The sequence below is a fragment of the Anser brachyrhynchus genome (assembly GCF_964034855.1).
Source record: "Anser brachyrhynchus genome assembly, chromosome: 3".
In the NCBI taxonomy this organism is placed as follows: Eukaryota; Metazoa; Chordata; class Aves; order Anseriformes; family Anatidae; genus Anser; species Anser brachyrhynchus.
Window position 1 is genome coordinate 119891260 of NC_137696.1, and position 109758 is coordinate 120001017.

General features: G+C 39.8%; 2 protein-coding genes and 2 long non-coding RNA genes across 5 annotated transcripts; all 4 read right to left on the minus strand.

Moving 5' to 3' along the window:
• Positions 1 to 18735: 18735 nt before the first annotated feature.
• On the minus strand, positions 18736 to 32314 carry ADGRF4 (adhesion G protein-coupled receptor F4). Of its 2 annotated transcripts, XM_080584922.1 has the most exons (11): positions 30364 to 32314; positions 30039 to 30267; positions 28051 to 28136; positions 27506 to 27607; positions 26158 to 26194; positions 25858 to 26018; positions 24916 to 25206; positions 22783 to 24147; positions 22050 to 22091; positions 21891 to 21950; positions 18736 to 19695 (listed from the first exon to the last, which is right to left on the minus strand). In XM_080584922.1, the coding sequence occupies exons 2-11, from the start codon at positions 30124 to 30126 to the stop codon at positions 19690 to 19692; spliced, it is 2238 nt and encodes a 745-aa protein (XP_080441048.1). In that variant the 5' UTR covers positions 30127 to 30267; positions 30364 to 32314; the 3' UTR covers positions 18736 to 19689. The 2 variants fall into 2 exon arrangements, with proteins under 2 accessions (XP_080441048.1, XP_080441049.1); XM_080584923.1 differs by lacking the exon at positions 28051 to 28136 and having other exon boundaries at positions 30039 to 32314.
• Positions 32315 to 32457: 143 nt separating this feature from the next.
• Positions 32458 to 108490, minus strand: CD2AP (CD2 associated protein). Its single transcript, XM_080584924.1, has 18 exons — positions 108164 to 108490; positions 86396 to 86556; positions 68474 to 68627; positions 65781 to 65881; positions 61073 to 61193; positions 59237 to 59421; positions 55952 to 56060; positions 52550 to 52641; positions 51705 to 51809; positions 50140 to 50176; positions 49694 to 49753; positions 47817 to 47976; positions 45513 to 45655; positions 38728 to 38843; positions 37878 to 37967; positions 37039 to 37229; positions 35860 to 35923; positions 32458 to 34796 (listed from the first exon to the last, which is right to left on the minus strand). Exons 1-18 carry the CDS (start codon positions 108165 to 108167, stop codon positions 34755 to 34757), a joined length of 1935 nt encoding a protein of 644 aa, XP_080441050.1. The 5' UTR covers positions 108168 to 108490; the 3' UTR covers positions 32458 to 34754.
• On the minus strand, positions 73235 to 86389 carry LOC308191954. Its single transcript, XR_013948415.1, has 2 exons — positions 74294 to 86389; positions 73235 to 73876 (listed from the first exon to the last, which is right to left on the minus strand). It is a non-coding gene; the product is annotated as an uncharacterized lncRNA (long non-coding RNA).
• LOC308191951 lies at positions 98136 to 107733 on the minus strand. Its single transcript, XR_013948407.1, has 2 exons — positions 100854 to 107733; positions 98136 to 99733 (listed from the first exon to the last, which is right to left on the minus strand). It is a non-coding gene; the product is annotated as an uncharacterized lncRNA (long non-coding RNA).
• Positions 108491 to 109758: the final 1268 nt, after the last annotated feature.

Here is a 109758-nt window from a genome sequence, read left to right on the forward strand (position 1 = left end):
ACAACTCCCAGGAAAGAAAGGAGGCAAAACCATCACTCGTGTCATTGATAGAGGCTAACGTGTTATCAGCTTTTGTTTAGTGTCCTCACTCTGAGACATTAAACATCTCAGGCAGTAGAAACTCCAATATTTCTGCATACAGGATCTCTCTTTCAACATCTGCTAAGGTTAAGAAGCATGGACAGAAGAAGCAAGATTGGTTTAGAAGGAAGACGTACGTTTATGGATAAACAATAATAAGAAATCAAGCTTCACAAATTCCCCTGCTCATGGAAAAAATGGTCAAAAGAAAACATACCGAATGACAAACTGTACTTATCACCTATTTGGGTTGTTTGGCTGGTAGACCCTGTTTGTGTTGGGTAGGGTTGTAAATGTGGGCAGACCCCCACATATAAAATGAGAGAATCATCCACTGAAGAGTCTAGGAAAAAAAAATAAAAATAAAAATAAAAAGCAACAAGATGAGCGGAGTTGCAGAAAAATACAAGACAGTAAAATAAGAAAAAAAAAAAAGTTGTTTAATCTGAAATGGAAACTATACAAGACAGACCACTGCCCAGTGCCAAAATGCATTGAAAAGTGAATAATATTGCTCCCTGCCTGTGCTAGAGAGGACAAGAAGGCAATGAGGATAACATTGCCACAAAAGAGGTTCATACTAGACATCTAAAAACATCTAGTAAACATCTAGTAGAAATAGTTTCAGAAGAGTTAGGGCCAGAGATGGACTCGATGATTTCTCAGATTACCTACTCTTGTTTTTTTGTGTGTGTTTTTGTTTGTTTGTTTTAATAACACAACATAACTATAACCATTTATGAAAAAAAAAGAAAAAAAAAAAAGAAAACAGGGCATATGAAATATTGATGTGACCACCACAGAAAAAGGGGTTGCCTGTCTAAACAAGGAGAGCAAAATTCTGAAATGGATTTTGAAATGTTTTAAATAGCAGAATAGAAAGAACAGGGAACAGTATTTGATTGATCTGTGTCTACTTGCATTTCTCTACTTCGTACCATCAGTTTAAGAATGCTTTCAAACACGTGTTGGCAGAGATTAGCCTCACGCGGGCTGTATGTTAGTGAACTAAATGCAGTTCTGGATGGATTTGAAACAAGAAACTTCCTGTTCGAATCTTGACTGCTCAGACTTGGTTTGGACTCCCTCCTCTGCAAATAAATAAATAAAATGTTCCCTTTAAATGTTTCCTTTAATAGAAGGATTTGATCTGAATTTGAAAGCAGACACCCTCCAGCAATTTCAGCAATGATTTTATTTATTTTATTTTATTGCTAAAAGGTGTAGCATCTTTGTACTGTATTTAGTTTCCCTAGATACAAAAGTGGATTCCAAACACTTAATTCTGCCTACATGGAATTATTAAAGACACTGGTGATAGTCTGATGAGGTGGAAAATCACAACACACCTCAGTTCATAACTGTCCCACATAGACTCTCACCTTCTTCATTGCAAATAAAAATAAAATAAAATAAAATAAATCATAGAATCATAACATATCCTGAGTTGGAAGGGACCCACAAAGATCAAGGAGTCCAACTCCTGGCTCCGCACAGCACCACCCAAAACCAGACCCTATATCTGAGAACGTTTTGCTACCATCTTCCTGAAGATACATCATCTCAGTAAGCTTCTTTGATCTGTTTTCAAACAACTCTGCTGGTCCAGCCTCAATCATATTAAACACAATAGGATTATTCCACTGGTCTTGTTTGCTCATGCGAGTGCACATGCACACACACACACACACACACTTCTCTGCTCTGAGGTTCTCCATGAGTGCATGATTTCGCATCACTCATAACAGGGCACAGAGCTGCTAACTACTGTGCTGTAAAGGTTACACAGCACTGTCAATCCACTGCAAAGTGATCAACAGCAACTATTTGACCTCCTTTCCCATAAGCACAGACAAGCTGGTAGTCAAGTATGTCTTGAACAAAGTTCTGAACTTAAAGGAATATAAACTTTACTTATTACATGAACAACAACAACAAAAAAGAACAAAACCAAAAACAAATGAAAACAAAACAAAATAAAACAAACAAACAAAAAAAGAAACAAAGCTCCTTATTCTCAGTTCCCAGGCTCTTTACCAAGTTGCATCACAAAAATCCTCTCCGTGTCTTTTCTCCAAAATACTCACTGTTTCCTCATCACAGAGAACCTCCAAATTTCCAGTCTAAAATGGCTCCAGTCTGTGACAGCAAACCTATGCATCTTTCACTGGAGATAATGTACTTGGGTTTGTACCTGCCATTATTTCAGCTACAAACTTCCCTGTTATTCCTGTATGTTTTTGTTTGTTTGGTTAAGCTAATCTAACTTACACCATGATTTTAGCGAGTAGTTTTGGTAAGATTTCACCCAACATATCACAGTAGGTGTAATTAGGAGAAATAAGTCTCTGCTTGTGCATTGACCACCTCTCCAACACTATCCTTTAGATATAATAAGACTTCAAATTTGTGGTTCTCAGTTTTGCTCCTGCTTGCTTAGTTTTTGAACACATTGGTAACCTGTTGGTATTTGTGTGCCCACACATACAGCTGCATCCTTTTGAGTTGGTAGAGAGGGATTGACAAAAACTTGATGTTACTGATGGAGCCCGATATCACACTGTGTTGTGTCTTCACACATGGGTCCCTGTTTTCCTCAAGTCCACAATACCAGGACTTATCCCCCATCATACAGCATTATAACCAGTTGTACGACACAGGTAGAGAACGCAACAATAAGTATACCTCAAAGTTAGCCTTGCTGACAGAAAAGAAAAAAAAAAAAAAAGTTATCTGGAGCTGTAGCCTAACATACAGAAACCTGTGCAAAAGCAAAGATTTTTCTTGCAACCACAGAGAAAGGGGACAATCTATTATGCACCTCATTACCAGGTCGTTCATACTGTGTGGACGGATTCGTACTGTGTGGACGGATTATTAAAGCTGTTATAAGAACTGCTATTGGCTAAACTATAATCACTACTAAAACGCTCTGTGATAAACTCTTGATGATTTAAATTTCTTGATGGTAGAAAGCTGGGGAAAAGGAGGAAGGACCTGTCTGTGGAAGAGTTTGTCTGACCTGCACCAATTCACCTAGAATTAAAGTGTCTGGTCACTGGCACTTCCCAGAAGCATTTTGCCCCATTGTGTGCTTCCCTGTCACAGATGAAAGAGTGCATCTTCTTTATATATATATTATATACATTCAAACATTTATATAAGATGTATATATTGAGATCATGTACAGATATTAATATTAATGTATTTAATATGTGATTTATAGAGCTATATAAATATCCAGATGAAGAGGGAACACAGCATTAGAGAGAAAGTTTGGAGCTAGATGATCTCAGCACCCAGCACTTCAGGCAACTAGTATGCGAACTGATTGCAGTCCTTTTCTTTTTCTGTTGTACAGCTTAGATATTTGTTCCTTTTGCTTTTTCCATGGGCTTTTTCCTGATTCTTACTCAGTGATGAATAGAAATCCTTCTCTAATGACCAGTCTGAGTATACACCTATTTGTTATTACGCTGAATCTGTCCTGTAGATCAGATAACTCTTTCCCCATTCCAGCATTTATTTCCCCAGTGTATTACAGGATCTGATACCATTTCAGCCTTCATTTTGCCTTCCAAATAAATGAAGTACCTTCTCTTTCTTTTTGAAGAAAGTCACAGTTCATCACTCTCAGGATCAGCTTTAGTTTATCCATCTTCATTTGGTGTGAGACACTACATCCGAGATGAGTTGCTACATATATCATGTACCTGGGGGATTCATGTTCCCTGTGATTTTTGAAAGACTTCTCTGGCACAATTTAGGAGCACATTCAGCTTTTTGACAGCAGGGGAATGAGGGTCTATGTCCAGCTTGTAATGGGTCAGTCCTTCATTCAAGATAAGCTGGGCTTAAACAACGTAATAGCAGTTCCTTGGTGTTATTTCCTAAGGGCATACCTTGCACTTCATACTTATCTACCTCCACCCTCTCCCATCTTTTCAGACTTCATGGTGACTGTTTCCATCAGCCACATTCCTACTAGGAAATTCTTCACCTAAACTTAAGCTGACTGCGTGGACCCCAGAACATTTTCAACCAAGGCAAACTAGAACCCCACCAACAATTTCCAACCATTGTCCAGAAACCACTCCCGGAAAGTACTTTGGATGTGGCCATGCTGTTCTGGAGACCAGATGATCCTCATAGCACCCAGGTACTGGATGACATCCGGACCTACAAGCTATCTGCGATCCTGCAGATTTTCCTAGTACCGATGCACTCAACTTGTGATGTTTCAACCTCTTTCAGGTGAAGTGCTATCACTGAGAATAGATACAGCCCTGGCTTATTGCTGGTGGCTTAAATCAGATGAAAGCAATATATTTGTCTTTGGACTATGGCCAATTTTTGTCTCTGTAACAATCAGGTATGGACATGAAGAACTATGACAGTCTGTCAGTCCTGAGATAATATTGACAACTAATTTTTAATTTCCCTGTCAATGTGTTTTATGAGAAATGGCTTATGTTAGATGACTGAATACAAATTATTGCAGCATGGCACTGAGGTTGCCCAGAGAAGCTGTGGATGTCCCCTCCCTGGAAGGGGCTGGATGGGGCTTTGGGCAACCTGGTCTGGTGGGAGATGTCCCTGTCCATGGCAGGGGGCTTGGAATTGGTTGATTTTAAGGTCCTTTCCAACCCAAACCTCTCTATTAATCTAGGAAATACACCCACAATAGACCGTATTTAATAAAAGACATAGACCAAAGAAGAGAACCGAGTGACTGCAGCACATATAGAAACATACATATATACATAACCAGAAATCATGCCCAAAGAACAGACCCAATGTTCTTTTTTTTTTTTTCTAAGCCTTTCTTTTATGAGGTTCCCACTGCAGTATAAGTTATACTACCAGAGGGATGGAGAAAACTTCTGTGCAAATAGGAGGGCCCTCTCCACTCAGTGGATTAATTTTACAGTCTTCACACTGTGGTAGCCTAATGTCCCACATCACAACTGAGTAGAGCTTCAGTAAAAACGTGTAACCTGAAGTGTTATCCTCCAAAGATATTTTCTTCCTAAAGGAATAAAAGATTTGGAAACACGCACACCCATGATGTTTTATAAACCTTCATCTTAACAATTCCCAGTGTTCAGAAGAGGTCTGTTTATGTATTTGAAATCCCTTGCTGTTCACAATCTCTCTCTCTAAATGGTGATGCATTCATGTTATGATCTCTACTGGGGTATGGGCAGCTCCCAGACAGAGGGCTGGACCTTATAACGCAAAGAAAAACTCAAAGTAAAATCTATCCAAGAAGCAGAAAATGATTTAACAGATAAACTCTTCTTAATTGCAAATGCACCATTTTAAGATAGCATCCTCTGGAAGGCACAGAAGGAAAAATGAAAATTACTGGAAGTTTATCTGGAGCTTTCCCAACTTTGAGAACAAATCCCTTAAGGCTAACATCTTCATACTGAAGCAAAGAGAGTAGGGAACGACTCAGGTGTTTCATGGCAGGGAATAAGATGCTAACCAGCCATTGCTGAACTTGTTTAGATTATTTCAAGGTCATGAACATAAATGATATATACACTGCATATCTGCACACATGTATGCTGGTAGGAGCTGATGTGATCCGTATTTCCAAAGTCACTGCGCTCTTCTCTAGGAAAAAGTGTTTTGCCATTAAAGTTTGGAGTGAAAAAGGAAAGAAAACATGAGCAAATTCCCTCTCTTATATCAAACCCAGTAAAAACTTGGAATGAATATCAAACTGATCAGAATGGCATGTTGGAATTTCTCTTAGAAACAAAAAAGTTTTCTAATTCTACCAAGCAAGATGTTTTTTTCCCCTTAAATGTTCTTAGCAAAAGTGAAGTATACAGACAGAATCATAAAACTACTGGAAAGAGACAAAGCCATGCTTGAATCAAGCATTCAGGAGATATTTTCCTCCACTCTTGAGAAGTGAAGCTGAAGAATGCGAACTCAGCTTAGTGGTTCAGAGCTGAGACGAGAAGCAATGCCACCAAGGAGAAAACTGAGAAGTGTGCAAATCCCCCACAAAATGCAATAGCAAGACCATGTGTTCATCCTATATTGCCTCAAGGGAGGGAAAATATGCTCAATTGCCCTTCGAGAGAGGCAGGCTCCTCCATATCTTGAATTCAGTAGCATCACTAATGCCTTTCAGCTGCTGAGAATCTTGAGAAAAGTTTGTAGTAGATTTCTGAATACATGCACGTGCATGAAAACACAGAAACCACAACGCAGACTTAGAGCAATACCACACAGAACATGGACAGTATATGTGATTCATTATCAAGGTAATACTAACAAGACAAGAATATTTAGCTGCTCTATTTTGGAAAATGGTTGAAATGTCCACTACATTATGAAATACATTGCAATTTTCTATGCACAGCCCTTCTGTCCTCAGCTTGAGCTGGCAGCTTGGGGACAAACAACAAAATTTCCCTGGGGGCTGCGGTGCCCGGATTGGAGTAAAAGCAATCGAACACAATTCATGGGGAGGCACCACTACCACCCCTGCCTCTGTGTGCTAGCATGTGCCACAGTATACAAAAACACATGAAGGGTAAGGAAGTGGACCAACTTCCCTCAAACTTAGTGCTCCAGAAGTTAGGCATCCCGTCCAAGATAGTGCATAATCTCCATAGATAAGGTTGACACAAAGGTACCTCCAGACTGAGGTTTAATACCAACTCAACAGGGAACTACACCAAGATATCCAAAGAGAGAGAGATTTTCCCAAGATTACAGTTCATAAATAAGGTACCATGACACAGGGGGCTTTTGGATGAGCTTGTAAGGAATGCAAACCATTTAAAATATGGAAATATTTTGCTTGTCGTTCAAATGCAATTCCTGCCTCACAAACTCATTAGCTAGGAGGTAGGAATTCATGCAACAATAATTACGTACAGGTACTTCACTGACCTTTTCTTAAATGTGCTTTGATGTGCTTTCTTAATTGTGATTTAATTAAAGACTCATAGACGTTGAAGAAAAATGTTATCTTCTTACAGCCCAAATTAATTTTGAAATTATTTAAGTAATAATTTACTATACTCAAGATAACATCCATTTAATTACAGGCTGCCTGCTTCCCATTTCAATCTCCTCGAGTTTTTTGGAGCCCTGAAATACAGATGAAATATTTCTACATTTCCAAGTCATTGTAGAGAATACTACAGAAGGTGGTATTTGTCTACACTCTTGTGATTGCACTTGGGTTTTCATGATTTTGCTAAACATAATTAAGGTTTGTTTAATTAACAATTTGCCAGCAAAATTAGTGCATGCCAAATTTATGCTAAAGTTCAAGATGATCAGTACATATGGATGATTTTTTGGAGAAAAGTTCACAGTCAGAAATGTTGCCTCGAGAATGTTAATTTAATCAAGTCACACTGACATTTTCCCCTAAAGAGAAATCAGATAATAATAGGAAAAGTCACATCACCTCATATTTCAAAAGAAAACAAATAAAACCCTTCTAATAAAACACTTCTAATACTTCTTAATATAAAAGACTTGGCTGCGCAATACCACCAACATAAAATGTTTAGATGATGCAGCCATTTTACACAACAGTAAAAGTGAAATCATGCATTAACTTGCTAAGACAAAAAGATGTTTCCATTATTCTCCCTGAAGAATTTCTTTAAACATTTTTCCTTAATATGCGATGACATCCTACACCACAACGGACACCCCAATGAAAAAGGATTTCATAAAATCCCAAATAGCACAGAAAACCTAGGGAAAAAAAAAATAAGATGGGTGATTATCAGAGAGTATATTTATTCCCAGAAGCAAATCACCAAAATCATGTCTTGATGTAGAAAGAGAGGAGAATGTGACAAGTCTGGAGAGGAGGAACACTAAGGATTAATTAGGAAACATGCAAATTTGTTCAGCTTAGACATACTTTGACTAATGCCTTCATTCAGATACAAAATTTTATGTGGGAAGGGTCTGGAACTAATATAGCTGTCTAGGAAAAAAATGGAACAAAAGAGGAACAGCTGATCAACTGGCTCTGTAAACATCTGTTCTCTGTCCATAACAGAGAACAAAAGTGGAGGTGACTTTTTTTTTTCCACAAAAGATTGTTTCCATGAAACTGAGCAGGGTCTCAATTTTATCCAGTCAACCTTTTTGTTCTGTCAGATTTTAAAATTTTAATTGTCAATGAACATATAGAAAGAAGACTCATTGGTCTGGTGTTGGACAACATCCACACCAGAAATGAATGAATCCATATGTGCCAACAGTGTACCTTCTTGTGCAAATGACCCAGGGCTTTCTTCCACTTCCCTCTCCCTGTCTATCATGCAGCGCACTCTGTGGTATCATCAGAGGTACACAGTGAGTATGAACGCCCATGGGAACAAACCGCAGCTACAGCCTGGAGCAAGACCAGGCTCGTTCCGGCAGTAGGACAAGACAGACATGCATTTTTTTTTCTAGGGCAACTGCATTTGGCTTGCATACTGCTGCACAATCACTCATACAGCTGAGGAAGGGAAAGAAGAGCCCTTGACAAAAGAGAGGAAAGCACTCAGCTGCAAATTTCTTCATTTCCTCCAAATTTCCCCATGGGAAAAGGTGATAGCCTTTATGAGAGAGTCCCAGGGAAGAGGATGGCGAGATGCAGAGTGGAGACCAAGTGATTTTTTTTTTTTCTTGAGCTGGATGTGGCTTGGGTTTTCGTCTTGCAACCCCTGCTCTAAACAGTTCGGTCAATATTTACATAAATATGTAAACAAAAAGCCAATTTCAGGCATCAGAATTTTGTGGAAGTTGCCAGTAAAACACATCTAAATTTACACAATATACATTTCATACCAACAGTATCAAAATGCTGTATATGAAATTAAAAGTGATCGCCTGTACTTTTGGATAAGTTTGTTGTTTGTTTTTTGTTTTTTGTTTTTAATAAATTAATTGGAAGTTATGCTGAAGGGGTGACTATTAAAGACTTTGCAGTGATGAAAATCCTGACATCTTGGTTGAGGATTTGTTCAATAAAGAGGACAAGTTTGGGGAGGGAAGCAGCGTTATCCCTTCAAATATGTATTTTTGTAGCTTGGAAAAAGTACCTTTTGGATTTCCTCGATGCAGACGATAACTGAGGTGGGGGAGCTGCTTTGCAGGAGGGAGATCTCAGAGTTTGCACTACACATTCCCCATGGGTCTGTGCTAACACTGATGAAAAAAAGGGGAAAATCTATGACATTAAGATGACAGATTCCATTATATTTGCACCTTCAGTGGCTGTCTGGTCAGGAAAAAGAAAGTGTGAATGTGCTGAGCAAGATGACTTTGACTTTTAAAAATCGCTTTTATCAAGGTCATGCAAGCAGCCCAAACTTTTAATTACCACGGGGAAGGTTTCCATGCCTGTAGCTCAACACTGGTTTTACCTGGGAACAACACCAGAGCATTAGTGAGGTGCTCTCAACGTGATGGAGAGACAGGCTGGCCATTTCCAGAGGTGCTCAGCTCACAACCCAGCTGGGAAATCATAGAATCAGAGAATGGTTTGGTCAGAAGGGACCTTAAAGCCCATCCAGTTCCAACCCCCTGCCATAGCCAGGGACGCCTTCCACCAGACCAGGTTGCTCAAAGCCCCATCCAGCCTGGCCTTGGGCACTTCCAGTGTTTTTTATCAACATGATTTTTTGTAAGGAAAATGCTTTAGGTATTTGTTTTCTGTATTGTTTCAATATTTTCACCCTTGCACTTGGTTTCCATTTTAAAAATCCTTCAGTCAACCTTTGGGAACAAATTTTTGTCTTCATCTCGGCCTCTCTGAGAAGATACTGTCTGTTACTCTGATGACAAAAAATTATAACACGGTAATTCATTTGCACATCTCCTCATCTTTCTCTCACATGAATGCAGGAAGCAAATAGCCTCATTAGTCTGCAGCCCCAGACATGCGTGCTCTAACAGATATCACATATTTGCCACTGGCCACATATCGGTGAATTTTAATCCTACCAGAGATATTTCACTTCATTGGGTTGGTTGTTTATCTTTAATAGCTCTGTATACCTAGCGCCCTATAAAGCTGTTAAACAGTAGAACTTATTCTATGCATAGCCTCTATTGATATTGCATGGACAGATTTACCCTTTTTTTCCACATATAAAGGCTATATAATGTATTTTGATACATGCACATACATATACTGTTCCTTAAGTCTGGTGATAAAGCCAATGACATACCTTTCATCCATAAATCAATCTAACACTTCCTATCGTTAGAGCATCTTTATGAAAAAAAATTAAAGTTAACACATTGGGAAATGTGTTATTTGAGAAAATAAAATCATATGCTGTATCTGAAAGATGCTGCAAAGGTATGCAGCCAGGGACAGCATATTCAAGGTTACTCTTCAGGTGGGAAAAACCTAAACCAGTACTCAGTGAGTATTTCTGAGTGCCTAATCAAGTAGCCCTACAACATTGGCTCAGAAGCAAATGTCAATGTGCAGTCAGAACAACTCTGCCCAGGATACTTTGTGGGCCAAAACTTCCTCAAAACTAGCTAAATTGATGACTCTCAATTATCTTTCAATGGCAAAGCAACAGCACAGGAAAAAGGCTAAATCATTACACGGACATCAACTCTGCAAGAAAGGCTCTAGGTTCACTGGGTAGCCCAGGAAAAGACTACAAAACAAGTTGAAATTCAGAAGGAACTTGCCTCAAATATTATTTTCCAAATCAATAATTTGTTACACTGAAATTGTCTTTGTTTTTAACTTACAGAGAAACTGGGTCGAACACACGCCAAGACAATCTCGATAATAAAAGCAAGATGACTGAAGTTTCAGACTTCAGCAGGGCAAAGAAAATATTCTACAAGTGCCCAAGTTTTTCCTTCAAATTTAGAGTTTTTATTTACTTATTAATATGATTGCAACTGTGTACAAATAAAAGAACTGAAGAAAGCCTGTTACTATTTTTTTCTATTTTTGATGTTTACTTGGTTAATATTCATTGCACCAATAAAATAACCTTGTTTTAAAAAATGCAAACAAGTACCACTGAACCCACTTTGTCCGACATTTGTAGACACACTGACGAAAATGAACTTCTTTTCTAGATGTTCACCCAAACATACCTCTCAGCAGTGCTACTTTTAGAAAGTCTTAGCAGTTCAGCCTTCTGGAGTCAGATCTCCAGACAATAATTTAAGAAAAAAAAAAAAAAAAAGACTTGCAGATACTATCTATATTTCAAATGTCTCCCTTTATGGTTCTCTACTGCTGTTAACATTTCTATTAGATTGTTGTTTTTTTTTCTAAATACATAGGAATTTTGGTGAATAGAAAATCTTGGAAAATCATTTCTGCTGTGAAATATGTTAAGGATGTTGATTTACAATGTATCTTCTTTCTAATGATGACAGGAATTTATTTTGGAAATCATGAGTTTACCCCTAAGAATTATCTCATTATCTCTGAGAATTAACTCATTTCATACTATCTGCTTTTATTTACATTGTCATAAGATCTGTCTCAGACCACATGACTTGTTTTAATACACTGGAAACAATGATTTAGTTATGTCAAATCTTATCGAGTTATCTTGAATTCAAGCCCAGATTTCACCAGTTGAAAATAATACAATTTTAACAAAGTTTCTTTCATAAAAATGCATGACTTCAGAGGCAAAAAATTGCCCTTTTTCCCCTTGCATCAGCAAAATTAACACCTTCCTAAGAATTAAGAATTTTGGTAAATGATTGTTAATTACCTGATTTCCTGCAGTGAGAGATGACTACCTTATGGTACTAAACCGCATCACTTCTACTTAGAACCGCACAAGGCAAAGACTTTTTATTAGCAGGTACATATCTGCAAATATGTTTGTCTTACCTGTCACCAACATATTTCAGGGTGTAATTTCATAAACACATGCATAACAAAATATTCAAGAGGAAGCCTTCAGTGTCACTGGCACTACTGTTATTCTGTTATTCACCTGTTTTCTGGCATCTTGCAGGATCTTGAGCCATAGTCCAGGACTCCAGCATGCCGAGCTCTGTGCAGTAATAGCATGAAAGAAAAACGAATAGCTCATATTCTCAATATTCAAATTTGGTATTTCGGTCAGGGTTGTGTTGCACTGTTTCACCAAGGGAGAATTTAATCAAGCTCAGAAAATACTGTTCCCAGTGTTGAGACCTTCAGGAAAGAAAAGGCAAGGTTAGGTATGGCATGCCTCAAGTAATCATCCACATCGGTGATTGGACCGACCAACTTTTATGAAAATCAAGTTATCACCAACTTTCACTAATGTAAAATATAAATAGCATGTGTGGATTTTATTTTCAACAGAAGAAAAACAAAATCAATCATATGTAAATGCCTCTAAAAAATATGTAGGTAGATACACACTTGAAAGCATCAATGTCTTGCTACAAAAACAATTAGATTAATTAAAACATTAAGAGTCTGAATGGAGTTAGTATGAGCGGTGGATTGTCCCAGCCCTGGTTGCATGGAGCCTGATGTGGCATTTTCACAATCAGTAAAATGTTTTGTCTTCTTTCCGAAACACTGCCTCCTGACCAGGTGGATACACAGCGTGACAGGACTTGCAGACCAGCATTGGACCTTCCCCATAGCAGTCTGTGGTTGTTGTTGTTTTATCTGCAATATTTTTAGAAAAGGAGGATTCAGGCTTACGTCCCACTCACTTCTTGGGGTGGCCCAAGAGAATTTACACATTGGGAGAAATTAGGACTGACTGACAGCAGTTCAGGTAACCTACGGGGAGAGCTGACTACTCCATCATTGGATCAATTACATTTGGGGCATATTTCAGCTGAAAGTCATGCTGATTGTACTTACAAAACTTTACTGTATATTTTTCACCTCCCTACGAACTAGTCATAGAAGAGCTGGAAGGAACAACAGTGCTTCTCACACAACACATCTCCTTTCTCCCCTCTGGCTCAATTTCCATTTCCATTTCCATAAAGCACATTATTTTTAAGAATCTTGTGGTAGCTCACGTGATCAGGAACACATGCCAGCTATTTATTCAGCTTTGTAATTTATATATCCAGGCCTGCGTCCAGCAAGAAGGGCAACTAACATTCCTTTAGATGGAAGCGATCATGCATGCATCAGGCGCATCCTATCTTGCATATGCAAATGACACTTAATTGCAAAAATGCCCTCAAGGAAATAAATTCCATAATTCCTTGCAAACCCTCAGTGGTAAAGTGTCCTACAAACAGACTGCCTTCTGCTGCTGATAAACCGCAGAGCTCCAGATAACTGGGAGAGCAGCCTTTGGACATCTCATCAACTTCTGCTCTGAGTTTTTGGCAGCTGTTATCTCCCATTGCCACATACTAAACCCTAGATGTCGCAAATGCCTTGGGACAAAGACCATGTGAAGATCTCCATGGCAGTACTTGCTAATGGGCTTTCCACCCCCGCCCCACACCTTCACACCAGTGCAACCTCCGTAGGTCTCACCATAAAATGGGTCTGGCGCAGTAAGAACTGCAGTGCTGTAGGAGGAACCACACGACACGACGTGGGTCAGAACAGCCCAACGGGGAGCTGCACGATGGCACGTACTCATGCGAAGCCGCCTGACAGCTAAAGCCTGGTGTCCAGCTACTATTTGGCTATTAGCAGGACCCAGATGGGGCTTGAAGGGCTGGTTGCTGAACCACAAAGTCTCCAACGAGGTAGTAAATAAATAAATAATAGTTTTGCAGCCATTTTCTTTATCACCATCACAACTAAGTTGTCTTGTGTCTGTTTCAGATGACAGTCACTAATTTTTACGGGTTTCATTCCTGTATTTGCAGCTTAATGCCCATTAACCAAAAGTCTTTTTCTTTTTTTTTGGTGGGTTTTCACACATGTTCATTAAAGGAAGCAGACCCAAATAACTATTAGTTCAACACAGCTTGTAACCTGACGGATGCATCCGTGTACTAAATTAGTTCTTCCACCTACTAGCAAGAAAAAAAAAAAAAAAAGAAATCAATACAAATTTAATACTATGACTCCTCTTCTGAAAGGAAAAAGGCAGGTCAATCTATCTTGGTTGCACAAAAAAAGGTGGAAAGCTTATTTGATCACATCTGAGGGAAAGCTCTAGTCAGCCTCAACAGTTTCTTCTAGATTAAAAATATTAATAAAAACTGATTTTATATATATATATATATATATATAAGTGAAACTTTTCCCAAGAACAGGTACTTCCAAGACATTTATTGCTTGGCAGCTCATTATAAGTCAGTGAGAATTTTACTACTAATGAGCACGCTGCCAAGTCAGCCTTCAAATCTTGTCTTCAGCAGATCTTTGGGCAGATCCTGACACATTATGCTCAAGTAGCTTGACAGCTTTTTGATAAAAAGGTCAAAATCCTCTGTTCTACTCTCCTATTCCTGTTATGCACAGCAGCACTTAGCTTGCAGTACAGGAGATAAAGGGAGATTTTCTGCCATATCTCTCCGACTGCCAGAGATTAACATAACATTTTGTAATAACGCAGAAGCTAAGCTGGAAATCCAGGCTGCCCCAGAACTCCCAAGCCAACCATCCCAGCAATGTGAGAGATTTTCAGCCACCCCACGACAGAAACGAAGGTTGCATGAGTAAGCGTCATTAACTAGAAGAAATGAATCCTCAGTGGTGGAAATAGCAATTACTCAGAGACACTCATCAGTGTTATGGACCTAACATGATTTAGACAGGCGAGGGGTACCCCACCTCTGCTCTCTCGTACCATTGGGGGTCAGGATTAACTACTGACATCAGGGGAGTATTTCTGGAAGGAAAACACTCCAAGATGTGATGCGGACCAAAGCTACTACTAACAAATAGCAGGGTTTATTAAGAAGGTTGGCACTGATATGAGTACACTGGTGCAATTACCCCACCTTATTTTTCGTAGGACTGCCATAAAGGTGCCAGCTAAAGCAGAGAGCTCTGCCTGGGGATACCTACAATACCAGGTATTCACATCTGGCTACTGATACCAATGCAAAGGAAAGAAAGGCCTAGGATGATTACCAAGCATTAAGGCCAGAAGGAACTGCTTTACAGGCTGGAGAACTGCTTTTCACACCACTGTTCTTATCCCAATAATTAGAGTTTACCAAAAGCCTGATGTAGCAACACCAGAGAAAGGAAAATCCTCCACTTCTCAAAATACTTTGTTCCACTACTAACTTACCCTTCTTACAGAAGACTAGTCGAAGCCAGATAAATTCAAGCTAAATATAGCTTGATCTTCCAAGAGCCCACTAATTGGAACAGTCTGCCTGTTCCCTGACCAGGGACACTGCAGCATGAATAAGAAGTAAATTATAAACCTCGACTTGCATTCCCAAGGGTTGGAATGGTCTTTCTGATCAACCCATTGTTCAACACAATCTTCAAATTGCCCAAATAGATGACTTATTATTGGTCTCAACCTGAAACAAAAGTATCCAAAGGATACACATATATCTTTCATGGGGGCTGAAGGACTGTAATTAAACACTGATGCTTAAGCAAACAGGAGAGCACTTGGGCTTCTCAAGTTTAGCACTGCTGAAAATAAAAGTGAAAAATCCATTTACCAGCTGTAGCTAAGTAAATAAATTAGCAGATGACGACTTTTTCCAGTTGTGAAAGAGAATGACCACAGCACATGGCTGCAGCAGTTAGCGACAGATGAGCTAGTTTTGTAGAATCAGAACAGAGCCGACCAAGCCCCAAGTGAGAAGGCGTTACTAAAGTTGGGCTGGGCTTCACATACAATGGGAGCTGGAAGGACCCAAAGGGGCACAGTGACCAACCCAATTTGACCTGCAATGAAGATTACACATAAACAAGCTTGCAAACCTTACACCATTAGAAAGTTTTTTCTTTGTTAAATAGAGATGGAAGCCATTAAAAACAAACAAAATCTTTAACTACAGAAAAACCACGGAAAGAGTTGATTATGTCAACAGATAAGAGAAAAGCTAAAATTATATACAACCCCAATGGCGAATCAATATTATTTATATCCTCCTTAAGAGAATGAATAAATAAAAAGCTGTCTGATAGTGCAGAATATATAGGAAATGGTAAACTAAATCAACTGATGCGACACTGCTTGCATCACTGCCTACAGGACACAAATGGGACATCTGACCTGGAAGCCAGGGAAAGGAAATACTGTCCTTTTTAGGATTTTGACCAGATCACAGACAGGCTGAAAACACATTCACAGGTGAGTATAGGAAAAGGAAAAAAAAAAAAAAGGAAAAAGGGAAAAGGAAAAAGGAAAAAAAAAAGAAAGAAAAGGAAAAAAGGAAAAAAAAGAAAGAAAAAAAAGGAAAAGGAAAAAAGGAAAGAAAAAAAGAAAAAGGAAAAAAAGGAAAAAGGAAAAAGAATAAAGAGGTCTTAAGAAAAGTTCATTTTTATCAGATTCCCATCCAAAGTTGTAATACAAAGTGCGAAGGAAGGAGTTTTTCTGATTTCAGCATGACCCTCCCACCTGCGGGCAGTCTCTCTGATCCAAAAGACAAGAAGTCCGGACCTTGCGTTTGTGGATCTTTCCCCAGAAAAAAAGCAAATCTCGGCACACAAGCCTCCCTCCGGTATTTTTCTGTCATCTGTCCAGGGTGAGGCTGCAATTGCCATCATTGCAGCTACCTGCTGCCACACTGCACAAGGCAGAAGGTCACAAGGGGACCATGTCTCAGCCTTCAAAAAAATGGAAGATGGGCAGGAGCAAAAGACAGACAGACGGACAGTAGGAAAATGAAAGGGAAGAAAACCCAGAGAGATAGAAAGCGGCAAATTTTGCAGTGGAAAGAAGGTTGTGAGAGGAAACTCCAATCACTGGGAAGGTAAGAAAGAAAGAGTTGAAGAAATGTTGTGCATCCAAAACTGTGCTTCTTTCCATAGCCTGAAACATGAACTAACTTCAGGAAGGATATTATCCTACTACCCCTACTTGTCTAGCAAAACATACTGTTGACATAGAAATCCAAGCAAACCACAAGGCAGCATCTGAATGCTTCTTTGCCAAGTGACATTTCCACAATTAAATCACTTCCTGATGCCCTGCAGAGCATGACTGCCTAGATGCTTTTGTAGGCAGCTGAGGGACTTCTCCGCAATGTGGATAAATTAAGATTCTGCCCAATAACTTGTTTTGGCTTCGAGCTTGATGCAAGAGAATTCAATTTGACCTACCCAGCCAATGAGCTCTGATATTTGTCTACACTTGGCCGTGCAATCAACATTGCAGGTCCAGGGGAAACTATGGTTTGTCCTATTAATTGCAACACCTGGTGAAGAAGAACACTTCAGGTTTTCAAGTCTGACCACATTGGCAGGCCTGCTGGAACAGCTCCAAAACAAACTGCTGTACATTAATGGGTCTATCTCATAATAATTGGCACCGACATTAATCTGTTACAACAGAATTTCAACTCCAGTGATTTTTCTTCCCCCTCTAGCTAGGATTAGAACTTAGCCATCAGCTCACAACACTTACAAAAAATTACCATTTCACAACGCTTAGAGGACAGCTACAGCTTTCACCTCTCAAAAAACATTCATGAAATGTCCTTGGTCAGTTTAATTTGGGGGTATAAAAAATTAATCTTCAGTCCTTACCCTCCTCCTGTACCATTAACTGGTTCTCTATAAAACCTCAGCTATTCTTAATTAGCTAAAGGATAATAAAACCCAGGGCAAGATACTCTGGTTTGTGCCATCTTCTGCAAATCCACAGCTATAAAGAACTGTGGTCTGACACACACCTGGATGTACATATGAGGGAAGGGCAAGGTGTTCGGTTGAGGCAAGTCCTGTTGTATTTGCAGGTACTATAAAAATCCCAATGTTTCATTAATAAAATTTCACTGTTAACAGGAAAACAAACAAGTGAAAACAAAACAACCAAAAAAAATCTGAGTTAAATGCAGCCCTGGAAAGAAAGCCGACAGGAAAGAGAGGTGTTTTTAAATATATTGCACAACTCTATGACACATGCAACTTGCAGGGGGGGAAGAGGGGAGGTAGGCAAGGAGTAAGCTCTATAATTGCTTCAAGAAGAGAAATGTCAAGCACAGAAGATGCTGCTTGACACTAAGAAGTGGACTTTGGGGGCAATAGTCTTTTTAAATTTACGTTACACAGGATCCCAATTTTATCTCGATTTAATCAAAGCTCTCCAGCATGCAGATACAATGTAAAAAAAAAAAAAAAGGAGCAGGGGTAGCCTCTTATAATGAGGCTATGTACAGACAACACAGGAGTGGAAAATGCAAAGCAGCAACTGATTCCTGGGGACAAGAGCAACCATCTCACGGCCCAGACCAGGGCTCTGCCCTACAGATCACCATCTTCACTGTCCCAGCTTCTCTCTGTGATGTTAGCTGTGGGTTTTTCATAGTATTTTATCACATGTCCCACAACCCACAGTTCATCTGCCAGGATATTTTTCTCCCTCTTCAGTAAAAGGGTGCTGATGACATAAGCCAGCAGTACGCTAATTAAATCAGCTATATTTCAAACGTATATGAAGAACTGTAGAAGTCAGAATAGGAAGAGACATTTTTGGTTTGAGTAATATTAGCTAATTATAAAGGGTGTTTGTCTACATCTTTTGATAGAGGAAGATAAGGACCACTTACTAGAAACAATGACAACATTTCAACTTTATTTCCATTTAAAAGCATCAACTTGTCCTGACAAGAGACAACAACATTTCTATCAGTCTTCATTATTAAAGGTTTCTTTCCAAGGACTTTTATTTCTTTCTAATAAAACCAGATATACAATCATCTATGGATGAACTGTTTCCTTGGTTAGTACACCACATGTGATATGGGAGATCTCCATCTACCTGATTCAACTCCGAATCATATTCAAAGCTTGCTTTCCCATATCTGAAGAGGGAAGCTAGATATTTGCAGAGGGCTTTTCCTTCTTCATCTGTCCATTTGTTGCAGGACTATAAAAAGAATGAAAATTCTGTCCTGAAAGACTAAAAAAAAATGTTTTCTACATTTCCTCTGACATAGAGGTACTGAGATGGAGAACAGAGCTGTAACACAGAAACAGAGTTATGCTATCCCTCAGCCTGAGAGTACAGACATCGGATGAATACAGTGCCCACCTAACAGAACTACTTGTGGTCAAGGACAAACAAAAATAGCTATATAACACTCAAAGTTATTTCATTTTTAATGTGATGTACAAACGTTCGAACAGCCCCACATGCTGTACAGCTCCTTATTGCACTGATGTGGAGAAAAAACAAAACAGGAAGAACTTGAAGCACTGAAATGGCAAATGAGGACAAACTCTCCTCACAGCAGTTTTCACAAAGGTGAGAAACAACTTTTACATGTCACCGTGCTTTCTCTGAGGGTTGCAGCAACGCTGATGGTTTCTTGCTCCTGACAGCAGGTTCAGGACCTTTTCTCTTCTGGTTTTCACGATGCTTCCTGTGGTCATGCTCCAAGACAGTGCTGTCCACACTCTGAACTGGTCACCACTAAGGCTCATCTCAAACCAGAATTTCTCTGCAAGAGTTGCTCCTTGTCCTCTCACTGGTCAGATCCACTGAAGACAACCGTCCACTGCTAGGACTAGGAGAAAAGAAATCAGCAGCTCAGATTAGATGTATCTTCCTTATAGGTAGAAGCTCCACTTCAAACAGGAGGTGCCTTAAAATCCTCTGAGAAACACCACAGTTAGCTTAAAATCTGAACCAAAAGAAATGAAATGCTAGAAGACCTGAAGTAAGTCTGGGGTGCATCAAGCACAGCACTGCTACTCGGCTGAGGGAAGTGACTAACTCACTCTACGCTGGTGTGGCCTCACCTCAAGTACTTTGTACAGTTCTGGGCACAGCAATAAACGGAGGACATAAAACTATTAGGGAGTGTCCAAGGGAGGGCTATGAAGGTGATGAAGGGTCTGGAGGGGAAGGTGTGTGAGGAGCAGCTGAGGTCCCTGGGTTTGTTCAGCCCAGAGCAGAGCAGGCCGAGGGGAGGCCTCATGGCGGCCTGCAGCTCCCTCACGAGGGGAGCGGAGGGGCAGGCGCTGAGCTCTGCTCTCTGGGGACAGCGACAGGACCCGAGGGAACGGCATGGAGCTGGGACAGGGGAGGGTCAGGCTGGGTGTGAGGGAAAGGTTCTGCACCCAGAGGTGGTCGGGCACTGGGACAGGCTCCCCAGGGCAGTGGGCACAGTACTGAGCTGCCGGAGTTCAAGAAGCACTGGGACAACGCTCCCAGACATAGGGTCTGGTTTGGGGTGGTGCTGTGTGGAGCCAACAGTTGGACTCCATGGTCCTTGTGGGTCCCTTCCAACTTGCCATATTCTTTGTTTCTACAGGAGTCTGCATAACCCTAGACGTTTTAAATATTCACCACTAAGACTCCAGATATGTAGTCCCATTCTGAAGCTCTCTGAAGTGTCTTAGAAGAAAAAAAATATATAGAAAAATGTACCGTGACAAACTTTTCCAGCTTTGGTGAGTCAAGCTCCATATTCACAAACAACTTTACAAGTGAGTAACTAACATTTTCCACCCCTCTCTGTTATGCAATGGTAAATATTTACATGCGGTCTCTTCCACCAATGTGAGTGACAGCATCAAACCAAGTGCTTAGCCAAATGCAGTTACGGCTTCCACAACCAGTTTTGCTCACTGAGATAACTCAACACCTTTAGCAAGTGTTGCTTAGTCATGGGATTAGTGTTATTTCCACCTCTTTTTTCCAGAATATTGTTGGTGGTGACTTGAGTGGAATTTTAACTTTCAAACCTGACCTAAAGCCTCATAGGAGGATTTACATCATCAGTTATTCAGATCCTGGGACTGAAAAGCAGGAATTGTAATCTGAGTTTATTAAATAAGGAGCAAATCAGGCACTTCCCTTCTTTTTCTTGTTAGACAGGGAAATAGTTAACTTTAGCAGAACTATTTTATTTTTTCTTTTTAAAAGGAGACCTTCTGCACTGCATTTAAACCTAGCACGTAACAGCAAAGCTGGATGCAAGCGAAGACTACATTGCAGAGGAAGGATGCAGTGAAGTCCCAAGTTGCACAATCAGCTTCTCTAACACCAAATGACCCAAAGCACACCAGCAACGCTAGTAGCATGAAGGAAGTATTATCTTTAGTGCCTCTAAAGCCTTCATAACGGAAGGTCTCTATTTAACAACAGACAAAAGTTTTCCAGCAGAGGTAGGAAATACTAACTCAATGATGTCAACACATCTATTCTGTCAACATTTTCTTAGGAAGCTGCTGAAACACAGTTGTTTCCTTTGGGTTTAAACATTTCCTTTAAATAAATTGCCTTGATACTAACAACATTAATTAGCACCAGATATGCTGGCTGAGCTCTGAGTGGTTTCCTGAACTGACATTCAGCTGGAAGCAGAACAACCTTCTTGACACGCTAGAGATGCTGTCATAGAGATATTTTTGTGAAGAAAGCAAACAGGTCGTTACATAAGGATTTTGGATTCCTAATTCTATATCTTACTTTGTAACCTCAAGATAGATCCATTCTACTGAAGGGAAAAGTCATACATATTCTCTTTCTAAAGCACTTTGGTATCTACGTGTGAAGAGAGAAAACCAAAATACTACTTTTAATTTTGTAAAAACAACAGGAGGTTATGTAGAGGTCACAGATTGCCACATCTACTGTTTAATACCTTTACCTGCAAAATACCTTCCATGTACAAATGAGCAGGTGATATAAATTCTACTTATAGAATTGGCATAAATCCTAAATTAAGCCACTAAGGGGTGAAAAAAAAATTACCTTTGCTAGACTACACTTCCGCTTTGATGAAAGGCAGTTTTTCTTTAAGGCTTCTCTGGTCTGTAAATTAAAAACAACACCCTAAAATTAGAGGCTACAGTTTCTAAGTGTAGAAAATATTCATATAATCCAGGATTAGAGTCGAAATGACCCAGGTACCTTTCTGTCCAGAAGTGTCCCAAACAACAGGATGAAGAATCCCTAAAAAAATTGGAGATAAAAAACAGTTACAAAACACCATAACCACATGAAGTTTCTTAAATACTTCTTATAGCATAGATAAAATAATGCTTTTATCAGTGCAGAACATCTCATCACCTATGACAATGACAGCAATGCCCCACATGAGTTTATCCACCCAGGTCACATGGACTATCCAGGAATGCCAAGAATGGATATATAATTCATGCTAATTCTCATTACAAACTGGACTGATGGGTTACATACCACAACTTTTTCAACATACTTAATAGAAGCATTAGCCAAGAAGAACCAAGGCAGTATGGATACACAATGGTATGTCAGGTAACATTAGACTTTGACACTGGTGAGTTAAACGAAACTATCCTTAATGGCAAGTAAGATTTTCTGGGTATTTGTTGAGTGATAAGGATTAGATATCTTTGCAGTTACTCGACATTAACCCATGTATTTTAATGTAAATTCTTCCTCTTAATTTTTCATTAGACTTTGTATCAACTGGTTTGTTCTATTGCCCATCTGCATCCATGTCAACGCAGAATACCTAGTGCAGCTACTGCGTTAAATAGATAAGATGCAAGGAAAGCCTGCTTTTCAAGCACAGCACATGCTGCCAGCCCCTCTTCGATCTGCTACCTTTTCCCAAGTTCAAAGTTTGAGAGGGCACTATGCCCAGACTTGCTGGGTTTACCTGGAAGGCGTTCAGTAGTGCGAACGTAATATGGAATGCCAGAGAGTGACTATCAATGATTATTGCTAATCCAAACCCCCAGGTGAGGCCCAGAAGAGGTGTCAAAAGGGCAACGTTTTTGCTAATTCGGATCATGTTGCTCAAATCTTGTGACTTGCAGCCATCTCCAATAGAGGGTCTTCCCATCTTCACCACAACCACCACCACCACCGCCAAATTGACAACAATGATGCCCAGAGCAGGTACGACAAAGGCCAAAAGGGCTTTCGTCTCATACCAGTTGAGCCAGCAGGCTCCACTCCTTAAATATCCATTTTTAGGTTCAGTAATAGCAACAGTGAGGATAGATATGAGTAATGGACATCCATATCCAATAGAGAATGCTGTAGCTATGAACGCGGATCTTGTTATCTTAAAAAAAACTAATAACAATCCATAGAGAATCAAGAGACCCAGGGTAAACATCCAAAAAAACAAGGCAAGATAGAAAAAGTGAAGGAAAAAAGTGGCTGCTACACACAGCCGGTAGTTTAGGGCTGTGTTGTGCACAATAGCTGCTACGATGAATAAAATATCAGCAATAAGAAGTGACGTAGCTATGTTCACCAAACAAAAATGGCGCATGTAGGTTATCTCAGTTTTTGTAACGTGATGCCAGACAACAGTCTCGATGGTAAGGCACAGAACCAAGCTGAAAATAGAAAGGCCTAACCCCACACACGTAATGTAATCCAACACCACGTTTCGCAGCATGGTGGGGGACATCAAAATGGAGAAGGATTTGAACGTCCGGCGGTGGTGCTTGCACATACAAACAACACTGCTGATGTTGTCTGACTTCATTTTGCATGCCTTGCTATCCCATCTCCTCTCAGCAGAGTGCCATCCAACGCACTGAGCCTTGACATTCTCCAGTTTATTCACCTTTTCAAAGGTGAGCAAAATATGCTGAAGCTCTTCTGGAAGAGACACAGATAAAACCATTCCGTTCACAAAAACAGGGTCCAAGCGGCTGGTTTCTATAATGGCTCCAAGTGTGGGAAATGCAATGCTGATTGCTTTGGAAGTCCTAGGCAACTTCAAAAGTTCTTCTTCTGGAATGGCCACACGCCCACTTATATTGCTTGTCTTATTTAACTCCATAGAAAAATCAAAGCTCTTCCCTGAAGTATTTTTATATATGCTGTAGCCTTTAGTAGAGATGAAGTGTTCCTGTATACTTTCCGACCCATTCCTTAGAAGAAGTTTCCCAGCAAATAAGTTCACTGAGTCCAGTAATATTGAACTGGCATTTCTGTCCCTGACAAAAGCCCAATTGGAAATGATGGAGCTGTTCAGAATATGGTTTGCTATCCTGCTGTAACTCTGAAACAAAGAAGAAAAATAAGTTATTTTTCATGTTAAAAGAAAAATTCTATTATTCCATTGGCACAGTCTGCAAGAAAAAAAAAAAGCTAATTTAAATTCAAGATTCATTTCTATAAAGTAAATATGTCTTTGTAAATAAACAGGTTCACATGACCCATCTCAGTCAAGCCCAAACATCTCACTGGCATGAGTCACCAACAGAATTGTACTATCCTCTTCACATCAAAGCTCAAAAGGTACTGGGAAGAACGATAAAAAATAAAAAAATAAAAATAAATATGACACCACTTCTGTTTCAGATTTTGACCTGCAATGTGGCTCTGTTTACATCTCCCTCTGCACAGTTCTTCCCCCACCTCTCTGATTTCTGAGTTCGTCAGGGAAAGATTTCAGTTTTTATCGTGCAACATGTGAAAACACAATCGTGATCAGCATCTCCAGCACTGCTTTTTCTGCCATGTAATACTTTAAAAATGAAGTCTTCCTTGTACTGCTCTCCCAAGTCTATAAAACTGTTGCTGCAAACGTTTGCTTTTAAAGAAAACAAATTCCGCCAATGGGAACTGGAGGATTTCTGCCATACATGAACAGGTCAAACATTTTCTCTGACAGCAAAACATGGCCCCCCTTTGGAAACTCGTTCCAGGTGATCTCCATGTGTGACTTGCAGCTACCACTTCTTTGGAGAGTGCCTGCAAAGTAAGAAACTGCACGGCTGCTCTGGCAAGCTCAGATCCAACTCTTCAAACCCATAAAAGTAAATACCTGCATTTTTCCTCTATTGACATTTTCTGACAACATCAGGGAAATATTCTTTAGCAGTTCCACTATATCAGCAATGTTTCCTGGAATTGCTGGTGAAGACAGGATATCTGGGATGATGCATGAAAAATCAGCTTGGCAGTTGCTATTCCCATGGTCATCAGCACCAAAATGTTTTGCTTCATCTCCTGGCTTCCCGTGCACTGGCTTTCCTCCTCCTACAAAGGGCAGGTGTCCTCCAGCAACACTAACATGTCCTCCAGAACTTGGAAGAGGTTCATGTTCAGCAATCCTCTAGAGGGAGAAAAATAAATTTTGGAGAATTAATGAACAGAATCAAAATGATGCTACTGCTACAACCTGCAAACTGTACAGTGCTGGTGTGTTTAACTAACATGCAGAAAGACCTGAAAACCAGGACCAAAGCTCCACTGAGAAAAGTTTCTTTCTTGCACAATGCATTTGGAGGAAGGGGCAAGAACTGAATATATTGCCTTACTCTTCAAGTGACTTGGAAAAAAAGTTTTTTATTTTGTAGTTGGGGAAGAATTTACTACAAATCATCTAATTATTATAGGCCTTTGTAGTAATTAGAATTTGGGAGCGCTTTTGTACAGCTGTTCTCTCAGGTTCATCCTAGAGTATCATTGTCTTGGTTTAGATCTGTGTGAAAAACATTAATCAGGTGAAGAAGATAAGTTCATTTCTGAACTGTTTCAACATTGGAAGTGAATTTGGGAAATTCCTATTACTTAATTTAAGATGAAGTCAAAGCTTCACAGTAATTTGGTTTCTAGGATCCCATCTTCTTCTCACAGTAATTTGGTTTCTAGGATCCCATCTTCTTCCCTTTGCTCAAAATTTAAAGTTTGCATGGGAGGGAAATGTGTCTTCACAACAAATTATGACCACAGGGGAAAGTAGATGCGTAACTGTTAATATTACCTGAAAAAGTGACTGAACATCCAGATTTGCACAGGCATCTATGAACATTTGCCACTTTCTATCTTTGCAGACAAAACTCATCTCTCCATGGAAGGAGGGAGAACAAGGCTGAATACAGATAGCTCCGCTAACTTCACAGGGAATCAGATTTATACACCCATCTGGAAAAGAAATCAAGCAGATATTGTTCTAATGCGCATGACAGCATACTACGATCCATGAGGCGAGTATCGGGGGCGTAAATACTGATAATGGATAACATTTCAAAAAAATTACAAGACACGTAGCTATTCACTATACCTTGCAGATTGCCAGTTTTTGACTCCTTGCTGAGAACCTGAAAAATAAGGTAAAGTGGAATGTATATTGAATGTGAAAATAAATAAAAGGCAACTACCTGGAACAAACTAGAAAGGTGACTTCAATGGTAGAGTAGTCCTTCTGAGGTCCAGAAGACTTTTTAAGATACAGAATAGATTGTTTATGGCCCATCAATCATACAGAACAATTCAGAACTCTCTATTAATGTTTTGTCTCTACATTAAGCCTTCACAGTTGTACTTTTCTACTAAAGTGACAATAGCGAGCTAGTGGTGAAGATCATACATGCCTCCAGTAGTTATCTCTGAGTGAAAAAGCCTGTATTGATTTTAAGGTCTCCAGCATTCTCACACTGATGTACAAGGATCTGTGTGATTTGTGCCGTAAGACGCAGCTACAGCTGTACAGAATACCACCACCAAAGCCTCTTTGTTCCAGTCCTGATTGGAAAGCACCACCAAGGCAGACATGCCATGCTCAGCTTAAGGACACTCGCTGGGACTGCGTGTTGTACAGGCAGACTCAATCCAGAGCAGTTGCTCAGATCTGGCTTTCACTTCTCGGTCAAACGGCTTATCTGCCATCAGCCAAACGCCGTCTGGAAAGAAACATTGGCTGTGTGATGCATTAGAAATCACACTGCTACTGCTATCTAATTTCTAACAGTCCCAGAGTTGTGCTGGGGGCTGCTTGGCACATTGAGTGTATTGAATATTGTAAAGTTTCCCTCCCAGACCTACTGATTTGACTAATTCTCTCACTGCAGGCATCTCTGCTTTGCCACCCTGAAAGCCAGCAAGGAACTTTTACCAGGAGAGCTCTCCAAGACCTTACAGCCTCTAGTCCTCAGGGAGAGGCATCTCTTGTCATCTCATGCTTTGAGGTCCCAAAGCAACAACCGTGTTCCTTGCCTACAGCTGTCTGTACAGAAAGAACAACCCGTAAAAAAAGTGGAGAGGAAGGTATTTTATGTTTCCATCAACTATCATAAATCCTTGGAAGAGATTTGTATCTCACTGGCTCAGATCTACTTTGAATGAGCACAGTACAACCAGACCAGAAAAATTCTGGATGCATTATCCAGACTGCCTAGTAGATCCATGGGAATTCTGGTGATAAATAAGATAAATATAAGCTGTAGCATTCCTGATATGAAAGAAGAGATTTTTTCCTTTTACTGGTACGTAAAACTCAATTCTGAATAACTCAAGTGAACAGGTGATTCCCCCCCCATTAAAATCAAATGTTGCAGGTTTCTGTGCCAGAAAGCTCTGGAGTCCACGGCCTCTCACGGACGCAAGGTCACCAACTTCGCGCACCAACTCACCCTGGGAGCAACACGTGGTGCAGCCGGGAAGAAGTGCACAGCCCAAAGGAGCAGGCAGTGGGCCACCCTCACATCCATTGCCTCGCATTTGCTGCTTTTCTCCTGGAAGAAAGATATGCTGAAGATGGCAACATCTGTTTTCCCTTCTTGAACATAGTCCAGTTGCTAGTACGTGAGCAGCTAAACCCATTTCAAGCACTGTCCTCGCTGGGCATGCAAAGTGATTTTCAGACATTTATCAACTTTTTACTGAAAATGATTTGTGCACTTTTATTTAAAACAAACAAAAAAAACTGTTCAATATTAGAAGTTACTGCATTAATATTTACTGTAAACTGCAAGGTGAAGAGCTTAAAGCATTTCAGCCTGTGGGTGCCTTTTGAAGCAGTTTCACACAACCTCGTCTCTACGGAGTCTAACTTTTGCTACTCTCCTCGGGCAGGCCCTGATGAGAATTGCCATGTGAGATGGAAAACTCAGGCCCTTGGGCCTCAGATATCCAATTATGAGCACTGAGAGCAGATGCTGCCTTCAGCAGGCGCTACCTTTGATTCAGCACATGGCAAACTGTCCAGAGGTGGCAGCCAGCCTTGGCAGAGCGCACAGCCGTTATCATCAACATCATAGGACGTAGAAAATATATATTAAACAGTTTTAAAGTTAGGTTTAAAGCTAGTGACCATTAGCTCTTCTAAGGACCAAAATTGATAAAGATAAGCGAACCACAAGACTCAGATCAACACTGCTGAGGAACAGGAGATGACCAGGAAACACCTAAAGATATTAGGTAAAGGATTGTACTAACTTCTTTTCAGATTTCTGCAGTCATTAAATAATATTTATTGTATGCTCTTAGCCCTAATTCCATTTCGCATTTGGGAATCCTTGAGTTCGTCATGTTTCATTATTAGTTCATATCCACTTTGTATTTATACACTTATGGAACTCCACCTAGGGCTGTTACCTCTAGGTGAGGTAACAGCCTGGGACAGCTCCAGGTATCTGAGGCTCATGGAGATAATGAGCCATGTTACCGGTGAAGCACAGATCTCGTTCAGTCGCATTGCTTCACTCATCATGGAAACTACCCAGCCTCAGCACTGCAAGAACATGCCAAGGTTACTACTATACATCAACAGAAACATAAAGCAAGGCAAGTAATACAGCAAGAAGTCAGTCACTTTCAGGAAAGAATATGGATATGCTTAGAGAAGTACATAGGCTTGCAGGTATCTCCTGCCCAACTCAGGAGATGGTCACCAGATGCTGTATCTCCTCCTCCAACTAATTTCATTTGGTCATAGCATCCCAGGAGGGCAAAGGTCCCAGCAGAAGGAAAAGAAGAACGAGGAATGAATGTCTGGACAATGGTTAAAAGAAGAGGAAAAAAAACTCTTAAAATAGTAGAAAAGGTAAACTGATAATCTATTTAAGAAGTAATTCAAATTTAAGGTAACCAGTTTATGAAGTCCTTATCTCTGATTTCTGCTAGTTTATAATGGAAGCATTCTGTAGAACCTACAAAACTTTCCCTCCTTACTCCATGCCCAAGGACTCATCGCGAGGCAATCTGACCTTGCACGATCACAGCTATAAGAGGACCCCACTTGAAAAACAACAACATTGGGAACTACACCCTCAGACTGGTGGACCCAAGGTTTCTGGCCAAAGGGTTCTCCATCATCTTAGGTTACAGCTTTCCCCACTCTGTTACCCCAGAAGTAGAACTAGAGAGACATACCTATTCCTTTATAGGAATTCCTCAATAGGAATATCCTTTATAGACATACCTATTCCTTTATAGGAATAGGTATCCAGCACAGAAATTCCAAGCACATATTGTGCAAAAAGACATTTTACATTAGGCTTGTCTATTCAGCTATACAATTTTATTTCCCAAACATTCACTGCAGACTTGTGCTACGTGTATGCAATATCTGAAAAAAAAAATATTAAATCCTTAGTTATGGAACTGAATTCTTTATTTAGGGCTTGAATGCCTACATGTTTATGTTAAAATCCAAGCGGTTCACAAGCCACCATATGATCACTCATACTGCTAACTGTTGCATGGTATGTTAAAAAGGCTACAGCAAGAGTCCTCAACGTGGTCATTTAAGGAAAAAAAATAAGGCTCTTACTTATACAGAGGCTTGGTTGGTATTAATTACTTTTATAAAGGGACACAGTTGGAAAAGGTGAATTTAAATAAAGCAATTTAAGTAAAGCAAGTTCCAAGAGGAGAGTGATCTTTACAATAACTTCATAAGAAAATCTGAATTTTTCTGAGAAGTGACAACATGGTGACTAGAGACCAATCACAAAACTCCAAGCAAAAATCAGAGGTTAATTAAGATGTGTAATTACTTCCACAGACACAAGGAGCAAATATAAAACTGAGCAAACAAGTGCAAAGTTAAAATAGCCTAAAGCAGTTAGATTTAGTTTAGTCATCTGATTTCACAGATGACTTCAGTTCCCTCACTGATAGTTTTCGAACAGTTCTGGCAAAATGTTTCGTGATGGTACTCACCGTTTTCAGGAGTCTGGGTTAAACTGTAAGCAAAATTAACAGAGCCAGAGATCCTCCAGATATGACGGGTTAGCATCCAACCACTCATCTGCCGCCATCTTGCCCCAGTCTCGCTATTATGGCCTTACCCTGAGTTGCTTCTTTGCTCTGATTCATTCATCCCATGAGGAAATAACCTTTGGCATCGGCCTGCTTTTTTTCTTGTCTGACTGGATCAACGGCGAGGAACCTGCAGATGACGATACAGGTATTGCACTGAAAAATGCCAAAACAAGTTGCAAACGCCCACAAAACTGCTGGATTGCCACCTGTCAGGAGTCCTCACCAGTGAGTCATGCCTGTGTGGTTTGCACCTTCCATCCCAGAGGAGGAGGCACCGTCTGCTCTGCTGTATTTAACAGGTCTTCAGATCTTCAGTCTTCAAAGATGAAAAGAATTCACAATCAAAACTTAGCCAAGTTAACGCATTATGCTTCGTAAATCAAAAATGACACTACTGATAATACTCTGTGCAGCTAAAAAGCTGTGACCAAGTGATCTTTTCCTTATGGACTGCACAGAGAGGGGGCTACAGCTGCCTGCTGAAGTTTGTGCCATGTTCAGCATTAGCTCTCTTAATATTGGCTCACCATCATTCCTGCTTTTCTGAGGATTGCCAACAGCCAGTAATGTACAGCATGCAGTTTCTCATAACAAAGACCACTTCCCACTGCTCTACCCATGGGACTGTTTCAGATGAACTTCGGCCAAAAAAAAAAAAAAAAAAGTTCTTGAATCCTGCAATATGTTTGTCATGAGTTTTTAGGGTTTCCAAGTCATTTTGTTTGCTACCACAACTTAAGCCAATCACCAGCCACAAGACAGGTCTCATTTTAGCCCAGAGGTACGCATGATTTATTGTGCTATTTTGATACAGACAGCATTGCATCTCATGTTGGTATCAAGTGGGAATTAAGCCAAGCACAATTAAACAGCCAACATAACCGACCTGGGGACGTTAAATGATTTGCACTTGATACAGTACCGGGTAAAGAAGAATTAAAAGGTGGCTCCTTAGCTCGCCTTTAAGTCAAAAGTAAAGGGGTGAATACCAGATCACATCAAAGTATGGGCAAGTTTTTAAGACACTTTTTCTTGGTACCTGGAGTTATCCTTCTACACACACCCAGAACCTTTGCTGTGGTGACAACTGAACACCCCTCAATTCTCAACCCCCCTCAACCTAAGCATCTGTCCTCTGAAAGACACGAAGGCTGACATTTCAGCACAGACATACGTGCACACTTCTCCCAGAAACAAAGAGGTATAAGTCTGTGCTCCCTGGGGCTTAGAAAGACACTCAGATCATGACTTTCCACAACCAGGGCAAGTGCTCTGAACGTTGAATGAGCAGCATCAGTCTCACCCTTCACAAGTTGGTCGAGGCTGTTTGGATTTTCAAGATGGGAGGTATGTGCCTGGACATCCCAAAGGGAGTGGTTTGTCTTCTCAGCTCTTGCAAAACCCAATTTCCCAAGATAGATGAGCAGCTGTTTTGCAACTGCTCTGAGAAAGCGATCAGGAACATCTTAGAGAACTTTAGTAACAGACAAAAGTAAGGCAGCTGCAAAAACCTGTTTTCATCATTTCCTTTGGAAAAAGATGAGAGACTTCTGCTAAATTATGACTTTAAATAAACGCCTTCTATTCATTAAAGTTCACCGTGTTTTTTTTTTTGCTAAACAATTCAAAAATCAAACCTTGCAATACGTTAAAGCTTTTCACCAGACTTCATTCCTTTAAAGCAACATTCATGAAAAATGTTATCTTCTTCATGATTATTTGAATAAAAAAAGCAGACATGGACCTGTAAGTTTTTCCAAAACTGTATGCAGACAAAAGCTTTTTACAGAATATGAAAATGGAATAAAATATTGCATTTTTAAAATGCTCTTCTGTTGTTCTGTTCTTCATTTGCCTTTTTCCTTCATCCATAACCCTTTTAAATGTTGTAATCTCAGTCTTTAGTTCTCCACTTTGTATTTAAGAAGAGACCCAAACATACATTTATCCATGTTACTGGGTGGCATCAGGATCTTAAAAATAAACTGAAGATGCACAGAAAGGTCAGTTTGGACCAACAAAAAATGAAAAAAGAAAGGAATAAGAGTTAATAAAAAGTTGAGGCTTCCAGTCACAATTAAAAACAAAACAAAACACCAACAGTAAGCTTTCCAACTGTTGGGATAACTATCCTGTAAGTCAGGAACCAGAGTATCCTAGTGAGTAAATTCAAATATGAAAGATGAAAGTCTCCAGGGGTGAGCTATATGAATGATAATGAATACACGTTTTCCACCCAATCTCCTTCTGCAAAGTTGTTTTGTTTGTTTTTTTTAACGTATAATATGAAACATTTCTGAACATAACCGAGCAGACATTTCAACAGTTTTAAATTATTTTATTTACTGAGTTTGGATAGCATGCATCATTTTACAGCACCAGTAAACAAGTCAGAGAAGCATACTGCTTTTAGGAACTTGTACTGTGGAATGTCTTCAAAACCATTACTCTCTTCTCATCCACTCTAGTACGTAACACTAGCTGAAGACAAGACAGACATTTATTAGGGTAACTTCCTTATGGCTAAAAATACTAATAGCAGCGACTTTTAAAAGAGGGTTTTATTAAATCAAGTCATTGCACTTGGGTCATTTATTGCTATAGCGAACAAAGGCCATTAAATAATTAACACCTTTCATTTGTGGTTTTAACTGATTGTCTTGTTCTGTTTGTCTGCTACAAGCTTATATGCAGACTATTTCTGTAGAGCAATCCATTACAAGGTTTGTTTCATGCTCTAATCATGGTGAAGAGCTTGTATAATGAAATCTGCTATTCCATTAGGCTCAATTCTTGCTCTTCATCATCTGACTTAGAAGTATGAATTCTAAGTAAGAGCTTAGTGTCTGACAAAAAGCACTACTGCTGCACATTAGTCCTCAACATAAAGATCAGGTTCAAGTCTTCATTTGTGATGCATCTAGGCAATTAGAAGTTAAAAGCATTAATATCAAATCAGCTTATTAGTGATATGACTAGCAAATATTACCTAATACCTGCATAGTATATTAATGAAATCTTACAGAAACTTTGATCAGCAACCAAGAAACAGAATCCAATTGAATTTTTGACATTTGCTTTTTATGATGCATCAACTGTGGAGAAAGCATATTCTTAAGAATATATCTCACTTCCGTATCTCTTGCTCGAGTGACATAGTCAATAATTACTATATTTATGACTCTTCCCATGAATAGAAATTTAATTCTTTCTCTTATTGGTGAAGTTGTCAACTAATATGGTATGTTTTTGTCATTTAAATTCTAGTAGACCAAAAGGAGATACGGTTGTTCCTAACAGAAGTAACACATTTGACTGGCTTTTTAAAACCGTTTTTCATTCTTTTATCAAGTGAATAGAGCAATAAGTATAATTGTCTCCCACAACTTTGAATATTATTTGTATATTATTCTGGTGCACAGTGTTGAGCTCAGGGGTTAAAGATAATGGCAGTCCACAAGATTTCAACCGTTTTCTATAAAAAAAAGTGAAAGATGCTGTCTTAGATGCCAGCACAGTGCTGTCAAAGCAATCATTCCAATCACTCGTTAAATACAAAGATGTAATTAAATTTAGAAGTACACAATATACTGAGAAAGTTTATAGCATAAATATATAAATATTGAGACATTTTGAGAGTAGCAAAGTTCCAAAGTGATTTATTTGGAGCCATATTATAAACAAAAACTGACTATTGTAAAAACAGATCAAAATTCATACTTAACCAATACAAAGAGTGATGACTTTAGTTTAGGTACACACAAGCACAGACACTGTGAGTTAAGGTTTACTTTTTCACGTTGTGTGCTGCAGTATTTTAGGCACAACAGGTTCAGTTAAGACTGGATTCTAGCCTTGTTTCTGTGTTTCTTGCATTTTGTAGTATTAAGAGTTACTTTTGTTGTAACTTTGTGATGCAGTCCTAAATCCCTTTTTAATCCAATAGTGCAAGTGACAAAATGTTCTGCTAAACTACTCTGATTAGGTCATCCTTTCTTACTACAATGCATAGGTGTGTCATCCGATTCACTGCATTAACAAATTCCTATCTCATTGCTCAACTTATAAACAGCATATTATTAGTATTCTCACTGCAGACAGGCACAACAGCATAACCCTGGGTAAGACTGCCAAAATTAAAAAATATACAAATATTCCCTTTTTGCATGTAGGGGAAAAATAGTGACTACAATTATGACACAGCTATTCCGTCCCTCCCAATAGATTATTTTACAGATTACTTGTAAAGATAGATCACCCTATTTATAGTATAGATCTCTTTAAAAATTAAGCTACAGGTATTTAATAAAAATCTATTAAGAATTCCCTCTCCTTTTTATACAGATTCAGTAGTATTTTCAAGCAAACCAAAAAATAAAGGTCTGCAATTCCAGCACAGTAAGAAATAAGGCCTCTTTTATATTGGCAAAAAAATTACACCATTATTCTCTTTTGTTTTCTTATCTCTGAATAAAAGACTATATTCCTCTGTTACTATATTTTTCTTTAAGACTGTAGAACACCAGCATTCATTATTACAAAATAAAAGAGTCAGTTCTGCTTGTGTTCAGCTTGAATTCCTGGCAAGTTAAAGATAGCAAGTCCATGGGTGTCTCATGTAGACATCACTGCTTTCTTCAATTTTTCTATTTCAACCTGGAAAACAGATATTTTGAAAAGTCAGTAGAGTAGCAATAATCTAAAGTTTCCAGAGCTTTCACCAAAATTATAACCTTGAAATCTCAGATGTTTAAGCAAACAAAATGGAAGCATTTGACAGCTCGATATTTACAGCTGATTTTATGTTAGTATGTTGCTTAATAAACAAGAATTTATTGGATAATCTCACTCTGAATAGTCATTTAACAAAACTGAGTTGAGGAATCATTTAACAAGTCTCTGCATAACAATGCATCATCTCAGACTAACTTCCTGAGGCAGCCCTCATGCAAAATATTATGACATGATTAATCTTTATTTCTTCAAATGGATTTTGAAGATACTAGGAAGTACTTTTCATTCCCAGCACATATTCCAGGCAACTTCATAGATTGCTTTAGAGATGCCTTAAAAAGAGAACTTGCCAGAAGTTGTTCTCAAGTTTTTAAAGTAGCTTTGAAGTCAGTAAAAAGTACTCTTTCACAAATATAATGCACTTTTGTATCCAACTCGAATATTTTTCTATAATGAGTTCAACTTATTAACCACTTAACAGCATTATACAATAATGCAGGTAGCCTTCATGAAGAAACTAAGGGGGTGGCTTTCATCGTGAAGAAAACTTCAGATGCGTTCTATTCTTTTTGACTTTATTTAGACAGATCATAGAGAATTAAAGAAAGATGACTTTCTTCCTATTTTTCTTTTGATTACAAAAACTAAATTTGTCCTTTAAAATCCACAAAAGCAAAATATTCATCATCTCTCGTAGTAAATCCAGTTGTGACATATTTCTAGTACAACGCAGAATCTAGCAACACTAAACTGACATCCCAACACACATATAACTAAAAATAATTATTTTGCAGGTAAACAGAACTGAACTAAGATGAACTGTGAATATTCTTAATACTTGCCTTATGAGGCATTCATTCAACTACACAAAGCAGTACAAAAAAGATTAAGTATGTCCATTAAGACTTTCCTTTAACATCAAGTTCTTGAACACTATATATATATGCTTCTAATTTTTTTTCTCCTTGTAAGTTGCTAATATTACCTCCAGAATACTTCGCTTCAGCTTTTCTTCTTCCAAATCCTTTCTTATTTTTTCCAGTTCTCTCCTGACAGTTGTTAAGATAGCAGAAATCCAAGTTAGAGAAGAAAAATATATTACTGAGAACAGGAAACATAGGCCTTCTTTAAATTTTACAAGAGGGATGAACGTAAATCTAATACTACATCTTATAAAGAAAACATAAAATTACAGGCCCACTAGCGGACTGGTATTTAAATTTGTTGGACCAGAAGCTTCCAACAACTCTCAACACCTCTTAGCAATCACCATGCAACTATCCCTAACTTTTAATCACAATTTTTAGTAGTGTAGTTAAGAAATGTTTTTACAGTTATCCTCTACTTGGAGAGAGAAATTCAAAGTAACCCAGCAACTTCTATGTATAGAACAAATTCTTTAGAATAGGAATTTCCTATTCTGTTTTACTTCATAACTGGGGTCAGATAAGAAAATATTAAGAATGATCATCATGTCACTGAAAAATTAATTCATTAATCTCCTGAACTCATAATTTACTAGTTTACTGTGGAAGCCAACTGATCCAGATGCTTTACAGCCTCTCACCTGGTTTAGCTAGCACCAGACATCATTCAAATAGTACAAGAATGAATGCCTGTGCTCTACAACTAAAGACAGAAAAATACAATTTCTGCAGATTGGTCTTTACTGTGTTTAGGCAAATACCAATTTTCTTTTACATCCGCCAAACACAATCCTGCCCACATGCACACATGATGGGGCCATCATGACTGAATTTAAAAGGCTCAGTAATCTTTTCCCTCCTACCAGTTATGTCAGTGCTGCAATTATTACAGTGCAGTTATTACACAATGTGCAGTTATTACACAATGCCAGCACATGTACTTACACTACATACCACAAGAATTATCTAATTTTCCTTACAATGATAGTACCAACTGCTTAAGAAATATTTTCAAAAAGCAGTAATGAACGAAGGAGCACAAGGTAGAATAGAAAAAGGGTTACAAATTCCAAAAATACTTTGACATCAAATCGGTATATATTTAGGTCATTTAGTTGGATCAACTTCTAGAGGAAGAAGTTCTGAACGTTAGTATTAATACACGATAGCTTTATCTTTGTTTGTCATTAAAGATGGTAGTGTATATCCATTTGCAGATTGAGAAGAAAAATATTTACCCATGTTCTTTTTTCAGTGCGTCTACTAAACTCATCAAATCATGAATCTGAGTCCTGAGCTCTTCCACAGAAGTTTGTATTTGTGTATTCTCTGTTTCTCCTTTAAGTTGGACTTCTCCCGGAAAAAAGTTGAGTATAACAGAACTTGGTCTCTGAGATGAAGATGGAATCGGTGGACTCAACACAGATGGCTGAAAAAGTAAGTCAGTAGAAGGCTAAGAAATGCAATCTTTATGAACCGACCACTTACAGTATACAAGTTGTACTGGTGTAGTATCTTCTTGTATATGCTTTTTAGCTATTAACATTTAAATATACATATACAACTTTCATTTATTTTCTACCCCAAATATTAAAAGGAATGTCCAGTTCAAATGGACTACCGTAGTATGTAAGATACGGTTATTTTCAAAGCTGTTCATTTAGCGCTGCACTGAGGTTCCTGTAGCCATTAAAAGAAACACACTGCAGTTCTCTACACTTTAAAAAAAACTTTGATTTAATCAAAAACCTTAGTTCACTATAAACAATCATTCACGTGCCCTTCTGATCTGTTATTTTACGTCAGAAGATTATTAATCAGACGTTAAACTTCTGTGAGAAACGATACCATAGTTTCGTGCTACCTGATTATCAGAACTGAAAAACAAAACTTTATACTGAGGTATAAATGAACTTTATATTACAAATTCTAATATGAACTCTATACCAAATGACATGGCTCACTTGCATTTAAATACAATCAGTTGTATTTAGATGGTTGCATCAATCTAAACTGGAAATACAAGCAAGATGAACAGAAAACTAGCTGCCTGGTACCCAGCTCCTTGGTAACATACCTTTTTCGTTTCAACTGGCTTTGGTTTGGCACTTTCTTCTTCTTCCTTCTGCACCTTCAGTTTTTTTTCTGCACCGTCATTTTCACTTAACTGGTAAATAAACAATTCAAAAATACCAAAAACAAAATGGGTTTTCAGAACAAGGAAGAAAAAAAGTTACATATTTCTAAAAACGTGATAGATAAAAGCTTGAACTGAAACTACGGGTTTCTTTCCTTGCTACTCAGAACTTTCCTTCCCTATGATATTCATTTATCTGAATTTAAATCAGATAGGAAGTTTGGGCAGGATTTGCCATCATCTCTACAGTACTTAAATACTTGATGCTTTTGGGAACCTGTAGGTACCTCCATAATACAAGGCAGTAACAGTATATAGTAGCTGACATGACTGAACTATAAAACACATGATTATATATTTATACACATATAAATATATTTATATGTAAAATAAAGAAGGATTCTGCACTACCTTGTTCTGTCTCATGCCTTGGCACATATGATCACTTCCCAAAACGTAACATTAAATTACAACTTTGTTGAAGTGAAAGACTACATACCATTAGTATATGATTGGTGCTACTGGAAGATTTGGGGATTTATCACAGTAATACCACACAGAGCAGGAAGACTCCCTTGGCTGCAACACAGTTGTGTTGTTTTTCTTATGTACACTTTCTTCTACTTGCAAACAGATATCCCTATAGATAACCTATACAAACTGAACCTCTGGGCATTTTGCATTTCACTCTCTGATAAATGGTTCATAAGACTGCTTCTGAGTGCAACTCTGTTTCCTGGGAATTTAGTTCTTAGTTCACATCTGCAAAAAAACACACCGATATACTCACAGAAATACCACCACTGAAACGTGCAGGCAGCCTTCTACCAGGCATCTTGGGTCGACTTGCAGTAGGGTGTGATAGATTATCTGAGGTAGCTATTACGTCATCAAAGCTTAATAGATCTAGGGAAAGATGAAAACAGACCACCATCAAAACCAGAAGGTTTTGCTATGATCCTTTTTATCATTTTTTTTCATAAAAAGGAATAAAAATAGTAATTTTCAGAATTCTTAGTGTTTCAAAGATTTTTCAGCATATACGACAACAAGCCATGTAAAACTACATGACTTTGACCCATCTGGGAAGTCACATCTTCCCCCTTGAAAAAACTACGACTTGATTCAACTAGCACTTGAATTCAAGTTCTCAACAGAAGTGGTGTCAACATGGCAGCATAAAAGAGACCTAGTGTGTTTGGAGAAAAAATGCATCTTTAACTGTTTTCTGAGACGACTTAAAATCATTTTTGAGATTTGCTGTCTTAAATAGTTGAAAACGGCTTTTTTTTTTTTTTACTGCTCAACTCATGAAAAACATCAAAATCCAAGTTTACCAACTGAGAGAAAAATAAATATGGTAAAGTGTGTCCAGAGGTTTATGTATGTTAACAATACATTAACCGCAAATATTTTTGTACAGTGCAGTTTTTCATATGCAATACTTTTTGTCTGCAGAAAATACATGACTGCATCAAGTCTATAATAAAACATTTTAGAATTTAGAACCCTATTTGCATACTTTAAGGCACACTGATCTCTTTGCTGATTATTCTCTTTATGCTCTTAGATCTAGGTAAACCCTCCTAGATGAAGTGTTGCTTTATTCCACAAAATATTTCCTCCTTATGACCCCTGATCAGTAGAAATTCTTTACACCCCATGCGAAGATACAACCTTATGAAAAATCTATTAATGTGTAGAGCAGAACATCAGTAATTCATCTAGTTAACGACTGGGTTTCTTATCACAAAAAAAAAAAAAATACTTACCTGCCAACAGTTATACAATGTAATTTATTTATTTCTCTTATTTAAGCAGTGACATAAGATTATGGATATTACATACGGTTTTACAACACAAAATCATTAATTTGTTCTTTAGACTCTAAATGTTTAACTAAAATGCCAGAAAGCATTACTATGGACACCAGAAGTAACATTCAAACTTGGGGGGTTTGGTTTGTTGGTTTTGTTTGTTTGTTTTGCAACCTCTCAGTTTTACATTGCATCATGATTTATCAAGCAGAAACCATAACACTTCTTTCCCTACTTTCTCACTCATTTTGACACTACAGCAAGAGGTCAGTATAGGAAAAAGCCATAGGAATACTGGGCCAGACCATTCATACCACTTCAAAGTTAATATGAATTAAAATCATCTGATTAATTCAAGTTTTATTCATTCATTGTCAAAGTTAATTTATACCTGTAGGAATAAATTCAGTAGAAGCTTTCTACTGAAAGTTTTAACTAATTTTAATGTCTACTACTGTACAATACTGTCTTTTAAGTCCTTAAAATATTCACATCTTTCAAAGCTATCTGGACTTACGTACTTCATTATCTGTTGCCGTGTTGAAATACAAGCATTTGCAACACTATCAGTTACCAATCAGTTTTGCTGCTTTTCAATTTTATTAAAGAAAATGTAAAGATGGTCTTTCGTAAATATGTAACCATATTTGCAATTTAACAAAAAGCAGGGAAGAACAAAGTAGGAAGAAACAGAAGAGTGATGAATGGCAAGGGGCTGACGGAAGAGAGGATGACGGGGAAATGACTATTAAGGGTATTTATCTTACAGTCTTTGCCAATAAAGCATTTAGCTTGTTAGAAATCATGCAGCAGTGATCTAGGAGTGTATATTAATGTTTTTTACTCAATCTTCAGTAAGCTCAGAGCACTAACCAAAGTCCTGATTCACATTTTGACGTATGTTGGTTAGGTATTTAATATAAAGCTAACAAGAAGGCAGGAAAAATTCAGACATATTTCCTCCCCCATCACAACAATTTTTGCATTTCTGTGATCCTCCTTCTGCAGGAACAACAAAAATTTAAATAAGAATCATAAATTGAATTACTATTACAATTGCAATGCTAGCCCTGTCTCCATGAGCAAAGTAAACATCAGTAACTGACACCTTAAGGGTAACACGTACCTCCAGAACTTCACAGAGCTTGAGCACATAGATAAAATTCAAGGCTGTAGCAGTTTATGATTTAAAATATAGTGGGATGGCACAAAAGCCTGGTTTCCCTGACCCCTTAAGTAGCTCTTACCAATAGAAACTGGTACACCTCACTCAACAGCTCAGCCCTAAAATATTACCAGTACATTACAGCCATAAGGGGTGGAAGCGGGTGACTGTTTATTATCTTTTTAAAACAACTTTCCTAGGTATCTTAGGAGAAATCTTGGCCCCACTGAAACCAATATGGATACTGATGAAACACACCACAATTTCACAATTTACACCCACTTCAGTGAATTAACTTTATTAAGGACAGTTGCAAATAATCATTACAGGGAACCCCCTCACTGTGATAGAAGAGCAATACCATACATCTGGAGATAATTTGAGTCCAGAAGTTATTTTAAGGCTGAGATAGAACAAGTTTTTCATGAGGAAGATAAGCTAACCTGGAACAGTTACTTAGGACAGACTACTAGAAACATCTCTTCTGCAAGCTTAACCTGGATAAACACATTATAGAATTGTTAGGAGCTTTAAGAGATATAGTTAGGTGAGAGGCTTTGTTAAAATTTGTGAATGTTTTAGTGTGTTCGTATCAGTTTCTCTTAAAAAGCCTTCACAAAAAGAAGCAAAGCTGAAGGGGTTCATATACCTCATCTCGCTGGGATTTAAAAACCCACGGTACAAGCGAAATGTACCCAGTATTTCAGAAGACAAGACCTCATGTTAATCTGCAGAGTGAAAAAGCTGGCAGACCTTTTTCCTATTACTCATTCTGCAGAGATTGAACCGCAAAACTTCGGGGAAAGATGTAAGCTTTAGAATATTGAAGTTTGAAGTCAAGCAGCGATAAAATATTTGCTATAATTAAGCATTTATTTGCCAAATATGTAACTTTCATAAATGCTATTTTACAAGACTCACAATAATAAATAGCCAACACTAGAGAATTCAGTGCCAAAAAAGTTCACGGTAACATAATGTGTGTGCGCACAGAAAGATAAAGACATTCAACCTAAATCTAAGTGCTATAAATATTGAATACATCATACTATAAATACTATGCTTGGCTTATCAGTAGCTAAACTGAGAAAAGGGTGTGGTTTTGGTTGTGTTGGTTTTTTTTTTGTCTTTTTTGTTCCTTCCCTACCTGTACACGCTCCTAATTGTAAAATATATTTAAAGTAACTTCTTGTTTAATGGCTAAGGAAAACAAGCATTCAAATAAACAAAAAAGCATTTTAAATTGAAACCCAAATAACTGCAACTGAAAATTATGCTTATGAAGTTAAGAAGAGGCTATGTGTATGGCATAAAGCATTTGGATTTCCTTATAGATTGTTATCTTACCAAAATGGAGAAGGGTAGGGTAATTTCCTGACACGTAAGAAGGGAAACATGGCAAACAGGATAGGAAACAAAATCTGGAAAGAAAAGTCAAGGAGAGGAATGTCTAGAAAAAGATTCTGAACAAAAAAATTATTTTTACAAAGCAGGAAAAAGAAACATTTGTAGAAGAAACAGAATCGCTTTAAATGTTCAGCATGCAAGTATTACAGCTTTAGGTCTTTTACAGAATGTCAATTCTAATAAAACAAAGAAACATTTATGCAATTTTTGAAATTATGCTTCAAGAGAAGGAATTTCAACATGATCAACGTTTCAGATATTTTAGAGTATTTGTCCCTTCCTATCTGATGGTTGGAACCTCGGTTATTTGTTGTCTTTTTATTGCCTTTTTTTTCCCCCCACGTTCCCTCCTCTCCTAAATCTAGAGAATATCTACAGCTACTCCTTAACCTAAATTTGAAGTGACCGAACAAACTTCATTGTCAAACTAACCTGCAAAAAAAAACATACTTAAAAAACTGGTCTACTAAAAATTCATCCATTTCAGATGAAAAAGAAAGCCTGTTAGTAACTTCTACATCTTCAATATCCAAAATTGCCAATGCCAGCCATATGTTTTCCCCCATATTTTAATATCTGTTTAATCTTACAAGAACTAGAAGTCTTAAATTTAATATCCCAAATACCTTCAGAGCTTTGCATGCCATTAGCTGCTGCATTGAGTATTATGTCTTTAGCAGCAGAGCGGATGCAGAGACAAAGCATGAGGTTCCTTATGTTTTACTGACGGGAGCTTAGTCCCTTTTCACAAGAGCAGTAAAACCTAAACCAACTTAAGTAGATCATTTTAAACAAGGGAGGTTTTACTTTTGAAACTTTCCTCAAATAGCAACTCCTTGACTTTGCCTGTGCTGCATCCCCAGGTGGGCTGCCCGAACCTCCTGTGCTCGCTCTGCACCAACCAAGGAGTGCAACAGACCTCACCCATCTGCTTCAAGCAAACTGAACATATCTGTAGGTCTTTCCTAGAACATACAAATTGCAGGGAATTATCACTACTTCAGATAAACTTCACCAGTAATCACACAAGCAAGCCCTGTTACTTGCTGCTCTGCAAGTAATCCCTTGCCAGAATATCAGAGTCTGCACAGAGGCTGCCACAGGACTGGTGCTGCAAACTCTCCCCAGCATCTCTGGGTTTTGAAAGATTCTGTCTTCCATCCTTGCTAAATGCTGCAAGCTAGTCTGATAGTAAAGCCTTTAACATTCACTGTAATTTATCCCAGATCTGGAATTAACCCATTTTGGATTTAAACTTCTCAGATTATTAGAAACAGTGCTGATGACTGCAAATGACAGGCTACGTTCTGTCAGCCACTGTATGCTGTGGTTCTTTTTTTTCCTCTTCTATCTAGGCATTTAAATATTAAATTTCTCTTTGAGCTTGTAAAATCTTATGTCAGCAAATAAGATCAAATAGTTTTGTGTTTTGTTTTGCCCCCCACCCCTTTTTTAAAAAAAAAAAATCTGTAAAAAAAATTTTGCTTTTCTATATATGAATACCTAGCATGACAGCTACTACATTGCCAATCCGGTTATTAAAGGTGTTAAGATAATTGCACCTGGTGAAAAAAGACATTCCATCTTTTTTCACAGAGCTTTCTCCTGGGGATAAATGGTACTGTGCAACATGGTAATACAGCTAGCATAATCCTAGGGCTAAACCTCTGAGCAACAGGACAAAGCTTATGTTTTTAAGGCTAGGTGAGGCATCAATCTTTCATCTCAAAGCTTACTGTGGCCTGAAAGTGTTTCCTCTATACCCTCACTCAAACTCCATGTTTGAATGACAGAGGCAGTAATTAAACTGCCAATTAAAAACCTCTAAAACAAGGTATAGCATAATATTTGTATGTTTGACTAGGGAATAAACAAAGGACCTTATAAATACTTTAGGGAACATTCAGTGGTAATACTGATATATATATATGTATATATATACCGTACATACACACTGAAATCCAACTTTCTGTGGCTCAGGAAAATATAGCTTCATTTTTAATTAATGAAATATGTTTTAATTAATACATTATTAATCATTATTCACGTGGGGTCAACCCATAGCAATTAAAAGCATACTTGAATTAGCCTTTCCTCATACAGAGCACTTCAGCTTGGAAACATATTTTAAATGCCACGAGTCTTAATGAACAAGTCAGAAAAACTCCTTCCTATTCATAAATTGCTTCATTTGTTTGATGAATGATTTATTTCATGGGTGAACTTAATTACCATTTAGGTCAAGCTATTCTACATCCTGGATATCGTAATTGTCCTTAGAAGATCAACTTACACTAAAATTTCAAAATGTATTATTAATAAAACCTCTTTTTTTTTTTTGATAAGAAAGGTTGTATTGAGATATACGAGCCATACACTGCAGGTACAATACAATAAAGCTTCTTCTGCAGTGCCTAATCACACAATCAAAACAATTCAGAGCTTAAAAAAAATATGCCCACAGCAGACACTCTCTGCACAAGATGGACACAGATGAGAGAAATCAGTTGTACTGTCAGAAAAGGACATGATACAACTATATTACGATCAGGCTATGTGAATTATTAATGTTGGTACTCTAACTGCTATCAATGTTTTTACTAGATAAATTTAGATTTAAAAAGATACCAGATTTGGTTCAAGATGCATTACACAAAACCGTAAATATGAAATTCAAACATAGAATATACCACTCGGGCCCAAACGTAAGGTATGATAAAGGTGTAATCTATTGTAGCTATGAATTTAATTACAGAATGCTGAAGTTAATGGCATTACTGAAAATAGGCAAGTTAGCTAAAAATGCAAAAGTTACCTAAAATGCAAGAGCAGAAGAACAGAACCAGTCGGTAAGGGAAACAATTTCATAAAAACGCAAGATAAAAGTGATAGCAAAAAAACCATGCTTTCAAATTGGAAGAACAAGCCATTACCTATGTTCCTTCCTATCAGCTATTATAACACTGAGCTTAACCACTTCCAAATACCCTACTGGCACCTGTACACCATTTGCTAACTCTTACCCTGAGCTACCTACAGCTACTCTTAAAAAAATTATATATTTTCTACTCAACAGGCATAATTACACTGTGGTATTTTGTGTAAATTAAAGACCTTATTCTAACCCTGTAAAATACCACAATCTGAACAGAAAGACCCAGAAAAAATTTTTTGTTCTTTTCTTACCTGATTCTCGAGAGCTCTTTACCACAAGTGAATCTACCTCTACTGATTTTGGTCTAAGTGGTAACTGTTCAGAGTCTAACTTTGGTTTTGCTACTGGCTCAATTTCAGATTTTGGTCGAAGAGAAACGACTTCTCCGTTAGATCTGTAACATGAAAAGTGGCAAAAATATACCTAGTAATACATAGTAACATTAAACAGTTTGCATATTAACATTAAATAGTTTACCAAAAAACAAAACACATCAAGAATAAGAATTAAAAGGAAAAAGACACCCCCCCCCCCGAAACAGCTTTTACTGTTTTTTAAATCCTTGCTTAAAAGTTTTTCAGAGAGAAATTCTAGTATTATAAAAGTCAGCTCATTTGTTGCAGCTTTTGTAGAGCTGTCAGACATGTACAATCCCCTTGGAAAAGTATCCAAAATTTTTAGTGCATTTACTACAGAGCATATTTTGGCACTTAACCTAAAATATCACACTTCACTGCAAGAGAAAACAAGATAGCTGAATAGCACCTTCCGTAATCTCTCCTGAAATATTCAGAAACAAATACTCAGATTCCTTCACATCAAAATTGTTCTGTAAAGAAAAAAGCTATCAAGAACAAATGATTTTTTTCTGGGTACAGGATAAAGTGTCTTGTACGTCTGGTATGTCTGGCTGTGCTTCTACCATGCATCCTTCATGCCTAGTCACATCATTCAAGGACCAAAAAAAACGAAGAGATGACCTTTTCCCTTACAATTTGTGCCATCGTTTGTCACTGTAAAAAGACACAGTATGTAGACAGACCAGTTGTCAGCTTCAGTGTGTCCCTTTCATAAACTCATCGCCCATATTCTTTTTTTGAAATTCATTACAGCAGAAAAAGCGCTAACAGCCTAATCTCCCTAGAGCAATGTTAAACTTTCAGACGTTTAAACCTATTTTAAAAACTCTCTATATTTTTAAAGTTTGCAATTATTAAAGGACCACAGTTTACTACAGCCTCTGTTTTAGCTGCACACATGTACCCTTTCATATCTAACTATGCGGGAGGGGAACACTGTTTTGGTTAAAGATCAGAAAATCTCTACATGGGAAACATTCCAAAATGTCAAGTGATAAAACATGATTACAAACTGGAAACCTAACCAGAAAGAAAACTGCAACAGTCTAACCCTTCAGTCAAGCACCCAAAGTTTCCAGGGCTGTGCAGGGTGTGATGAGAGACAGCTGCCTAGATTGTCCTCTGGTAGCTGGCTGTTGGGAGTCAACCCTCCAAAGTCTGCACCTTTCCTCACTGCCCTCCTGTTTTCTCCCTTTACTCCTTTTGGCTTGCAATATACAGGACTTGCTGGAGGAAAAAGATAAAACTCAAAGAATGTTTGTTGCCACCCTGTATATTTGCAGGTATTTAGGGTGCAAGCTCTTTGAGGTAGCAGCTGTCTGCTCTTTTATTGGTAGAAGGCCAAGTTCATCATGATCTCACTTTCTCATGGTTCTTTCAAGTCAGCTAAAACATCCCACAGGGACAGTTACTTGTCAACATGGATCTGCAGTTGTTGGTAAGAATCTGGCAAACTGTTGGATGGAGGCAGAAAGGAGGGAAACCGCAGCATGGGTTGGGTACAAGGAGGGATTGTATTGATGCAAAGTTGGTGAAACACTAAAAAAATTTCACACTTGTGAGAAAGAAAGAACTTTAGAGAACTGAACCTAACAGTGAGCAACTGCTTGCTATCCTTTTTCCTACTTGTCCAGTAAACTCAACTGAGAATACTCGAGACAGATCCAAGAACCACCTCCAGTTTCTGCACGAAGTGTTTTCTTCCCCATGAAAGGGGACATGAGCCACGCTGAGTACCTTTAGCATGGATACTAACTATGCTCAACTCTTCCTCTTCTTCTGGTTTACTCTGAAACACTGAACTTTGACTCTACTCAAATCTTTTCCAACACAATAACATTTTTCTCAAGTACAACATCCAGAGATTCTTTTATACCATATTGCTACTTTAACTAGAACTTCTTCATTTTGGGGGCAGGTTTAAAGCAAAGCAGACTAGACTCATAACTTAATCTGCTTTATGGTTACCCTGTAATACTTTCTCCGAAATGGATTCAGCATCTTAAAGAATTAGGAAGTTTTAAGTTCATATTGATAATACCTGAAGAAAAGAAAAACTGGTAGGTGCAGTGCAAAGCTTATCCTTATATCCTCTTTGCCTTTCAAACATACGTCTTTTCCCACCTCAGTCGTGAAGGAAGATAGAAAAACAAGCCATATAAAATATTTGTTAAATACGATTAAAGGTATACTGACTTGGATGCAGATGATGGCAAAGCAGGTTTTTCTGGACGTTTTGGGTGCTGAAACCCTGCTCTCAAAAAGCTGTTAGTCTTGCTTGGAGGAATGGGCTTCTTGGGTGGTACTTGAGGAGCTTGTGGCTTCAAAGGCTTCTGATCCAAAGCTCCTTTTTCATCTGATAAAGTAAGTCACCAAAACATTAAAAAACACATTGTCTAGGTTTCTTTCAATGCTAATCAATTAGAAAGCAACTGCTGTCAGAAACACTTTCTCTGAAGTTCAGATAACAGTGAAAAATAGGTATGTTAAGCGATACATTATCAAAACATACAAGCTATATAACTGAACTTAAAAAACATTACATTAAAGCAAACGGAAGTTCTTTCTATTGACATTAAATACTAGTAAGAAATTCTGGATTGACGTTATTGCACTGCAAGTAACACCTAACAAACAAGAATCTCTCTGTACTGCTACTGCTTTGCCCTTACTGTGAATTCACCATAACTCCTTTCAAAAAGTCAGGGGGCTTTTGTTTTAAATACCGCCTGTATATGGCTAACTCCCTTTGGAGAAGTTCAGCAACCCTTGTGTGTCACCTCCCCCACTGTAAAATGGGGAAATCCTGATTTTCTTTCCCAGGAATACTCTGAAAAACAGATCATAGAGGTTTCAACAAAAAAGCATCATCCAGGACGGAATCGTATTCTTGCTTTGGGACCTTTGAATGTTAGGACGTGCACACAAAACCAAAACAAAGTAGTTGGCATTCCTTTGCAGTCTTTCTTAATACAGTGTTAAAAAATGAATAAATACAGCTCTGAAGTAGCAGGACAGTACATGATTTTGCCGCTTGGTGGTGCTGACTGTCCTGTGTAAAACACCCTGTTCACGGGGCTCGCTTCTCCTGTCTACTGATCCTATATATAAGATTTAAATTCTTAAATGCTCAGTGGTAGTGTTACTGAAGATCAGTTGCCTACATTTTAGTGCAAAAAGAATTCAAGAATCATGCATTTTTACTTGTAAGAAGTTGCAAGTTCATAAGTAGGACAAAAAATGCTGCCATCAAATTGTATTCCTGAATTATCATCAGTCAGGTTTCTCTTCAATTGCTCCCACTCAAAATCTGAATATAAAAACTGTCCACAGTTAAGTGGATGAAGGTAATACTAAAGGCCAAGATTCCTGATGAGGACAGAAATCAGCCATTTCTGCTATACAAAATGGCATGGCACTTTTTTGGCTTTTATAACACAATGAAATAAGGGTAGACTCAAAACGAGCGCAGAGTAAATGTAATAAAAATACCAGCCTTAGCCACTGATATTGGACAAAATTACTACATGATATCAACAAGTGCCCTTCACTGTAAATACAGAAATAGTTATAGGAGCATTGCTTTTACCTTTTGATCAGTCAATTTTTGATTGCAATTAAAGGCAAGATTAATATGTATAAAAAATTACATGCTTGGATAGGTTGAGATTAGAGCTGCTCAATTATTGAATTAAAAAAATAATTATATTAAAATTTCTTACTTAATCAGTTTGATTGCTAGTAACAACAAGGTTATCGTTCACCAGTAAAACACTGCACTGACAGATGGCCATTTTTTCTAGTAAAACACTACTGCTATCTAAATAAGTAACTGTTAAGGCCAGAAGAGACCACATATAATTAATTATTCAGCCTGACCTTCAACAGAATACAAGAGAAAGTTTTCCTGCATTATTTCTTCTACCACAGAAAAGGACTGTTCTTTATCACACTTAATTTTTCAGAAGCTTTCATGTTCCTAAGCATGGTACCTATTACGTAGAGCAGCTAAACTTCTTAACTTACTTTTAGGAATATATTCTGAAATTCACTATAAAGTAAACGGGTCTCACCTTTTTCTTCAGACCTCAAAGGGAATTTCTTCTCTCCAGTTGGCAATTCAGGTTTAGGAGCTGCGTGTAAAACCAAATCATAGGTATTTCTGAAAGAGCTTTAATTATCATAGTCACTATCTAAAAATATGATATACAACAATTTGTGTTTGTATTTTTTTTCCTTTGCGAGGAGTGTAATGCCATTTATAAACATTTATTTGAGCCCAGCAAACTGTAAGCCCGTATTAAGATGTGTCCAAAGTAGTCTCCATCATAATCTGGGAAAATATATAGCAGCAGCAAAATACATAAGGCATAAAAAAGTAACCTCTAACTAAGGGCGGCTGCATTGCTAGGAAATACAAAGCTACTTCTGAATTTTACTTTTATTTTTTTGAAGACGTGCACTGTTTCTGAAGTTCAATACTTCTTCAGACACCTATCAGCAGGCATATCTTACATACCTGGACTTTTTACTGGAGGTGGAGGTTTCTTTGGCTTCTGTAAAATAAGAACATAAACAAAACAGATTATCAAAACACAAACATATTTGCCTTCTGTTTTGCATAGGGTAGTGTCCAGCTTATTTATAGCTCATTTCAAAGCATTTCATAAAGGAGGCAATCAATTCACACAGACAGGAAACAAAGAGAAACAGAACTGGAAGAATTCATCTGATATTTCCCAGCCAACCCACTACAAAAACATGAACAAAATGCAAGGTTTCTTCAAATCTCAGATCAGCATTTCAGCAGCAAGCATAAGCAGTAGAGGTGCAAACAAAATTTAAGAATTACATCTTTTCTAGTTCAAGGAATTGCTCCAGTCACACCCATTTTAATTTCAGTTTCAGTAAGTAAACCTCAATCTTTGTTAGTACAACAGAAGTATCAAAAAGTAATCATGTAAACATTTCAATTAAAAAAAGATCACTTTCACTGAACAAGGATTCTAAACTAAATATCATGAAGCTATTTAACTTTGCAACAAACACTTCATTTATACGAAAAACATTGGTCTGAGTTTCTTCATCTTATATTGAAGCGGAGAAAGATGAGTGAACTACTCTAGCCATTAAAAACTTACACAATATTTGTCACAGGTTGTACATTGAAAATAAGACAACTGTATGAGGCAGCCACTTTCTTATTACTTTCCTAGAACTGTTAAAAATGAGTTTGAATTTCCCCCATCATGGAGTTCTGGCTTACCTCAAAGCACACATCTCAAACCACCTCACCCTCAGAGTCCAAGTAATGAAAATGCTCTAGGACACCCATCTTTGTGGTTGTACCAAGGACAATGCTCACTAACAAAATAGTCACAAAAACCTACTAACCCACAGATGTTTATAAAAACGTTGCTGAAGTTGTATGGGCTCAGTCCAACGCACTCCCACTAGAGTACATGTGTTAACTTGACCATCTTTGCTACACAAACTTGTCAGAACCAAAACATCATACTAATCTTGTCAAAACATGGATTAAGAATTACAAGAACAAGTAGTACCACACGAAAATATGGATTTCTTTAAGTCAACACAAGAGACAATAGAGAAAAAAAAAAAAAGCTATTTCTAAATCCCATCCAAAGATTACACACTGCAACCTACTGGCAAGTCCTAACAACAGAAAAATCCCAGTCGGTCCCACAGGGGTCATCAGCATTTTGTTCTTATATTTACTTACAGGACTACAGACGGAACAGGACTCACTGCTTGCCTCCTTTCAAAAGGTTTAGGGTTTAATTCAGTCACCAGTTACACACATCACCACAATATCGGAACTATATCTTTTTCTATGTGACCTAATCATCCTCATTAATTACAGTTAATCTGAAAAGGCAGGTTTCAATTAAATATTTAAAAAAGAAGTTTAACCTTTAGATCTTTCTTCTTGGTTATCAAGACAGAGTTAAAAGCTGACAATTGTATTAATATTTTAAGAAGCAGTATGTGCTGAAGTCTTTTATTCCTTGCATTTCTGTCAATTCATTTTTGTGACACTAGGTGAAATACATAGGAACTTACAGGGAAGTCTTTATCATGTTCTTGTATTTGAACAGCAAAATTATCAGGGAAGACTCCTTCTTTACCATTGAGTTCTCCTCTCCACCAGCCTGGCTCTCCAGTATCCTAAAACAAACAGTAAGATATTTCAATTAATCTTTACTTTTTTTCCCAGAATTTTTTCCCAGATAGACTGAAAGTGCTGTTCCTGTAGCTGTTTCTCACAATATAACTGTTTTTCCAAAACTATTCCATTCCTTAGAAGAATACTTTAGCTACCTTTGCAAGGGGAAACAGCTAAAGATCAGACTAGGTTTGGTCACTTTGTTTTCTAAAATACAGGATATGAAATTATATTTCCTCATTTATACAAGGCTAACATCTGCAAATGGGAGAGAAATACATAAAACCAACTATGATCCAATGCACAATATTTAATGTTCGCAACTTCCTCCACTAGATTTAATGTTCTCAGCTTCCTCAACCAGAAACACATTCAGTAAATACTTTCTGTAGTTGGAATAACACCATTCTACTAAATGAAAGTGATTCTGATGTGACTGATCAGGCTCACTAGTCTGAAAAGCATGAAGTAAGAGAGAATACACTTCTGAGGAAAAAATAACCAAGTTAAGACATAAGGAAAAAAACAAAGAATTAATTCTGTATCATAGAAATCCATCACATGATCTAACTGGATAGAAACTAGTTTGTCTATAACAGAAGTATGTGTATTAACATACTAAATCATTTAAATATTTTAGCAAATATTTTTGTCAACCCAGTAAACTCTCCTGTCTATATTCTACTTACCTGTGCATAACTTACAAAAGCTACAAATGTTCCAAGCGGACTGAACATCTTACCTTAGTGATAATTTGAATAATCTCGCCTTCTTTAAAACTCAGTTCATCATTTGTGCCTTCATAGGGAAATACTGTCCTGCAATATTCCTTGGCTGGAACGACACAGCATAATTACTACACTTGCATACCATGGGTAGTAAAGTACATAAAAGCTTACTTGTGCTATCCAAAAGGAGAGCTCAGAAATTAATACTATAATCATCCTTCCCTTCTGGACCAGCCACCTGACACTGCGTTACAAAGTGTTCACTATGTCATTCACATCATGAGAAAATCAAGTTCATAGCAATATTTACAGAGCAAGGGAAATAAATCTTCATGGAGTCAGGAGATAATGCCCTAAAATATTTTTATCCACAGCAGACTGCTCACTTAAAATTGTAACAGCTTATCTAACGTATCTAATCCCCACTGCCTCATATATTCAGTTCTACTGCTTTAGACCAAAGAGTGATTCATGATTTTTATTGCAAGTTTATATGAGATTTTTATAATAAGCCTAATTTAATATACACAATTGTTTCACGGTGACTTATAGTTACAGGAACTTCAAATACCCGAGCAGCACATTTGCTGAAATTCTGCAATGAAAACAAGTAATTGAAGCAAAGGAAGTCCTTGGCTATAACCACAGCTCAAATGAATGACTAACTGACAGTCACAGCCTCTTCTGTAAAAGCAGAAAGAATAATTCCTTTCTTACTATTTGGTACAGGCAATAACTAATCCATTTAAAATTGTGAGAATTGGTTCAGTTGAAAAAGATGGAGAATTTGTTTTCCTTTCCCATGCTAGAATAAAAACAACATGAGAAAGGCCAAAATATGTTAGTGTAGAAGTCTTAATTGGAAAGCATTTCTCACATCTTTTTTAAACACAGCACACCTAAAATTTATTTAGCAGCTAAAAAGGCCAGGTTTCTGTATCTGACAGATCAAGGAAGCCAAAGAAAATAGAAAGGACTCCATCATGCTGCCACAACATACCAGGACTTGGACAACACACACAGGTGAGCAGCTGCAGAAACCCCTGCTCGGAGGGCAGCACAGCATTAAGCCATCTCCTGTATACATCCCGATTCTGTAACAAGGCACGCATTTCCTCACTGCTGGGAGTCGGTCAGCACAGCTGAACTACACAAGCCTTTGTTCCTTTCCTTCCCCATGCACTTCTCCTGCCCTGGATACACCAAGTCCCACGGCACACAAAAACCACATCAGGAACGACTTTCCTCTGCACCAGCTGCTAGGAAGAGAGGAGACAGCAAGTGCTGCACCCCGCAGACTGTATCCATCTGCCCATCCTGGAGGCAGCTCCACCCAAAAAATCTACCCACCTACGTTAAGGGCGCATACAATTTGCCACTTCACCATCTTACTTTGTGAGCCTGATATTCTCTAAGTCATTAAGATAAAGAAGTCCAGCTTCACTTTCTAACACTTTCATACGGTGCTTACAAAGTAATAAATCTGAACTTTGAACTACCTCTTATTAAAACATTCACTAAATTTTATCCTTTCCAAGGACTCGGGGGTGACCGTGCAGTAGCAGGAATCACAGATGATGTCCTCTAACATAATGGGGGAAGGAGAGGCCAAATAGTGATTTCTATTTTATTTTTTAAACAAAATATTTTTTAAATATTTGCACCAGAAGCCAAAACAAGCTTCCCAGAAATAGCTGAGGCATGCCAAAATAAGGAACACAAGCCTAAATATTTTAGGAGACCTCTATTTATTTGTTAACATACTGAACACAGATTATTTTAAACTCTCTCAAAACTGAGGATTCATAAACAGTGCAGTCTATATTAAAATAAAAACATTAAGAAAGAAAACCAAAACCTAGCTCTTTCAAAAGTTACAAGATACTTTAAAGTGATTTCTATAGGTATTAACTACTAATAATCTCCTACAATATTTATATCTACCAAACTTAATTTCCTTTCAGATGTATTTATCTGGGGAGCAGAAACTCAGCATGGCTAACTAGATTAGCCCAATTTCTATACTTTTAGCATGAAAAGCACTTGAAATTATGAAAGGAGATACATACTGAATGCTTTAAATGTTTGGTATTGAATACTCAGATTTTTCAGACAGACTTGGGTTAATTTTTATGCAAAGTTTAAGACAAGCCAAATTTCGCAATGCTCCAGGCTGCACACTGTCTTGCTGGCTCTGCAAGAAAAGCACTTCCAGCAATAGCACTGGAACAGTTTAAAAGCTGAAAATTTTAATTTACTAAAACTAAAATCTCTAATAGACCTCAAAATCAGGACAAAGTTCAAGTAAGCATCGATTTCCAAGCATCATACATAAACTTATTTCGACATATGCTTTGGAATGGCAAAACTTAAGTGTTAACTACTCTTACCCCACTACATTAAACACTCCTAAACTGGAATCAGCTATTTTCTAAAGATGGCCATGCATACATCTATCCAACGAAATAAAGCAACGTATGGCTCAAGTGGCACAGATGCCCTATTTGCTGTTATAGCTACAGCCAAATCAGGGCTTTGGCTAACAAACCCACCATTCCAAGTGCTCTGTTCTGCTAGATTACACAACCCCTACAGACAGGCAAAAAGCCAGCTGTTTGTTGAAGTTTTCGTAATTCTGCAAATGCAGAACCCATTTATGCCAAAATAAGTGATTTCTGCATAAAAGAAAAGTATACTTGAAATTCCAATACAGGAGCTGAAAAAGCATTGTTTCTGGAACTAGGCAAAATGAGCTGTCCACACATCAGTTAATTTTTTTATGGGGTTGGCACTCCCAAAAGAAGTTTTGAGTTGGCTTTAAAAAAAATCTCTCTAGATAAAGCCAGGCAATTTAGTAGTTAAAGTCATAAACTGTCAGAGAAAAAAAAAAATCTTTTTTTTTTTTCTTTTTTATTACTATAAGTGGAACCAGGCTACCTGGAGAACAGATTTCAAGAGAACAGTAACTTTCTGATGCAAGAAACCCAGCATACAACCATGGACAGCATGCACACGAGCAACTCCAGATGAAATACAGCATCATTCCTATCACCCAGGAACAGAAACTGAGCTGGGGGGCTGCTCTGCAACAACAGATTTCCAGCTGACCACTAAAAGCCAGGCAGAATGAAAGCCAATTTAAGCACATCAACACGAATTAACACAAACTTAATACCCCTGCCTTATTTGCTTCTGGGAGACAACCCTACAATTGATTTCTGACTGAAATGCAAACAAAAACTCTTTCAGACACTTTTGCATTTGAATAACTCCTCAAAGATAAAGAACATTATGCACAAAAAGCAGTGTGCACAGAAGTATAATACCAACAAGGGGAAAACAAATCAGTTTTGACAACCAAATACTTCTCCACAGAGGATTATCAAGCAACAGAAGCAGATTTCCATTAGCCTTACCTTTTGGTTTACTTTCACCTTCTGATTTTGTTCCTTCTGACGAGTTTTCCATTTTTGTTACGCAAGGAAAATGGATTGGCTTTGCTCCAGGGGGATGGTGAGGTGAGGACTACAGAAAGGAAAGAGAACTTTGTTAACAGAAAATTGTGTTTTCAGTAGCTGAGATGATGTGAAATTATCATCTCCAAGAGATTCACTGAATTTTTTTTAAGCACTTAACTTACTGCAGTTACTTCATTATGGCCACCACAACAAAAATTTTGTGACTAAAGACGAAGCACACAGCTTTATATCTGGCAATGTCCAGCTCGATTTTTGCAATCGTATTTCAATCTTCCCAAGCGTTACTGTTCCATTACCCTGAAATTGCCTTCTCTGGCACAGAAGTGGTCATTTAACAGCTCTGCTGAAAGTAACTCTGACCATATTTACCCAGCACTGGAATAACACAGGAATATTCAGTGACCATAAACCATCTCAGCTGAAGAGGTAATCAGTTTTTCATTACTTAGGCAAACATAAAAGCATGTGAAAGCCTGTCCCAGCTTCTCTTTGCTCTTGGCGATTCAAACAGAACAGAACCCAAACAGACACTTGCTCACCAGACACTTTCTCCTGCACCAAAAAAACCATGGAGGCATCACAAGTGGTATACAGAGTTAACATTAACCAAAATAATTGCTCCAGTTTTCATTTCAAGACATTTATTGAGCTGTCAGGAAGACTGAGACAGCTTCAGCTGCATTCATTTCTTCGCAGTCATAAGAGCTACAAACGTTAGTCAGTGCTTACCTGAGCAACCCTAGCAGTGTTACTGACGAGAAAAATCCCGTTGCTTTTACTTATTCTGTTCATTTCCCTTTACAACTAGACTTCGCAGACCTACTGATGCCACAGAAACCAGCCTTAGTCTCTTTAAGAACGGATGGTGTCTGTGGGCTGGTGTTTGGTACCTCTAACATACCATAGAGGAAGCTATGGTCATTTGGGATGTTCTCAGAGTGCATATGCAATTTAACTCACTCCAGAACGCTACATAAAGGAAGCACTAAAATAACCCACCTAGGAGATTAAAGAAGTCCGGTATGGAAAGTTTTCTACATTCTCTCCTTCCAAAAAAAGATGCAATTAGAAGTGCGAGAGGAAGTTTAGGCATGCAGGGTATAAATAACCTGAACCCATGCAGGATGCTGGAGCTGACTGAAATCTATCTTACAAAAGCAAATAAACATTTGAATTGCTCACGAGTCTAAGTGCTCAGTCTTCCTTTGCTGAGCAGTCCTTGAATTCCCAGAGGGAAAAAAAAAAGCCCTCTCTGCTCTAGAGCTTCCTGAGGACAGCTTTTATTTCTTTACCAGCTTAAGGATGGAGAATGCCCTTCCAGCATCCCTCCATTTAAATCCGAAGTGAGTTGAGCCCATATCTGAAGAAACTATCTGTTTTAGCAAAACCTTCATAAGAATTTTCTCCATAGGGATCTTCATGTTGTTCTCTAAGCCTATCTGCCTTTGGGATGACTTTGGCAATAAGCACAAGTGGAATATTAAATGCAAACCTCAACTGTTTATTTCATTGTCTTCAAACTATGAGAAGCTTGTTTTCTCACTTCATTTCCCATCTTGCTGAGAAGCTGCCTACAACAACTTAGCAGGCTAGCCAACAAACAAAATACAGTGCCAACATATCTTAGTATTTGTGCACAAAGAACAGTTCGAAATGACTGAGCAGACTTCCTATCAACTCAATACATTTTAGACAGGATCCTACCACTCCCAAGTTATAAGAGGGAAAGTGGGGAAGCATGCCTTTGAACAAACAATCTCATAACAAGAAGGCAAATTGAAGAAAGCTAGCTCCTGAAAGCCTCCTCTGACAGCATTGACACAAAGATGCAGTGGCTCCCATGGACTCCTGCACTGAGGGATAAACCTGGAGAGAACAGAGGGAAACGCATGTGCCCTCCCTGGGACTTTACAATCAATACCCCAGCTACAAACAACAACACTTTGATAACTTTGGTTTTCTGATTCATCTGAAGTTTTGATCAAACCAGGAAAAAAAAAAAAAAAGGATGCACACAACATCTACAGTTGGATAAGCATCTCTCAGCTTTGCTACTGGGGTGGGGGAGAACCAACACATTAAAAGAAGTGTCTGTCCCTGCCCTCTTCCTGAGGACTCACTCCTTCCTGCCCTCATGTCACTTTTTGCCCTGCACCAGCACAATTACTTCTGGACAGGCAGAGGAAAGCAAATCAGTCAGAATTGCCTTTTCCAAAAACAGTCATAACCACAGCCCCCCCCCCCCCCCCCCCCAAAAAATAATTTGGACAAAGATTGAAAAGCTTTCTTGAATCGATCTATTCTACAAAAAACTGAAACACTGAATTACCTCAGCTGTCAAAAACTGGAAAGACATACAAAGGTTCTTGGTATACACTATGCATAATTTCAAGATAAATGCATTGCTGCTGTACTTATGAGGGGTAAGAGCTTCCTTGAGTTCAGATCACACCAGAACCAAATTAAAGTAAGTAAATAACGTGATGCTCTCTAATACCTCCTAACTTTTAAGTTAGATTTGGAGAACAAGAGTACCCCTTTCACCATTCACTCAAACAAAAGGGGAGAACGAAAGAGGATGCAAAACTGTTAAATGGTACTTTTTAGGCTTGTACAATCTGCAGGTTATGGAGACACCACTGAAGCCAAAAGCTTGGCAGCATTCACTGAAGGACATTCCCATTAGTAATGAAGCCTGACATCCAGTACAGCAATCTCAACATCCACCAAAACACGAAGGGAAAAAAAAAAAAAGCAAAACCCAAAATATTCCTTGATTTAAAGGCTACACTCAACTAGACTCAACAGTCCTGCCCCAGATTAGATACAAAGTCTGTTACAGAAAAAAGAACTACCAGAAACTACAGTAGGTATGTATCCTACTATATCTTAAACCCCCTGGCTTTTGAAAGGACAATTTTCATGTTAGGTTGATTTTCCCTCTTTTAAAGAAAAAAAAGTCAAAGCATTTGACTAGACCTTTTGGCATCCATGGTAGATAACTTACTGTGAAAGAAGTTTGAGGGGTTTTGCTTTGTTTTATAGGCAAGACCCTCTTCTTGCCTTGTCTTTGGTATCCGATGAGATGACTACAGCCTGATTACTGAACAACACTGACTAATTTTATAAACTGCCAGCATCTATAAGATTATGTTTTCAGTTTCCACACTTTCTTTTTTAAATACAGGAAACCCCAGAATAACAACATGAACCCCTACATACTTTATCTTGCTTTTTATCTTCTGGTTCACCACTGGATAATCTTGTCTTAAGTTTAACCGAGCCTTCTTTAAAGATATCTCCAAACCCAACACCTCGTATTTTCTTTGGCTGTGCTGGTCCAGATCCAGGTTCAGCTCCGTTCCCTGGAGAAGCCACAGGTGAGGTAGGACCACTGAAAACAGGCTCTGAAAGTGAAAAGAAAAAAAAAGTTGTTTTAATAGCTGAAATTATTTCTTTGCTCTTCAGAAGAAAAAATGGAAGAGACAGAGCTGAGTGCATTGCTCTTACAAACGGCTTATTGCAGCTACAATACCTCCCATTTTGTTCTAGCTGTATGGTTAACATAAGATCATTTGAAACAACTCTGGCAACTAAGTCATTAGATCATTAGTATTTCTTGCCATTTCAAACATCATCCAGGCTCCACAGTCTGTTATCATCAGCATCATGTTCTACGTTAGATTTTATGAAGCATTGCTTAAGTAGTATAAAGCCATGGGTTTTGTCCAACATTTAAAAGCTTGTCACATGCAGCAGAGCTATAGCTGCCAAAGGCTATAATCAATAAAGGGCCATCATGACCCCAAAATGAGTTCACTTGTTTCAACAGCCACAACAAAGAAAACTGTGGTGCAGCAGCAGAGATTGGTGTCTCTCAAGGCATCAAGTGAAGTTTTCCTATGGCTCAAAGTACCAAAAAATACCTGAAAACAGTTTCTTGTGAATTTATTTATGTTTTGGTAAAACTGTGAAGTTGTGTTGCTACTTCAGTTTCTGAACTATATTACTCTTCACTCAGTTGTTTTCCTTTTAGTTCTCTAAACTGATAGCTACAAATTTCATTGACGAGAAAATTACAGAAGACCACAGTTCAGTGAACAGAGAATTTACTTGTTCTCAGGAGTAAAGAAATATAGCAGATACTTGAGACCTTGACTGTGAAAGTAGTGAGCATTAAATATAACCCTCAGGCAGGAGGGCGGGTGGTGGTACTGCTGAAAATCATAACTTGTTAGATACTGACAGAAAATACAATCACTTCAGATTACTGTTGTTCAGTCTCTCTGGATCTCAGTATTCCTGAAATAAGATGGACGCATACCCATTTATACACTCATCTCACCAGATACCATTAATATCAGCAAAACTGAACTCTAAACAGCTGTTGAAATATTTGGGACTGCTCAAATCAAACAACTCTTGGCTTACACTACTGAAATTATTTCCAGAATTTACAAAAAAACAATTATTTTTTTCTTTCCCATCTCTGAGCAAACCCTTAGTAGGAACAATTTCTACAGAACATCTTGCAAATGTGGACGCACATTACTGAAAAAAATTTAAAGAAGCTTTTTAGCCTTGAATATTACAATAGACTTCTTTAAGCACTGACTAACTCCCTTCAGGGCACTGCTCTCAGAGAATGCTCCCATTTCAGCAATATCATATCAAAGTTCCCCAGCCTTCAAAGAAGTCTTCAAAAACATAAGACCTCAGAAATACAGTTTCAAGGCAACAGACTAAATAATTGCCTGTAAAGCATGAACCTGCCTGGAACCCCTCAGCATTTAAACTCCTGTTCAGCTACAGTCTGCTTCTGTCTTAGCTATACAGCCAGAGCCACAAAGGAGTGGCTAAATTTAAAAACTGCCTTAAAAACAACCAAAGGAATATATGCTTGATCTAGTGTCCATTTTAGTATTTGTTAGACAGCACGTGAAAAATATTCTATTCTTAGAATCAAATATAATAAGATGGTAGTACAACCACAATGTTCTGAATTATATGAGATTTAAAATGATTTTGCTAAGTGCTTACAACAAAACAGAATACCACCTGCGTCATCCAGAGCGTCCTGTGTTTCTCCATCATCCGTCGATTCCAATTCTTTCACAAAGTTAGAAGGAAACAGCCCTGACTTGCCATTTAGTGTTCCACTCCACCAGCCTTCTTCTACCTGTACGGAAATATTTTGCACATTACTAATTAAGCAAAAAGGAAACTAAAATACAACACCTGTTGCAACATTTAAATACAGCAATCTAAGCAGTTTAAGAAATTTAAAAAGTTTGTATCTATTGAATTTATTTTTAAAACTCTACGAACAATTTTGCGAAAGCTCAAATGAACAGTTTCTCTTTAAAAAAACTACCAAAGACATGGAAACAGTAGGCAAAAAGAACAAGAAAATCACTTATTGTCACTTCCACCTCCACAGCAATGATCCCAGAACATGAGATAAGTCCTATGCCACTTAACCAAGAAGAGCGGCAAAACGTCCATCAACTTTCTCAAGAGCAGAGGGAATAACAAGCATCAGCTATTTAATAGAAGAAAATATTAACTTGTTTATGAAATAAAGACAATTTTCAGCCTAGCTTTCTAAGGCAATCTGTTGTTACCAAACTGTCCTGTCCAGTTTCCACCAGTCCCATTTCCATTAGTCCTGTATCTATTGACCAACTTCAACCAATTTTGAAACTGGTGTCTTCTGATCAAAGATAATTTCTACAGATGACGTTGAGTAGAAAAGAGAAAAGTCCTTAGGGACATCACAGCTTAGTTTTCCATGAGTCTGTTATCCATTCCTTCTGGCAGGAAACAGCTGGCTGAAGAGCAGATGCCTAGCTCTAGGTCAGCTAGAAGATATGGAAACTTTCCCATCTGAGTTGGCTGACCAACGAAGGTAGCCAAGATGCCTGAGTTTTGTGGTCCTAAGGGTACAAGTCTATTGGATGATAAATTGTTAGCTTTGCTATTCACAAACCAACTCACTTTTGTACTAGAAATAAAGCCGTTCAGGTTTGTTTTAAGGACTCTGTGATGCTCTGTTAAGTGCTTGGATGCCTGGTGTTATTCACTCTAAAATATTTAATGAAAGGCTCATTGGGAATACGACACTATTCAAAACACAGGGAAAAGCTGGGCGCACGTAGGTGATGGTGTAAAAATACGATGCCAGAAGACTGAATAATAGTGTTTTTTGGGTTTTTTTTTTTGGTTTTTTTTTTTTTATGAACATATTTGAAGATATCTGGAATGATGTGAAGGTAATTTGCCCAATGAGCAATATTTAAAACTGAGACAAGATCAACTGAAATGAAATATTTTGAAATTTTTCTGCTTTAAGGCTGGAAAGCTGTTTTTAGAACAGAAAGAAAAGCAACAGAATAAAACAGCAGCTGTTTACGTAATCTTTTTATAGCCTTGCTTTGTAGGACACTACGCCTGACACACAGACATAATTTTTAAACCCTAGCTTACCTCCAGGCAGGCAGAACGCATGCAAAGCCTGGCAGCTACAGAGACAGACAGGCAGTGGAAAAAAACGTTTTTCTTTTTAAAGAAATCCTATCTATCAAATATAGCTTCGTTGTGGATGGTTTAAATATGGAGACTGGTCCAGCAAATCAAATTTCAAGCATAGATTCCTGACAGATGCTGATCAGGCTCCAGCACCTCATGCTTTACATAATACATGACAAAAAAACTAAAATTAAGATGCTCTGAATCACACATACTACCAGAGAGCCATGAGAAAGGGTCTTTTCATGCTTGTGATACAGAAAGAGATTGAAGCATCCCTTTATTTTCTGCCATGAGAAAAGGTCAGCAAAGCACTTTACAGACTTGCAAGGCAAAGCAATGCCAGTTCAGAGACAAGCTGGAATAGATTAAACGTTTTCTGAGCATATGTCAGTCTCCTCACCATGCTGTCCTTAAAAAAGTGATGACATACAAGCCAGTGTTACCAGCGAATGCATCTTTAATCGACATTAAAGAACAGATGAAGAAAATAAAAAGGTTCTATGTGGCTTGGTGAAGAGCAACTGTGTATTTCTGAATGCTAACACTAATGATGACAATTTCAGGACATCTTCCATTTCAAAACCCTACTACAGGATACAATTTCCACAAGAGGGAGATACAGCTCTGGTACAGCATCGGTACTTTTTTTGAATTCCATCTAGTTGCTGCTATAAAAAGATGAACACTCAGACTTCTGAGCAAAGGGGGAAAAAATGACTGAAACGAACACTTTTACCAGTCTGAACTATAAAAAAAAATCAGTTGTTGAGCCTCATGAACTTAGATTATGCAATACAAATACAATACTATTTAAAAAAAAGCATTTTTTGAACTGGTATTTAGTTCTGCATCTGACAGGAATATGGAAAAAGATAGGAAGGAGAAACAAAAGGTTTAGAGAAATTATACAGTTATGTGCACTCTGTGTATCCTGTATGCATAACCCACAAGTTCTGTAAACAAAAGGCCCTGATGATTCAACCACGTAGCACAAAGGCCTTCTTCCCTGCTGCTGAACCTTGTAACCTGCTCTCTTCAAAATTAGTCATTTATCTTCTGAAGCCATGACCTCCACTTTTAATTTCACGATCATTCCTGTAAATGACTAACTATTCAATTTAGGAAAACAATTGCAAGTGCTACAACTGATAACACTGCTCTGTTATCAGGCGTAGCTGGTAGAACTTATTCCTCTGAGCAGGTGATTTTGCTTTATTATTTTCTCCAAAGAAATGACCAAGTGCTCTCTCATAGTAATAATCCTAAATTATCTGTAAATTTAAGTTACCTGTTATATAAATAGCACCTTTTATATATAAATGAAAGCAAGAATCACTTCACAGCAATGAAGACAAGTTATCCACAACTGATAGTATTTTCTATGATTCTTCACATTTCTGGCCATAGAATCACAGAATGGTTTGGGTTTGAAGGCACCTTAAAGCCCATTCAGTTCCAGCCTGGAACTACAAATACTACAAATACATATTTTCATATCATTATTTTTGTTGTCCTTGTTGTTTTTAAACAAAGATGTGTTCCTTGCACCCATTCTGAGAGATTACTGCACAAAACTGTCCTAGGCCACCTGTTTTCACAAAGTTCTGTGGAAACACACCCATTTCAAGAAGTTTACTTTTTTTTTGAAAGCCAGGTGAGGTATATGAAAGGAAGGAGCTCAGGCACAGAAATAACATGAGAACAGAAACAACAAACCATGTCCCCAAAAAAATCGTTTCTATCTAGGAAACCAGATGAATAATTGCCTTGATCTTTTTGTTTTGATTAGCTATTTGGTCTTCTCTGATACATCATACTGAGCACCCCTCCCAAAATAATTCTGAAAGTTAACATGTGAGACTCAAAACAGCAGCTCCCAAAGCAGTTTACTGCTTGAATGGTATCCAGTGATATCATTCTGCCTATTGACTGGTGCAATGTAAGCATTTATGAAGCCAGGACTGCTGCATACAGGTGCTATCCACAAATTAAATTGATGAATGAGGTTACCCAGGAGTACTCCTTTAAAAAAAACACTCTCACACAATGAAATCTGAGACTGATTTTGGTGAGCAGGTTTAACAAGTCACTTGGTTTTATTCAAAGCTAACAGAACAAATTCTACCATTCATTAGTTCAACTGCATCTGAAAGCATAATTATCTGGAAGTATAATTATTTCCTTGCTATGAGAATGGAAAAATCATTCCTGGCAAGTATCAGAATCCTGGAGAGTTAGCACTCTCTTCAAATGAAGTTATCCGAGTAAAAGATGCAATCTCAAAGCTACTTTAAGAGTACCAACAGACACATGGCTAGAAAGAAATATTAAATCTTTTTCCTTTCTTGGATTCTCAAGGAAACAGCAAGGAGGGGCTGTACCAATGGAGGCCAGAGTATGCTGTGCAGAAGTTTTTCATCCAGTTCTGAAAGGATCCTTCCATGATCGCTCTGGTCTTTTCCACAGGTTCTCTGACAGATTTAGCTCTTGTAAGAGATACTCTTCCCACATATTCAAGCCTCCCACAACACAAGTTGCTATTGAATGGAACAGGTATCAAGGAGGTGTATAGTTAGGAAAAAGAAAATAACTCCCCCACAAAGCCCCTCTCAGATGCACAGGGTGATTGCCATCGAGTTCTGAACATCAATACCAAGCTTTAATTGTATTCTTACTCAGTGGAAAATTAAATGGAAATAACACATTGCCAACTGCATTTGTAAGTTGCCTATTTTTGTGCAAGTTGTTAGAAGTATATCATACAACAGGCACAGTTTGTTGTACTGAATGCTGTTACTATTAGTTCAAAGTTTAAATGATGAAAGACTTTGTACAAAAGCACCAAACTGGAAAATCAGGTCAAATAGCATTTTTCACCTAAACCAAGTTAGGGTATGTCATGTTAAAGGCAAATGGTCAAAAAATTTTAGTATGAACATCCTAAAAGCAAGGATCACATTGACAGAGCCAAGGAACTGTGGAAGTCTTTTGAAAAAGAAATCAGTGTACTGAATTACAATTTATTGCTGTGAAGATGAAATACTTCCCCTAGTATTTGTTGATTTAGGGTAAGAACGTGGGAGAAAGAACTCCTAAACTATTAGCTTTACCCTCTGATATACCAACTCCTTTGCTATTTTCCAACACCCTTGTATTTCAAACATTACAAAATAAATTTAAAAAAGAGTCACTTTTGACCACATGAAGACACAACCAGCTCTGTGAAATGGCTTACCTCTTCACTGATGTCGATCACATCCCCCACCTTGAGTTCCAGCTCATCCTCATTCTGCGGGACGTATTCAAAGAGCACTTTACATTGCCTCTTCTTGGACTCTGATACAAAGGAAATGGAAAAAAATAATATTTTAAAATGAAAACTCATTTTTCCTTAGCTTCCGAGTATCAAATCTGACCAGAACACCTGTAAACCACCCCAAAAAGCTATGTAAGCTTCTGCTTCTGTTTTTCCAGTTCGTTTGTGTCACTTCAGCCTAACAAGTTACACCTTAAATGTAACTTGAAAGCCATCAAGTGTCTCACACTATGAGTTACAAATAAGCAAACACTAGACAGACAATTACTAAGTGCTATAAAAAAAAAGATATGTTGACTCAAGCAAGTCCCCAGTACAATGACTTTCAAGCTATTTCCTGACTGAAATCTGCAAAGATGACAATAGCTGCCAGCTGCAGTGTTAGCACCTGCTTGGAAGAAAATCTGCAAGTTTTTGCCTCCAGTCTTTAAGCAATCCTGCCCCTGTTGAAGCAAAAACATGTATCAAAGGCTTGATATACATCACACTGTTTTCTTAAAGTGGTAAGTCTTACAGGAGCTATACTCCTGTGATTTCCGTACTCCCTCCTACATTTTGCACTCTGTCCATACTCAAGCTTCAACAGATAATATTAGCTGCGTAAAAATAATGCAAACATAGGTACAGATTGATCCTTGTCTTCTTACAGCAGTGTTGAAATTCCAAAGTCAGAAGTTTAGAAGATGGCCACACCCAGCATCCTCAGTACAGAACAAGCCAGACATTTGAGTAATACGTAACATCTAAAATTTCTGAGAGGGATCACTAAATTAAGACTTTTCTACGTGCTGCTATATGGCCTCTGCTTTGGAAAGCTTAAAGTCAAGAAGCAGAAACATGAAGCTCTACAGGTTATTTCTAATAACGTGTAATAGTTCACATAATACACTCTTCTTTCAAGTCAACAGAAGTTTATACAGCAGCCAAGAAGGACTATTATGTAAACAGTAATTGAAATAAACAGTTCACTGGCCTCTACTACTGCCTACAATGCTTTTGGAGTTCCTCCTTTGAATAAGATATATACCAAAAAGAATAAACTAAGGAGTCACTTGGTCACTTGGTATACATCTGATTTCAGCTTTCCTTTTCATAATGTAGTTCTCTCTAAAATAGGGTAAAAAAAAAACAGATTCATTTTGCATCTAGAACTCTCCCTCCCCTGCAAGCTGTTTTCAGTGGTATCTACTTTATAAAGTTCCAGTTTTGAAAATCCCTAGATTAACCAAAGAAGCTAACTGATCGGTTCAGAAAACAATACTGCAGCCTCACGCAATACCGGGACTGCTGGGCTGGCAGCTGCCAGGCAGTTCAGTCCTTTTCCAAAAAAAACTTGTCTCCCATTACATTTTGTTTTCTACAGAGTAAACTAAATTTAGCCCTTTGTTACACAATTTAGTACACCTCCTGTATTTTCATCTTCCTGAATAAACGCAGCAATCTAACTGATAGGAATATCGCCTGTAGCTTTTCCCACCTGATAGAAAATACACGTGTTCAGTGTGAGCTGCATGAGACCAACACATGGGGCTTTCTAGACAGAGAAAACCTACCTTGTCACACACGGGAAACTTGCTACTAGTTTTAAAGAAGCTTAACTTCTATTTTTGATGTTGTAAACCTCATTTTGCCAGGTTAGGAACTAGAAACTGAAAGATGACTAAATGCTCCAAAAACCTTCTGAAGAGAGTGAGTGATTGCCCAGGCAAAGGCAAAAGAAAACAGCAAACAGAATCTGCAGAAGCTGTTTAAACAGCCTTCCCAGAAAGAGGGAACAGCAAGCAAAATGGAAATGCAGACACTGCCCTTATGCCAAGTAAACATTTGTGTGCTTCAAGGAAGGTTCCTGAACACCGTTTTGTACTAGAAAAATGAGTCTAGCCATAGCACGGTAATTTTGAGATCAAATTGTATGCACCATACTGATCATGGCTACACAGCAATCAGCATGAGGCAAAGAGCCCTGCTGAACACAGGATTATTCCAAGATTACAGACATCAGAACAGGTAGCTGATATCTGAACTGGTATCAGAGGAAGTTGTTTCCCTTTTAGGGCCTGGTTGTGTTAATCTAGGAAAAAAGACTAACCTTCTGGACTAGATTTTCAAAGGCTTGATAATGAAAGCACCTAATGGGCACACATGCTGTTGTCAGGAACTGTATTCAGATTCAGTGATTCAAAAGTCATTTTGAGAATAATATCATTAGTTGTCTAGAAAGCAAAACTTTTCTAGATGGAAGAAGTGACCGCAGGAAAATTTTTGATTACCATGAACAGGCCTGCAGTTCTCATTCAGGTACTTTGCAATACAAGCAGAGCTCACACAAAATTAAACAGCAACAGTTCCTTTCCATTGCCTTCTACGCTGATCAAAAAAGCAAGGCAATATTCTCCAGAATCGGGGTCTAAATTCTGCTCCCATCTGAATTCATCCCTACTGCTGCTAACTGTATCATCCAGGAGCATGGTTTGGCTTAGAACAAAAAGTTTTGGCTCCTCTATCTCTAGTTTTCTGTACATCCTTAAAACTGACAGGCATTAGATAATTAATGTTTATTAAAATGCTCAACAGCAGTTTATGCAAGTGAAAGAATTGTAAATGCTACGTACTCTTCTTGAAGCTTTTGGGTGGTGGATGGGGCTGAAATCCTCCTGCTGGAAGCCCACAGATATTCATACGCTGAACGAGGCTTGCTACATTGCCAGATTTCTCCTTCTTGGCTGGTAGGGCATCATCCTTGGGCTCTACATCCTTCTTAACTTCCTGAAACAAGAGGTTAAATTACCTGAGAGGTCAGTGTTGTTAACAAGGCACTGTACAGGCTAATAGATTTGGGATACTTACCATTTGGTTTGTAATTATGTACTATACTCAAAAAACATGGCCTTCTGCATCTAAACTTACTAAAGGCCTTTATAAACGTGACCCTTCCATAAAATTAGAAGTCAGGTGAGCTGATGTGCCAAGAAAACTCAGAAACAAGGGCAGTATTTTAGGCATCTATTCAAACTCTATGAAAAGTAGCTTCAAGGCCGGAGAAGTCCCATATAACAAGTCTTAAGCTCATATTGAAAACCCAAGCAAAATATGAGACAAATAAATAATGACAGAACCATAGTGCAGGACACTAAAGAAAATCAATTTTCAAGTATAAGAAGCTGTGTTAGGTGATCATCTCAACCTTACAGCTCAAAAGTTGCTTACAGACAAGATGGAATGGTATTGCTGAAAAAAACAAATGGAAAAGAAAGCAAGATACTGAGAGTAACTGAGAGTATTTTGCCAATAACATGGAATTGATGGGAAGGCAGACAACAGTTAACACCTTAATTTAGGAAAGATTTGCCAACTGAAATAAAGAAACCTATAAACAAGAAAGAATCTGCTGCTGATGGAAGAAGCCGTGTATTTAAGCAGTTACTCCACTGCGACAGCTCATTTAATGAGACTCTACCTGAGAATGAATACTCTGAGACAAGAAGACAATCATTCAACGTAAAAAGAAACCCATAAGGTGTGGTCAGCAGTCCCTCTCGTGCAGAACGCAGCTCACAACAGCAGCAATCCAGAGCTAGCACCCAACCCTGGGCAATTTCTGCTGTCTGATCTCCCACATTCCCCGATCAGCCATCGGGGTTTCATTAGGAAGGTACATTCCCCCAGTCCCTTTGATGTCTGCAGATCAATTTGTCTAATTCCTTTCCGAATCCACGATCCTGCCTGACACTGCTTGCTTGGTGATAAATACCAAATACTTTTTGCTAATGCAAAGAAGTCCCCTTCACGCTCTCATCTACTTTAACCTGGCACCTTCACACTCCCAGTACTTGCTCCTACAATCACATTTACCACTGCCTTCACGCTCATGCAAACCTTGAGCATATCCCCTCAGCTGGAGCCCCAGTCTTGTCAGCCCCCATGTCACAGGGCAGCTGCTCCATCCCCTTGACCACCTACCTAGCTGCCTTTCCCCATCCTGCTCAGCAGCTTTCCCGATGAGCCCCGGCACCCTGTTGGTGTTTTGGCTGTCGCTGCCCCCAGAGCTGAGGATTTTGGAGAACTCAGAGTGACACCACCAAATATTCCCGAGCTGATGATCATCTCAGCTGGCATTTTCGCATCACCACAGTACAGATTACATTTATTTTTTTTTTTTTAAATACAGACATGACTTGACATTTACCTACTGCCAAGCTCAGCTGCCACCTTTTTCACTGCTCAACTCCACACCATCAGCACAACATTTAAAAACTAACAGCTCTTGCAAAATGGGAGTTTCCACTGTTAGGTCCCCTCTCCCCATAGCTGGAGATGCTGAATAAAGCTGGTATCACAACCAGCTCCTAGGAGATCCCTCTGACACACCACCCTGGCAAGTCACCAGTAAGTTCTTGGCTTCTTATTCTTTAACCAACTTTCAGTCCATAAAAGAATTTTTCCTCCAGTATCAGAGCAGCTGCATTTCTTCAATAACTTGATGCAAAAATGTTTTCCAAGATTCTCTGAAAATCTAAATATGTTGCATCCACTGGGTCTTATTCACCTGTGTACTTAACAAGAGCCTCAAAGCTCCTCAGCGCTGCCACTGGCTGCTCCTTTTCTGGGGAATGCAAACATCCACAAGTAATTTGCAGCTTTTTGTGATCCACTTGTTATTTCAGCTACAATTGCAATAGAACATTTAATATATGAAAACAATGGTTTCACTACATTTATACTTATGATTTGAGGACTTAAAAAAGAGCTTTAAGGCAGTAAAACCCACACATGGATAAAACAACAAAAAAAAGTATGAGAAATGTATTCACTAGGATATATCTGGTGCTTTTTGGAACATTAAAGCTCTTAAAGCTACTTACTGCAGCTGTCCAGCTGGAAAACTAAACAGGTCTGGAAAGCTCCTGATGCTTTCAAACATGCCACGAACCTCAAGTAAAACAGTTCAAGGCACCTTCCTATTTCCCCAACCGACAGAGGAAGTAGAATAAGCAAGACTACAGACAGCACAATTTTTCCTCCCACTCATTTCCATTACATAAAGAGGCTTTTCAGCAAACAGGCAAGCCATTCTTGCTTTTACTCTCCTTCATCCACAGGGAATTCAGCCCTGGAGATCTCGAGCTCTGCAGAGATCCTATGTTCCAAGCCAAAAAAAAAAAAAGAGGGCTCCAGAAAAGCAAAGCATCGTGACCATCTCCTCCCTATAAGTAGGCATTCCAAAGACATTGCCATTTTCAGTCTATCAACAGTTTTTTGGCCAGTCACTGGCGAGTCTGATAAACCATAAGGAATCCAAGTTGGCCATAGCTAAATAGTTTGCCACCCCCAAAAACCTGTCTCTAGTTGCCTTCCTGACAAGGGCACTCTGCTCAACAAAGAAACATGCTGGCACTTGAAAACTTGCCTATTGCGGATATACCCCTGGATTTTAAAATAAGTCTTTTACTACTTAACTTTTACAACCTCCAACGCTGCCAGCTGCCCTAGGAATGAACGCTTCTCCAGGTAAGCTGTTTCTCACCCATAACACTACTCCCCACTGAGGAGTCAGCTGCAGGCTCACTCTCCAGGCTTGCACTAATGCTGCACCTTGCGCAGAGCTTCAGAAGCAGCAGGGATTTTGTGAAATGCACCGAGATGAGAAAGAGAAGTGGGGAAGACACACACAGGCAGCCTGTGTATATGGGCAAAAGTAAGACCAGCTACTTCTAAGAAACAAAATTAAAAACTACAGACACAGAACCATTTCCAAATTTTAAGGTAGGCACCAGCTTTATCAGTAATCAAAGGTAAATAGACAACATGCTTTTAAGCCAAAAGGTAGCATAACAGGCAGCAAAGTAATTGATAGATTACAAACAAGAGAAAGATGGAGACAAAAGCAGCGACCACAACAGAAAACCAAGAACTCTAAAACGAAAGGAGGAACACTTGAGAGACTTTCTTGCCTGGGCTGAGTCGGTAATTGATATGGTCACAGGCAGGAAATACTCAAAGTCTAACACAAAACCAGCAATGGCATATTTAACAGAAAATCTAGCAGAATGAGATTTATTTTTTTTTTTAAATAAGATCTAAAATAATTACACGAGCAACAGTTGCACAAAGAAAAAGCTTGAAGCCAGTTTCAAAGGCTGCAAGTTTGTTGAAGAAGAGTTCCTTCAGCAGAAACCAGGAAGAATGATCCGGCACGTACAGACTGGTACCATGAGACCTTCCTAACGTGACCAAGCTCTGCAAGTAGAATACAGTTAGAGTACAGTAGAATACAGCATGCAGTTCAAACACTTCCTTATCTAAGGCAGATAAAAGAAGGTGCTAGGAGAAGACCAAAAAGACTACAGAGTGAAAACAAGAGCAGAGTGGTATGAAACAATCGGAAAAGATTTGCAAGGAATAGATGGAAGTAAAATACTGATGTCGGTGACATGTGAATCCAAGAGTGGGTAGTGACGTGTCTGTGTATCAGGAAGCACGCTGTAAACACAGCATCATCTAAAGCTGCTTTGCATGAAGGGGAGGAACAATAACCACACAGGGGCCTACCACTACAGCAGCTACTGATAATCTAGTTCAGACAAAAAAACAACAACAGAAGGGGCTAGTAAGCAGCGCATGGATAAGCCAACAACTGCTTTCTCAGTATTTTACCTACTAACCTTTAGAACATCCTTGTAAAGCAAGGACTTGGTTGTTGGCATTGATGAGGAACTGAAGCATTAATTATCCTTCCCCAGAGCATTAAAAACACACTAAAATCAAACCAAGGTAAAGCAAGTTCTGGAATACCTGGCTTCCACACCTGCGTGCAGTCCGCCATACCACAAACCTGTATTTCCTATCACTCCTACAGCAGGAAACTGCTCTAGATCCATTTTCAAAAGCACGCTGGGATCCTCTCCCACCTACCACTCACCACTTCCAGCAACTTCATCCCGAATATAAATCGTTATGACTCTGACCTTTGGGACGTATGAAGATTTTACAAAGGAAAATTCCTAACCACGACACACACCAATGCAGACCACTGAAAACTGACACTAATTGATTCAAGCACTAATAAATGCCCCTGTGAAATCTGCAATACTTACATCTCCACCAAAACAACTGGCCCAAGCTTCAGTGGTCAGAAAACAATACTGCATGCAGGTCTGATCTCTGCACCGAAAGCAAAATAAAACATCCCAGTTACTGTTATATCTAACCTGAACATGCCCAACACTCCTAATCAGTGGCTTCAGAGCAAGTAAGGGGTTTTGCTTTGTTTTTGCTGTTGCTTTTTTAAGTCAGACCTGTATATTTAAATAGGGTCTGTATTAGGACAATACCAACAAAAACTTTCCAGGACACTTCAGTTTGTTCTGAGATGAGGCCACCAATCGTTGCCAGCCAGCAAAAAAAAAAAAAAAATACAAAATCAGAGTCAGACATTAACTGCAGCTGGAAATTTTAATATTTTTATTATGCCAGTCCACTACAGTTCGAGCCTTGTCAGTGTTTCCATTAGCAACACATATTTTATGCATTTATGACTTGGCAGTGCAAGTTCAGTACAGACTCTCTTGGCATAAAACGCTCAACTTGGAAGCAACCACCCACTCTTTCTGGTGCAAACCACAGCCCTAGTCATAAAGGTTTTAGGTTTTTATAATCTCTGTTAAACACATATGTCACATCACTTACAAACTGCTGATATCACTACAGGCTGAAATGTGAAACTGTGTACAAGTCTAACTCAACAGCAAAAAAGATCAGGGTAATCCTAAGAGGGTTTTGTTTTCATTGCACCTGTCATGGTTTAACAATTCCTTAGGGGAAAAAAAAAAAAGATATTTTATATAAATAAAATAGTATCAAAGTCATCTGGGTACATCAACGTGTGAAACAAATTATTCTGCTTTATACACGGACAGAAATCCAACATGTCTGAATTTCCCTATACCCTCCATGATGCCCATGCAAATGAGCAAACAACCAGGCGGTTTTGACCTACTTTTAAGCAAGTAAGCAGCCTTCCCACTATCAGCTGCTTAACCACACATTGCTCAAGCAAGGATGGCAGGATCCTCCCCAATTCCATCACCAGAAGCAGACAGCACTACAGTCACCGGGGCACTGATGACAGAGAAGCCAGGTCAGAACATCTGAAGGGACATTAGGGATGGATGGTTATAAATTTGAAGTCTATTCCTGAATAGCGAGACAAAGAGAAGTTCATTATCCAACGAACCTAAAATCTTAGCTAGATCCTTCAAGCATAAACATTAGAATATTTTTATACCCCATCTCCTTCTATAAATGCCATTATACCAAGAACAACTATCTTTTGTATTGTTTCCATTGTAAACTAAGAAACATCAGCTTGTGCAAAAGCCTCATGCATTTCTGTTCTTGGCTGGGTGTATTTTCCAAGTGAGAGCTTAAGCAGCAGCAAATGGTCTCAGCATCTAAAAAGAGAGAGATGAAAAGTACACAAACCTAGAAATCTGAGCCTCCACAGAGGACTGTCTCAGCCTTTTTCTTCCCCATCAGAACAGCAATAATGGTATTGTCTACTGATATTCTTGCAAATTAAGTTTGGTTCTTATTTTACTGAGCAGAAAATAAGGAGATTTGAGTTAAACCTGCCGCTCATTTTATGGAAGAGGGAGGAACTGGAAGCTTACAGTAAACCTAAAGGCAATAGTTTTGTAACACAAGCTTATCTCCTTGCCATACAGCCTGCAAAACTCCTTCACTGAAAAATAATGCATACATACACGTGTGACTGTGTACGTATATAAACATATATATAAGATATAGAGCTGTAATAGTCAGCCAAAATCTCTGTTCAAGTACCATGAAACGTGATAATTTCTAGAATACAGAAAGTTTCACATACCTAACTAATATCCCATTACCTCTTGCATTTATAGTCTTAGTTACAGCAGCAGACAGGCAGGCGCAGGGCAGCTGTGACACCTTCAGCCTCTTAAATCAAAGATATCCCAGGTCCTTTCATTTGGTCAGCCACTGTCTCCTCCTTGAATAAGGAACATGTTTTCTCATCCTAAATGCAGGCGCCCACAGAACAGCAGAGGTGGATGAATAATCTACCCCATTCTTCCATCATACTTGCCATGAACTAAAAGGACAGATCTAGACAATTTATGAACCAAAATAGCAGAGAAGCTGCCTGAACTCTGTCCCTGGAGCAATTACCATCACCCAGCAGAGGAGCTCAACTGGCAGATGTCACAAGCAGCCCCGCAACTCTCCAGGGAATTAAAAGTTATTCCTGAAAACAGAAACCAACCGCTTTAAAGATGAAAGTGGTTACTGTCCCCTGAAGCACTGAGGAATGCACAAAGTCGATAACCTTTGTTTTCTCAGACAAATTACCTCATGGGCAGTTTAATGTGTCACTGGTGTAGATTTTTTTCCCCTAATTTATGGCTGAAGCAGGAACTGTTTAACACTTTAAATACTGACCCAAGATTAGGCTGAACCACCTGTAAGGCAGCGTCAACTCTTCATCTTCATCTCTTCCAAAGCTGAAATGGCTTCGTATTCTGACATCTGTACACCCCTGTCAATGCATTTCAGTTCAAGACTGTGAAATTAGAAGAAAAGTTTCTAGCTGACACTAATCTCCAATGACTTTTACAATAGTTACAGAAACACGTGAGCAAACAGTGCTGTAGGTTCTCAACTCCAGTGCGTGCCGATTTCCTAGCACGCAGCAAACTGCTTATTTAAAGGCCATTATCACCTGGGCATGGCTCTGGAAAGTCCCATTTCTTACAGCAAGTTTACACAGAGCTATCCGCTTACATCTAAAGCTTCCCTGTGCTTCAAAGAAGACAGTACAGGAAGAAAGGTTACAAAGTCCTGGTAGAGAAATGTATCCACTGTCAAGTGATGCCAGAACACTTTTGTAGACTCTCTCTGTGTAGCAGTTTCACAAAATGGTTTGAGAAGTATTTTCAGAAAGCTGAATTATCATATTTTGTGCTCGGTGCAGATTCAGATTACAATTTGCAACTTTTTCCCCAAGAATAAAATATATAACTAGCTGCAGAGGTGACTCAGTGAGGACAGGCTCACACCTCTGCAGTTTTCAAACAGAACCCCGAGATTTCCTTCTACCGTGACACACCTGTATCAAGCCACTGAGCATCAATTTTAAGATTACATCAATGTTTTTGCATCTGCTATAATCTGTGCTAAATATAGACTGTGCAGTCAGAGTGCCTCCCTGCTAGGAAGAAAGGGGGCATTAATCAGGAAAGGTATCGCTTCTTTCTCACAACACCTGACACGTAGAACAAGCAGGATCTCTGGAAAGCATAAAAAATTACTGAGTCACTGGGAGCAGCTGAATAAATTCAACGTTTGAAACTGAAGAACAGGCAAATATCTGGACTTTCCTAAATAAGGAAAGCTCACCTCTACAGAGGGAGTACAGAAGTAGGCTTGGAGTTTCATATATAGATACATCGATCTATATATGCGTCAAAATCTGGACTATACTATTTTGGAGAACTGGATGTCTAAAGTATGCACAAAACATACATGTCAGAACGGATTCTGATCTGAGGTCTTCTTAATATTTGCAAAGTACAAGAGACCTAAACATTTGTCATGTCTTAGCATAGGTTTTTATGGGTGTTAAAACTGCTTCAGCCGCTTTCAAAGACCAAAGACAGACCCAGAGAAGCATGGCAGCACAATGCCAGCACAATGGCCAGCCCTCACGAGCAGAATAGAGAACCCAAACTACTAGGAATAATTAGAGGAAGCACAGATGTTTACATTAATTTCCCAACCATTTAATTAAAAAAAATAACCATAAAATATTATTTTAGGTATTAGATATAGAAGTATTTTATGGCGTTGCCACATTGACAGCCAAATAAAAACATCTTCAAACGTTAACTGAATTTCTTTTCTATTCCACTTGCTTATGCAGACGAAAATTTAATTGTATTTCTTGTAATTGCTCTCACAGACTAACAGCTAATGTCCCGTAAACCACCAGCCACGGAATAGGGCTTTAGATCAATGAAACCAGGAATCACACGTGGCAAGACCTGGATCTGGCTTCCACAGAACTCGGTGTTTTATCAGGCTCCCCAGGAGGGAAGACAGGAAGACACATTTCTTTTCCTTGCCCGGATTAAGTGCCTGAATTGCTGGCCCAGGGCAATGTGTGATCCATTAACCACCACAGGGCCACTTTGATGTTTAACTGGGAACATCCTTTGTTCCTTCTCACCATCACCCAGGCTTCCTGTACCTGTTAGCAGTACCGTTGTCTTCTTCCGTGCATCCCTTTTCCAAAGCACCCAGCTCTTCCCATTCCCTGTAAAACTTTCAGCACTTCACTTGGGGTCGCTTCCTCAAAGGTTACAAAAAAGCTAACAAACAACACCACCTTTAAGTCCCACCACAACTGCTGCCCATGACACAAACCTGAACATGTGCTGAATCAGGGCTAAAAAATGTAAATCCCAAAATTCCAGAGATATTAAAAGGTGTTGAAGATTACATTTTAACCAAAGTTCCACAGATTAATCAAGATTTTTAATTTAAAATGACTCTTGCTTTCTGCTTCTTTTTCACGAGTGGTTAGAGATGACAGGATGCTTAATCAGCATTGTCATCAGTTCCTGGCAGTTTGAAAGCTTATTACACCAAGTAAAAACTAATGAACACACATACACCAAAATCAGATTTTTAGGAATTTAAAAGTATCCAAAATGATTGTTAAGCCTAGAAAACACCACATTAATTTTGAGATCATTTCCTATCATTAGACAGAACTCAAGGAAGAACTCAAGTGCTCAAGGAAGCAAAATGCATACAAAAAAAAAAGTAATGCTGAAAACACTACAGCAGAGCACAGCTAACTGCCTGTCCAAAATGACTATATATCCAAAAAAATTCACAAGTGCTCTAAACATTACAAGATGACAGTTGGGTGTATACACACCTTGATTTATTAGACATGTGACAAAGTCCTAAAAATACAGTTCTGGGATGCATATCCAGAGTCTCCCAGGATATAACAAGCATTACGTACATTATCTGGATATTATCTCTTTCGTGTCATTACATACGATAATTGCAGAGTACATATTTATGGCAGTACTTTGGATTTCTGTATAATGAAAAGGTCTAAACTTAACCTAAGTTTTCTGTACACGTCCTGTCAATTATTTCTGACCAAGACAGGGGATATATTTTGCGGAGTTTCCTTAATTACAGTTGCAGTCACCACCTGATGCAACCTACTCTGCAAACTTCCAGTGAGAGAACTGTTACCCTTCTCCACTGCCTGGAAAGGAAGTTACGAAATTCTGCACAATGAAGTTTAAAAACTAAATAAGGAAGGGCAAAAGTGCAGAGTGCTTCACGTGGCTACAGGAGTAACTATTTGTAGATACCGGTTTTCCTTTCTGGACTCTGTTGAGCAACAAACAGCTACACTTGAGTGGAGCAGCACTACAGATATCCTGGAGTACGTGGTTGCAACAGAATAACACTGCAAGCAGATAGACCTTTTAGGAAAGCAAGCCAGGGAGAATAATTGGCAGCTTTAGCAGTATTCAAGTCAACAATCACATTTTCTCCTGCCATCCTTGGGAACAATACCCCAATATCCTTTCCACAGCAGTACTGCTACTGGTGCAAAATTTAGGAGCTCTCTCCATTTCCTCACATGCTCAAGCAGTGCTTTGAAATACTAAATATTTACATCCAGCCACGGAAAACTTCATGATCCTAAAGATTTACTCTTAGAATGGAACAACAACCTGCAAATGTAAACTGAAACCTTCTTGAGAGGTGATTCCCTGCCCCCCAAAAAAATTTAGAGCATGAGTGCTTGTCTAGAACGGGGGAGTTGTCAACTCGTTCCACCAAATCTTCTGCACTTGAATAGTGCAGAATGTTTGAGGAAAGCATCTGTGACATTTCAGATCTATAAATTACTTTTATTTACCGTGACAGAATACTACAGTCATATAAATTTCTCATCCTGTATCTGTGCAGTCAGCATAGCTACACTGCATTGCAATGTGAAATAATTCACACATCTTCGGCTGATACCGATAAGGCAATAAAATCCCAGTGTGGACACAGCGATGGTGTTAAGAGACAACATCTGCCGAGCTTCTCCCACTCAGGATCAGAGCACAAGAGCTCCTGCAGATATCCTGCTAGCACACATCGCCCACAAGCAGCAGTGCTGGCATAGCTCAGGCTGCAGCAGGCTGAAACTGCACTGCGGAGCTCCCATCTGTAAACCCAAACCAACCTCAAGACTCTGCTTTTTCACTCCACATCAGACAGGTTAGTTTACAGAGGGAACTTGTGAGGTCAAGACCCTATTGGTATAAACCCAAGCAGTTAACTCAGTGATTCCACTTTAATATATCTCCACAGAAACAAGAATAATCAAAGATAAGCTCTAAATCCTAGGATAAACTACTACACGACTACGTAAGAATGTCATTGGCATTATCTGTCGATGTTTTCAGATTTTTAATTCATTTTATGAAACAAAGGTTGCCTCCCCTCATAAGCAAGGTGCACCCGAGCTATTTATCCTGACATTTGGGTTGGAAGAAACCTGTTTCACTGTTTGTTCAGGCAGGACAAAATAGCTGGATAGTCGAGAACTCTCTCTCACCCCATAAACGTGGAAATCGCTATCACCTTTCCCATGCTGATAGAGGGGATTAATGAGAACAGCTTGGGCAACCACACACGGGCACTCCCCAAGAACAAATAACAGCACTGCTGACCAGGCTCACTTGTGAAGGGTGCCCTCAGCAGCGGCACCATTTACTCTAAAAGCCAGAAGAAAATCAGCAGGGACGATGGATTGCACCATGGTATCAGCATGAACTCTCAGCCCCACTTCTTCTCGGGACAAAAAGAGTCAGCTTCTACCCATCACTGTTCTCATACACATAACAGGGCTTGTTTTACCTATTCCCTTAATTTCTGAAAAAAAAAAAAAAAAAAGAAGTGTCAGCTTCAAAGCAAGAATTGCTTTCCAATCAGAAGGGCTGACTTATTGGGAAGCTAAAGAAACCTCCATGCTCCAAAGTCCCTCATCCCCTAGCAAACCACTTCTCTGAAAATTTCCTCCAAACAACCAGAAAAGAACCAGAAAAGAAAGGAAGAAGCCACAAAAAAAAATAAATATCCGTTGACTGATAGGATTGATTTATAGCTAATTTTCTCCAAGCATTATGTGAATGCAAAGAATTCGGACAGAACAGGTGTCAAAACACACAGCCTGGTACAACACCTCGCAGAAGAGCAAATCTGAAGACTCTGGAAATAGACAGGCATTTTATTCCGTTACATAAATGAAAACATACCTGCTTCCTAACAACCAGTACGGCTTATCATGGGACTATAAGCTTCGATACTTTATGGTTATTAATCTGTTTTTTCAATTGTTACTACACTAATTGTAACTGAGTTAGGATTTGAAATGAGCCAGCAGAGAGCAAGCCCATCTCGCCTGCAGTCCCCTCCCGACACCACAATTCCTGTTTAGAGTTCTGGGCGAGGTCAATTTGCTATTTTTGAAAAGGAATTACAGAAGATGCTACGTTTGAAAGAGCTTCAGCCAAAGTTTCTCTCATCGGTTCACAGCATGCTCAGGACTCAACATCACATGAGCAAGAAACGGAGGAAGGAGGCAGCAGGAATACAGCTGGAAAGAACTAGGTCAGCTGTGCTAATACTGCAACTTTTTCAATGAAAAAGTTTTGGTCTGGGGTGCTTTTATGGGAAGGAAAAGGGCTCAGGTTTTGTTTTCTTTACATTGACAAACACACAGACCAGGAAGTTGAACTTGAAAGTAACCCCTAAAACCGAATCACCCTGGTTTAAAAGAAATCCTTCACACAAGCACTGTAGCTGACTAAAATTCCTACCTGCCTCCACACAAAGAAGAAGTTAACATAAATCAAAACCAAATAATTTTGTTATACAAACAGCTCTAAGACCAAGAATTTACAAAGTATATTAACTAAAATCAAAAAAATCATACAGCAACCACAACTTTTTAAAGTTGCCGTTCCGTTCACGTTCATTACCCCGAAACACAAAGTCAGTTTACAACACAATGTTTGATTTTAAGAACAGACAGAAAATAAAGCAAGCTTACCACTTCCACGGACATATCTGCTTGAACACACCCTGTGTTGTGCTTTTTTTTTTTTATTTAAGGGGAGGAAGAAAAAAACGTCGTAGCGAGCAAAGTTCACGAGTTAACCTGAAAAGGATTCTGGCTCAGTGCTAAGCAAAGCAGGAGCAGCTGCACACACCTGTGCAGGCAAAAAGTTTTCTCTGAACCAGCTCTATGACAGAGAGAGCTTCTGCTGAGCAAGCGACTGAGGTGGTGCGTATCCAAAATGTGCTTTTTGAATGCCCCGAAGATCATCGGCAAGCCCTTAACTGATGAAAAGTCCTAATTAATCTATCTGCTGCTCCTCCCTCCTCTGACTTACTGCCTGTAGTTTATGATAGAACTAGTTTTACTACCATGAAAAGCAGGCTCACAGCCTAGCACGTTACAAAGCTAAGATAGAAATAACTGGAATAATAGTAATAGCTGAGCAACCTGTAAGATCCTAAATACTAGCTATACCTTTAGCTATGCATGGAGAAAAAAAACTTTCTAAAACAAGCAGAATGAATATAAATCATCACTTTCAGCTGTCACGATAGTTGGTCGGAAAGTGAATAGAACTAATAAAAAAGATAAAAACACACAAAGCACACCACACACTGCAAATGTTACTATCTCAAAACACACAGGTGCAATTATTCAATTTAGCAGCATTACACACTGCTCTAACCCATTGTGGTTATGAATGGCTGTATGCACATTTCACACTGATAAATTTTAGAAAGGATAAGACACTGTCAAGGAAAACAATACAAGTCTGCTAGATTTCCACTAACTCCTTTCAGGAATTTACGAAGTTGTTTATTTTAAATTGTCCATATAGGAAGAAGGAAGAGAAATGATGTCAGGAACAAGACCTCCAATTCAAATACTACAGACTCACTAAAAGAGTATATGCACACAGTCCAAGCTGGAATTTTAAATCAGGATTTGTTGATTAAATTGGAAACCCACGTGCCTGCAGAACTATACAACGTCAAGAGAAAAAGGCAGTTTATTCTAAGAAAGAATGTATAAACCATGAGTAAGAAACAAAACTGAAAATATACATTTTGTTATCGGGCAAGCAGGAAAACCAAACTTCATTCTCAAAGCACTCTAAAATCCAACACTGCAATAAAGACAGGACGTTTTTCAAAAGACCTATTACTGAAAAATTAATTCAAGGATATTAGCTTCACAAGCAAGCAATATAATTGTTTATACCTTTTATAGACATTTGCTTGCAACTATACACTCACTGCAAGCTCCTCCACCAGCTCTGAGTTCTCATTTCAGGACTGCTTTGGACAAACCCAACCACCCCCGACTTCCCTCCCAACCTTTACAGTTACCTTCCACTTTCCGTTCAAACACTTGCCAACTCTATCACCCGAGGACACCATGCAGGCTTTACAGACTCTGCTGAAGAGAGCCAGGTGCCCTACCTCTTAACGCAAAATCCCAAGGCTTTAAGTCAGCATGAAGAACTGTATCGTTAGACACAGTGCCTCAGACTGCAGTTTGACCTGTTGAGCAGTTGTCATGCAAAAAAATGCCCTGTCCCATCTGGTACCAGGAGCCAGGCACCACCAGCCTCCAATTCTTCTATGGATGCTACATAAACATGCAAAAAAATGTGTAGAAGCCAAAAAAAAAAACAAGCAAGCAAGCAAAAACAGCATTTGGCAACATTTAGAAGATTGTCTTCGTTTTATCTCAAGTGAAAAATGTTTTCCTGCAAGACTTATCATAACTCAAAATGAAGCTGACAGCACTCAGTCATGCTCTCAGAGAAGATGCATTTGTCCCATGCACAAGTCAAAGCCTGAGGAGTGGCATAAAACGTCAGTAAATCCTACATATTGGCAAAGCTCAGCAGCAGGGAACAAAACAGGACTGGGATCCACTTGAGCTGTGATGGTGCAGTCTGGATCTGGGGCACCCAACACACCGACAAGGCAGGCAGTCCTACTACTCCTACTGACATTTGGGTTGTCCTTCAAACAGGCTAGAGGCAGTTGCATGCTGCCTGGCAGCCAAGGACACTTTGCAGCTGCCACCTGGCAACAAGCTTTTCAGCAGTCAGACACAATTAAGAAGAAAAGAGCAAAACTAGCAAAAAACAAATGAGCTGGAGTTACCGCCTTCCCCCCTCAACATTCTTGCAGTTGTCTGACAAAAATCCAAGGCTTCTTTTAAAGAGTTAACTTATCTTCTCAGAAAACATCTAGGATTTGAAATCAAAGAATGTGCACCTACTTTTGCATAATTTAAACTATAATGTATTTATTATGCTTTAAAATATTTTATATGGGACAAGACCAGGCAAATCTAGTTGATAACGTGTACGCTTTCAACTTCAAATGCTAGTGCTATTCAGGTGAGCAGAGACTGACACCCAAACTCTGCACAGAGAGGTTATACATCAGCTTCAATTAAATTCTTAACAAATCAGAATAGACAGACATAGATATTACACAAAAGCACAATAAATTAGGCATATGATGAGTTTGAGCCAAATCCCTACCTAATGCATGGCAGGAAAAGACAGAGATCCTTTCAGAAAGGAATAAAAATTCAAGTTCAGAGCCCCAGAATCTCACATTAAAATGTGCAAAACTTGATGTAAGTCTTAGTCCTGTCCACACTGATCTGTTCCCTCCAGTTGTGCTTTCCACTGACCTGATACGGTAGATCCACCTCATACTCTCTCGTCCTCGCACAGAGGGAAAGACACTTGGGCACCTGGACCAGGTGCATCCCAGGTCCCCCAATCCTCCTAGCCTGGCTTCCTACCAGCTGTTTCCTGCTCACTGTGTCACTCACAGCTTCACTCTCCTCTCTCTTTCACACAGGCAATGAGTAGTTAGCAAGAGATGGCCCTCTCCAGCATCCCTCTTGTCATTACCCCATCCCACCAACTCGTTACACCTCTCCACTGTCAGCCCCAGACCCTCTTGCAGGCGCTGTAGGGTGCTCCTGCTCGGAGCAGTAACGCGCCCCTTTCCATAGGAAGCCCAGAGGACACACCAGCCACCGCCTCGTTTAGAGTTTGAACAGCTGATGGGTGAGGTGGCAAATGAGCAAACTCATTTCTCAAAGGACCTTCCTTGTTCACGAGGCCAAAGTACAGCCCTACTTCAGCTCATTTCCACCTCCCTCTTGCAGTTCATCAACCCCTTAATGTGTCACACCTGCCCAAGCTGTCAAGCTGGATCCTTCAAGTCTAATTTTTAGGCCTGACGTTTGTAGTGGTCTGGTCACAACAGCATTTCACAGATCTTGCACTATCAAGTAGCCCACAGCAGCAGCAAATGCAGTCTGGGAGAGCTGAGGTGAAGAGGGGAGGGAGGAAAAAAAAAAGCCTTTCTGCACCAACAAAATTCTCTCTTGAACTACCACTACCTGTGCGTTAAGATTACATTTTTAAGAAGGAACTATAATCATCAAAAGGGAAATGAAAAAAAACATGACCTAATACTTTTTTTTAATGCTTTCCCATCATCTAATCAATGCAAGACACGTTTTTCAACCTGTGCATTAAGTCTTTACACAAAAATTAATCATGAAATCAACCTCATAACTGAACTCCTCAAACAACTTGTCCCCGTTAACATTCACCAAACATTAAACCAAAGAGGGTTTTCTTCTACAGTTTCCTTTTCAATTCTCCAAATTCTTATGGTTTCTAGGAAATAGGTCCTGTAATCCAGAGTATCCAACCACACCATACACATGCTAAACAGCTGTACAATTACAAGTAATTGGAGCTGAGATGCAAAAAGATGAAAGCAATTTAAATCAAAGTTTGTAAAAAGTCCTCCTGCAGCTGCAGGCAGGCAAAAAAATATCCAAAAAAAATAGTTTTTAATGTACAAACAAGTCAATTCTGACCCCTCTGTGCTGTTCAGTGAAAATATGATCTTGGTGACCCACCATCTGGAGAACCACTGTGTCTGACACTTTCTTCCTACGTGGCACTTAAGTGCTAGACAAATCAGTATAATCATCATCAAAACAACACTTAATTTTACCTTAAGTTATTAGTCATACAGGGGCCTAAACCTGAAATGGATTTTTGCACTGAACTACAAACAAGTTAAAAATATTAGACAAGTGAAAGGCAATCTTACAAACTTTTCCTTGGTAGCAGGCCTTCACTAGGAAGCAACTGGATTATTTCCACCAGTATTAAAAGATATATTGTTGAATGATTTAGGTATCTATAAAAATGAATGATTTCACTTTTTCATAAAGTGAAACAGAAATATTGTCAAATTTAACGTAAGCAAGTGTAAAATGTCTATAACACTGGACAAATTCCCTCTTACGGCTTACCAATATGAAAATATCACAGTAAGATATATTAGAGAATTTCTGTTTTGCAAAGAATAATTTTACTTCAGAAAGACAGGAATATCTAAATTCTCTTTGATTATACTTATGGTATGGAAGTTACAAGGAATCTTTGGAAGTTATTCAAAAGGAGAAGAAAGCATAAAGAAGCTAAGTATATAACATCTCAGTAACAGATGAGTAGTTTAGATGAGAAAGTATCTGGCAGCTCAGCAAACTCTTCAGATGTGACACACGGAACAGCACAGCTAGATTCTCTGCAGGTTTCTTCATTGTAAGTGATTAATAGATAGCTGCATACTCAGTACTAGATTTAGAAAGCTTCCAGAGAAAACAGAAAGCACATCTGCTTTGTAAGCAGATGTTTTCAGAGAAAAGTAGGACACAAACACAGTAAATACAAAACGTTGTATGATTTCACAGTTTCAGTTACCCTTCAGCAGGACCCATCCCTGTCCTGGCCCTTTGCACAGCCACAAAAAGGCAGTACCAGAAGGAGGGAGTTCAGGGTAGCAAGTGCAGGAGCATCCTTCGAACAGAACAGCTGTAATCCAGGCTGAAGCATCCACATAACCACAGCCTGAGGATGCAGTTTTTCATTACAGCTGAGCTGACTGGGCCATGACCCTAATTTCCCAAGTCTCTCTTGACCTGATGTCTTCTGTAAGGGTAGATTTTGATTTTAAAGTCAACCTGTCTCACTAAAGCAGGTCACCAACACTGCAGACAACTGCTCATGCACCGAAGCAGTAGCAAGGAGACAGGATACACAGTGCAAGGGCACAGATCAATGCTGAACTGAGCAAGAACAGAAGCAGAACTTACTAAGAAGATAAAAACTTTCAAAAACATACTAAAATATTTTAATCAGCTGAAAGGTCTTGCAATTAAAAATTCATTCCATTATAAATATAACTGGTATGAAACTCTTAACATTTCGGTAATAACTAGGCTGCTGTATGATCACAGCAGAAACAATTCAATGGAGAAAACTCACCTTCACAAAGTTGTCAGGGAACATGCCCCTCTTGCCATTTAGCTCCCCTTCTAGCCATCCTTCTTCTTCCAGTTTTTTCACATTCCTGATTATTTCCCCAACTTGAATCGTTAACTCGTCGTCATGCACTGCGTCATAGTCATACTCCACGATATAGTCCACTGAAGGAAAAAAAAAAACACAGTGAGTGCAACTCAGAAATGCAGAAATGAAACTTTAAAGCCATGCATGAACAAAAAGGCAGACCTAACAACAAATGCTTGTTTGTGAGTTGTAGTGTCCCCATCCATTTTAGAAAGGAAAAATAGAAGCGTCACTTATTCGAGGAAAACCAGGAATATGGCATATTTTGGTGGCGGTGGTTTTCGTTGTGTGCACATGTGGTAAAAGGGGCTAAGGGGGAGCTGTCCAAAATCCGAGTCCCAGCCTAAGACTTAACAACCATGAACCACTGCCCACAGGGAAGGCATTTGTTATTCAATGCATATTTGGGGGTCAAATAGAAGGTTTCAAATTGTGCAGGTATGGTAATGCTTTCTTAATTTTCATACTTATATCTGCTATTATGCCTACAAAAGAAAAAGATTCAATACTTTTGCAAGTTTGAGCCAAGAAATTTAATACAAGCAAGCCAGAAAGAGCATGACTGACAGTATCAAACAACTCAATATGCACAGATATTTAAAAGACACCCTCCTTCAGAATCATCTGGTTTTGTAGAAAGATGAATAAGCAAGCAAGCTTTAATTTTGACATAATTAAGTTTACTCAGAGGAGCCTAGCAATATATTTATGTACTTGTCCATCTGTTGCACAAGATCCACTGGAGTTGCTTACTGGCAGCTGAAGGCTTGTTTGGCAATAAGAGCTCGTTTGTTCATCGAGAAATTCTGTTTATGCCAGGACTTTCCACAAACCTGCAGTAATCAAATAATTTTCCCTCTCACAAATCCAGTGAGGACAATCAGGTGCTACAAGACATAACGCTACGCTCACCAAAACCTCCCTCTAATCTACAGATCACAACATACACGTGCAAAGACAAGACCACAGGAGTGTTGAAAAGACAGAAATCTTGAATAGCTGTAGAGGTTTTTTTGTCCTTTTTTTTTTTTTAACCCAGATTAGCCCTTATTTTATCAATGCATGATAATGTACAAGAATTACTTCATAATTAAGGAATCAAACTGGCAAAAGTCACATCATGTGTCCCGTCCCCACCCCAGCATTGAACTTACAGCTCCATTAAATCCATTAAATTAATGCACAGTTCTTATCCATGGGCAGTTTTTTTTTTTTTTTTTTTAATCAGGAGTGCTGCTGCATGTTTTGAAATGCAGCTTTTATCCCTCTGCTGCCTACAGATGAAGTCAGAAAACCAGCCTGGTAAAAATCAAAACTACAGGATTGTACCACAAATCCACGAGAAGCTAGGATGATCTGTCTGGCAAACTCTGTTCTGAATAGACCAACTAACAAAGGAGACAGCTGAAAATAAATCATGGATCATAAAGACAACAGCTATTCATCACCTGCAGCTTGGAAATCAAAATGTCACGTTCCAACCAACTCAACTCAGCCACTGGGAAAACCAAGATACATAAAAACGTAAGAAATAGCCGTGTTATGTATTTGTCTTGGGACAAACTCGATTTTGAAGCACATCAGCAGCTATTATATCTCAAAATACACAATATAGGACCAGGTTGCGAAGTTAAATATGGAAAATGGATCAGAACACAAAGTCAGTCATTGTAACTGCATACAACATCACTCTCTGTGACTTGACCTGCCGAACACCTGGGCCTTTTTCCCCAGGACAGTCTGAGGTAGGCAATCATAGCCACACTATGTCAATATGAACTAATTCTTTTGAAAGCCTCTTTATTTCCTTGGGGGAATTTTCTGTATTTGCTCTTGAAATACACAGCACATTCATTTTGGTCACCTCCCCAGACTGTAAAACATGGACATGGTTGTGCCAACAGCTGAAGTTGGACCTCGAGAACCTCCCAGTCATCATCAAGAGTTCCAAAGAAAAATTGCAGCAAACACAAATATCAGCTTTTTATTCTTGGAATTTACACGTTGAATTTCCTCTTGTATCTGTCAATGATGTTTAATGCCATCCTCTTTCTCATATGTAGACAAGCCAGATCTAAATTCTACTACCCTGCCTGGAAAGTAGGAGGGATGACATGGGGAATGTCAAGATGGTTTCATCCCATGTATTTTTCATGTGATGACACAAACAAGTTACAAATCTCTTTACTGCTTAGTCTTCATGAGGAAGATTTACCAGTTTTGCTTTTCAACATCAGCAAGTAGCATTAGTTGAACTGTTCAGGTGGTTCAGACCGCAGCACAACGGGCAGGAAATCTTTCGACTGCCAAAAGAGCCCAGTTACTGGAAGACATAAGCTGCTGAAAGCTCTTGGAATTATTCTATTTTCCCAAGCAAAACACTGCTCAGTAGTGACAGAAAATGTTTTAAGAAATCGCAGCTCCTTAGAATAATGAGGAGTCGTGTCAGTCCATGGAACATACTTCTAAATATTTCAAACACTGTGCTCTCATTTAAAAGCTTTACTCAAGAACAGACCTGATACTGAAAGTGTCAGCAACAAGTGTAGTAATAGAAGCTGGTCAAAGCTTTCAGAAAAAAAAAAAAAAAAACAGAGTGCCAACCAGCAGAATATCTCAGCAGCATAAACCATCAAAAAATATCTATTTCACCTGCCTTTTGCTTTTTACACAGCTTTCTCAATTTCAAACTCAACTCAAATTGACGATCTGTAGCTTAAGAGTCCACAGTGACCAACTCTTGGACTCGAAATAATCTCAAGCTGTAGCACGAACACTGTGAGGTTTAACACACTTTTTTTGTGCAACCAGCAGGACCAAAGCTCCCCAAGAAGGGAGACAACATTCTGCTGAAGGAACAAGAAGCGATGGGCACCACCCGAAGCCAAACAAATCCCCCTTAAACCTATACATACACGTACACCACCCGCCATGAGGGTGATCAACCTCTCTGGGAAGCAGTGGTGTCTCCTTGGAGGTGCTCAGGGCCCAGCTGGATGCGGCTGTGTGCTGAAGCTGAGCAGGTGTGAGCTGGACCAGACAACCAGAGGTGCCTTCCAGCCTCAGATGTTCTATGATTGATCTGAGGGAAAGTTTCACCTTCGTTGGCAGTTTTCGGTCATCCAACCACATCATCGAACCATGACAGCTTTCAATGTCACTGCAGAACCTTCCCAGAGAGTGTTGAGGGGTCTGACCTGATTTTGGGTCAAAATTAAATCAATGGTGCTAAGTGAAAAAAAAAATAATAATCAACTGGACATCTTTTGGGGAAACGTGGTTATAGTAGGCTTTGTGGGACTTGTCTGTTCAGGTCTTCGTTTCCAGTAAGATGACAGCTTATTAATAAAATAGACCAAATATGTCAAAGCCAGTCAGCCCCATCAACAACCACTGACTGCATTATTTCCCCATGGCAGATGGGAAAAGCGTCCTATTTAACAGCACTGCCTCTTGGATAAAATAGCGAGCATTACTGGCCAACACAGCTACGTTACCCAAACAAATCATCCCAATTCTGCTGGCAGAGGTGACCCCTTCACTTCTCTAAAACTTACACAATCAGTTCTTCTGTGTTGGCACCGGGACGTGGCAGAAGGCAAGCCTCCTGATAAGCACAACTGCCTAACGCCCATCTTCACTGCTTTTAAACAAAGGGAGCCTTCAGCTGCACAGGCTCTTCCTGGAGTCACCTGTTACAGGAGCCTACAGTACAGGTCCCTCTGGGAACCTACAAATATCAACAAATAAATAATGGGAAAGACTGGAAAATATACTGACATTCAAGCCTGTCTGCGTCTTGAGTAGAAATAGCCAATGTCACACACACACACAGCAAGAAGCACATTTTCACATTCCTGGTCCCTTGTTTAGGATATTACAGTACCATCAGAATTTGGAGACCTTTCTGTAGTAGCCAGAAGACGACAGAAACCAGACAAAGTAAATCCCTCGCAAAACACATATAATAGCTTATAAAACAACAACAACAGCAACATTGGTGGGATAACTGAAATCCTCTCGAGCTATTCAGGAAGCCTTGCTGAAAGCTGCTGCAGGCCTGGAGGGGCAAGCCCGGCACCGAGCCGCAAGAACTCAAGTTGTGTGCCACGCTCCATCGAGGTCTCCTCAGGCAGGGTTTAGGTCAGTCCAGCTGAAAAGTCATTTATTGGAACCTCGAGCCTGGAAAGTTGTCTGGCCTCCAGAAGCGCCTTGCCAGAAAAGCTGCAGTTAAGTCAGAACAGAGAGTTGCTAGAAGCCTGAAATAAACCTCGTTAGCTGTGTAAGTGCTGTTTATCCTGACAATCTCAGAAAACAAAGTTTAGGCTCTTATAAAATTAAGCTAACTCTTTGGTCATTATGTGGGAATACAAACACACAATGCTACAAAGGTGCTCACTTTTATCACAGACAAAGCTTAGGTTAGAGACAAAAGATAAACCACAATCCTATCCTTTTACTATGCCACATTTCTTCACAACTATCCCAAAATCAGGTGTTAATCTGAAGGAGAACGTTCCTTTACAGTTGTTTTTCCCCAGAAACATTCCTACAGTTTCTAAGATGACTACAACGAGTTGAAGCCCTTCGAGTCCAAAGAAAAAAAACAAAACTGGTGAAGGGTCTAGGAAACAAGTATGGCAATACCATAGCATATGATCAGCCACCAAAGACAGATCTTTACACTGAAAGAAGCTCTTCAGATGCTGGACACTGAAAACCCACCCATAAACGCTAAACATAAGCAGTGCTATAAGAGCCTTTTTCCCCATCTCAGCATCACATAATTCACTGTCACGCTGACTTGAGTCACCCATGACTATCCATATGCTCAAATAAAGAGACCTGGTAGACTCTCCATTGCCCATGAAGTTCTAGCCCCTGCTTCCAAAACTTATTAATTTTGTCCAACAAAGCTCTCCTGGTAAGACACATGCACAAAGTGAGCACCTGGCTTTGGACAGCCCCAGCCAAAAGCCTCAGCCAGGCTCTCTCTTCTGGGCTCTGCACCTGCCCCCATGATTCACTCTCCTCTTTAAAGAGTGACCCTAAAAGACCACGATAACCAGTTCCCCAAAGGTTAAAGTATCCTCTTGGGGTACAGACGTGGGTTCAGTCTTCCTCACGCTGAGCAGGTAAGCAGCCCAAATTTCCCACTGCTGGGGAGATGTCTCTGCCCACTGATCCTGTTCAAGGAGGCAGGTACTTCCTTTCCTTTCACGCTCCAGTAAGCATGACAGACTGAAGCTTGGAGAGATGGAAACACAGAATTTCCTTCTTTCCTTCTCATGGTGCCCAAGATAGCTATATCATTAATGGAAAGAGGGGAAACTGCAAATCTGTGTTTTCAAGACAACTCAATGCAGGGATGCTGTGATCCCATGCTCATCTGCATGGTCCCTTCCTCCTGCTTAGTGCTGAAATCAGTACTTGTTTGTACTTCTGGTAAATCAGATAAAGAAAATAGCCCAAGCAAAGACTGCCAACTTTCCACACGTTAATCTCCTTAAGATGACTCACTGCAGGGTCAGAGGAGCAAGACTGCATCACAGCCAACTTAGACCCATGTCTGTATCATTGCTGCAGTCCAGATCAGGGGCACGCTCCTCAGTGAAACTCCAACCCCCTCACTGATCGTGCTTCAGCTCACAGCGTGGAGCCATCTCACAGCAGGCAAGTCGGATGTCTTCTCACTGAAACTAAATCTGAGACAGGCATCCCAGGACTGCATCCCTCATTGCACATTAATCACTAATAAGCACTAAGTCCGTGGGGTGAGACTAAAACCAGGACGATATGGAAGTGTCGAAAGCATGCAGGTCCCTAAAACCGGGGGTTTTCCCCTACAAGTCCACTTTCCTTGCCCCTCCCCGCATACTGCTTCACACGTTGCCAAAAGCTGCCCTAAAACCACACCTTAGCATAATGCACAAATGAGCAAAGCCACTGGATTCCTGTCAACTCTCACCTTAGGGATGTGGTTCCGAGCTGGTAAGAACTGAACGTGGAAAGAGCACATTTGGCTAAGAGACCACGCAGCCTACCCACACTTTACAGTCCCACTCATCACAGCCTTCGAGAATCCAACGGGTTTACGTGATGGCACAAGGAACAGCGGCTGGTCCCACCGAGCTCAGCTGTGCAGCCGCTGCATTCACGCTCCACGTGAAGGACTTGCAAAACAGCTGTGTCACCGCAACTTACCTCAACACTAAGCATCACAAGCGAGATCCCCAGCCTTCATTCCAGCCCAGAAGGAAGGTGGGTGCCTTGTGTACAGCCCCAGAAGCGCCAGTGACACATAGCAGAGCCATTGCAACACATTCCTGCTCCCAGAGGAGCTATCCCAGCCACGCCAGCTTCACTCCCCATCAGCATCCCTACACCGAGGCAGTCACACTGCTTCCTGCTGCTGCAGCTCTCCTCACCCACACCTACCCACCACAAGGGATGGGATGTGGCAGAGGAGATAGTATTCAGCTTAAGGTGATGCTGGCCTCATATTTAAATATTCACTTCAAGTTTTGTTTAAAGCAAAGTGCTCTCAGCTATCAGGATTCTTTACTAATTTATAATAAAAACCACCGTGCCAATGGAATTGAAAGATTTTTGTGCCACTCTATACACATTTTCTTTTAAGCATATACAATCGAATCCCAATTAGCTGTCAAAGGATTATTCCAGTTGTGACTTATTTCCTAGGTAGAGAACCTACATCTGTAGGATTTATTAGCCCCTATGCTGGACAAGTAAATACTGCTTTCCAGCAGGAGAGGTCCCCTCCATACAAACAACTACACACTGTTGGATCCAAACAGATTCTACGTAACACCAGCTCAGCCACGTCCACCCAGACTCTGGAAGCACCACAACGACCATGGTGCCATCCGCCAGGGACTGGGTTTTGATCCTGACAGGGTCTGCTCCATTTGGAGAGACAGCCTTTTGTACTCACTCCAACACAGCCCGCAGCTCGGCAGGCTAATTAGGTTCAGCGCAACATTAGACGAGCACGGAGCCGCCACGCTGCAGGGTCAGGCCAAATTCTCAACAAGCCCCAGGAGATCCTCCAGCGTAGGAGCTCAGGCAGAGCACAGCCCCAGCCTGAGCTCCTGTTCACACAGTACGGTGCCTGGACACCTCAGCCTTCCAGTGCTGTCCCTCCTTCCATCAGATTAATAAAAAAAAAAGTCTTTAATTTAGAGAGGAATTTAAAAATCAAGTCCTTCCAATCAGAAAACATAATAATTGTTGTAAAAAATGTATCATTTTTCAGGTATACACAACATCTTTTTTCTATCACAAGCCATTAATGTATGTGATGGTTTGCAAGACCAGTTAGAAACTCAGTGAGTACTTTTCAGTGCTAACAGTAAGGGTATTTTATACCGGTCTACTGTTTTTAGAATGAAAATAAATTAAAATAAGCACACACACATACAAAAGTTTTAAAACATATTATGCAAGTCTCACATTATCCAGTATCACCCCTGGGCCTTTATTTGTCCCGATCTCAGCATCAGCTGTCCAGCTACTGTCAGCTTACCATTTCAATTAAATACTTCAAGCTTCAAGGCAAAAAAATTAAAAGAGGGGAAGGAAAAAGCCAGACTAAAAAGTAGTTCTGTTCTTTTTCTGAAGCATGGAGTCCCAAAACATTTCACTCTTTCTAACGACAAACACACAAAATTTTTGTAATGCAATTTTACCCGAATGTCAGATATATACAAAGAGAAATACGTATCAGCAACTGGCTTTAACACGCCTTCTTTCAGAGACATCCTGTGGCTGATAGGTGACCCACAAGATCTCTCAGAGCCCTTAATCAAGTTTCTCACGCTCCCAATTTCACTTCTACAACTGATGTGCCACTCTGCAGAAGTCGGCCAAGCTGAATGCAAATCGACTTCTACCAGGGGACAGTTCTCCAAAAAATACCTTCCCAGTGCTACGCCACTGACACCCCAGTCCCTATCTCTAGACGACATGATTCCCAGCCAGCTCTAGTCTCTGCTGAAACCATTGACAAAGCAAAATTTGAGTAAAGTTCTGCTTTTTCCTTCTTCTTTCCTTTCCACACGGGCCCCCGCAAGCGTCTGATAGTCTTCATTACACTCCGCAACTTGCCCTACGCCGCACCACCACCACCAAAAACACTTTCTGTGTAGACCAGTAATCCTGCTACTGCAATAGCTTCCCTAAAAAAACAGGAAAATCAAACCAGCAGTCTACCTGTGAGACAGCTGAAAGCCAGGAGCCTTGGTTCTGCCTGTACAGAGCTGCTCCATCTAGAAGGCACCCTGGATTCACCTGGCATTTGGCATAGATCTGGTAAGTCAATGGTAGGTTCCTCAAGAAATGACTCGACACATATTTACATGAGATTCTATCTAATTTTACAGACCATGAATGCTGAAGGAATTAGGAAAACGCACAGCTGAAAACTACGGAAAACGGTAACAAGAAGTTCATTTGCATTCTAACAGTAAATCTCAAATGACAGCTTCTCAAGCTGGCTCCAGTACAATTAGCAAGAAACTTTGTGAAGGAAATTAAACACAAACACTGCAGCAGAAACCCTGCCTAGCAGCCTGCCCCGAAGCACCAAAGATGCAAACACCACACGCCTCATTTTCCTACTCTTTTCTCCCTTAGCTTTCTAGAGCGTCTACCACTGCATATGAGCAGACAGAACACGTTTTAAAAATAAGAGTATGGTTTTGTATGTTTGTTTCCCCCTCAATTCCCCTAAGCTCTTTGAACAAGAATTACCAGGCTCTCCCCACCCCTCATTACAAGAATGTGTCAAGAGGAGACAGGAAGCATCAGAGGAAAACCAGTACTAACTGCAGTTATCGCAGACTAACTGTGAGAACACACAAGGTCAATTTTTTCTCAGGTAAAACACTTCATGTTGAACAGAAAGTGATGTTTTATGTTACTTGCTGTTTCTTTCACTGTGTCCGAGTAGAGCTCACTGTAAGAAACCAGCATGGAAATGAGCGAGGTGACACCTGCAGGAAAGGCAGCAAACGTCTTCACAAGTACAGCTGAAGAATTGCTGCTAAGCTGATAAGCACAGGAAACCACGGATCTCAAAGGGCACAGGGGAATGTGCTGAGAAATAAAAAATCCTCAAGCCATGACTCAGATACCGTTCTGTATATAGACTTGCACCTCTTCCTCTATCCCTTCCCTTAATTTTATAACATCTATTTAGTAAAACATTCAACATCCAAGGTGAGTCACAAAACATCTGCCTACAAAAAAAAAAAACTGCCAAGAAGCTCTGAGCAAGAAAATAAGCATATCTCTTTTGACTCAAATCCAAAGCACCAAATAAGCAGAAGCACCACAGGGTCAGCAAAGGGGTCAGGCCGCATTTACAGGTTCGTTAGCATTTTTCCCTCCAAACCTCCACTAGATAATTAGCAGACAGAAATACATGTGAAGGCTCTGTTGTTTATCTTAGCCAGAAATCTTTTTACAAAGTTACCAAAAAATATCTGTATTTGAGTTACACAAAGGTTTCCTTCCTTCTGAACCAGGGCTCCACATTGCTACAAAGGCTTCAGCTCCTCCTGCAGACTGTTGTGAGGACTCCTGTAGCCAAAAAGGACGGAACGATCAGAGCTCCAGGTTACGAATACATAAATGACAAAAACAAGAAAGTCTCTGAAAGCTTTCTGAGTTTAAACCAAAAGAAAACTCCTTTTGCACTACCCAAAAAAATGCAAAAATGCTTTGATATATAGCCCACAACTTGGCACGTATCTCATTCAGAATGACAATTTGTATTTCTGCAAACATGGCAAGAAGCTGGCTTTGAAATAAATTTATGGAAACTTAAAAGCATCATTAGGAGCATGCACAAAGTGTTCTCTTCAGCTTTAAAAACAGAAATGATGCAATAGGCTGAGTGGTCCCAGACTGGGATCTTTCAAAAACCACAAAATATGCTTAGCATTAGAACAGAGGCAAGTGCTCCTATCTGACTTCACACTGTCAGGATGGCCCACACTAATTATTGCATTAATGAAGTTAATTTACTTTCTAGTGCAGACACTTCAGTCAATGCAAAAACTGAACTGTTGACTGAAAAGCACAGTTAGAGATCCTTATGCAATGGATTTTTACAAAAGCCAGTCAAAACCACAAACGCTCAAGGGCACCCTGCAACCCCAATCAGATATTTTTAAAGGAGATGAAGTTGCTTCGTTAGCTCAATTAGGTTCTAAAATTCAGGAAATCAAGTCCTTTAAACATTCGTTTGTAACCTCAATTTTGAAGGGATTTAACCATATCTTATTAAGAGTATGATTTAAGTCAGCGTGGCTTGCAACACTTGGAATCACAGGGGGAATTAAAAGGTTTGAAAGGACCTCTGGAAGGCGCTTACTCCAAACTGGTCACAGCAAGGCTGACCTCAGAGTCAAAACAAGTCACTCGAGGCGTTGTCCAGCTCAATCTTGAGACTTCAAAGGACGGAGGTAACACAAACACGCCCAGGTGCCTTTCTGAGATGAGTCTGTTGGCATCCCTCTTGCATTTGAGAGGAAAGGGGACCAAAACTGGACACGGTATTTTAGATACAGCTTTGCAAGTGCCAGGTAATAGAATCAGCGAGGTTGGAAAAGACCTCTATGATCATGACATCCAAGCACCAACTTGAACCTCCAAGTCCCGCCACGAACTGGTGTCCCTTAGCGCCCCAAGCACGATTAGCAGGGACTTCCAGCTACTCCCCTGTAAAAGCCACCTGCCATGCAGCGAGGCCGGTCCCCATCGGTACTGGATTTTCTCTTTCACTCATTTCTAGGACTTACAGGAGGCTCCTGTTGGCCCAGTGCCCCTGCAGCACGCCAGCCATCCCCTCCTCGCTCAGTGTGCGGGGAGGACGCACCGTCCCATCGTCTGGGCGGCTGGATATCATCACGAGCCCCGTACCAGCCCCAGGAACACCTCGTCGACCGCTGCCAGTTTGGCCTTGAACCGTTGACTGGTTGGCTTGGGTTCCAGCCTCCCTCCCACCTTGCAGTCTACCCACCTAGCCTATTTCTCCTCCCTTTGGCAAAATGCCACGGGCAGCAATGTCAAAAGCCTTGCCTGTATATAAGAGCTAATTCTCCCCTTGTCCACAGAACTGGTTGGGTTATCACAGAAAGCAACCACGCTATTTAAGTCATTTGTTCTCTGGAAACCCATGCTGGCTGCCCTGTCACCTCCTTGCCCTTTGCGTACCTTGAAGCAGTTTTCCTGAAGGTCTGCTCCCTCACTTTGCCAAGGAGCGAGGTGAGGCTGACTGCCCATACCCCCGGGTCCTCCTCCTCACCTCTGATCAAGAAAGGAGGAGTAACCCCAGGATGTAACGAAGACGTAACATTGAACTAGAAAGCAAATATAAGATCTTGCTAGGTATCCACAGGGTGTGTTTTGCAGAACACAAGTTTCATCTTGCTCTTATATCCAGTCTTCTGCTAGGCACTCAGAATGGAGAAGCTAGGACTGCCCCCCGTCCTTCTGTACTTGAATATGATCTCGCACACCTTGGAGAAAACCAAGCTCATGTGAACATGCCTCTCAGCCTGTTTCCCCACTCTACTCTAATTTTCCCCCTGTACACCCATTCGGTTGAAACATGTCAGATTAATGTCTCTAAATAAGTGTTATACCTTTTTTTTTTTTTTCCCTACCCTAACACTCCTACTCCTTTAACCTGCTGGTTGGCTAACCGTCAAATATGCAGCCTGGAAACAGCTACAGCATGTGCTGTGTCTTGCGTAGCTAATTGATAGTAACACAGAACTGCAGGTATTTAAGGAATTTAGGGAGGGAACAGAGACATTACAGAAGGTTATGAAAAACTGTCTGGGGCTCAGGATAGTGCTCATTGCAGACAGGAGAGAACTGAACACAAGTTCATAGAAAGCTCACCATCATCTCCACTCTTCTCACCACATTCTCTTGAAGAAGCAGTTCCGATTCCAAAAACCACAGGAAATCCCTTTAGTCTGTCCCCGTGTATTTCATAACTACCGAGCACAACCCTGGTGACCCAATTACACACACAGACAATAAATAATAATAATAATAATAATAATAATAATACACGTATACACGTGGAGAGAATGAACAATATAACTTCGGCTTTTTTTTTTTTTTTTAAATTAGGTCAGGATTTACCACTTCAGCCACTACACAGAACTGCAAAACAGCAAGACACAACTCAGCCTGGGTAGGAAATCAGTATGGGCTTCTTGCCACATGGGCACGGCAGATGGTCTTACTCTGACAGCACGTTTTGTGTTTTATAAATAGATTTACTTCACCTGCTATTCATCAAGCCAGAGTCTTCCTGCTACTAGTTATCTACTAAGATATGTTTTCCTCTAATACATACATTACAAGCCATTTACATTACATCCATGTATTTAATGATTTTATTTCATAAAAATACAGTATTAAGATTGAAAGATCTTTCCACTTCACAGACTCTCCTTCTCTGTGCTGAAGGAGGCAGTGTATTTTCAGAACCACGTGTAATTTGGCTCAAGCATATAAAGCACTGTATTTGCTTTTTGAGAGCAAGAGAACATAGTTTATAATAATTTATGCTTCATAAAAATACTTTATTCTGCTGTTTGCAAACACTTTTGGAGATCTGCTGTCTCCTTATCTACCATACCTATGACAGTATGGGATTAACACACTCATCTGCTTCCTAATGTCTCCTTACTCCCTTCAGCATTTCTACTGCCCCTATTTCCAAACAGAATCTCATTTTACCTCACTTCAGAAAAGCTCTAATTCACTTGGGACACTGAAGTTCCCAAAGAAGAACCTATGTCCCACTCTCCCAATGATTATCTGGAACTGTAGACGCTCCCAGGCAACTTGTAAATACAGCTAAATTTATGAAGTTTCACGTAAAAGTCCCTGAACAAGAGAAGTAACCACTTACAAGACCAAACACATGGGGGTCTGCTTTTCAGGAACAGTTGCTTCAGTCATTTTTCAGAGAGCATAATTTCTTACAACTAGACCAACGATATTTGATGATGAAGGAGTGACCCTGCATGTTTTCTGTCCCTACTTCTCACACCGCTGACTCTCCCCTTGCACTGGTCTCACGCTGTTGGAGGGTATGCCGGCTTGATTTGCTGCCAAACCAGCCAGTTGGTTCTCTTCCAGCTGGATTCAACTCTGGCCAGTTTCTTCTACTAAATCGTCCCAGGGACACATGATCACTAAAATCTGCCAGAAGGGAAGATTAAAGAATGCATTGATAAAGTCATCAGGCAGGGAATGACCATATCTAGAAATGATGGATCCAGCACTTCCCTTGGCAATGTGTTCTAGTAGTTAATAGCTTCACTGATAGAAACATTTGGATGGTAAGATAAAACGTGTGCAAACAGCAGTATAATTTAAGTCTTAGGTGGGCTTACTCAAGTTAATATTACATTTATCCATTTATGACAGCACTAAATAAGCCAACTTCCAGAAAAGCATTCAAATAATGGGGATGTTCAAACAATGGGAGTTCAAAAAAACATTCAAATAATGGGAGTTCGGCCCAGCTGAGGAGATTCAAAATACAAAAGGACAGAGGTAGACTGTCACAAACCATACTCGGGCTGCTTCTCAATACAGACAGACTACTGAGGACAACAAAAACCAAACGCACAGAAACACAAAAAACACCTCAACAATGAGGTCCAGCTGCTTATGAAGTATTTTCCCTTTAAAGCCATCACAAAGTCAATAAAGCCACAGGCATAGCTTAAAAATGGCTAACATGGATGGAGGAAGACGACAAGAAGTTTTAGAACAGCCTTCTAAAAATCAAGTACAAGAGAGCTATGAAATAATCAGTCTGCTGGATCACGGACATTACAGAGAGTGATTAAGATAGACTCTGAGGAGAAATTAAAAGTTTCAGCTTGAATCAAGTGCAAAGTAACCACAGGCTAAACTGTACAAGGTGAGATTCTCTCCCTTCCCTGGCCCCCTGAAATGCATTCCCACCCCCTCTCTCGCACAGGAGGTAACGACTGCGCAGTCGGAGCAAGGCCATTCGGCCTGCCGGCAGGGCGGTAAACCAGGCAGAGCAGTTTCCCCCACATCAGGCAGCTTATCAGCTCTCACCACAGCCTCATAACCTCCAGAGCCAAAGCAAGACAGGGAGAGTAACCGCAAAGCTTCGGCCCTTTGTGGCAGCAGCCTGAAGTTATCTCCAACGAGGCACAGAGCGAAACTGTACCCACAGGATGACTTTCAGAGCAAGTCAGATTACATGCCAGTCAGCCCTACAACAAAGCCTTTCCCAACTAGAGATACAACTTCAGAGTTAAATGATGTGATTCGCCTTTACCAAGAGTGAAAGCTTTATGAAACTAGTGGTTTCATTTCTCAGAGCAGCAAAGATGAAGACTTTTCTCTCCCCGGTCCCAAAAACACATTGCATGGGAATGACTCAAACCATTCTGACAAGTTTGCTCATTGTTCTATTTTTGCATTTTTCCTGAAAAAAAAAAAAAAAAGCAGAAACAATGCAGCTTAGGAAAAAGAAAAATGGGCTAAGTTAAGGTATACCAGTACATTTCCAATAAATCCAACTGAACTAAAGTTGTAAGAATCCTTTCCACCAGGCTTTATTTCAGCTAATGCTCTAAATGCACTCCAGCTGACGCTGCTTTAAGTAACAACCTCACCTTCCTCTTGCTTCCATCCTGTTTTTTTGCAGCCATGAGCTTCCTCTCAATTCCTGCAGAGCCAGCCTGGCTGAAAGCTATTTCAGGAAGACAGGGAAGTTTCAGATGATTCAGCTTGTATAAACAAGGAAAGAGGACAACAATCACTGGCCAGAGCTAAGTGAAGGGTGAGACTTAATTTCAGCACCAGCTTAAAATGCTCAAGCTTCATATACAGTCAAAAACATGTGACTAAGGCTGACCGCTTAATAATTTTCTCCAAAAGGTAAAAATTGATGACTTAGAGTCTTCTTTAGATGGTAAATCAGGCAAATTTCCAGGAACTCTGGAAAAACTGCTTTCTTAATTTAAAATAAAAAAATAATAATTCCAGTCCAGAAAAAATCTATTCACAGTCGCTGAGATGTGGCTGCTGCAGAAGCAGCAACAAAAAGAATAAAGAGAGCGCTCAGTGCTGCTTCATTCCAAAGCCATTTGCATATTTCTCTGCTATCAGAAAGTATCACATTCATGGTGATTTCAGTCCTATTCAGAAAACAGCATGAGCTTAAGCTATTCAAATAACTTAAAATAATACTTTACCTGGTTGAACCAACAAAGGTGATAACACTGATTCCGAATTTCTTAAACAATAATGTCAAATTTAAACTCTAAAGTTCTACATTCACAAAGCTATTCTGTGCTAAGACATGTGAGCATACAGATCGCTGCTTCGTCCTCCAGTCAGAGCTCCAGCTGCAAGCTTCTCCTGTAACATCACAAGTCAGTGCTGTCCAAACTGATTAAATGACAGCAAAATGCCTTATTTTGGTTTTGAACATTCTCAAGCCAAAGATTTTTTAGCAACAACTAACAGAAAAAAATAATATATCATTTTTCAAATATCAGGTTGCAGAGGTTTTTAATATTTCAAGATTAATATTAGACTCAAAGTTATTGCACTGAAAGCAATCCTGACTAACAGCTTGTTATACCTTGATTGTTTTATATGTAATAGACGTTCCTTTAAGAAAAGTTAACTTAATATTCTAGGTGACCTTGCATGATATTCACTTCAGTGCATATCATCCAGGAGTGGAAAGATTGAACTCATTTGGAAGACACATACTGTGACGCTTCCTTCAGTCTGATTTAGGACTCTGGCAGTAGCACGCCCTAACTATTTCAGGAAATGCAGATACGCTGCTCAAAAATGTCTACAATCCTTTGTTTTAGTCGTTCAGGTTTCCTGAAAAAGCAACATTTCCTATTGACTTTATATGAAATCAATTCTGCATACGGCTGGAGCAATAAAACTGAATCCAAGCCCAAAATAGTTGTTGCTATTAGTCAGAGAAAGTAAATATTTGTGCTGGCCTCACAACATTATTCAAATAAATTAAAGTTTATGCCAAGAATCACAGGAAAAATTAGGCTGACATGAACCTATGGAGGTCACCTAGGTGAATATCCTGCTCAAAACAAGGCTGGCTTCAAAATCATGGTACACTTTTATTTAACACAGCAAGCAATCACTCTAGAAAGTAGGTGACTGAACAGATAGTTTTAGTATTTCAGCCCTGCTAAAAATCCTTGCAACAAGAAGCTGAGGGCAATGCAGGAGCAGGTTTAAGCTCACACCATCACAGGGACAAAGCTGCATAGAGCTATTTCTCATCACTGCATGGCTAGGGAGACTGCAAAGGCACAAAGTTAACCTTCGTGGAGCGTGTGGAACTTTTTAGATCACTCACGATCTGACAGCTTGGAGTAGAAGAGAAAAAGCAATGCTTACAGACAGGAAAGAAAAAGCTGAATATAATTTAACTACACTGCAGTAGGCTATTTCAAATCTTTTAAAAAGGAACAGAGACAGCTCAGGCAGTGTTTTAAGTGCCCAGGTTGCAAACACGGATCAGACACCCTCTCTTAGCTACAGGTCAGCCACTCTCAGCCACCAGCTTTCTGCTAAAAACAGCTACACACCAGAACCACTAGCAAAAAAAATATATATATCATTTGATCATCATACCTACTTCTGTCAAGTTGACCTGAGTCACTTTAGGCACTTCTACTGCTCTTCTTTCCTAATAAGTCACTTTTATGAAACTGGGTTAGGGAACTACTGTGCAAGCAGTCACATGCGATAGCGTATCTGCGGAAATAGAACTGACAGACGAGCTCAGCACCAACGGCCAGACAGGGACGGACTGGGGCAATCACCCAGCTTAGCCCCAGACAGCACTGCATACCCAACCACGCATTTTGTGTGCGCATGCAACCAAAAGACACTAAAAAGCTAAAGCAGGGAGACCACAGAGCGAAGGAGGTCAGCAAAGGTGAAGAGGCTTCAAAGGCAAGATGCTATCTAACTGAAACAAAACAGTAATAACTGCTGGGAAAACAAAAGAAAACCAAGGCAGCAAATATAATTACATCCCTGTGTGGAGTTAGTCTTGAACAAAATATCTCTAACGACTCTTCACAACAAGATTAAAGTGGCATCAAAACTTAAAAATAAAAATTAAAATTAAAAAACACACAAAGATGACCAGCACGTGGAATGGCTCACACACGAGGAAAGTAAACACATGAAGATTTCTCAGTCTGAAAGACAAACGGCTACAGGAGATCAAAACGAAACCTGCAAGGTAATAACTACAAGGAAGTCAGCAAGTAAAAAATCTGCAATTTCTAAGAAATACAGAGACATCAGGCTGAGCAAGCAGCTTTAGGGGAGAGGGGAGGGAAAATGCACACAGACAGGAAGCATTCCCTCACACACACACCCCATTCATGTTAAATGCTCTCACTGTCACAGGAAGCTGTGGAGGGCACGAGCCGCATTCCTCCCAGCCCCACTTGTACAAGTCCCTGACGGTCTGTCACTGTCGATTAAAAGATTCAGTCAAACTCCAAACACCTTTCAAAAAGTCCCAAAGTTACCGATTGCTTGCAAACACCTTAGAGAAAGTCCATAAATTACTAATTGCCCGGCAATGGGTGATGAGAGAAAATAGAGACGATCCCATGGCTGACCTGCTTTACATATCCTTTTCATAAACCTACCACGGACAGTGCATCAGCTCTTTCGTTTTCTTTCTTTTGGGGGATAGGGGGAAGCAAGCATGAACCAAGCTGACAGCCTTCAGCATGCTTTCACAGGATTTCTCCTCCACCTTGACCCAAACCCAGTATCCACCAACTCCTTCCAGCCACAGGGCTGTAGTAGCTTAGGCACTGCTCTTCCAAAGGTCAACTTTCCCTCATTTTCCCTTATAGTTTTGTCTAGAATACAAAAAATGATAAGAAAGCACTTTGCTCAACATTGCCAGCCAGCCTGTCAACGTTATGTGCAGCAACAACCCTAATACAGACGAGCTGCTTCATTTAGCAATATCTTGGACTTCTGATTAAGTCATTTTATTCTTCAGTAGCTTACTGTAAATAAAGTTCAACTGCACACTGCATCTGACATATTTCTCGGTAAAAAGGACTCGTATGAAGTCCTTCTCGCTGAAGGACTCGTATTCTTTTTTCTTGACCAGTTACAAGAACAAGCGTTGTAGTAACGTTTCATTAATTCTTGTAATGCTACTAGTGAATATTCAACCTCTCACTGTCCCTGTGATAACACATTAAAAGCATTCAGTCTACTTAAAAAAAAAAAAGACTTCTAGATTTTTTTTTGTTGCAACAGGAAGGTGAAGAAAGCAAAAGACTTCATGCAAGTTTAATGCTCAATGAAATTATAAATATATTTGGTCTACAGAAATTGTTTCATATTTGTACTCATTCTGTTAGCAGAGAAGAAGCGTGTCCAGCCTCTTAAAGTATTACACAATTTTTTCCAAAGATGAAACATAACAAATTCAGATACATTAACTCTTGGGAACCACAAATCTGTCAGCACTGATTTTTGCAAATGAAGTAAAGGAAAAAAAGGGTAAAACAGCATGTAGAAAGAGTCCATGAAATTTCAATGTATCACTGTGGTAGTGTATCAACTGTTGCTATAGTATTTCATTCTTAGTTGTGAAGAGACACAAAAATTATTTGTACACTGCAAATTCAGCTCAATCTCCTTGATAATGCCCAAGTTAAACAATCATATCGTTTCTCAACTATAATTAGGAAAATTGCCTGCTATGAAGCTATAAAAATAAACAGGAAAGGTGTCATAATGCAACTCTACCTCCCTCTAAATGGTTATCAACCCCGGGTAGCAAACAGACGATTCAATCAATAAAAACATCTTTCCCCAGAACGTCTGAATGTGTTTTTCCCTTAGATTCATCTACTTTCCATCTATTTGTAGAACCACATATCGAATCCCCATGATTAATGCAGTACAGAAGGCAAAGAATTATAATGACAGCGTAATCACATAACAGGGCATCATCAGTGACTTTACACGGTCTGTGTTTGTCACCACCGATAACTTCCTCCTCCTCACCATTGTTCACGTGCTCCTGCAACATTCATTTCCAACATTATAAGAACATAAAAGTCCCTGTTCCGAGGCACTTGGTATTTCTGTCCTTCCACTTTTGGTTCCCCCTGAATCATATTGCCCCTCTGGTACTTCCCCATGAATCTTAGAAATCCATGCATTTGTCAAGTACCTCCACAATTTCCTCCAAGCCATCCCTGACATACAAAACCTCCTTCAGAGGCTGGCATAAAAGACAAACAATCTCTTATCAAGAGCTAGCTCTACCATGACGTCAGTAATAAAGTAATTAAATAACGGCTTCTCAGAATAAACGCAAAGCCATCATTAAATATAGCTAGCGTAGTGCCAACTGAAGTTAGGTCTTTTTCACTCTTATCTTTAGAGACGTTTTACTGTATATTCTTCCCCACTTTTCAGTCGGAAGAACGTAAGGCTTGAAAAATTGAATAAAGGATGAGACCTTGATAGAAAACCCTATTTAAAAGGCTCTGGGATCCTGCTATAATCATTTGCAGACATTTGCCAGCGTTCTGGCAGAAGCACTTCTAACGTAATTGCACAGGCACACAAATTGTTATGGTTATAATAACCCACTCAGTAACAATACTTGACACAGTTTATGGACCCACTCAATTCAGCCACCTATGGAGCAGTAATAACATGCTCACTACTGTAATCAGTAAAGACAGAGAAAGACGACTTACTTAAGGAAGAGTAAAGAAAAAAACTACATCAAACAAGGTTGTACAGTGATCATAGTCAGCCTGGAAACCAGACCAAGACCTTTATTAAAAGGTCTTGGACAATATTCCTAACTGCATACTAATACTTTTAATAATTCAGACCTACTCTATGGAAACCCCCAGGTATTTCACATTTCACCATTACACGGGGTTCAAAACGTTTAATTAGCATACTAAATCTTTACATTATAGGCAGTGTCACCACTGGCCACCGCAATGACCAACGTAAACACCTCTTGCAAGTACGACAACGCAGCTCAGAAAGTACTACAGAAAGTAGTAATTTCTACCTATTCTGAACCATCAAAAAGTGATTTATTAAAGCTCTGTTTATGTCAGAGCCTGTGATACCGATCTCATTTTACATTTTCAGACCTCATTTTAAGCATGCTTTGAATACTAGATTACTTTGCATTAAAAAAATAAATCACTTCCTTATAATCCCAAGAAACGCAGGTCAGGAGGAGCGCGTATCACTTCACTAACCGCACATTTGATTTGCACGCCATGCACTTCTTCCCCTCTTTTTATGCATAAGGAGGAGGAAGAAAAGCTACACAAAAACAAGTTTGCTTCCACTTAAAAAGCTTAAACCGTGCTCGTCAATGTGGCAGACTTACACACAGCAGCAGACAAACACACACGCCTCTGGCACAGAACAAGCAAGCTACCACTGTGCACCACCACCCCCCCCCCCCCAAAGTACATTCAGTGGCTAAAATCATACAGGGCAGTGCAATGAGCAATTAATGTCACACAATTGAGGGTAACCGAGACAGAGAAGATGGACAATGGCAACTGGGGGGTGTTGGAATAAAAATACGGGAGTCTGATGAGCAGCATTTAAATCACCCCTTCATTTGTCCCTGTGCAAACACTCCTAAGTTACGGGTTCAGCTGAGCGCAACCAATTGTTTCCAGCACAAACCTGAGCTGGCACATGACAAAAATACATACATCTCAAGCAGCTGCACCTTTTTTTTTTTAAAATGAACACCTTGGTGGAAAAATGGGTTAAGTTGAAACCTAGCTAGGGGGAAAAAAAAAAACAACAAAACCCTACCACCTCGGAGGGGCTGGATTTGACCAGAGCCGCTTTTACTCTTTGCCTGCTTCCTCCACCGAGCAGCCGGTGGCAGTGCAGGGCTCTGCAGCTCCACAGCCCCCCATAAACTTCAGGAAACCCCCATTTCTCTCAGGACTCCCCCATTTCCCTCATGAACTCCCCAGGGTCCCCCCCTTCCCCTCAAGGTCCCCTCAGAGACCCTACAGGACCCCAGGCTCCCCTCAGGGCCACTCACTCCCCTCAAAGGCTCCCGCCGTTCCCCTCAGGACCCCTTCAGGACCCCCAGGACCCCCTGCTCCCCTCAGGGCTCCCCCAGGACCTCAGACTCCCCTCAGGGCCCCCCCCAAGACGCCTCACGACGCCCCCATTCCCCTCAGGGTCCCCTCAGGGCCCCTCCAGGACCCCCCGCTCCCCTCAGCCCCTCCCCCAGGACCCCTCAGGACCCCCCTGTTCCCCTCACGGCCCCCCCAGGACCCCCTCAGAGCCCCCCCAACCCAAAAGCCGCTCGTTCCCCCACCTGCCGCCGACCCAGCCCCACCTCTCCGCGGGCATTCCCCCGCCCCAACACGGAGCCGTGCTCCGTTTCCACCTCACCGACCCCCAGCTAGCTCCTCTCCCCTTTTTTTTTGGGGGGGGGGGGGGGGAAATCCCAACGCCTCCCCAGACAAAGCGAGGCACGGAGCAGGCACCCGGTGCGCGTCCCCCCCCTCCCCCGACCGCGCTCACCCATGCTGCGCCCGCCCGCCCGCCCGGCGGGGCTCGGCGGCTGCGGGTCCCGCCGTACTCGCTCAAACCGGGCACGACGGCTCCATGCGGGCCGCTGAGGGCGCTGTGGGGCTGCTGCGGGGCCGGGGGGGGCGGATCGGATCGGACCCGTCCCGTCCCGTCCCGTCGCCGCCTTCGCCCCCCCCCCTTCCCCGCCGCCCGCCTCAGGCAAGCTCCGCCACCGGCGGCACCGCCCCCCCCCCTCCCCGCCCACCCTCGACGGGAGGGGGGGGGGGCGCCAAATCTCGCGAGAACTCCTCCCCGCGCCGTGCTGCGGTTGCCGGGCAGGATGACGTCACCGCCGCCCTCCCCGCTGTTGCCAGGCGGGGTGACGTCACCGCCGCTGTCCCCCTCCACAGGGGCTGCCCCCCCCCCCCCCCTCAGTTCTTACCCCAAAAAACAGCGGTTTTGGGCAACCCCCACACACAGCGAGGGGCAGGCTGTGGGGTCGTAGGGTTGAGGTCTTTCCTCCAGGCCCCCTGGGGGTACAGCCCGCTCCCATCCCAGGCTGCCCCTCGCTTTTTGGGGGTGAACGTCCCCTTTCTTAGCTTGGAGTGTGTGTGGGTTCGGGCATTGGTTTCGAGTGGTTTAGGGTGGTTTGTTTTTAGTAAGATGTATTTGTAGAAAGGAGGGAAGAAGATGTATTTCTAGAAAGAAGTATTCAAAGCGGCATCAGGCTGCCACTGTTTAGGGTTTGTTTTTTTGTGGGAAGCGCAGGAAGGGTGAAAACAACTACTTAGAGCTGAGCCGATTTAAAGAAAAACCAGTGACCCTAAGGCCGAAAGGACAAGTAAACACGGTGTGGTTTTGGTGAAAATCAGGGAGTAGAACGCAGCAGGGCTCTCCGAAATGGATATTCTCCATCTTCCCTGCCACAGACATCCTTGTGTGAATGGCTCAAGAGCCCTTGGAGCCAAGCTGGTGCCAAAATTAGCCTAAAAAGAATGCCAAGTATTTCCAGGAGTCAGCCTTTGCTTAGCATCTCCCTCATGGAATACAACCAGAAAGTGAGTCAGATGAGTACTGAAGCGCAATGTGAAGCATACGGGTGTAAACGAGCCTGTACCGTATCGTAGTGGGATGTTTTATCTCCTTCACTGTGTTTTGATGCAGACTGTGCTTCCATTTCTTCCAACAGCAGAAATGGAAATGTACAAGTGATGGTGAGATTTTCCCTCACGCAGGTACAGTGTTTAAGTCTGATACGTGGTTGCATCATGCTCCCTTTAAAAGCAGAATCTGTTTTCCAATAAAAATACAACTCTTCTTTCCCCTGTAGATTTCTGATAGTAACAGCAAGAGGAGAATTGGGACAGGAAGGAAATGTCATCCTTAGAGTCTGACATCACTTCCAACAAAAATTTAGAAAATTCATGGGGGTGAATTATCCTCATCTGTCTTCTCTTTAGGTCGTTGGTTTTTTTGTTTTGTTTTGTTTTGTTTGTTTTTTTCCACTTCTGAAGAATCACATGCTAAAGAAGGATAAAGGACAAGATGAATTGTAAATTCGATCCCATATAGCAATCTTTAACTTTTTGAGACCCGCCTCAAGGCTC

Excerpts from the sequence above, each read along its gene's own strand:
- ADGRF4 (XM_080584922.1), bottom strand. The coding sequence starts at position 30,126 with ATGAGTGGTTGGATGCTAACCCGTCATATCTGGAGGATCTCTGGCTCT. Across the intron at positions 25,207-25,857 it reads ATGTTCAGTCACTTTTTCAG|AGGATTGCTGAACATGAACC; the intron begins GTAATATTAACA and ends TTCTCCCTCTAG. Across the intron at positions 24,148-24,915 it reads TCAATAGAGGAAAAATGCAG|AGTTACAGCAGGATAGCAAA; the intron begins GTATTTACTTTT and ends TCTTTGTTTCAG.
- CD2AP (XM_080584924.1), bottom strand. Across the intron at positions 61,194-65,780 it reads TGATCGACATCAGTGAAGAG|GTAGAAGAAGGCTGGTGGAG; the intron begins GTAAGCCATTTC and ends ATTTCCGTACAG. Across the intron at positions 52,642-55,951 it reads AGGTGAAAGTAAACCAAAAG|CCAAGGAATATTGCAGGACA; the intron begins GTAAGGCTAATG and ends GTGTCGTTCCAG.